The sequence below is a fragment of the Bufo gargarizans genome, chromosome 8 (assembly GCF_014858855.1).
Source record: "Bufo gargarizans isolate SCDJY-AF-19 chromosome 8, ASM1485885v1, whole genome shotgun sequence".
NCBI classification, from domain to species: domain Eukaryota; kingdom Metazoa; phylum Chordata; class Amphibia; order Anura; family Bufonidae; genus Bufo; species Bufo gargarizans.
The window spans coordinates 138568199-138712377 of NC_058087.1; positions in this window are offsets into that span (position 1 = coordinate 138568199).

A 144179-nucleotide genomic window follows, 5' to 3' on the forward strand; every position below is an offset into this window, starting at 1 on the left:
GTAGCAAATATAGAAGTATTTCCCATAAAAAGGCCCATTCCACTGAGTCAAAAGTCTTTTCGTTGTCTAATGATGCTATAGCCCTATTTCCAGTGTTATCATGTTTGATCTGCAGATTAATATAGAGTCGCCTTAGATTTATGTAGACTTCCCAGGCATGAACCCCAACTGATCTAGTCCCACTATGGATAGAATAACCGCAGCTAATCGTAGTGCCAGGACCTTTGCCAGAATCTTAGCATCTAAGAAAAATAGGTCAATAGGAACTGCATTTATCTGGCTGTTTCCCAGCTTTGTAGATCACCACTATCGTGGCTTCAGAGAACGTGGGTGGTAAAGTGGACACCTCCAATGAATGTGTAAAGAGTTTACTCAAACGAGCACTAAAACTCTCTGCATGCAATTTATACCCCTCTGCCGGGAAACCATCTGGACCTGGGGTTTTATGCAGGGCCATGGAGCCTATGGCTTTCTGGATCTCCAAGGGAGAGACCGGGGAATCAAGCTTGGCCCTAGCTGCTCCTGACAACCGTGGGAAAGCCAATCCTTCCAAGTAACTCCTAATTTCTTCAGTTGTGCACGTTAGTGTAGGAGCATACAATTTAGTGTAATAATTCTCAAATTGAGCGCAAATCTTATCAGGTCCAGAGACCTCCAGCCCCGAGTCTGTCCGTATCACTGCCACCACCGTTTAAGGGGTCTCCACCCAGGCCAGATACGCCAGCGCCCTCCCACTCTTATCTCCATCTGAGAAAGCTATTTGTGTCTGTATAAGAAGACGTTTCTGTGTATATTCAGTGAGATGTAACTTTGAAGGGACAGACATCTTTCTCGATGCTCCCCAGTCGGGTCACCAATGTATGTCTCTTCCACCTCCATCATTCTAGCCTCTATCCCATTATGGGTAATTTGCAATTGTACCCTGTGAGTGGCTATAGCTGCTATAAAGGCTCCCCTCAAAACTGCCTTATAGGCCTCTCATTCTGTGATTGGATCTGGAGAACCCTCATTCATCGTCCAGTATTCCTCCAACTCTTTCCGGCAGGCAGCTCCCACTGGAAGTACATCTAGCCACACCAGATTTACTCTCCATATCCTGTCAGGTTTATTTATTGGTTGGGTCAGGACAATCTGCAACGGAGAATGATCAGAGATACCCCGCGGTAGATATGACGCTCCTCGCAAAATGGGCAGAGAGTCCTGATTGCCAAAAGCCGAGGTCAATGTGGGACATAGTATCCCCTGAAGCAGAATAACATGAAAATGTCACGGAATGTGTACAGGAAACAATGCAAAACAACATGTATAAATAACTCGCTGGATCCAAAAGCTAAGGAACAAAAGGGAGACCCCTGTAGAAGACCTGGCACTTTCCCTGGCTGCTCAGCCTATGCATAGATCCAAATGGTGGAGGCATGCATATCCACGTACCTTGACTATATAGGCCCTGAGCACCCTACAATAGTGAGGGGACACGACCACCGGCTCCCTACACCAGACACGGAGGGAGTCAGGGTCACCTGGGATCCAACAAACAGAAAATAACAGATAACAGTTAACACTTAACTTAGTAGAGGAGAGGAGAGGAGAACCAGCTGGGCATGCACACATACTCCAGGAAGAAATATAAGCCGCCCAGAAAAGCATTCTGGGGAAGAATTTAAAGGGAAGCCATTAGTCCAACACATGACAGCTGAGAGAGACTAACGAGAGGAGGAGCTGAATACCACAACACAGAAACTCAAGGGGGAGGTTCTGAAAAGCCTCTGTCAGAGCTTCTCAGCTGTCTGGTTGTGACAGTACCCCTCCCTCTACGAGTGGACTCCGGACACTCAGAACCCACCTTCTCAGGATGGGACCTATGGAAAGCCCTGATGAGACGAGAGACCTTAATGTCCGTCACTGGGACCCACATCCTCTCCTCAGGACCATACCCCTCCCACTGAACAAGGTACTGAAGAGAACCGCGGACAAGACGAGAATCCACAATCCTAGAGACCTGAAATTCAAGATTCCCATCAACCATAATCGGAGGAGGAGGCAAAGGCGAGGGTACAATGGGTTGAACATAAGGTTTCAATAAGGACTTATGAAAAACATTATGGATCTTCCAAGTCTGAGGAAGATCAAGACGGTATGCAACAGGATTGATGACAGACAGGATTTTGTAAGGCCCAATAAACCTAGGACCCAACTTCCAGGAGGGAACCTTCAATTTGATATTCTTGGTAGACAACCACACCAGATCACCAACATTCAGGTCCGGACCAAGCACACGTCTCTTATCAGCCACACGCTTATATCTCTCACTCATGCTCTTTAGATTATCTTGAATCTTTTGCCAAATAGATGACAAAGACGAGGAGAATCTGTCCTCATCAGGTAAACCAGAAGACCCCTCTCCCGAGAAAGTCCCAAACTGTGGATGAAACCCATATGCACCAAAAAATGGTGACTTATCAGAGGACTCCTGACGACGGTTATTTAAAGCAAACTCAGCAAGGGACAAAAAAGAACACCAATCCTCTTGATTCTCCGCCACAAAACAACGCAGATATGTCTCCAGATTCTGATTGACGCGCTCCGTCTGGCCATTCGACTGCGGGTGGAAAGCAGAAGAGAATGACAACCGAACCCCCAAGCGAGAACAGAAAGCCTTCTAGAATCTGGAAACAAACTGCGTGCCCCTATCAGAGACTATGTCTGAAGGAATACCGTGCAATTTGACAATGTGATCAACAAATGCCTGCGCCAGCGTCTTAGCATTGGGCAAACCAGGAAAAGGGATGAAATGCACCATTTTGCTAAAACGGTCCACCACCACCAGAATCACAGTCTTCCCCGAGGAACGAGGCAGGTCCGTTATAAAGTCCATGGACAGATGTGTCCAAGGACGGGAAGGAATGGGTAAGGGAAGGAGAGGACCTGATGGCCGTGAATGAGGGACTTTGGCACGAGCGCAAGTCTCGCAGGCTGCCACAAAACCCTCAACCGACTTACGAAGCGCAGGCCACCAGAATCTCCGAGCGATGAGATCCAGTGTGGCTCTTACCCCCGGGTGCCCAGCAAGGACCGTATCGTGGTGTTCTTTAAAAATCTTGTGTCTTAAAGCGAGAGGCACAAACAACCTCCCAGGAGGACAAAGATCAGGAGCCTCTGACTGGGCTGCCTGCACCTCTGCCTCCAATTCAGGAAAAAGAGCAGAGACCACCACACCTTCAGCCAAAATGGGACCCGGGTCTTCAAAATTCCCGCCTCCCGGAAAACAACGTGACAGGGCATCTGCCTTCACATTCTTAACTCCAGGGCGGAACGTGACAACAAAATTAAACCTAGAAAAGAACAACGACCATCTGGCCTGTCTCGGGTTCAGACGCTTGGCTGACTCCAAGTAGGCCAGATTTTTATGGTCAGTAAATATGGTAATGGGGTGTCTGGCTCCCTCTAGCCAATGGCGCCATTCCTCAAAAGCCAACTTGATGGCCAACAATTCCCTATCTCCCACATCGTAATTTCTCTCTGCGGAGGAGAGTTTCTTCGAGAAAAAGGCACACGGTCGCCATTTGGCAGGAGAGGAACCCTGAGACAAGACCGCACCCACACCCACCTCAGAAGCATCAACCTCAACTATGAAGGGTAAAGAAACATCAGGTTGCACCAAGATGGGAGCGGAAGCAAAACTATCCTTGATATCAGAAAAAGCCTTACGCGCCTCTACTGACCAAGAAGAAAAATCTACCCCCTTTCTGGTCATATCAGTGAGTGGTTTAACAATAGAAGAATAATTCAAAATGAACTTCCTGTAATAATTGGCAAAGCCCAAAAAACGCATCAGCGCCTTTTGATTCTCAGGAAGCTCCCACTCAAGCACAGCGCGGACCTTCTCGGGGTCCATGCGAAAACCAGAAGGGGAGAGAAGAAACCCCAGAAATTGAATTTCTGGAACCGCAAACACAAATTTTTCCAGTTTCGCATATAATTTATTCTCCCGCAGGATGAGCAAGACCTGACGTAAATGTTCCTTATGAGTTTTGAAATCGGAAGAAAAAAATCAAAATGTCATCCAAATACACCAATACAAATTTTCCCATCAAATGATAAAAAATGCTGTTCACGAAATGCTGAAAAACCGCTGGGGCATTCATCAAACCAAAAGGCATAACCAAATTTTCAAAATGGCCCTCAGGGGTATTGAAGGCCGTCTTCCATTCGTCCCCTTCTCTGACCCTGACCAGGTTGTATGCCCCTCTTAAATCTAATTTGGAAAAGACTTTAGCCCCAACAACCTGGTTAAATAGGTCCGGGATGAGAGGAAGCGGATAAGGGTCACGAATTGTGATATTGTTCAGCTCCCTGAAATCCAGACAAGGTCTTAAAGAACCATCTTTCTTCTTGACAAAGAAAAAACCAGCGGCAACAGGTGACTTCGAGGGTCGTATGTGTCCCTTTCTCAGACTCTCAGAGATATAAGCACGCATAGCGACCCTTTCAGGTTGGGAAAGATTGTATAAACGAGATTTAGGCAGCTTGGCGTCTGGGATGAGATTAATAGGGCAATCGTACTCCCTGTGCGGGGGGCAAATCCTGAACTCCACTCTCAGAGAAGACATCCGAAAATTCAGAGAGAAAAGATGGTACAGTCTTAGTAGCAACCTCAGAAACAGATGTCATGAGGCAATTCTCTCTGCAAAAGTCACTCCAACCATTTATTTGCCTTGCTTGCCAATCAATGGTGGGGTTATGCTTAGTGAGCCAGGGCAGCCCTAACACCAGAGGGGTGGGTAAACCGCTAAGGACGAAACATGACACATCCTCAACATGAGCATCACTCACAATTAAACGGATATTGTGAACTATGCCCTTTAATGATTTTTGAGAAAGTGGAGCGGAGTCGATAGCAAACACAGGAATATCTTTTCCCAAAGTGCGAACCTGGAAACAATGAGTTGTCGCAATTTGATTATCAATGAGATTGACCGCTGCTCCACTATCCACAAAAATCTCACAAAAAATGTTCTTGCTCTCTAGCGCCACCCTAGCCAGCAGGACAAAACGGGAACTACAAGCAAACGGAAAACCTTCAATTTCCGTCTCAACCCTGCCAATAGTAACAGACGGAACATCTTTAAAAGATTTTTTCCTCTTTGTTTCTTTATTATACCCAGAGAACTGCCTGAATCTCCTAGAGGGACAAATATTTGCCAAATGATTAATACCTCCACAACAAAAACAAACCCTCCCATGCGAGCTGAATCTTCTATTGTCAGAAGCAATCAACCCCAGCTGCATGGGCTCCTGCTCAGAAGGGGCCGACAGCGACTGAGACCCCTGCGCACAGAATGGGACCGCTGCACAGTCCTGGGACCGAGTATGACAGGAAGGAAATATCTCTCCTCTCTCTCTAAGACGCCTGTCAATACGAACGGCCTGAGACATAGCAGAGTCCAAAGAAATAGGCCTTTCATGAAAGGCAAATGCATCTTTCAATCCCTCTGAAAGACCATGGCAAAATTGACTTCGGAGTGCAGCATCATTCCAACCAGTATCAGCTGCCCATCTCCGAAATTCTGAGCAGTATATTTCTGCGGATTGTTTACCCTGGCATAAGAGACGTAGTCTAGACTCCGCCAGAGCAATACGATCCGGATCATCATATATCTGACCCAGGGCTAAAAAGAATTCCTCCACTGAACGGAGAGGCCGTGCCCCCTCCGGCAGCGAAAAGGCCCAGGACTGAGCGTTACCCCTGAGCAGCGATATAATGATCCCCACCCTCCGTTCCTCATCACCAGAAGAATGGGGAAGAAGGCGAAAATGGAGTTTGCAAGCCTCTCTAAAACGCACAAAATTCTCACTACCCCCGGAAAACGTATCCGGGAGCGAGATCTTAGGCTCAGAACAAACTCCATGAACGCCAGCTGAACCGGTCACTTGAAGCTGAGAACAAGTCCTGCGGAGATCAGCTACCTCCAATGAAAGACCCTGAAGGCGTTCAGCCAAAAGTGAAACCGGATCCATGCTTGAGACGGTTATGGCGGCTTATAATGTCACGGAATGTGTACAGGAAACAATGCAAAACAACATGTATAAATAACTCGCTGGATCCAAAAGCTAAGGAACAAAAGGGAGACCCCTGTAGAAGACCTGGCACTTTCCCTGGCTGCTCAGCCTATGCATAGATCCAAATGGTGGAGGCATGCATATCCACGTACCTTGACTATATAGGCCCTGAGCACCCTACAATAGTGAGGGGACACGACCACCGGCTCCCTACACCAGACACGGAGGGAGTCAGGGTCACCTGGGATCCAACAAACAGAAAATAACAGATAACAGTTAACACTTAACTTAGTAGAGGAGAGGAGAACCAGCTGGGCATGCACACATACTCCAGGAAGAAATATAAGCCGCCCAGAAAAGCATTCTGGGGAAGAATTTAAAGGGAAGCCATTAGTCCAACACATGACAGCTGAGAGAGACTAACGAGAGGAGGAGCTGAATACCACAACACAGAAACTCAAGGGGGAGGTTCTGAAAAGCCTCTGTCAGAGCTTCTCAGCTGTCTGGTTGTGACAGAAAACTGCTTAAGGGACAAATTTTTCCATCTCCAAATTTCCACTAGATTATGTGCCTTTGCCCAATTAGCCAGGGTTGCGCTATGTCTGAGCGGGGGCCTTAACCTATCCAGTTGGTTGTCTAAGGGTACTTTCACACTTGCGTTGTGAGGATCCGGCAGGCAGTTTCATTGCCGAAACTGCCTGCTGGATCCGTAAATCCGCGCGCAAGCGGATAGCATTTGTAGACAGATACGGATTTATCTCACAAATGCATTGCAATACCAGATCCGTCTCTCTGGTGTCATCCGGAAAAACTGATCCGTTGCGATATTTTCTCCGTCCAAAATTCCGGAACACTTGCCGGAAAGCATTAATGCCGAATCTGGCCCCAAGTGTTCTGGAAAAACAGATCTGGTTTTGCGGTCTACGCATGCGACCTTTAAATATGTGAAAAAGATAAATACCGGATCAGTTTTTCTGGATGACAACCGGAGAGACGGATCCGGTATTGCAATGCATTTGTGAGACGGATCCACATCCGGATCCGTCTACAAATGGTATCCGTTTGCATACAGATTGCAGGATCGGCAGGCAGTTCCATCGACGGAACTGCCTGCCGGAATCCAACCTCGCAAGTGTGAAAGTACCCTTAGCCTCTGATCCCGAACAAGATAAGAACTAGTAGGTAAGAGAAAGGTTTCCCTCACCTGAACTCTGATGCAACCTGTCTACATATGACCACTGTATGCTCTTGGGTGCTTCTTCTTTCCTTTCCCACTCTAACTTCTTTCCTGCCCCCTCTGAATGGTGATCCCTTAAATAGAAATAAAAACTTGCTGTACGTGACAAAGGGAAACGAAAAAGAATCTCCAAATATCTGCTAAACTTGTAAGAATAAGACAAATAAAAGACGAAGAAGAGCTCTCCCTCCTTCTTATACTATCTCCCTCCACTTCATGCCTTCTCTGCTTCGTTCCCCATCTGCTGACAACATACTGCTGGCTCCTCCATCTATATGGTATCTACCATTGTAAATCAAACAGGAAATAAAGAAAGCATTAAAATACACATTTCCAGAATATCAAATCACTGCCTCCTCTCTTGTGGTCGGCGGGTATTAAGCCACTCCGAGGCCTCCTCCGGGGTCTGAAAGAAGCGAGTTCCCCCCTCAACTTGGATCCGCAGCCTCGTCGGGTAAAGCATGGCGGATTTTATTCCCAGTTCTCTAACTCTGGACCGGACTTGTGCGAACTGTCTTCTTTTCTTCTGTACTTCCGTGGTGAAGTCAGGGTAGAAGGATATCTTGGTGTTTTCATAAGAGATAGTACCTTTTCTCCTCGCTGCTGCAAGGATTTTGTCCCGGTCTCTATTGTTTAATATTTTCATTATAAACGGTCTTGGAGGTGAGCCTGGGGGCAGGGGTCTTGTTGGGATCCTGTGTGCCCTTTCAATCACAAAACATTGGGACAGGGTCAATGGTGCCAGGCTTGATTTTATCAAACTTTCTGCAAAATCCTCCGGCTATTGTTTTGCCCGTTTTTGTTTTCGGTGTCTTTGGCTCTAGCTTGCAAGACCTTGACTTGCTGGAGGAGCGAGTTGGTCAATTCAGAATTTCCTCTAGCTGTGTCTTCAACCTCCCCTACTCTACGCTCCACTTCTGTTGTGCTAGTTCTCATTTTCTCGTGGCGCAAGAAATTGACATTGCTTTAGAGATAATCTATCTTTGCCGTTAGGGCATCTTGGCAGGCCGCTGAGACCTTCATGATTTTGTCAGTTTGTGAGATTTTAGCAGATTTATCTTCCAGGATACCATTCCCCTCATTTTGGCTCATATTGTCCATTAGGGCTTTGTTAGGGGTTTGAGGGGGTATCAAAGTACGTAGTTTTCCTCACCATATACCAACAGGCAGGTGAATTGGGAGTGAGAGTTTTCCCACCACCAGGACAAGATATGTATTCTCTAGAATATAGCTTAGAGACCAGTAGCTTCAGAATCACAGTTCACAACATTCTTCACCAGGACTAAGTCTAATAGTCAAATACTGCCACACAGTTCTTGTGATATTTTCTCCATAATATTATATCACCCCTTTGCAGCCCAGATAGAGTGTAATATATAAGTTGAGGTTTATCTCCTCTCTCTCCCAGGCTTCAGTTGCTGCCAAAGCAGCCTCGTGGCTTTACAGAGAAGATGGCAGCCGCCTCCTTTTGATTGCAGGCTACACCTCCCTCTCCTCTCTCTCTCCTTCTAGAGCCCTCCTTGCAGAAACGTGACACGGGACTGACCGGGGTTCTCCTGGGTGACTCACCACCTCACCGCTTCCTCTGTGTGTGAGCAGTCTGGGACCGAGGTCTTCCCGAGGATGCCGTGCTCTTTTCCTTGCGCTCCTGGTTATGTCCGCACCCGGCCCATGCACCCGCTCAGCAATAAGCTAGAAAAGAGTCTTCTCCAGCCGCCACTTTCCCTATCGTACTTGTGGGGGGTCTTCCAGGGGTCTTTGCCCAGTATAGAGCTTCGGTTACCGAGCGCTTAAGTTCGTAGGGAGTTCAGGATGTTGCCAGGATCTCGAGAGAGCTCTCTGCAGCACGTCTTCACGCCATGACAGTCAGGCCATGCCCCCGAAGTGAAGCATACATACCTGCTCCCTGACACTCATTTCCAGCTCTGTGTTTCCACCCCTATCTTCACTTTGTTTCAGTCTCTGCATGTAAACTTTCAACATGGACAGGGCCATGTGTACCACTGCAGCCAATGACTGGCCTCAGCAGGGACGTCACTGGTGGGTCATGTGCTGTTTAGAGATACATCACCGCTGAGGCCAGTCATTGACTGCAGCAGAGCACGTGACCCTGTCCATGATGGAAGTTTATATGTGGGGACCGAAGCCCAGTGAATACAGTAGTGGACCCACAGATCCGAAATTGAGAGATGGGGAGCAGTTAAGTATACTTTCCTCCACAAGTCCGTAGGGTTGGAGGTGGTAAGAGAAAATAAAAAATTGTGGTCTGAACTCCTAATCTGCAGTACTACTCATGCATCGGGGGGTGGGGGCAGATTCCCTTTGAAAAACAGGTCAGTGTTGGATAGCCCCTTTAATAAATTAAACTGTGTATTATACAAAATATGCTATGGTGGTATTAATGTAGTTAAAAACATGAGGGAGGGACAGAGAGCATCAGCCTGAGTTTGTGATAAGTCAAGTGATGAATGTTATATATTTTTTTAGGTTGTCTTTAAATAATGCAGCTAAGCTGGAGAAAGTTATAGGCTACAGACACCTTTAAGGACACCTTTTTTGCATTATTATATTCCACTCATAGTTTTCTTTCAATTGGTCTTTTTATTTTCAATAGTTTTTTCCTAGAGCTTTCATTTTCAGTATATCTACAGTAGTGTTGAGCGCGAATATTTGAATAGCGAATTTTAATCATGAATATCGGCACTTTGAGAATTCGCGAATATTTAGAATATAGTGATATATATTCGTAATTTCGAATATTCTAGATTTTTTTTCATCATTAACCTCCCTTCTTGCTTGTGGGCCAATGAGAAGGCTGCAATGTCTGTCACGACGGGGAGTGGGGAAATCCCCCCCATCGCGCAATGTCCTTAGCTACCGGACTACAAAACAGGGAAAAGGGAGCTGGTGACCTCCTAAGAATTCCCTCAACAGGCCCTAGTCTCCTAGCTGTATGAGCCCTCTTCAAAGGTAAGGGGACTCATACCCACGTGCCTAGAAGTCTAAGTATCCCTGCATTGCCCTACAGCTGGTGACAGGGCAGAGAACACCTGTTCATCCAGGACACGAATGACAGGCGTTCTCCAGAGGCCCAGTAGCTGGCAGGGTGCAAGACTGTAAACAGTACAGCAGGTAAATAGCACAACAACACCACAAATGCTATCAACTCTTACCTGCCGCAGCCAAGATGGAAGGACGGCACCAACGACAACCCGGACCTCCCTGCGGCTACAAGAAACATGGAGGTTCCAGGCTGGGAAGCACACAGTCTTGCATATTGCTTAAACCCCTCCAGTGCAACATACACACACCAAAAGTGACACGTCAAGCAGCCATGCTGGTAATAACACCACAAATACCAGACATGGCACACCACACTAGACGTACAACAAAACCAGAGAGGAAGGGTATAAGAAACAGACACAAATAATAACAATGACAACTAAGGGTGGCTCACACAGCATGACACATTCAGCCAGGGAGCAGAGTTCCAACACAGACTGACAACAAGCAAACTCAAAACTGATCTCAGGCTCCACCACACCAACATATAAGGAGGCCTGAGGTCACACCCACCACACTCCAACAGACACACCCAGTGTCTCACACACACAGAAAGGGAATTAACCCTTCCAACACCAGGGAAGGGAAAACACCACTTAAAGGGGAAGTGCACACAACACATAACACCCCGTGCACACTGATAAAAGGCACACCTATAAGGAGAGGTTGCCAGGTGCAACCGCATGCCTACTGCAGCAAGCTGCCCAACACCGCTCAGGCTGCTCTGCTGCCACATACCCAATGTTGCCAGCGGCAACCACAGGTGAGGCAACATACAATAGCCCTCACCTGTGATTGAACACAACACCAAGACCGCAGGCAACTGCATGCGGCCACAAGTCACGACCATGACCAAGGGTCGTGACAATGTCTTTGTCTGAGCTTAGCAACATCCCTAGCAACCAATAGGAAAGTTGCCTACCCCTTTACTATATAAGAACCTCCCCAGCAGCCCTTGTACGCAGTATTTTGCAGATCTGAGAGAGACAGCAGGGTTATTGCTGTGCAGTCTGCTTTCCTGTGTCATTACATTAGATAGATAGTTAGTTAGCTTATATATATATATATATATATATATATATATATATAATACAGATAGTTAGTGGGACATAGTCAGTGTAGGTTAGATAGTGATATAGTGTAGCTGATAGGTTCTGCTGTCCATACATACAGTACAGACCAAAAGTTTGGACACACCTTCTCATTCAAAGAGTTTTGAACAACTGTTAAGAGGAGACTGTGTGAATCAGGCCTTCATGGTAGAATATCTGCTAGGAAACCACTGCTAAGGACAGGCAACAAGCAGAAGAGACTTGTTTGGGCTAAAGAACACAAGGAATGGACATTAGACCAGTGGAAATCTGTGCTTTGGTCTGATGAGTCCAAATTTAAGATCTTTGGTTCCAACCACCGTGTCTTTGTGCGACGCAGAAAAGGTGAACGAATGGACTCTACATGCCTGGTTCCCACCGTGAAGCATGGAGGAGGAGGTGTGATGGTGTGGGGGTGCTTTTCTGGTGACACTGTTGGGGATTTATTCAAAATGGAAGGCATACTGAACCAGCATGGCTACCACAGCATCTTGAAGCGGCATGCTATTCCATCCGGTTTGCGTTTAGTTGGACCATCATTTATTTTTCAACAGGACAATGACCCCAAACACACCTACAGGCTGTGTAAGGGCTATTTGACCATGAAGGAGAGTGATGGGGTGCTGCGCCAGATGACCTGGCCTCCACAGTCACCGGACCTGAACCCAATCGAGATGGTTTGGGGTGAGCTGGACCGCAGAGTGAAGGCAAAAGGGCCAACAAGTGCTAAGCATCTCTGGGAACTCCTTCAAGACTGTTGGAAGACCATTTCAGGTGACTACCTCTTGAAGCCCATCAAGATAATGCCAAGAGTGTGCAAAGCAGTAATCAAAGCAAAAGGTGGCTACTTTGAAGAACCTAGAATATGACATATTTTCAGTTGTTTCACACTTTTTTGTTATGTATATAATTCCACATGTGTTAATTCATAGTTTTGATGCCTTCAGTGTGAATCTACAATTTTCATAGTCATGAAAATAAAGAAAACTCTTTGAATGAGAAGGTGTGTCCAAACTTTTGGTCTGTACTGTACATACAGACATAGTGCTGTGATGTCACAAGTTCACAACAATACTTAGTGCACCAATCACTAATAAGTAGTCAGACCTGTTAAAATGTGAAGTTGCACGTATTGCGCTAAAATATTTGCATAATTAGTGCCGATTTCGCAATCTCAAATATATTGTAGCGCTCTATCTGCATATAGAGCTATACCGCAGGGATGGGCAAACTGTGGCTCTCCAGCTGTTAGAAAAATACAATTCCCAGTATGCCCAGTCTGCCTACAGCTTTCAGCCTACAGCAGGGCATGAGGGGATTTGTAGTTTTACAACAGCTGGAGAGCCGCAGTTTGCCCATCACTGAGCTCTAGCAATGTTCTGCCGTGCCAACCATTTTCTCCAGTCTCAGGAAGCTTCTAGCAGCTTGAAAAATTTAGCTTTAGTGACCCACGTCTGTATTGTGTGCGCTCTACGTGAATATTACATTGCCGATTTTTGCAATCAAGAAAATAAAAGTGAATTCTCAAATTCGCGAATATATGACGAACATTCTACAAAATATTAGCAAAATATTGCGAATTCGAATATAGCCCCTGCCGCTCATCACTAATCTACAGACTGTTGCTTTTTGCTTCACTGTCAATCTGTCTGATAGCTGCTCTGATGGCTGGATCTGTAGCCTTAGGCCTCATGCACACGACCGTTGTGTGCATCCGTGGCCGTTGTGCCGTTTTCAGTTTTTTTTTCGCGGACCCATTGACTTTCAATGGGTCCGTGGAAAAATCGGAAAATGCACCGTTTTGCAGCCGCATTCGTGATCCGTGTATCCTGTCCGTCAAAAAAATATGACCTGTCCAATTTTTTTGACAGACAACAGTTCACGGACCCATTCAAGTCAATGGGTCCGTGAAAAAACACGGATGCACACAAGATTGGCATCCGTGTCCGTAGGTTACTTTCATACAGACGGATCCGAAGACCCGTCTGCATAAAAGCTTTTTCAGAGCTGAGTTTTCACTTCGTGAAAACTCAGATCCGACAGTATATTCTAACACATTGTATTTATATCACTGGTGGCCAGTGTGGCACCTGAGGGGTTAATTGTGCTGATCACAGCCCCCTGTAAGAGATCGGGTGCTGCCAGGCAGCAGGGGGCAGTCATGTACACAGTTTGTGGTATATTCTAACTAGAAGCGTCCCCATCACCATGGGAATGCCTCTGTGTTAGAATATACTGTCGGATATGAGTTTTCACGATGTAACTCAAATCCGATGGGGACGCTTCAAGTTAAAATATACCATCGGATTGGAGAAAACTCTGATCCGATGGTATAAAAGGGACTCCTGACTTTACATTGAAAGTCAATGGGGACGGATCCGTTTGCAATTGCACCATATTGTGTCAACGTCAAACGGATCCGTCCCCATTGACTTGCATTGTAATTCAGGACGGATCCGTTTGGCTCCGAACGGCCAGGCGGACACCAAAACGACTTTTTTTTCATGTCCGTGGATCCTCCAAAAATCAAGGAAGACTCACGGACGAAAAAACGGTCACGGATCACGTTTTGCGGACCGTGAAAAAATACTGTCGTGTGCATGAGGCCTTATCCATACTTTCCTAACAGCCCATAAACACTCATTACAGCTACATTCTTATTAGATTGGTAAGAATTTCACTTAAAGTGTAACTGTCATGTTTTCATAAAAAAAAAATCAATTTTAGCATATGTTACTGCTGCAGCAGAATTATGCATAAAGCAATCGTTAGTTTCTTCACATACCACTGTTTTCCTTGAGTTTTTCCCTTAGTTATGGCTGTTTAAACATTTACAATATGAAGACCTTCTCAAGATGGCTCCTTAGCCAGTTCTGAGGCCAAAACTGCTTTCCCTCACTTCCCATACACACTTGCTGTAGCCAGCAGCTCCCTGCCAGCCAATAAAATTTGATTACTGAGAGACACGCCTCCTCACTCTGAAGCCTAATGCAGGCATGCAGTGTGAAGGACCGCCCCTCCATCTTCCTGTCTTCTTAGCCAGAGACTGACAAGCCCTAGCAACTGTCTTTTAAGGGAACAGTGGAAAGGGACAGAGGACATTAATAAAAGCTGTTATTATAAGGTAATTACAGATCTTTTGACAATCATTGACAGACTAACTCAGGTATACATGCCTAGCTGTAATAAACTAGCAAATAAAAAAAATATAACAGTTACACTTTAAATGAGTGTTTATGAACTGTCAGAAGTTCAGAGACAAGGGCTATACACGAAGCCATCAGAGCAGCACTCTGATGGATTCACTGAATAGGGGGGAGCGATACAGATACCCCAAATTGAAAGCTCTAGAGATAGAACTGTTGAAAATGTTTAATAAAGACCAATTGAAAAAATACTTTTTAGCCTGAAATGAGTTTCCATAGCCTTTAAAGGCATTATCTAATCCCTTTAGGGCATATGGATTAGTTAACTAAAGTTGACAACAACCAAACCTCTTAGGTTTGTTCACTTTCTTGGCATAGGTTAAGTTCTGCGATGAGAAATATCTGCAGTTAAAAAACACGAACTCGGAGAATCATTTACAAAATCGCTTGTCATCAATGCTGTCACAAATGACCTTGCGATTGAAGGTCATGGATGATGCTCCCGGCCCCTCTGCAGCAGCTGCCACAATAGGAACAGCCAAATGTCTGTTTTATATTCTGTTTCGTATGGCTGAGGTGTGCCTGTTCATTAAGAAACACTTAGTGTAATGACTACCTCAGGACCAACCGCTAAACCCAATCCACATAATTACTGCATACTGGAGAAATACAATAATTCTCTGGTACCGAGTTCATGAAGGCTGGAAGAATATTTATTACTTGTTGCTGCATATAACGAATCATGGGTGACATTCTTTACAACATAAGTATATGTACTTTCTTATGTATGGAAATTGGGTAAGAAAAGCAGAGATGCGCACTGCGAACGGTGCATTATTATGCATGGAACATGAGGTAGATCCAATTTCATCTCCATTTGTGACCGCCAATGATGTAAATGTAATATAAAGGTAACAAAGTGCATCCTAGAAGCCAGCAACAAATATATGAACATGACAGTTGGGATTTATGACCCTATAACTTTTTGTTGCTCTGAATGCTAGGCAATAGCCTTGGTAGTCCTAGAAAGATGAAGAGAGTGGCAATGCACATGCTCCATTCATAGGGGGGAAACACAGGGCTCTCTCGATCAGTGAGGGTCTTTGCATTTAGACCTTCATCAATCAAATACTTTTCCTCCATCATGTGGATAAGATTATAACTTACCACAACCCTTTAAGGGGTATAATACAGTGTGCCATGAATAGTGTTTATTCCACTTATGGACTAGCTTAGCCATACAGTTCTGTTTTCTGATGAAGTTTTGGAAGCCAAAATCCGGAGTGAATTTTATAAAGAGGAGAAGCCAGTACCTCAGAACAGGGTCACTGCAAAGGGTAAATTGATGTTGTGTTGCTGAGTATAATGTTATGGTTCACTATATTTGTATTCCTAATAGCACTGTATGGACAGTTTAGGGTTAACACCTTGGCTTATCGCCTTAGGTTGCCAGGAGATGGACCTGGGTCTCCCCCCGGTTAGTAAGTAGTGAAAGTCTAGTTAAGGAAGAGCAAGGACCTACTTGTGCAAGCTCCTCAAAGCTAGGCCTGAACTCAGAGAATCTTCATCACTGAGATAACAGCAGCCCCAAAAAACTATTTTATTTCACTGATTTTTTATTTGAAAATTAGAGCATACAACATCTTCCATAGTGTTACATTACCGTAAATTACAGTATTATTTGCTCAACATATTACAAGTATTCAGGATAGAAGATATCATATATAAAGCTTTCATTTACATTAAAAAAGGAAACAAGGCCGTGAAAGACGACCAACAAACAAACAATAATAAACACTGCACCACAGTTAAAATCAAGCAATAGAATTGAGGTATACATTTTTTATACTGGTAGATTTGGCAAAGATGGGTAATGTTTAGATATATAAGACGCCCAGTCACGCCACCTGACACTGACACTTGATAACCGGCAAAGTTGTTTTGCAATCAGTAGTTCCATGCCGTAATTATAGTGAACTTTAGCAATGATTTCTGGTATGGTTGGGATATCCCTACTCTTCCACCGTTTGGCTATCGCCACTCTTGTTACTGTTAGTATATGAAAAGCAATAGTGAGGTCCTTCAAATCTAAATATTCCAGCCCCAAGGAGAGCAATGCTATTTCCGGGGATGCGGGAAGTGTCTTCCCTATTACAGCACCTATAAGTGACAATATGTTGGACCAGAAACGGTTGACAGCAGGGCAGGTCCACCAGATGTGCAGTAAATTGCCAACTGCTGATAGACATCTCCAGCAAACGTTTGAGGTGGTTGGGTATATGATGGATAGGCGATAAGGAGTATAATACCACCTATAAAGGAGTTTCCTTGAGGCCTCTAGGTGGTCGACACATTTTGAGGTTTTAGAGCTCAGGGAGAAAACAAAGGCCCAATGTGCTGGTGCAAAAGTTTTATTTAAGTCTTTCTCCCATTTAGTCTGGAACGGGAATTTTGATATAGTAACTGAGAGCTGCAACCCCCTATAGGCCTCAGAAATACCTCCCTTCCGTATTCTGGGGTTCTGGAAATATGCAGTATACATAGAGGAATGAGTAGTGTGTGCAATGTTCTTGGATGCTAGGAGATGGCGTAGTTGGAGGTACTTGTAAAAATCAGAGCACTGGATTTGATACCGCTCTCTTAATTCTGTGAATGATATAAGGGCCCCATTAGTTAAAATTCGGGACACTGAAAGGATTCCCTTAGATTCCCATTGTGAGAAATCAGTATCCGGCAAGCAGGCACTGAAAGCTGACAACGGAGCATCCGTAATCCTGAGTGGAAGGATTTTTGGGATAAGTGGACACTTGGTCCATAGTGACATTCCAGCTTGACTAGTGATAGATGTAGATCGAGGGGGCGTTTTGGAGAGTAATCCTTGCCAAAGTAAGTGCTGCAGTGAGGGTGCACGAGTTAAGCTAGTTTCCATTTGTACCCATTTCTTCGCGGTGTCATTAATCCACCAGCTTTTGAGCTGGTCGAGCACAGTAGCTTGGTAATATGTAAGAAGGCATGGACATCCCAGTCCCCCCAGTTTAACAGGCTTGTATAGGATATCGGCCAGTGGGCATTCCGGCTGCATCCGTCAGTGCCGGATCCAGGGAATTCTGGTAGGCTATTCTTTGCCGGAACAGCCTGCTGGAATACGCACCACACATGTGAAAGTAGCCTAAGGTTCTGCAGAAAGACTTTAGAGAGAGACAGAGAGTAGGAGTATTACAACCTCCATCATTGTGTTATCCATACGTTGCTATTGGGGAGAAATTAAACTTTGATCTACTTGGAACTGTGTCTTGTTACTGTCAGATCAACTACTACTCCTATTCTGCTCTTTAGTAAAGAGAGACCTTTTTATTTATAACTGGACTAGTTACTGACTCCAACATTTGCTGGCCATTGCACCTGCTCTGCTGTCTTGCACCCAGACCAACTTATAACATCAAGGGAACCCCAATTACCACCAGACAGGAGCCCCAACACTAGGGTCTGCTCTGAGGGAACAAAGGGTATGCCGTCCAGTCACTGCGCGGCCCCAGGGAGAGCTAGAAGCACTTCTCAGCAGGCTACTACTGATTTTGGTTTCCAAAACTGCATTGAGAAACTTGAATGTGTGGCCGTTGGAGTTAGAGTGATCAACCAGAATTCCTGAGGATCCTCCTGTGGGTCCAGACTCTGACTCAATAATGATACTAAACAGTTCTAGCAGAAGACAACCCCATTTGGAGGGGACTTTGAAGACAATTACTTGCTATTAGTGCCCTACTTCGTATGGGATGGTACACAGATAACTTATTAGATCTTCTAGATGATATGTCCTCTGTCTGGATGTGTGCGTGTTCTTTATAGATGGAGAGTACACCCTAAAAGTCATCTCCTCTGATAGGGCCATGGAGCCCAGTCTGATATTGGTGACTTCTACTCAAAATATATGCTACTTATCAATGGAGCACAGAGCTAAATATGTTAGAGAAGTGCTATAATTGCTGTTCCCTAAGGTACAAAAGTAGGTTCACCAAACACGAGTCGATGTTTTAATCACTTTTTCAAACCTATATTTTTGTAATGTCCTTTACAAACATATTCATCATATCTCTTGGTCTGCCATGACTTTCCCTACATGAGATCACAGTTGTAAATGTATAGACACGGGGGCATGTTGAAACATAATAGGTGTTAAGACTTATATTAAAAAAAATGTACCAGAAAATATTTATCAAATCTTTTATACTGGTCAGATGAGCAAATCCTTGACAGTCACTGTCCTCCCTTATTCCATGTGAAAATTGATATGAAATTGCTACGATGCGGGTGTTACGTAGCTCAGGCTGTCAACCAGTTCATATCTAGGTGAGATCAGGTCGAATTTAGAAATGAGGGGCCTTTTCTGAAGCTGAGTCCCTCTCTTTACAGTCAACCAATGAAAAGAAATCTTTAACGATAAAGCTTGGTAACCTGACAGCAAATTAGCAATCATGATACTAACTATAATACTATAAAATCTACGGTACTTGGAAATGACATAAAAAACTAGTTAAGTATCCAAAAATGCCAATACTCTCCTATTTCTAATGCCAATACTCTTACTATTTAGACAGGACAATTTAATGCAATCTTGAAATATCTTTTCATATTCCGCCCATACATTATTGTTGCAGAATCATAGTTTGCATTATTAGGACATGGATCTTTTATACAGTAGCTTCAAAATGATCTGCTGATTAGTGCGGTTTTCTGGGAGTGCAATATTGAAGAGCTATCCTCAGGATGGGTCATCTGTAGCTGATCACTGGAGCTTTGACTCCTCGCACCCACTGCTGATCAGCTGTTTTAGGGGACACAGAGCTCTGGTGAACTCTGCGGCCTCGTTCTAGGCCAGTGGCATCACAATTATCAGTCACATGGCCTAGGCTCATGTCAGAAGTGATTTGGGCTGAGCTGCAATACCAAGAACAGCCACTATGCAATGTACGGCACTGTACTTGGTAAGCATTGAGGAGGCCACAGTGCTCCTACTAGCTCTGTGTCCCTTTCAAACATCTCAATGTTGAAGTGTGTCAGGAGTTGGACCCCCCTTCCCAATCTGATGCTGATGACCTGTTCTTAGGAGAGGTCATCAATATTGTACTCACGGAAAACCTATGTCATTTAGTAGATATTTTGATAGAAGTTCAATCTATTCCATTATAGAGATCCAAATCCAATGCACTGGGATATAAGTAAATCATAAACTTTTCACTGGAAGCAAAAAGAAGTCATGAAACTGTAAACAGAGACCGTACACGCAAGGCTTTCTCCATTCACTTCTATGTAACTTCTGAGAATAGCCAAGCAAGTGCATACTGCAATTTTGAAAACTCTCATCAAAGTTAAAGGTAACTGTCATTCTTTTTTTATTTTTGTAATGTGTAGGGGCAGTGATACTGACCATTTTTGTAATATACTTTAATTACTGAATTCGTACATTTCGATTAGAAAAATAGCTCTAAAGTAGCCCATTTTGAGCCTTAGCAACGCTCCTCTGTCTTCTATTTACATAACACAGTCAGTGTTGAGCAGGTCTCCACCGTTATGTAAAGTACAGGTGAAACTCGAAAAATTAGAATATCGTGCAAAAGTCCATTTATTTCAGTAATGCAAATTAAAAGGAATTGCATTAATGCAGCTTAAAATTAGAATTTTGTGAAAAGGTTCAATATTCTAGGCTCAAAGTGTCACACTCTAGTCAGCTAATTAATCCATACCCCCTGAGCAAAGGGGACCTGAGATTGTGACTTTGGAGTTTCATAAGCTGTAAGCCATAATCATCCAAATTATAACAAATAAAGGCTTGAAATATCTCGCTTTGCATGTAATGAGTCTATCTCATATATTAGTTTCACCTTTTCAGTTGCAGTACCGAAATGAATGAACTTTGCACAATATTCTAATTTTTCGAGTTTCACCTGTATATTACAAAAATGGTCAGTATCTCTGCCCCTACACATTACAAAAATAAAAAAACAGTTACACTTTAATGGAAAGACCCATGCATGTGTGGCTAACTGTCCATTTGTAGCAACACAAGAGGAGACTCCATTCTTGAGATAGGAGTGGGTCCCATATCCCTATGGATATGCCATATCTGTCTAGATGGGATTATCTCTTTAAGATGCCCATACACACAAGAGAAAATGAATTAATCAGGAAGTGACCAACATGTGTATGGGAGGGTGTTGACTGTCGACAGAAGGATTGGGCATGCCTAATCCTTTGTTCTCACAGAAGATAAGCGGCTGCCAGAGGGGACTGGAAGGTGATCATTTCACTCTCCCTATTGAGAACACATACACTCACCTAAAGAATTATTAGGAACACCATACTAATACGGTGTTGGACCTCCTTTAGCCTTCAGAACTGCCTTAATTCTACGTGGCATTGATTCAACAAGGTGCTGATAGCATTCTTTAGAAATGTTGGCCCATATTGATAGGATAGCATCTTGCAGTTGATGGAGATTTGAGGGATGCACATCCAGGGCACGAAGCTCCCGTTCCACCACATCCCAAAGATGCTCTATTGGGTTGAGATCTGGTGACTGTGGGGGCCATTTTAGTACAGTGAACTCATTGTCATGTTCAAGAAACCAATTTGAAATGATTCGAGCTTTGTGACATGGTGCATTATCCTGCTGGAAGTAGCTGTCAGAGGATGGGTACATGGTGGTCATGAAGGGATGGACATGGTCAGAAACAATGCTCAGGTAGCCCGTGGCATTTGAACGATGGCCAATTGGCACTAAGGGGCCTAAAGTGTGCCCAGAAAACATCCCCCACACCATTACACCACCACCACCAGCCTGCACAGTGGTAACAAGGCATGATGGATACATGTTCTCATTCTGTTTACGCCAAATTCGGACTCTACCATTTGAATGTCTCCACAGAAATCGAGACTCATCAGACCAGGCAACATTTTTCCAGTCTTCAACAGTCCAATTTTGGTGAGCTTGTGCAAATTGTAGCCTCTTTTTCCTATTTGTAGTGGAGATGAGTGGTACCCGGTGGGGTCTTCTGCTGTTGTAGCCCACCTTTCTTTCCCATTCTGACATTCAGTTTGGAGTTCAGGAGATTGTCTTGACCAGGACCACAACCCTACATGCATTGAAGCAACTGCCATGTGATTGGTTGACTAGATAATCGCATTAATGAGAAATAGAACAGGTGTTCCTAATAATTCTTTAGGTGAGTGTATGTTTGGTTGAACTGAGTGTGCATGTGCTTGGGGAGGTTGGGATGAATAGCTGTCAGCCAAGCAAGGTTGTTGAGCATATGGTTATTAAAGGTATATGACCACCTTTAGTCTGACTATAAATATCCAATATGTATGGCCAGCTTAGTGGTACGTCCGGTGGTCAGTTCTTAAAGGGATTACTGTGGTTGTTGGCAAAGGTTTTTCACCATGTAAACCAATTCCTCTGGTTTGTTTCCATCCTGTAGGTAACACTTCCTGTTGCTGCATCCAACCAAACCCATGATGTACTTCTCCTTTCTCTGCCACACCTCCAGCACCGCCCCTAACAACTCCCAGCTAGTTTATAGCTCCTAGCATCCAGCTAGTTACATAGACACTCCCCTATCACTGCCCCCGTCCATGGACATTACATCACAGGAAATAAGAAAGATGTACATGGACGGGAGATAGGAGCAATAAAGGGAAAATAAATAAATTACAAAATTACTGCGACCCTCATAAATAAATAAATAATTATTTCAAAGAATGTTGATGCAAACCAGAAAACTCCTTTAAAGACCAAGTGACATCTCTACTGCGCCTAGTCGCTACAGGTGGCTTCTCCTGTCATTCGTTTGCAGTGTCATTGTTCCCCTACGTTGATCACAAGAAGCTATGCACTGATTGCCTTCATCTTCCATTGACCTCATCAGTTATTATATTGTTCTAGCAAATTTGCCACATACAATATTAGAATCTTGGAGACGGCCTGTGTTCTGAAAAATGTAGAGAAAAGAATCAGAGTTCCTTGTAGCTGTTTTGTTCCCAATTATTTCTCCTCATCAGAATTGTTTTAGCTGCCATCAGACAGGCATTGAGAAAGAGAAGTCTAACTACGGTAATTACCTTGCATGCAGATTGCGTTCCCTTTTGTGTCTCTCTTATATCTGCCTCTGCACTGGAGGAGGCTGAGCATTGATTTGGGTTTTAGAAGAGAATAATGTATTGAATGGGACACAGAATAGCAGTAGATTATTAATGATTGGAGCTAACCTGCTAATAGCTTTGCTGCTTTGTGTTGTTTGGAACATTGAAAATAAGTAATTTTTAACAATGCAGGAAAATTTTATTATTTTTTTTAGATATGGAAGGTGCTTAGTCTGTCACCATACAGGAACTACATTGGGTCCAACACTTAAAGGGGTTATTCAACCCCTATAATGACCTCTCTAATGCCCGGGCACCTCATATGGTTATACTTACCCCGCTCCCAGGCACCCGTGTTGTTTCTGCTCCCCACATGGCCGCCGCTGCACCTTCCCATTGCGAGTGATGCTAGGGAGGCTCGTCCCCATCGCGGCCTGCTATTGGCTGCCCCCCCTCACCAGAGCAGGAACGGTGCAGGTGTCGGGGAGCGGGTAAGTATAACCTATATGAGGTGCCCGGGCATTAGGGGGGTCATTATAGGGGTTGGATAACTCCTTTAAGATAAACTTCTACCCTTGAACACAGTTTTTGCGTTTTAAAATCTAAATATGTCCAAACTCTATTGCAAATGCTATTGCAATTCATTGCAGATTTGCTATGTTCTTATGGAACCCTGTCACCTGTAGATCACTGTGTGGGGGGACGCTCAGGCCCCGGGAGTGCAGCACGTCCAGATTTTATGCTCTCATTGAAAAAATGCTCCTTGCGCCTTCATTTGCGGCTCGCAGGGGAGCAGTGCGGCCAGCGATTACTCTTGTCTCTGCAGCGCGTAAGTGAAGTGGTGGAAGGCTGGAACGAGGCGGAAGAGTGGAGGATTACGAGTGCCGAGAGCGGGCACGTGACTCAGTCACTCACTGCAGCTCCGCCTCCTCCTCTGGGAGAAGGCGAAGCTGCAGTGCTTAACCCCGCCACCAGCCGCAGATGTGCCCGCCCACGGCCCCACACCCCCATCTGTGAGTGTGTTTGTGTGTGACCTAATGCCCGCCCCCAGTCTTCTCAGTGCCAGCCCAGCAGCCAGATTCATCAGACTGCGGGCTGGGTCTATCGGGGCGGCAAGAAGTGGCGCAACAAGCAAGGAGGACCTGCTTCCAGCTCCATAGTAAATTCTAATGAATGTTAATGGTGGACAGCAGGGCAGGGCAGTGGGCACTCAATCAGAGCAGTAGTGGCAGAAAGACTCACTGAGGCCAGCAGCAGCCATTTTAGTCTGATTACAGCCACTCTGCAGCTTTGGCTCTAATCTGACTGAAATGGCTGCTGCTGGCCTCAGTCTCTCTGCCACTGCTGCTCTTCCTTTTTTTTCACAGGTGCCACTTCCCAGCACACCAAGTGTGTTTGAGCATATGGGCAGTCGTCTAAGCATGGGTGGTCATCTGAGCATATGGGCGGTCATCTGAGCATAAGGCGGTCATCTGAGCATTAGGCGGTCATCTGAGCATAAGGCGGTCATCTGAGCATGGGCGGTTATCTGAGCATGGGCGGTTATCTGAGCATAAGGCGGTCATCTGAGCATGGGGCGGTCATCTGAGCATAAGGCAGTCATCTGAGCATAAGGTGGTCATCTGAGCATGGGCGGTTATCTGAGCATAAGGCGGTCATCTGAGCATGGGCGGTTATCTGAGCATATGGGCGGTCATCTGAGCATAAGGCGGTCATCTGAGCATAAGGTGGTCATCTGAGCATGGGCGGTTATCTGAGCATAAGGCGGTCATCTGAGCATGGGCGGTTATCTGAGCATAAGGCGGTCATCTGAGCATGGGGCGGTCATCTGAGCATAAGGCAGTCATCTGAGCATAAGGCAGTCATCTGAGCATGGGGCGGTCATCTGAGCATGGGGCGGTCATCTGAGCATAAGGCGGTCGTCTGAGCATAGAGCGGTCATCTGAGCATAAGGTGATCATCTGAGCATAAGGTGATCATCTGAGCATAGAGCGGTCATCTGAGCATGGGCGGTCATCTGAGCATAAGGCGATCATCTGAGCACAGAGCGGTCATCTGGGCATAAGGTGGTCATCTGAGCATAAGGTGGTCATCTGAGCATGGGGCGGTCATCTGAGCATAAGGCGGTCATCTGAGCATAGACCAGTCATCTGAGCATAGACTGGTCATCCGAACATGGGGTGGTCATCTGAGCATAGAGCAGTCATCTGAGCATGGGTGGTCATTTGAGCATAAGGCGGTCATCTGAGCATGGGCGGTCTTCTGAGCATAAGGCAGTCATCTGTGCATGGGGTGGTCTTCTGAGCATGGGGCGGTCATCAGAGCATGGGGCAGTCATCTGAGCATAAGGCAGTCATCTGAGCATGGGGTGGTCATCTGAGCATGGAGCAGTCATCTGAGCATAGAGCAGTCATCTGAGCATAGGCGGTCATCTGAGTATAGGGCAGCAGTCATCTGTGCATGGGGCGGTCTTCTGTGCATGGGGCGGTCATCTGAGCATGGGCAGTCATTTGAGAAATCTTGAAACACATTGTGAAAAACAAAGATTGTCAGAAGTCTCGCTAAAGCTGTCTACACTACAGGTAGAAGAGGTGGTTTAAATGCACTTTTAAATGTTTGATAACTGAATTGCAGTAATACTATCGTGTGCACGCATATTTGAGTAAACGCATAGCTTGTGGCTCCTGGCAGTCATACGATTTTTTTTTCTGGCTCTTTGTGTCTATAAGGTTGGCCACCCCTGCCTTATAGGATTCTCCAGTATACGCAGCCTAATCATAATGTTTTCTGCTTGTATGATCTTTTATAAACTGCCGCATCGTCGAACCTACACTGTGATCACCCAGCAAAATGTAATTTTTTTTGTCATCTTAACCAAGTTATAATTTTCACATCAGCTTCAATCTCCTTGAACAACTTGGTGTAAAATCCTGTTCTGGAACAATTATGTAGCCATTGAATGATCCCAGTATTCTTCTACCATGAGCCTGTTACTAGTTTATTGATACTTAGCGACTTTCACACTGGTTGGTATAGAACTAATTCTTGTTCAGTACAAACCAGATGTAATGAATGTGTAATTACTGGCAAGAGAACCCAAACAGGTCAATAATTGTCTAAATTCAGGCAAGGGATGATTTTCAGATTCTACTGCACCACAGTCAGGTCAGCTAGATGTCCTACATTTCTGTATTTCTGAAGAGCATTTATCCTCTAAGTATAAAATCAAACCCCCTGAGTGTATGGCAGCTCACAGAAACCATAGGGATCTGTATTACAGATGGTGAAGGAAAGTTTATTTTAAAGTTTTTTTTAATAACCTCATTAAAGGTTATTAAAAAAGATTTAATAACCTTATTAAATCAGTTAGGCATGAAGGCATGATCCTGCTGATTAAAATGACACCTATCTTGTGAGAATCGGTTGTGGTGTTCTCAAGAAAAATGACTTTTATACTTAATCCAAATGAGGGGGCGTGGCCAGCACCGGAGAACTGAGAACCTGAAGTGCACCTAAGGTCTAGGCCACACCCTCAGTGCACTGAAGCACTCATTTAAAAGTCATTTTTCTTGGGAACGCCTCAACCAGTTTTTACAAGACAGGTATCATTGTAATCAGCAGGATCGACCGCACCAGACAGTATACCCAATTTAACAGGGTTGATCCTGTTGACATGTGCTCTTAAAGGGGTTTGTCTGGGTTCAGAGCTGAACTCGTATTTAACCCGTTCTTCACCCTTCCAGACCCCCATGAGGGGATGCTCTCCCTTGCCCTGCACTGCATCGCGCATGGCAAGGGCTGTTTGTTTACATTTTTACAATGCTAGGCGGAGGCTTCCGCCTAGCAGTGTTTCGGGTGACGTGACTGGCACTAATGGGCGGTCTGTAGTGCTGTTTTACAGACTAGGACAACGCTAAAGACTGCCCATTAGTGCAGGTGAAGTCACCGGGCTCACTGCTAGGCGGAGCATACTGTGAGAGAACCCAGTACGTCACTGGATATAAAGAAAAAGCACTTGCCCTGCGCTATGCAGGGCTGGAGAGTGAAGAAGGTGTTATGTCCGGGTTCTGCAGACATACGTCTTTAAGAGCACCTGTCAGCAGGATCAACCCTGTTAAATCAGGTATGCAGTCTGGTGTGGTGGATCCTGCTGATTACAACAAATGCTCATAAACAAATTATACTATACAAAGAATACCATAAAAACTCCAGTATGTTTCTAACATACGTTTATAAGAATCAGAGCCCCTTTCTTTTACAGCAGGGATGCCCAGCTGCTGAAAAACTACAACTCCCAACATGCCCTTATATCTGTAGGCTGTCCCGGCATGCTGGGAGTTGTTTTGCAACAGCTGGAGGGCTGCAGGTTAGGCATCCCTGTTTTACAGAGTCCTCAATCCCCTGCTTCGCTTCACACAGTCATAGAAATTAATAATAAGACTGTGTCCACCTGCAGACGCCACTAGGGGGAGTTTTACACCGGCTGATTTTCTACTCAGTAACGAGCATGGATCATTTGTATAGCCGCTTATTTCTCCTGCTTACATGGATGATATGGTGCTTACAAAAAATCAGATCAGCCAAAAAATGAGCATCTGCGCATTGGTCAGCTGATTGGCGAGCTTTTACATGGGTTAATGATCAGGAATGCCAAAAATTTGCCAGTGATAAGGATCCACCACCAGTTATTTTGCTGTTAAACAAGGCACAGCGCCTTGTAGGGCTAGCTCAGCTGAATGTACTGATACCTGTTACTTAGTGATCTGTTGCTTCATTCAGGACAAAAAGTATTTTAAATTCATATGCAAATAAGTAAAATCACCGAGAGTGTAACGGGGTTCCGAAGGCGCACTCGGTCTCCCATCAGCCGCAGACCTGCTGCTTAGCTTCGGGAGCGAGGATCTGTGTTTGACCTCATTCCCAGGGCGGCTTTGCTAGCTGGGAGGCTCCCTGCTCCTAGGTCTGCCTTGAGCGCCAAGCTGATCACTTCGGTGCTCGACTGGTCGGTCTGTCGGTCATGTGACGCTGGCCATGTCATATGACCCTCACTCCCCACTATACATACAGGCAGCCTGCTGGCCACAGGTTGCCTGTTAATTTAGGTTCCTGGTAGTTGTTGGATACCTGTGTACTTACCTGATCCTGTTCCCTGACGATCCTTTGCCTGCTCCTCCTGTACTGCGCATCCTTCCTGGTATACTTGACCTCGGCTTCCACCTGACTACTCTTTGCGGACTCCTTTGGTACTTCTCGACTCTCCTGGTATTTATGACCCCGGCTTCTCCTGACCTTTCTTTGCTTATCCCTCTGTACTGTGTTGTCCTCTTGGTTTTGACCCTGTCCATTCACTATCCGTTATTTGTCTTGTCTGTCCTTCCTGCACGTATTCTAAGTTAGGGACTGCCATCCAGTTGTCCCCTGTCATCAGGACTCGTGAGGCAAGTAGGCAGGGCCAGGGGTGAGGGTGGAGCGCAGTGGTCACTATCCTTCCCCCTGTGTGTGTGTGTACGTGACCGTTACAGAGAGGGGCTAAGTCACTTTGTGTACCTTCGCCCGTCCTGCTTCCTCTGCCAGACCCTCCCGCTTATTCTTGTCAGGACCAGGCTCCTGCGTAATCATCTGGTATGGACCTGTCAATCAGGAAGGCGAGGGAGGGGCTGGCAGAGGAAGAAGGAGGAACAAAGGTGAACAGAGTGTCTTATGTCTGCGCTCGGTGCACTTAATTGCTTATTAAAACTTTTTCTCCACAATGAGGCAAAGAATCAGTAAGTGAAAACTGAAAAGTATTATTACATTACACTGAGCTAGCCCTACAAGACACGGGGGGAGATTTTTTAAGACTGCTGTAATGTAACATAAATTCAATAGATTTGAGGATGAATACTTACGCAGGCTAAGTGAATAAATATATTTAGTAAGTGTGATTAAATATACGATAACACAAAAAAAAAATCACATACAGAATAATAAAAAGTAAATAAACATCACTAGCCTAAATATAGGGTAGGGATCCGGTCAATCATGCTATAACACATGGCTGTCTACCACATTATAACACACGACCGACAAGAGATAGGGCAAATCAATACTGACACCCTACCTAGAATGAAGTTCAAGGTGGAATCCCAATTAATTGTTAGTGTATACCACAGTAATTCCCATCAGTTCTTCCTCCAATGTGCATCACTCATGTCTCTAAGATCACTCAGGAATGTGTTCTTATCAGCACAGTGGGGGATAAGTACTATCTCTAACCCACTTCATTACAAGGAGAATTTGTAAACTATTACACAGAGTATTAAACATAATATAAAAGAGGACAGAATTAAAGGGGGCACAACTAATCAGTACTTAAAAATACCCTTACAATACAACCGCGCTTGGTGTCGTGTGTTATATCTCCTCTCTTTCCAGAGGATACGCCTAATTTATGACGAGACCTGTGGCTCAACCTCCAGCAGTCTGTGCGCCTAAAACAAAAATCTACAGCAGCTCTGAGCTGCCGTAGATTTCTGCCATCGTTTGCCCCAGAAAACTGGTGTAAATGAAGATAAATTTGATATGACAACTGGTCATGTCCCATTCCTGCCTTTTCCACACCCCTTTTGGAAAAGTGGCAAGGATGGCGTAAAAATAAAGTCACTGTCTCTTTAAAAGTCACATTTAAAAAGTTTCAAACATGCAGTTTGTGACTTGTTAACACCACTTTTCAGGCACAAACTAAATGATACGTCTCCTCCATTGTGCCTGGTTTATTAGATAATTTCCTGGTGAGCGATTCCCCTTAACCCCTTAAGGACACATGACGTACCAGTACGGCATGTTTCCCGAGTCCTTAAGGACACATGACGTACCGGTACGTCATGTGTTGTTCCGATCACTGCCGCCCGGCCGGCTGTGATCGGAACAAGGTGCCTGCTCAAATCATTGAGCAGGCACCTCGGCTAAATGCGCGGGGGGGTCCCGTGACCCCCCATGTCCGCGATCGCAACAAACCGCAGGTCAATTCCGACCTGCGGTTTGTTACGATTTCTGCAGTTTCTGATCCCCGCGGTCCCTGACCGCGGGGATCAGAAACTTTAGTGTGGTGAAAATGATGTTTTAGTGTTTCCATAGTCTAAGAGCCATAGTTTTTTCAGTTTTTGGGCGATTATCTTAAGTAGGGTCTCATTTTTTGTGGGATAAGATGACTGTTCGATTGTTACAATTTTGGCGTACATGCGACTTATTTGATCACTTTTATTACCTTTTTTGGGGAAGTAAGGTGGGCAAAATTTAAATTTCATCATAGTTTTTTATTTTTTATTTTTATGGCGTTCACCGTTTGGGTAAAGTAACATGACCGTTTTATAGATCAGGTCGTTATGGACGCGGCGATACCAAACATGTGTAGGAAATTTTATTTTTTGAATTTTTAATCAGTGATAAATGTGTTTTTTGATTTTTACTTTTTTTTCACTTTTTTTACTTTTTTTTTTACCCAGACCCACTTGGTTCTTGAAGATCTAGTGGGTCTGATGTCTGTATAATACAGTACAGTACTCTATATAGGGTACTGCACTGTATTTTACTTACACTGAACAGATCTATGGCTTCAGCACAGATCTGTTCAGCACCATGGACAGCAGGACGCTTGAGAAGGCGTCCTGTTGCCATGGGAACCTTCCCCGTCTGCCACAACTTCGCAGACGGGGAAGGGTAAGCATGGGGCTGGCGGGGGGCTGTCTGGGAGCTCTTTCCCTCTCCCATCGGGGGGCTGCAAAGGCACAGCAGCCCCTCGATCGGAGAGGGAGGGAGCTCCCTGAGCTGTTAACCTTTTCCATACAGCGGTCCGTGCGGACCGCTGTATGGAAAGGGTTAAACGGCTGACATCGCATCACCAATGTCAGCCGTTTATACCAGGGTGTCAGCAATGTGCTGGCACCCTGGTATACCCACTGTACACCAACGATTATTCAATAGGAGGCGGGTGGGGGATCGCGATCCCGCCTGCCGCACCGCCCGCCTCCCGCACCGCCCGCACCGCCCGCAACCCCCCCCTGCACCTCCCACCGGGCTAAAATCATTCAGAGGTGAAGGGGGGGTTGCGGGCGGTGCGGGCGGTGCGGGAGGCGGGCGGTGCGGCAGGCGGGATCGCGATCCCCCACCCGCCTCCTATTGAATAATCGTTGGTGTACAGTGGGTATACCAGGGTGCCAGCACATTGCTGACACCCTGGTATAAACGGCTGACATTGGTGATGCGATGTCAGCCGTTTAACCCTTTCCATACAGCGGTCCGCACGGACCGCTGTATGGAAAAGGTTAACAGCTCAGGGAGCTCCCTCCCTCTCCGATCGAGGGGCTGCTGTGCCTTTGCAGCCCCCCGATGGGAGAGGGAAAGAGCTCCCAGACAGCCCCCCGCCAGCCCCATGCTTACCCTTCCCCGTCTGCGAAGTTGTGGCAGACAGGGAAGGTTCCCATGGCAACAGGACGCCTTCTCAAGCGTCCTGCTGTCCATGGTGCTGAACAGATCTGTGCTGAAGCCATAGATCTGTTCAGTGTAAGTAAAATACAGTGCAGTACCCTATATAGAGTACTGTACTGTATTATACAGACATCAGACCCACTAGATCTTCAAGAACCAAGTGGGTCTGGGTAAAAAAAAAGTAAAAAAAGTGAAAAAAAAGTAAAAATCAAAAAACACATTTATCACTGATTAAAAATTCAAAAAATAAAATTTCCTACACATGTTTGGTATCGCCGCGTCCATAACGACCTGATCTATAAAACGGTCATGTTACTTTACCCAAACGGTGAACGCCATAAAAATAAAAAATAAAAAACTATGATGAAATTGAAATTTTGCCCACCTTACTTCCCCAAAAAAGGTAATAAAAGTGATCAAATAAGTCGCATGTACGCCAAAATTGTAACAATCGAACCGTCATCTTATCCCACAAAAAATGAGACCCTACTTAAGATAATCGCCCAAAAACTGAAAAAACTATGGCTCTTAGACTATGGAAACACTAAAACATCATTTTTTTTGTTTCAAAAATGAAATCATTGTGTAAAACTTACATAAATTAAAAAAAGTATACATATTAGGTATCGCCGCGTCCATATCGACCGGCTCTATAAAAATATCACATGATCTAACCCCTCAGGTGACCACCGTAAAAAAATAAAAATAAAAACAGTGTACAAAAAGCCATTTTTTGTCATCTTACGTCACAAAAAGTGTAATAGCAAGCGATCAAAAAGTCATATGCACCCCAATCAAACTGTAATCTCATCCCGCAAAAAATGAAGATAATCGCCCAAAAAATGAAAAAAGTATGGCTCTTAGACTATGGAGACACTAAAACTTCTCTTTTGTTTTAAAAATGAAATCATTGGGTAAAACTTACTTAAATTCAAAAGATTGTATACATATTAGGTATCGCCGTGTCCGTGACAACCTGCTCTATGAAATTACCACATGATCTAACCTGTCAGATGAATTTTGTAAATAACAAAAAAAAAACTGTGCCAAAAAAGCTATTTCTTGTTACCTTGCCGCACAAAAAGTGTAATATAGAGCAACCAAAAATCATATGTACCCTAAAATAGTACCAACAAAACTGCCACCCTATCCCGTAGTTTCTAAAATGGGGTCACTTTTTTGAAGTTTCTACTCTAGGGGTGCATCAGGGGGGCTTCAAATGGGACATGGTTTAAAAAAAAACAGTCCAGCAAAACCTGCCTTCCAAAAACCGTATGGCATTCCTTTCCTTCTGCACCCTGCCGTGTGACCGTACAGCATTTTACGATCACATATGGGGTGTTTCTGTAAACTACAGAATCAGGGCCATAAATAATGAGTTTTGTTTGGCTGTTAACCCTTGCTTTGTAACTGGAAAAAAAATATTAAAATGGAAAATCTGCCAAAAAAAGCAAAATTTTTAAATTGTATCTCTATTTTCCATTAAATCTTGTGCAACACCTAAAGGGTTAACGACATTTGTAAAATCAGTTTTGAATACCTTATGGAGTTTCTACTCTAGGGGTGCATCAAGGGGCTTCAAATGGGACATGGTGTCAAAAAAACAGTCCAGCAAAATCTGCCTTTCAAAAACCAAACGGCGCACCTTTCACTCTATGCCCCGCTGTGTGGCCGTACAGTAGTTTACGGCCACATATTGGGTGTTTCTGTAAACGGCAGAGTCAGGGCAATAAAGATACAAACCCTTGCTTTGTTAGTGGAAAAAATGGGTTAAAATGGAAAATTAGGCAAAAAAATGAAATTCTCAAATTTTATCCCCATTTGCCAATAACTCTTGTGCAACACCTAAAGGGTTAACGAAGTTTGTCAAATCAGTTTTGAATACCTTGAGGGGTTTAGTTTATAGAATGGGGTCATTTTTGGGTGGTTTCTATTATGTAAGCCTCGCAAAGTGACTTCAGAGCTGTAGTGGTCCCTAAAAATTGGGTTTTTGCAAATTTCTGAAAAATTTCAAGATTTGCTTCTAAACTTCTAAGCCTTGTAACATCCCCAAAATTTTTTATTTCATTTCCAAAATAATTCAAACATGAAGTAGACATATGGGGAATGTAAAGTCAGCAAAATTTTGGGGGGTATTACTATGTGTTACAGAAGTAGAGAAACTGAAACTTTGAAATTTGCTAAGAAATATGCAAGAAATATGCAAAGAAATAAATAAATTTTGACTTCATTTTGCCAGTGTCATGAAGTACAATATGTGACGAAAAATCTATCTCAGAATGGCCTGGATAAGTTAAAGTGTTTTAAAGTTATCACCACTTAAAGTGACACTGGTCAGATTTGCAAAAAATGGCCTGGTCCTTAAGGTGAAATAAGTCTGTGTCCTTAAAGAGGACCTTTCACTACTCTACAAACAAAAAACTAACTATACCTGTGGGCAGAGCGGCGCCCAGGGGTCCCCCTGCACTTACTAGTAAGTCTGGGCGCCGCTCCGTTCGCCCGGTATAGGCTCCGGTGCCTGCGCTCCCTCTGACTGTTTTCTTGCAGGAGGCGTGTCCCTTGCTGCACTGCTGGCCAATCGCAGCGCACAGCTCATAGCCTGGCTATGAGCTGTGCGCTGCGATTGGCCAGCAGTGCAGCAAGGGACACGCCTCCTACAAGAAAACAGTCAGAGGGAGCGCAGGCACCGGAGCCTATACCGGGCGAACGGAGCGGCGCCCAGACTTACTAGTAAGTGCAGGGGGACCCCTGGGCGCCACTCTGCCCACAGGTATAGTTAGTTTTTCGTTTGTAGAGTAGTGAAAGGTCCTCTTTAAGGGGTTAAAGGGAAGCTGTCACCACAATCTTTGACTATTGTTTGCAGTAATACAAGAGTAGTACTGCAGATAAGAAGTCCAGATCACTATATTTTTTCTCCATACTGCCCCCCCCCCTTCCCACGTTTCTCTGTTGTCAGTGCTCAAAGCTGCACTGAAATACACTGTCAGGTCTTCCGTGCATGCACACAGGAGTCCTCTCCATTATATTAGCCCAGCCCAGCAGTCCTGACTGTGTATTTCAGTGCAGCTTTGAGTGCTGACACCAGGGGCAGTACGTATATAATAAATAGCTATTTGGACCCAATATCTGCAGTATTATCCATGAAGTACGTCAAATAATACTCCAAGATCATGGTGACTGGTTCCCTTTAAGGGCTCTTTAGGCATGGCCTAATAGATGCGTGTCAGTATTTTAGAATTATGCACTGGAATAGAATGCAAATGTATCTGTCATTCTGGGTTGGTCGACAGATTGTGTGGGCGCTGTAATGGCTGCCATCAGTGCCATAAATATTAGTGTTAAACAAAAGCCTGATCCTAATAATTATCTACATCCCGATATTATGTAGCTCCAGGAAATGTATTAGTTACAGAATGTATTATATTTGTTTTATCATTAACCATTAATCACCTTGATGCGTAACGTGCCCATGACATTGATTTACATGCTAGATTATTGCACACATTTTTTTTTCAAGTTTTGTGCATAAATGGCATTTCTACACTTCATTTCACACTGTGAGGTGACAGGCAATCTTCAGCATGTGGGCTGTGAAAGTCACTTGTGGATTAATATATGCGAAACCATGGCAATGTACATTTTATACAGATGCGGCATCACAGCAGTTACTAATGTATATTATTGTGTGTATATTGCCAATATTTTTCTACCTTTGCTGTGTCTAGATTATCAGATGACATCACTAACTTCCTCTACAGAAGTGGACAAAACATGTCCACAGCGTCTGCATTAATACAAACACAATGAAATCAGGAGTCCTCAAAATCATTAGGGCCCTCAGGAGTTACACAACATGGCCAGTCCATCCATGGTCAGTTGGTTTATGTAAGATAAACTTGGTTCTTTCAAAGAGCTTATACTTGCGTCTATATGTACATGTTTGTGTATAGTACTGTATATATGTAATGGATAGTGAATGTGGACCCACTGTAACATCTAGCCAGTTTGACTTTGGGCGAGTCCTAAGGTCGTTCTTCTGTTGATTCTGCCTCCTGAAGGTGGTTCAGGGTGCCCTTGGTAGTGATGACTTGTGAGGTGCATGGCAGGGTCACCTGCAGGTGTAGAGGCAATGATGAGGCAATTTTGCATTAGAACAGTTCATTACTGAAGAATGAAGTTCAAGCACATCGGTTACAGCTCTCAGCATGCATGGACTGGCAGTTCTTAAACAAGTGCAATTTCCACAGATCTCACATGTCACACGTCTACAGTAGAAGTTAATGGGCCAAGAAAATGTATCTTTAAAGCTATGTTCTCACACTACGTGTCACGGCCTATGATTTACGCTGTGACACTTTTGCCACACTTGCGGTTGCCCGCGGCAACGTGTTGCTGTGAGAGCATGCGGTGGCAGTGTCTCGGCCTTCTGGGTGATTGCCATGACATGGTTGCCACGCATGCTGTTGCCGGTGGTAACGTGTGGCTTAGTTTGCTTGTGTGTGCACTTCCCCTTTAAGTGGCTTACTTCCTCTGTCTGGTGTTGGAAGGGTTAACTCCCTTCCTAGTGTTTTGTGAACACTGGGTTTATGTGTTTGTGGCTGCTTGGGCTATTTAGTCTCTGCTGGAAGCCTGTAGCTCTTTGTTCCTCCAGGCTTGGTGTGTGCTGGTGGTTCACTGCTCCTGACGTTACCATCTTTCCAGTGAGGGCCACCCTTGTGGTCATAGATGTTCAATGTTATCCCGGTGTCTCCTTCTCTTCCTGTCTTTATTTGTATGGAGCGGGTGATGTTCAGGCTGTTTGTATGTCTAGTTTGGTGTTACATGTCTGGTGGTGTTTGGTGTCCAGCATGTTTACTAGGCATTCCCCTGCCTCATGTTATTGCAGCTATGGGAGTCCTGGGTTCCTGTGTGGTTTGTGGTGTGTCCTCTAATGTTGGTGTGGACACCAGCACTTGTGCACGGGTTCCAGTCAGTGTGTCTGTGGCAGGTAAGTGTGTTATGGGTTTCGCTTACCTGCCATCTCCTTTGCTGTATGTGTTCCCCTCTCCTTGCAGCCTGGCCTCAGATAGAGACTCCTGTTCCTCCATGACTGGGATGAACAGGTCGTCTCTCCCCTGCTCCTAAGTGAGGGATTTCCAGGGCGACTCAGGATATTAGGTATCCAGGGTATGAGCCGTCCCACCATCGGGGAGAGGATTAGGGAGGGAGAGTCAGGGAGAGGATTAGGGATGTTGTAGGAGGTGACCTGCTCCCTTATTTCTCCTTTTTAGCCAGGCTGATCCCCTTTACCCTTTGACACCGCACGGTGGGGGGGGAGTTTCCCCCACTCCCCACTCCCCACCGTGACATTACGCATCTCTAGCTGACTTTAGTATAAGCATCTAGAAGAGGAGTACAAAACCTTTGACCAGGGGGAGGACCTCAACATCAGACTAAACTCTGTATTTTGTTTACCGGTTGCTATACTCACAGTTAAAGTTAAAACAGGTTTCCACTGCAGGATGTAGTATGATGTAGCTTTCTTCCTTGTTTAAGCTTGTCCAGGGCTAGAAGCCTTTCTCTTCTGGACAATGTCTGCTGTGGAGTCCAAAAGCTTCTGGTTATGCAGTTTATGTCCACAGGGCTTCTAGTCGCACCTCTTTTCAACACTAGCATGCCTTGTAGGTATATATTTTCTCTTTTCTCCACTTTAGCTGGTGTTTCTTGTGGAGCTATGTTAGACTAATTTCATACTAGTTTTCTTTCGGCCGATTCTTGGCATATTTTCCTGAATGCAGTCAGATCTCCGTTGGTCCTCATTGTAGTTAACGGGGCCGGACGGAGACTTACAAACTTCTGGCAATGCCGGAATCCAGAGAGATCTGGTTGGCTGTTCCGGATCTCAAGTACTAGCGTGAAACTAGCCTTAGAAGCATGTGCACTCATCAATGCCAAGGCACCCACTGACTCTACACGCCTCCCTATTGGGAGAGGTCCACAGCCCCATCTAGTGGCTGGTTGCTATGGCCTATTAACTGTTATTTGCATTTTACACAGAAAATGCATAAATACATGACAAAGTACATTTGTAACTCTTTTGCTGTAGCAGTGGGACACTGCAAATACATACAGAGTGAGTGGAGCGACACCCGCGCTATCCCAGGGTAGCGGGGCAGCGGCGGACACGGCTTGCCAGAGTAACAGTACAGCTGTGTGCACCTTTAAAGGGGTATTCTAATCTGAGACAATGGGGGCATATTGCTAGGATATGCCCCCATTGTCTGAGAATGGAGCGGGGAAGGTGGTGGCTGGAGAACCCCAGATTTTGCCGGGTCCGGCCACCACCAATCACTCTCCCCATTGTACTGAATGGGAGCGCACTGCGCTCGTGCGACCACCGCTCCCATTCATTTCTATGGGGCTGATGGAAATAGCCGAACCAGCACTCGGCTATTTTCGGTGGCCCCATAGAAATGAATGGAGGGCGGCTGCGCATGCGCAGTGCGCCCTCCACAGCATTCAGGCCTCCGTTCTCAGTGTCGGTGCGGGTCCCAGTGGTCGGACCTGCACCTATCAGACAATGGGGGCATATCCTAGCGATATGCCCCGATTGTCTGAGATGGGAAAACTCCTTTAATTAGGACATGACCCCTCTGTTTGTTTTAGCAACTAATTGCAGCCCCACTTCTGGAGCATCTACGACTCCATGATGTACTCATTCATTTTGTATTCCTGCTATAAGTTATGAATGAATTACTGCCAGTTTGCAATGAAGGTCCAGATGGGTGTTAACAGTTAGGGGTGGGTCCCTGCACAGTCTGACACCGTCCAATCAATGCTACCAGTGTCTGACTGTGCAGGGACATATTGACATTTAACACTTGACTTTCATGCACCCTACTAACACGTGAAGTTTGTGGCCACCTACAGCCTCAACGGCTTGTTGGAGGGTTTGCATTTACAAAAGGGCCTCGTCTGGTAGAACTGTTTCAAGTGAAAACAGGAAAAGGTCGTCTCTTGCATGTTAACCAGCTCCCGACCGCCTAACGCAGGGATGCGTCCTGCGGGCGGTCTGTTTCTCTTTGACGCGCCGGCGCGTCATCTCGCGGGACGCGAGATTTCCTGTGAACGCGCGCTCCTGTGAGCGCAAGGTAAACGAGTTGATCTACAGCCTGCCAGCGGCAATCATTCGCTGGCAGGATGTAGATGCGATTTTTATTTTTTTTTATTTTATTTTTTTTAACCCCAAAAAGGTATATTAGACGCTGTTTTGTTAACAGCGTCTAATATACCTGCTACCTGGTCCTCTGGTGGTCCCTTTTGCTTGGATCGACCACCAGAGGACACAGGCAGCTCTGTAAGTAGCACCAATCACCACACTACACCCCCCCCTGTCACTTATTAACCCCATATTGACTCCCTGATCGCTCCCTGTCATTGATCACCCCCCTATAAGGCTCCATTCAGACGTCCGTCCGTATGTGTTTTGCGGATCTGCAAAACACGGACACCGCGGATCCGCAAAACACTGACACCAAACTATATAGAAAATGCCTTTTCTTGTCCGCAATTGCGGACAAGAATAGGACATATTCTATAGGCTCTACAAAAAACGCAGTGTTCGCCCGATCAAGCCTGATCTTGTGCGCACACTTGCGTTCAGGCCGCCCCACCGCAGTGACAGAATTTTTTTTCTGATTACTGCAAAAACACAGTAAAATTGCTGTGGTGCTAAAAATGATCACTTTTGAGGGGCATGGTGAGTTCATAGAAGATTTTTTTTTTTTTGGCACAAGTTAGCGGACATTGTTTTTTTTTTTTTTTTTTTCTTACAAAGTCTCATATTCCACTAACTTGTGACAAAAAATAAAATCTCACATGAACTCCCCATACCCCTCACAGAATCCAAATGCGTAAAAATTTTTATTCCAGACTTCTTCTCACGCTTTAGGGCCCCTAAAATGCCAGGGCAGTATAAATACCCCACATGTGACCCCATTTTGGAAAGAGGACACCCCAAGGTATTTCGTAAAATTTTATTTTTTGTCACAAGTTAGTGGAATATGAGACTTTAAGAGAAAAAAAAATAATAATTTTCCGCTAACTTGTGCCAAAAAAAAAATATTCTAGGAACTCACCATGCCCCTCACGGAATACCTTGGGGTGTCTTCTTTCCAAAATTGGGTCACTTGTGGGGTATTTATACTGCCCTGGTATTTTAGGGGCCCTAAAGCGTGAGAAGTAGTTTGGAATCCAAATGCGTAAAAAATGCCCTGTGAAATCCTAAAAGTACTCATTGGAATTTGGGCCCCTTTGCGCACCTAGGCTGCAAAAAAGTGTCACACATGTGGTATCGCCGTACTCAGGAGAAGTAGGGCAATGTGTTTTGGGGTGTATTTTTACATATACCCATACTGTGTGTGAGAAATATCTCTGTAAATGACAGCTTAAAAAAAAAATATTATACAAAGTTGTCAATTTACTGAGATATTTCTCTCACCCAGCATGGGTATATGTAAAAATACACCCCAAAACACATTGCCCTACTTCTCCTGAGTACGGCGATACCACAGGTGCGTAAAGGGGCCGAAAGTCCATTTTTACGCATTTGGATTCCAAACTACTTCTCACACTTTAGGGCCCCTAAAATGCCAGGGAAGTATAAATACCCCACAAGTGACCCCATTTTGGAAAGAAGACACCCCAAGGTATTTCGTGAGGGGTATGGTGAGTTCATGTAAAATTTTATATTTTGTCACAAGTTAGTGGAATATAAGACTTTGTAAGAAAAAAAGAAAAATGAAAAAAATATATCATTTTCCGCTAACTTGTGACAAAAAATAAAAACTTCCATGAACTCACTATGCCCATCAGCTAATACCTTAGGGTGTCTCTACTTTCTGAAATGGGGTAATTTGTGGGGTATTTCTACTAACTGGGCATTGTAGAACCCCAGGAAACATGACAGGTGCTCAGAAAGTCAAAGTGCGTAAATTAATTTTTTTGCACCATAGTTTGTACACGCTATAACTTTTACCCAAACCAATAAATATACACTTATTGCATTTTTTTTATCAAAGACATGTAGAACAATAAATTTAGAGAAAAATTTATATAGAAATGTAGTTTGATTTGAAAAAATTTACAACAAAGTGAAAAATTTAATTTTTTTGCAAAAATTTCGATCAATTTCGATTAATATCAAAAAAGTAAAAATGTCAGCAGCAATGAAATACCACCAAATTAAAGCTCTATTAGTGAGAAGAAAAGGAGGTGAAATTCATTTGGGTGGTAAGTTGTATGACCGAGCAATAAACGGTGAAAGTAGTGTAGTGCAGAAGTGTAAAAAGTGGTCTGGTCATTAAGGGGGTTTAAGCTAGGGGGGCTGAGGTGGTTAATGTATCACATAAAATGCATTTTTAGTTTGTCATACTGCTATTATTTCTATGCCTGTATTTGTATTACTTCTGTGTCTATGTTCCTGTGATAAAGTGGAATCATTTTTACTAGAATTACAAGATAACATTCATAGCTCCCCGGGGCTTGTCACCAGGCTGTCCATCAGATACTGTCTGCTGCCAGGCAAGCCCCTGGGGTTTCTTTAGAAAAACATCAAGTTGAAATGATGTACTGTGCAAAGTCCCATTTGACCTGTTCCCAACTTCCTGGAAATGAGAGATGGAATCTGCTCTTCAACATATACTGCCTATATTTTATGGATAATGTCTTTTTGAAGATTAAAAAGCTAAGGCATACAGTATTGTAGATTTTGGCTCGTCTTTTACAGCATATTTCCATTTGTTTCAACATTTCTTGCAGAGATGTGTATCAAGGTGCAGTGTATAAGATATATAATGTTATATTATTTCTATATGGTCAGCTGGCGGCATATACAGGTGAAACTCGAAAAATGTGAATATCGTGCAAAAGTCAGTTTATTTCAAAAATGCTAATTAAAAGGAATTTCATTAATGCAACTTAAAATTAGAATTTTGTAAAAAGGTTCACTATTCTAGGCTCAAAGTGTCACCCTCTAGTCAGCTAATTAATCCATACCCCCTGAGCAAAGGGTACCTCAAAATTGTGACTTTGGGGTTTCATAAGCTGTAAGCCATAGTCATCCACATTATAACAAATAAAGGCTTGAAATATCTTGCTTGAAGAGGCCACAGTGCTCACCATGGGGCTGTGTCCTCCTCAAACAGCTAATTGGTGAGGGTGCCAGGTGTCGGACCCCCACTGATTAGATGCTGATGACCTATCCTGAGGATAAGGGCTCATGCACAAGGCCCAGATCTGCAAAACACTGATACCGGCCATGAGCGTTCAGCATTTTGCAGAACAGAACGTCCTGCCCTCTATAGAACTGTCCTATCCTTGTCCTTAAAATAGGCAAGTATAGGATATGTTAAAAATTTTTACGGACATACGAAACGAGCACACGTATGCAGACAGCACAAAATGCGGATCGGATGCAAACAAAAATGAGTTGGTGTGCATGAGCCCTAAGTCATCAGTATAAAACACTCGACAAAACCTTTAATCATGCCCTACCTTATCACTCTTTCGCGAGATTCTCCCTTGGTTTTGGCTCCCATAACTGCATCAGAAAACCTGACCATGTGGTTGTACCCTAAGAAGTAAAAACTATTTGAAAATCTTTTAATGATGACCAGATTCTTCCGCTAATATTTCAGTTTCTTGGAGGAAAATGAAGTACTTGATGCCCGATTGTGGACAGTAAATGAATGGGGCAACATACACACATGATACAGCCGTGTGCAAGTAGCCTGTATGGTGGCACACAGAGTCGATAGAATTCCATATTACAGAGAAGTTGCCACTGTGTTCTGCTTTAAAGGGGTATTCCCATCTGAGACAATGGGGGCATATCACTAGGATAGGCCCCAATTGCCTGATAGGTGCTCCCACCGAGAACAGAGCGGGGAAGGTGGTGGCTTGAGGACCCCGGCCACCGCCAAGAGCTCTCCCCATAGTAGTAAATATGCAAAATAACTGTGGAGCCCCACAGTGTTTTCTTTAGCTGGTCTCCTTAAGATCAGCTATTGGATTGTTTGAGTAGTCTCCAAGGCATTTCTCCTGGTTAGCCAGAATCCTACTCCACACTGATGAGGGGCAACACCCTGAAACAGCTGTCTGTGGATGGATAACCAGCTTAGGTCTTCCCTGTCACATCCTTAAAGCTTGCAAAAGATCTTGACATAGGGGCCACTTAATATGGTGGATCTGGTGATCTCTGTAATGGGGAGACCCCTTTGCTCGGTTTTCCTTCCTTTGAGGGATATCTGGCTTTCTCTGTGTTGAAGACCCATAACTGGGGCTCCACAGTTATTTTGCATATTACTATTTCCCAGGGAGCTTTGCACTTTGGATTGCTGTGTTGAGACTCTTAAATGAGGCTCCACAGTGTTTTCTTAAGATCAGCTATTGTTTTGTTTGCATAGTAGTGAATGGGAGTACACCCCATTCATTTCTATAGGGCCAACGTAAATAGTCAAGCGAGCGTTCAATCTATTTTTGATGTCCCCATAGAAATGAATTGAGGGCGGCTGCGCATCCGCAGTGTGCCCTCCACAACTTTCGAGGCTCAGTTCTGGGTGCACCTGTGGGACCTGCACCTATCAGACAATGGGGTAATATCCTAGTCATATGCCCCTATTGTCTGAGATGGGAAAACCCCTTTAATGTGTCTCCAGGAAAAGATCCATAAATCAGCATGTGATAGAAAACCTCTGTAGGTCTCTGTATAGAATTGTAGGCACACAGAGCTACTATATGGGCTCACACGTTTCTGGGTGTCATATTATGGAACCATACAAAACTCATCTGTATTGTGTGTGCATGAGGCCTAAAGACCACTTTTACTATCTGGGATTCTCAGTTACTCAAAGCATGTAGTTGATAATTCCATATATTAAAGGTTTTTCTGGGAATTAAATATAGATGACCTACCCTCAAGGATAGGTTACCAATGCCATGTCAGTGGGGATTCAACTTTGGATGATCAGCTGTTTGAAGGGACTGCATTGCTTGATACAAGCCCCTTACATTGCATAGTGGTTGTGTTCTTGGCATTTCAGCTAAATCCCATTCACTTTAATGAGAATGAGCTGCCCAAAGGCCATGTAACCTATGGACATGACGTCACAGGTGGCGGTGCAGGGAGTCGGACCCCACAAATTAAACATTTATGACCTATCCTGAGGATAGGCCGTCAGTATTTAAAAGGGTTGTTCACCTCTGGGGACCTTTTCTGCAGACCGCCAATGGTGGTTAGACCCTCAGTGGGAATCATACTTACATGATCCCTGCAGCTGGGTTCCAGCTCAAAATCTCCCCCTCTTGTGCTGAAGGTCTTGGGTCTTCTCACGTCAACATCTAGTTTGAAACGGTCACTTCAGCTCTGAGGTCAGTCATTGGCTGAAGTGGCTACATGACCCACATCAAATTGGATGTTGACGAGACCTGAGACCTGCAGTATACGAGGGGGGGGCGATGGAGCTGGAACCCAGCAGAGGGGATCAGACAAGTATGATTTCCACTGCAGACCATGCTGAGGGATTGCAGAGAAGGTTCCCATGGGTGAACAACCACTTTAAGCTCTGGACAACCCTTTTAACTGCTCTTACTGCAAATACTCCTTTCTGGATCTGGATTATGTTATTTTTAGGCACAGAAAACATGAAACATGAATCTTATTTTTCTATGTTACCCATCAGAGAATTAAATTACCTACTGCAGTTGTTTCTAAGGCCTCTTTCACACTTGCGTTGTCCGGATCCGTTGTGTACTCCATTTGCCGGAATTACACGCCGGATCCGGAAAAACGCAAGTGTACTGAAAGCATTTGAAGACGGATCAGTCTTCAAAATGCGTTCAGTGTTACTATGGCGGCCAGGAATCTATTAAAGTCCTGGTTGCCATAGTAGTAGTGGGGAACGGGGGAGCAGTATACTTACCGCCCGTGCGGCTCCCGGGGCGCTCCAGAATGACGTCAGAGCGCCCCATGCGCATGGATGACGTGCCATGCGATAACGTCATCCATGTGCGTGGGGCGCCCTGACGTCACTCTGAAGCGCCCTGGGAGCCGCACGGACGGTAAGTATACTGCTCCCCCGCTCCCCACTACACTTTACCATGGCTGCCAGGACTTTAGCGTCCTGGCAGCCATGGTAACCATTCAGAAAAAGCTAAACGTCGGATCCGGTAATGCGCCGAAACGACGTTTAGCTTAAGGCCGGATCCGGATTAATGCCTTTCAATGGGCATTAATTCCGGATCCGGCCTTGCGGCAAGTGTTCAGGGTTTTTGGCCGGAGCAAAAAGCGCAGCATGCTGCGGTAATTTCTCCGGCCAAAAAACGTTCCGGTCCTGAACTGAAGACATCCTGATGCATCCTGAACGGATTTCTCTCCATTCAGAATGCATGGGGATAATCCTGATCAGGATTCTTCCGGCATAGAGCCCCGGCGACGGAACTCTATGCCGGAAAAGAATAACGCAAGTGTGAAAGAGCCTTAAAGTAGAAAAAAGTAATTATAGTATGAGCAAAAAATCCTAGAAAAAACAAAGATAAAAACATACTGCACGGTATGATGAATAAATATGCGGATGTTCCTGGCCACATTCACGAAAAAAAATTACAGAAAAAAAGATAATAATGCACCATAATGGACCATATATAATGCTTGCATCTATTTTGTTAGTGCATTATTATCTTTTTTTTTCTGTGATTTTTTTAAATTATAGTATGAGACAATATGTTCTAGAGCTGCTGGCGGAGATGTACGCGGGACAGCTTGTGACAATGATTTTTCCCTCCCATCCCTTTTGTTGGACATTAGCTCAGAGCTAGATTTGGCATCATCATAACTGTTGGAAAGATTTGTCTTTGGGCGGCCTCCACACTACATAGTAATGGGATTCAGAATGAGAATAGTTCCTTTTTTGCTTCAGGTACCCAGATGTCTACTAAACGTGAAGAACGGTAAACCAATATTAAAACCTATTTCCCTGCAGAGACCTGATTGTCGTCTTACCGATAGGTAACCAGGACTTGGGTTTCCAGCTGGCTCGGAGCTACTCGCATAGGTCTGGAAGAAGTACAATAGGAATCTGGCTATAGCTATAGTCATAATATGAATGTATGAATATGAATGTACTAGAAACAGATCAGGTTTTTTCAGTTTCTCAAAATGTGTTCAGCCACACTATGTATAATAGACAGATGGACTGCTCAGTACAGTAGTCTACATTTATCCAACTGGAGCAATAGTAATAAATTAGGGATATTTATCAAGAGCACATTGTCACGAGGGTGTCACGTCCTATCGCTAACCCTGTTTAGCCTGGGGTCAGAAGATCGCAGCTGGTGGCTACGCTCTCAGTTTCTCAAGGGATCGCCCCATGACCTAATGGTGAGAATGGATTCCGGTCCAGGTTTGTGATCCTTTTTGTCCCATTTAGGAATCTGTAGGTTTTCCTTTCAGCTGCTCCCAGCTACTATATATTCTCCCTTTCTGCTTCCCTTGTTGCCAGATATAGATCTTCCTTCCAGACAGGGCCGTCTTTAATATTGATTGGACCCTGGGCAAGAATTTACTTGGGCCCCCTGGATTCCGCCTTCACACACCCTAGCATGCGATTACGCCCTCCACCACAACACACACACAAAAAAAACTATATATTATTTTAACTCCTAAGACGCCTGTGGCCACCGTGGGGGCACAGGAGGCAGAAGCGCAGCTCCCGCACAGCCCGTCTCCCCTTTTCAAATAGAAGACGGATGGCCCTTAGCAGCGCCCATTTCAGAGAGCGCTGCTAAGGGCCATTTCAGCCACAGTTTTTTACTAAAATTAAACATTTTGGCTAAATAGGCAACATTTTTAGAATATAGTTTATCACTTGCTCTACACTTTAGCAAAAAAATAATAATAATTAAATGCCAGTTACACTTTAAGCTCTTCCAAGCCACGGTCGTCCTGAGGATCGGTGATAAACGCCTGTAGCTGGGAAACATCATAAACCTACCCATTCCCTAGTCTAGATCAATAGGCATGATGGTGGCCAGTATATAGCATGTGAACACAGTATGGAGACAGTAATATGTGGGTATTACATAGCAGCGTGTACCTACTATGTGGCAGTATTATGTAATGTTGGTGTTATATTATTATTAGGTGAACACTGTTTGGGGTTATTTGTTATATGTGCACATTGAGCAGCAGTAGTGTATGGTTGCTAATCATTGCAGTATTATTTATTTAGGGACTGTAATGCATCATGCACACGACTATGCCATTTTTTGCGGTCCGCAAACCGCGGATACGCAAGAAACAGAAGCCGCCCGCGTGCCTTCCGCAATTTGCGTAACGGAACGGGCGGCCCATTGTAGACATGCCTATTCTTGTCCGCAAAACGGACAAGAATAGGACATGTTTTTTTTGCAGGGCCACGGAACGGAGCAACGGATGCGGACAGCACATTTGATACTGTACCACATAAAAGGTTACAGTGCCTTGCAAAAGTATTCACCCCTTTGACTTTTTTCGTGTTTTGTTAATCTGAATTTTATGTGATGGATCAGAACACAATAGTCTAAGTTGGTGAAGTGAAATGCGAAAAATCTATAAATAAATCTATTGTTTAGAAATAGAAAACAGAAAATTGACATGTGTGTATGTATTCACCCACTTTGTTAGGAAGCCCATAAAAAGCTCTGGTGCAACCAATTACCTTCAGAAGTCACAAAATTAGTGAAATGATCTGTCATTACATATACACACCTTTTTTCAAAGGCCCCATAGTCTGCAACACCTAAGCAAGAGGCATCACTAATCAAACACTGCCATGAAGACCAAGGAACTGTCATGGTCTTACCTCCTTGCTGTTCCCTTCGTTTGACATGTGCTGGCGGCCATCTTGGTTTCTGGGTTTTCTTGTAGCCTCCCACCCTGCGGCTCCTCCTTCCCACTGGGAGGAGCTGGATGCCCAGCTCATATATATAGGAGGTCTGTGGCTTCAGTTCCTTGCTTGGTCCTCCTGTGTTCACATGCTTCCAAGACTGCTGCTGCTTCTGGTTCCTGATCCTGGCCTCGTCTGACTACCCCGTTGGTTCCTGATTCCGGCTTCGTCTGACTACCCCGTTGGTTCCTGATTCCGGCTTCGTCTGACTACCCCGTTGGTTCCTGTTCCTGGCTTCGTCTGACTACCCTTCTGGTTCCTGACCTCTGTCTCCGCAAGACCCTGCTTCGGTTTAGCCATCCGTTCGGACTTTGCTTACGGCTTGCTCTTCAATAAAACCTTCTTATTTTCCACTTATCTCTTGTTGTACGTCTGGTTCATGGTTCCATGACATTAGGACCAAGCCATGAATTCTGACGGTACAGGGCCACCCTCGCTACCTACGCTGGTTGCCAGACTTGATCAGCAGGATCACCTGTTGGGTCGGTTCGCTGTGGCGTTGCAAACCCTGCTTGAACGCACGGCTCATTTAGCTTCCGTTGCCGATGGGTCGGTTGTCGCTCCTGGGCCCGCTCCTACTGCCGCTCCGGTTGTTGCGCCAGAGTCTACCCTGACACCTGTTGCTGCGCCTGTGGTGTTTCAGGGTATGACCGGTTCTGCCCCCCTTCCACAGCGCTTTGGGGGAGAGCCAACTCAGTGCCGAGGTTTCCTTAACCAGGTGGGCATTTACTTCGAGTTGCTGCCACATGCCTTTCCTACTGAGAGATCAAGGGTGGGCTTCTTGATCTCGCTGCTCTCGGACAAGGCCTTGGCCTGGGCCAGCCCTTTATGGGAGAACAACAATCCGGTGGTTGCCGAGTTTTCCGGTTTTGTTGCTTCTCTTCGGAAGGTATTCGATGTGCCGGCTCGTGCTGCCTCTGCTGCGAAGCTCCTTATGTCCATCAGACAGGGTTCACGATCCGTAGCTGAATACGCCATTGAGTTTCGTACCCTGGCAGCAGAGGTGGGCTGGAATAATGAGGCTCTGGTCGCTGCTTTCTCTCATGGTCTCTCGGATGCCTTGAAGGATGAGGTTGCAGCTAAGGACCTACCAGTGGAGCTCGAGTCTCTTATTTCTTTCCTGATTTTGATTGACACCAGACTCAGGGAGAGACCTTCCTTTAAGGAGAGCCTGCGGAGGTCTCCTAACAGATTGGCGCCTACGTTTGCTGTCCCACCCGTGCCTCCCTCTCCTCCCACGCCTCCTGGGGATGACTTGTCTGGGGGTGAACCCATGCAGCGGGGGTTTGCTCGCCTGTCTGAGGGGGAGAGGGTACTCCGGAGACGCGAGGGCCGATGCATGTACTGTGGTCTCGGTGGGCATTTTCGGTTGGCATGTCCGAACCGTCCGGGAGAACGCTCGCACCTGAGGTCCTGTCGGGGGCAGATCTTGGGTGGAGTCTCCTCGTCCCCGGTTTCCCGTGTTGACAAACCACTGATCACGGTTGTCCTCTCCTGGGTCGGGGGCTCGGTGACGACCCAGGCGTTGGTGGACTCTGGTGCTGGTGGTTTGTTCATTGATAGAGTGTTCGTTGCCGCCAATTCCATTCCTCTGCAGCCTCGAGGTTCCCCACTGGCTCTTGAGGCGATAGACGGCAGACCCCTTCTGCCGCCACACGTGACTCATGAGACCCTTCCAGTGGGGATAGCCATTGGTGCCGTTCACAGAGAGTCGGTCTGTCTCCAGGTTATTTCGTCTCCACACTACTCGGTGGTCTTGGGGTACCCCTGGCTCCAGAAGCATAATCCGACTTTCGATTGGAGATCGGTCGAGATCCTCTCGTGGTCACCGCAGTGTGGGGCTAGTTGCATCCATGGGCCTGTCAAGTTGCTGTGTACTTCCTCGGACTCTCTGTTGCCTCCTGAATACGAAGAGTACCGGGATGTATTCGATAAGGTGCGCGCGGTTGCCCTACCTCCGCACCGCCCATACGATTGTGCCATAGAGTTACAATCCGGTGCCGTTCCTCCTCGTGGCAAAGTCTATCCACTGTCGGTAGCGGAGAATGAGGCCATGGAGGAGTACGTGAGGGAGGCGCTTTCACGCGGACACATTCGCAAATCCTCGTCCCCGGCAGGGGCTGGATTTTTCTTTGTGAAAAAGAAGGGCGGCGAGTTGAGGCCTTGCATCGATTACAGGGGTCTCAATCGCATCACGATCAAGAACGCTTACCCGATACCCTTGATTTCCGAGCTGTTCGATCGCCTCAAAGGGGCCACGGTCTTTACCAAACTCGACCTGAGGGCGGCATATAACCTGGTAAGGATCAAGGCGGGCGATGAGTGGAAGACCGCGTTTAACACCAGGACCGGTCATTATGAATCCTTGGTTATGCCCTTTGGGTTGTGCAATGCGCCCGCAGTCTTCCAGGAATTCATCAACGATGTTTTCCGTGACCTGTTGCAGCAGTGTGTGGTGGTCTATTTGGATGACATCTTGGTATATTCTGCATCCATGGAGGCCCACATTCTGGATGTCAGACGAGTGTTGCAACGCTTACGAGAGAACAAGCTGTTCGGTAAGCTTGAGAAATGCGAATTTCACCGATCCCAGGTAACCTTCTTAGGTTACATCATTTCCGCTGAGGGGTTCTCCATGGATCCTGAGAAGGTTTCGGCTGTCTTACAGTGGCCCCAGCCCAGTGGGCTTCGTGCCCTGCAGCGCTTTTTGGGCTTCGCCAATTATTATCGGAAGTTCATCAGGGACTTTTCCATGCTAGCCAAGCCTCTCACGGATCTGACCAGGAAGGGCAGTAATCCTCAGGTCTGGCCGCTCGAGGCCATCCGAGCTTTTGAGGCTCTAAAGTCCGCCTTTGTGTCGGCTCCGATTCTGTCGCATCCCAACCCTGGGTTGCCTTTTGTCCTCGAGGTGGACGCGTCTGAGACGGGAGTAGGCGCCCTCCTGTCTCAGCGTAGAACACCAGAGGGTCCTCTGCTTCCTTGTGGGTTTTACTCCCGGAAACTGTCTTCCGCGGAGTGCAACTATCAGATTGGTGACAGGGAGTTATTGGCCATCGTGCAGGCCCTTAAAGAATGGAGGCACTTGCTCGAGGGCTCGGTGGTTCCGGTTCTCATCCTGACGGACCACAAGAATCTGACCTACCTCTCTGAGGCCAAGAGATTGACACCACGTCAGGCCAGATGGGCTCTGTTCTTGTCACGTTTTAATTACGTGGTCTCCTACCTACCCGGCTCCAAGAACATCAGAGCGGATGCCTTATCACGGCAGTACTCCGAGCTGTCCGGGGAGGAGTCGATTCCGACTACGGTCATACCCCCGAATCAGATCCTGGCCGCTATTCGCACCAGCCTGACTTCTCCTCTGGGTGAGCAGATTTTGGCGGCTCAATCTGGTGCTCCCTCTGGGAGACCCAACGGCAGATGTTTTGTGCCTGAGGAGTTGCGCACTCGGTTGTTGCGAACCTACCATAACTCCAAGGCCGCGGGGCACCCTGGAAAGAATCAGCTGTCCTGGGCGGTTTCACGTCTGTTCTGGTGGCCTTCTCTACGTTCCGACATCGCCGCATATGTAGCGGCATGCTCCGTTTGTGCCCAGAGTAAGTCCCCTCGGCACCTTCCGTTGGGCCTTTTGCAACCCATAGCCACCGGGGAGCGTCCATGGTCACACCTGGGGATGGATTTCATTGTGGACCTCCCTGCATCCCGAGGCCATACGGTCATTCTCATGATTGTGGATCGGTTTTCCAAAATGTGCCACTGTGTTCCTCTCAAGAAGTTACCCTCTGCACAAGAGTTGGCCTCGATTTTTGCCAGGGAGGTCTTCCGGTTGCACGGTTTGCCCAAGGAGATTGTGTCGGATCGGGGGAGTCAGTTTGTGTCCAGGTTCTGGCGCGCCTTTTGCTCCCAGTTGGGGATTCATCTCTCTTTCTCCTCGGCCTACCACCCTCAGTCCAATGGGGCCGCAGAACGATCCAATCAGGCCTTGGAGCAATTCCTTCGTTGCTATGTCTCCGATCACCAAGACAATTGGGTTGACCTCCTGCCTTGGGCTGAGTTTGCCAGGAACACGGCAGGTGAACTCTTCCTCTGGGACGTCTCCCTTCATGGCCAATTATGGGTTCCAACCTGCCGTGTTACCGGAGGTATTCTCTCCCCAGGATATTCCGGCTGTGGAGGATCACCTTTCCGTCCTACGTGCTTCTTGGGTACAGATCCAGAGGTCCCTTGAGGTCTCTGCGCAGCGCCAGAAACTCCAGGCTGATCGCAGACGAGCGCCCGCTCCTTCCTACCAGGTCGGAGACCGCGTATGGTTGTCCACCCGCAACCTCAACCTTCGAGTGCCCACTCCCAAGCTGGCGCCTCGCTTTGTTGGTCCCTTCCGAGTGCTTCGCAGGGTAAACCCGGTAGCCTATGCCCTTGCGCTTCCTCCTGGCATGCGGATCTCCAACGTGTTTCATGTCTCCCTGTTGAAGCCACTGGTGTGTAATCGTTTCACTTCCTCGATTCCTCGGCCTCGTCCGGTCCAAGTGGGCAATCGTGAGGAGTATGAGGTGAGCAATATCCTGGACTCACGCCTGGTCCGCGGCCGGGTGCAGTTTTTGGTCCATTGGCGTGGTTATGGTCCAGAGGAGCGTTCCTGGGTTCCCTCCGCAGATGTCCATGCTCCTGCTTTGCTCCGAGCCTTCCACGCACGCTTCCCTCAGAAACCGTTCCTTACTCCGCGGAGGAGGGGCCCTTGAGGGGGAGGTACTGTCATGGTCTTACCTCCTTGCTGTTCCCTTCGTTTGACATGTGCTGGCGGCCATCTTGGTTTCTGGGTTTTCTTGTAGCCTCCCACCCTGCGGCTCCTCCTTCCCACTGGGAGGAGCTGGATGCCCAGCTCATATATATAGGAGGTCTGTGGCTTCAGTTCCTTGCTTGGTCCTCCTGTGTTCACATGCTTCCAAGACTGCTGCTGCTTCTGGTTCCTGATCCTGGCCTCGTCTGACTACCCCGTTGGTTCCTGATTCCGGCTTCGTCTGACTACCCCGTTGGTTCCTGATTCCGGCTTCGTCTGACTACCCTGTTGGTTCCTGTTCCTGGCTTCGTCTGACTACCCTTCTGGTTCCTGACCTCTGTCTCCGCAAGACCCTGCTTCGGTTTAGCCATCCGTTCGGACTTTGCTTACGGCTTGCTCTTCAATAAAACCTTCTTATTTTCCACTTATCTCTTGTTGTACGTCTGGTTCATGGTTCCATGACAGGAACTCTCCAAACAAGTAAGTGACAATGTTGTTGAGAAGTAAAAGTCTGGGTTAGGTTATAAACAAAATATCTAAATCTTTGATGATTCCCAGGAGCACAATCAAATATATCATAACCAAATGGAAAGAACATGACAAACCTGCCAAGAGACGGCCGCCCACCAAAACTCCCTGACCGGGCAAGGAGGGCATTAATCAGAGAGGCAGCACAGAGACCTAAGGTAACCCTGGAGGAGCCGCAGAGTTCCACAGCAGAGACTGGAGTATCTGTACATAGGACGACAATAAGCCGTATGCTCTATAGAGTTGGGCTTTATGGCAGAGTGGCCAGAAGAAAGCCATTACTTTCAGCTAAAAACCAAAAGGCACGTTGTAAATTTGCGAAAAGGCCTGTGGGAGACTCCGAAAATGTATGGAGGAAGGTGCTCTGATCTGATGAGACTAAAATTTAACTTTTCGGCCATCAAAGAAAATGCTATGTCTGGCGCAAACCCATCACATCACCCAAAGAACACCATCCCCACAGTGAAACATGGTGGTGGCAGCATCATGCTGGGGGGATTGAACTTGGAAACTGGTCAGAGTTGAGGAAAAGATGGATGGTGCTAAATACAGGGATATTCTTGAGCAAAACCTGTACCACTCTATGTGTGATTTGAGGCTAGGACGGAGGTTCAACTTCCAGCAGGACAATGACCCCAAACACGGCTAAAGCAACACTTGAGTGATTTAAGGGGAAACATGTAAATGTGTTGGAATGGCCTAGTCAAAGCCCAGATCTCAATCCAATAGAAGATCTGTGGTCAGACTTAAAGATTGCTGTTCACAAGCGCAAACCATCCAACTTTAAAGGGAGTCTTTCACCTAATCTGAGCGTTTTAGACCGCTCAGATCAGGTTATAGACTCTTTGACCCTCATTACAATGTTACCTTTGTTTTCTATGTCCCTCGTCCAGATATTGAAAAAAAAACACTTTTTCAATGTATGCAAATGAGCTTCTGAAGATGCCCGGGGAGGGGGGGGGGGCGTTACTAGGTGATGTGCCCAGAAAAACACACCTCTTTCAGCCCTCTGGCCCGCCCTTCTGTCCTATTATTACCTTCTCCTCTGCCTCTAGCCGGCGGACGTCACGAGCGGCAAGAGAAGAAGTCAGGCTGGGAACTGGCCCGCACCTGCGCACTGCTCTGCCCATTATGGGCAGAGGAACAGATTTTCATATTGCGCATGCGCCGGTATCGGATCGCTGACCCATTCACTTGAATGGGTCCGCAATCCGGCCGTTCCGCAAAAAGATAGGACATGTTCTATCTTTTTGCGGAACGGAAGTACGGGACGAAACCCCACGGAGGCACTCCGTAGTGCTTCCGTAGGGTTCTGTTCTGTGGTTCCGATCCGCACCATTCCGCATCTCTGGATTTGCGGACCCATTGAAGTGAATGGGTCCGTTGCCGCAATACGTAAACGGGGTGCACACAGCCGTGGGAAAGATGCCCTAAGGAGGCACGGTCCTGTGGAGGTTGCTGTAATGCGGGTGGGGCACTGTAGAGGTCACTGTTATGAGGCACACTGTGGATATCTTTTAACCACACACAAACATTAAATTAAATATATATACACTCTATAAATACCTATGCAGTAATTCTCTAAATCAGAGAATGAGGATTCATGAAAGCCTTTTGTTAGAAAATGAAATGGGCTAAATGAAATTGTAAGATAATATCAATAGATGGCTCATTCCAGTCAAGATGATAAACTTCAGAAGGATATTTCATTGCATGTGGCCTGTTATCATGGCTGATAAATATAAGACATTGACATGATTTGCAAAGCAAATATAGAGCGCTAGGGGCTGATTTTGGACAGCTCTCAGCACTTGGAAAAAACATACATTGGAGAGGCTGAATTATTTTCCTCGAAGGAAATGATTAGAGATGAGCAAAGTTTAGAAGAATTCTAATAGGTTGATTCACCGCAGTGATTTGTTCCGAATTAATTCATTATGAATCGTGATAAATATGGCATACGCTCTGTAACAATAAACCACAGTAACTTTCGTTAACAGAAGCTGTTAAATATCAATGTGGACACACCACAAACAATAGAATGAGACAGGCGTATTCCCCCAATTTGTAAATCAGGGCATAATAGAATTGTTATCTTTAGAGAGGGGTCGTTGATCCAGGGAGTTATTCTGATTGTCTGAATAGAGTCGGGAAGGAATTTTTTTTCCCCTTAGGCCTCTTTCACACGGGCTTCATGTTTTTTGCCCGGATAAGATGCGGGTGCGTTGCGTGAAAATGCGCAATTTTTGCGTTTTGCAAGCGCATGAGAAAAATCGGCATGTTTGGTACCCAAACCGAACCCGGACTTCTTCACAGAAGTTTGGGTTTGGGTTTGGTGTTGTGTAGATTTTTTTATTTTCCCTTATAACATGGTTATAAGGGAACATAATAGCATTCTTAATGCAGAATGCATAGTACAATAGGGCTGGAGGGGTTAAAAAAATAAATAATTTAACTCACCTCAATCCACTGGTTCGCGCAGCCGGCTTCTCTTCTGTATTCTTCTTTGAGGAATAAGACCTTTGAAGTCACTGCGCTCATCACATGGTCCATCACATATTTTACCATGGTGATAGATCATGTGACGGACCATGTGATCAGCGTAGTGACATCACCACAGGTCCTTTTCCTGTGCACAGCAAAGAAGAAGAAAGAAGAGAAGTCGGGCTGCGCAAACAAGTGGATTAAGGTGAGTTAAATTATTTTATTTTTTTAACCCCTCCAGCCCTATTCTACTATGCATTCTGTATAGACTTGAGCGGACACCTGGATGAAAAAAAAGTTTGGGTTCGGGACCCGAACTTGAACCCGAACCCTATTGAAGTCAAAGGGGACCCGAACTTTTGGCCACTAAAATGGCTCTAAAATAGCCCTGAAAAGAGCAAACAAATGTGGATAGGGAAATGAATAAAAAAAAACATAAAAGACCTAAAAAAAAAATTAAATTAGGAATGATGTAGGAGGAAGAGGTTGAAGAGGCTGTGAATGGGTGGATGCGGCAGTGTAGGCTCACGTGGCGGTCTAGGTGGAAGCGGTGGCGAAGGAGAAATAGGTAGCCAACACAGATGTGTGTTATTTTGCATTTTTACATAGGGGTATCCCCCAAAATATTGGGTCATATATAAAAAAAAAAGGAATAAGTGCACTTGAGTACAAGGATGGATGGTTGAGGCTGTTAGAACTGTCTATTCTGCACAAGGTACAGACAAGTCTTGTGGGATCCAGGCCTGGTTCATTTTAATGAACGTGAGCTTGTCCACGTTGGCTGTGGACAGGCGTCTGCGTCTGTCTGTAATGACGCCTCCTGCCGTGCTAAATACACATTCAGAGAGTACACTGGCTGCAGGGCAGGCCAGCACCTCCAAGGCATACAGGGCAAGCTCTGGCCATGTGGACAAGTTGGAGACCCAGAAGTTGAATGGGGCAGAACCATCAGTCAGTACGTGTAGGCGTGTGCACAGGTACTGTTCCACCATGTTGGTCAAATGCTGCCTCCTGCTAACACGCTCCATATCAGCAGTTGGGGCCGGCGAGGTGACAAAGCTTTTCCACATGTCGGCCTTGCTAACCCTGCCTTCTGAGATGCTGGTGCTGACACAGCTGCATTGGCGACCTCTTCCTCCTCCCCTGCCTTCACCTTGTACTTCCACTTGTCCGGCATCGCCACTGGGCGTGTTGGTGGAGTACTCGAAACAGCACAACAGAGCACACAGGTCTCGCATGGAGGCCCAGTCATTGGTGGTGAAGTAGTGCTGTTCCGCAGTGCGACTGACCCGTGCGTGCTGCAGCTGAAACTCCACTATGGCCTGCTGCTGCTCGCACAGTCTCTCCAGCATGTGCAAGGTGGAGTTCCACCTGGTGGGCACGTCGCATATGAGGCGATGAGCGGGAAGGCCGAAGTTACACTGTAGAGCAGACAGCCAAGCGGCGGCAGGATGAGAACGCCGGAAGCGCGCACAGACGGCCCGCACTTTATGCAGCAGCTCAGACATGTCGGGGTAGTTGTGAATTAATTTCTGCACCACCAAATTCAGCACATGCACCAGGCAAGGGATGTGCGTCAAACCGGCTAGTCCGAGAGCTGCAACGAGATTTCGCCCATTATTGCACACCACCAGGCTGGGCTTGAGGCTCACTGGCAGCAACCACCTTTCAGTCTGTTGTTCTATACCCCGCCACAACTTCTGTGCGGTGTGGGGCCTGTCCCTCAAACACATCAGTTTCAGAACGGCCTGCTGACGTTTACCCCTGGCTGTGCTGAAGTTGGTGGTGAAGGTCTGTCGCTGAACGGATGAAGAGGTGGTAGAAGAGGAGGAGGAAGCCGAGTAGGAAGAGGAGGCAACAGGAGGCAAAGAATGATGCCCTGCGATCCTTGGCGGCGGAAGGACGTGCGCCAAACAGCTCTCCGCCTGGGGCCCAGCCGCCACTACATTTACCCAGTGTGCAGTTAGGGAGATATAGCGTCCCTGGCCGTGCTTACTGGTCCACGTATCTGTAGTTAGGTGGACCTTGCCACAGATGGTGTTGCGCAGTGCACACTTTATTTTATCCGATACTTGGTTGTGCAGGAAGGGCACGGCTCTCTTGGAGAAGTAGTGGCGGCTGGGAACAACATACTGTGGGACAGCAAGCGACATGAGCTGTTTGAAGCTGTCCGTCTCCACCAGCCTGAATGACAGCATTTCAAAGGCCAGTAGTTTAGAAATTATGGCATTCAGGACCAGGGATCGAGAGTGGCTAGGTGTGAATTTACGCTTTCTCTCCAAGGTTTGTGAGATGGAGAGCTGAACGCTTCCGTGTGACATGGTGGAGATGCTTGGTGACGGAGGTGGTGATGTTGGTGGCACATACTCTGTTTGCTGAGTGGCAGGTGCCAACGTTCCTCCAGAGGCAGAGGAAGAGGCAGAGGCAGCAGCAGAAGAGGGAGCAGGAGAGGCCTGAGCCCTTTCTTGGTTTTGAAGGTGCTTACTCCACTGCAGCCCGTGTCTTGCATGTAGATGCCTGGTCATGCAGGTTGTGCTAAGGTTCAGAACATTAATGCCTCGCTTCAGGCTCTGATGGCACAGCGTGCAAACCACTCGGGTCTTGTCGTCAGCACATTGTGTGAAGAAGTGCCATGCCAAGGAACTCCTTGAAGCTGCCTTTGGTGTACTCGGTCCCTGGTGGTGGTGGCCAGTAGCAGGCAAACGGTTTTGGCGACGGCTGCTCTGCTTTTTCCCCCTGCTCCCTCTTTTGCTACCCTGTTGGCTCGGTCTCACCACTGCCTCTTCCTCCGAACTCTGAAAGTCAGTGGCATGGCCTTTATTCCATGTGGGGTCTAGGACCTCATCGTCCCCTGCATCGTCTTCCACCCAGTCTTCCTCCCTGACCTCTTTTTCGGTCTGCACACTACAGAAAGACGCAGCAGTTGGCACCTGTGTTTCGTCATCATCAGAGACGTGCTGAGGTGGTATTCCCATGTCCTCATCAGGAAATATAAGTGGTTGTGCGTCAGTGCATTCTATGTCTTCCACCGCTGGGGAAGGGCTAGGTGGATGCCCTTGGGAAACCCTGCCAGCAGAGTCTTTAAACAGCATAAGAGACTGCTGCATGACTTGAGGCTCAGACAGGTTCCCCGATATGCACAGGGGTGATGTGACAGACTAATAGGCATGGGTTTCAGGCGCCACCTGTGCACTTTCTGCAGAAGACTGGGTGGGAGATAATGTGAACGTGCTGGATCCACTGTCGGCCACCCAATCGACTAGCGCTTGTACTTACTCAGGCCTTACCATCCATAGAACGGCATTAGGCCCGACCAAATATCGCTGTAGATTCTGGCGGCTACTGGGGCCTGAGGTAGTAGGTTCAGTAGGATGTGTAGCTGTGGCAGAACGGCCACGTCCTCTCCCTGCACAAGAACCTCCACCAACACCACCACGACCATGTCCGCGTCCCTTATTAGATGTTTGCCTCATAGTTAGCGTTCACCAAGCAAAGTAAAAAGTGGTTGAGTCTGTTAAAAATAATTATCCGCCAATAAAAACCCTCATGTAAGGTATTGCACTCAATTATTTTTTTTAACTCTATATGACAGTGGTATTTGTGGCCTAAATTTCACAGTAACTTATGCACCTCTAATCCCAGATGTGCAGTATATAAAACAGTGTTTTTTCCACCCCGTTATTCGAAAGTCGTATTTCTGGCCTAAAATGAACAGTCCCTTATGCACCTATAATCACAGATGTGCACTATATGAAACAGAGGTTTTTTTTCCCTCAGTGTCTCAAAGCAGTATTTCTGGACTTGCAGAGATGCAGATATCCTGTGCTGGTGCACTATCGTTGCATAAAATGGCTGCCGATTATGTATTGACTAACTGAAGGAAAAAGTTTGTTTTCAGCAGTAGTTGGCTCAGGGCAGGCTTAAAACAAAGTAAAGAAGCAGTTCTTCATAAGATTCCTGCCTGATCTCTCCCTCACAGCAGCTGCAGCCTCTCCCTACACTAATCCGAGCAGAGTGACGAGCGGCGCTACGTGACGCCAGCTTAAATAGAGGCTGGGTCACATGCTGCAGTTGGCCAATCACAGCCATGCCAATAGTAGGCATGGCTGTGATGGCCTCTTGGGGCAAGTAGTATGACGCTTGTTGATTGCCTGCTTTGCAGCCTTTCAAAAAGCGACATAGAAATCGCCGAACACTGAACCCAAACTTTAATGTAATAGTTCGGGTTTGGGTCCGGGTGCCGAAAAAACCTAAAGTTCGACTCTAATTCTGTATTAAGAATGCTATTATTTTTCCTTATAACCATGTTATAAGGGAAAATAATAATGATCGGGTCTCCATCCCGATCGTCTCCTAGCAACCATGCGTGAAAATCGCACCGCATCTGCACTTGCTTGCGGATGCTTGCGATTTTCACGCTGCCCCATTCACTTCTATGGGGCCTGCGTTGCGTGCAAAACGCACAAAGAGAAGCATGCAGTGATTTTCACGCAAAGCACAAGTGATGCGTGAAAATCACTGCTCATCTGCACAGCCCCATAGAAATGAATGGAAATCTCGCCCGTGTGAAAGAGGCCTTAAAGGGAACCTGTCACCCAAAAATCGCCTATTAAGCTGTTTACAGTACCTTATAGTGCTGTATACTCGTTTCTTGATGCACTTTTTGTTCGTTTTCCCGCATGTCTGCTCATTCAGAAATCGATGGTGCTTCAAGTCAGGCTTGAAGTCACGGGGGCAGCGGCCTCGGCGTCTTACATGGCCCTCTCCCCGCCCCCTGCCTCTGTTACTGACAGCCGAACTCCGAATCCGGGACCGCGCTCAACGGCCGCATGCGCAGTAAAGGGCGGCAGGAGCGCGGTCCCGGCTGCCGCGCGTACTACGCGCCGTCTTACTTTCGCCGCACTGCGCATGCGCCCGACATCCTGTATCAAACGCGCCCGCGCCCGGCATCTGGGCGCGGGCGCGTTTGATACAGGATGTCGGGCGCATGCGCAGTGCGGCGAAAGTAAGACGGCGCGTAGTACGCGCGGCAGCCGGGACCGCGCTCCTGCCGCCCTTTACTGCGCATGCGGCCGTTGAGCGCGGTCCCGGATTCGGAGTTCGGCTGTCAGTAACAGAGGCAGGGGGCGGGGAGAGGGCCATGTAAGACGCCGAGGCCGCTGCCCCCGTGACTTCAAGCCTGACTTGAAGCACCATCGATTTCTGAATGAGCAGACATGCGGGAAAACGAACAAAAAGTGCATCAAGAAACGAGTATACAGCACTATAAGGTACTGTAAACAGCTTAATAGGCGATTTTTGGGTGACAGGTTCCCTTTAAGTGGGGTAAATTGGCTTCTACCTCACAGGGGTTTTTGCCTTCCTCTGGATCAACTTGCAGGATAAGAGGCCGAACTGGATGGACAAATGTCTTTTTTCGGCCTTATGTACTATGTTACTATGTTAATTGTGGACACTACACAAACAGTAGAATAAGGCTCCATTCACACGTCCGCAATTCTGTTCCGCATTTAGCAGAACGGAATTGCGGACCCATTCATTTCTATGTGGCCACACGATGTGCTGCCCGGATCTGGAAATGCGGATCCGCACTTCCGGGTCCGCAATTCCACTCCCGAAAAAAATTGAACATGTCCTGTTCTACCTGCGCTCCCTGGACTTTGTGTGGCTGTCATGGCCCATAACAGGTAGGAACTAGTTTTAGGGACCACTCATGGAGGCGACCTTGACGTGGTGAGTGGCTTATTACGCTTTGGCCAAAATGTACACCAATGCCTCATTCAACATCCAGCATAAAGGCAGGGCAGAGTGCTGGTTGCAGAGTGCGATTGCATTTGTGTTTTTACATGTCCTGTTCTTGTCTGCAATTGCAGACAAGATTAGGCATTTTCTATTATAGTGCCAGCGATGTGCGGTCCGCAAAATACGGGACGCACATTGCCGGTGTCTGTGTTTTGTGGATCTGCGGACCCGTGGATCCGCAAAACACATACGGATGTGTGAATGGACCCTTAGACAGGTGTATTACCCCAATTTGTGAATCAAGGCCTAATAGAACTGCGGTCCGCAAAATGCATATGGTCTTATGCATGAGGCCCTATGTATAGTTTAATCGCATTGAACCTAGATTTTACCACTTACTTGACCTGAATTCCATTTTCCTGCTCCTATGATGAAAATTAACTGGAGTGCTGCATCAATTATATGATGGACACCAACAGTGCCCGATGGACCTTGTTGACTGTAATGGGGGTCACTGGATTTCTGTTATGTTGTAATTTCACATATTACAGGGAGTGCAGAATTATTAGGCAAGTTGTATTTTTGAGGATTAATTTTATTATTGAACAACAACCATGTTCTCAATGAACCCAAAAAACTCATTAATATCAAAGCTGAATATTTTTGGAAGTAGTTTTTAGTTTGTTTTTAGTTTTAGCTATTTTAGGGGGATATCTGTGTGTGCAGGTGACTATTACTGTACATAATTATTAGGCAACTTAACAAAAAACAAATATATACCCATTTCAATTATTTATTTTTACCAGTGAAACCAATATAACATCTCAACATTCACAAATATACATTTCTGACATTCAAAAACAAAACAAAAACAAATCAGTGACCAATATAGCCACCTTTCTTTGCAAGGACACTCAAAAGCCTACCATCCATGGATTCTGTCAGTGTTTTGATCTGTTCACCATCAACATTGCGTGCAGCAGCAACCACAGCCTCCCAGACACTGTTCAGAGAGGTGTACTGTTTTCTCTCCTTGTAAATCTCACATTTGATGATGGACCACAGGTTCTCAATGGGGTTCAGATCAGGTGAACAAGGAGGCCATGTCATTAGATTTTCTTCTTTTATACCCTTTCTTGCCAGCCACGCTGTTGAGTACTTGGACGCGTGTGATGGAGCATTGTCCTGCATAAAAATCATGTTTTTCTTACCTTGCAGACTTCTTCCTGTACCACTGCTTGAAGAAGGTGTCTTCCAGAAACTGGCAGTAGGACTGGGAGTTGAGCTTGACTCCATCCTCAACCCAAAAAGGCCCCACAAGCTCATCTTTGATGATACCAGCCCAAACCAGTACTCCACCTCCACCTTGCTGGCGTCTGAGTCGGACTGGAGCTCTCTGCCCTTTACCAATCCAGCCATCTGGCCCATCAAGACTCACTCTCATTTCATCAGTCCATAAAACCTTAGAAAAATCAGTCTTGAGATATTTCTTGGCCCAGTCTTGACGTTTCAGCTTGTGTGTCTTGTTCAGTGGTGGTCGTCTTTCAGCCTTTCTTACCTTGGCCATGTCTCTGAGTATTGCACACCTGGTGCTTTTGGGCACTCCAGTGATGTTGCAGCTCTGAAATATGGCCAAACTGGTGGCAAGTGGCATCTTGGCAGCTGCACGCTTGACTTTTCTCAGTTCATGGGCAGTTATTTTGCGCCTTGGTTTTTCCACACGCTTCTTGCGACCCTGTTGACTATTTTGAATGAAACGCTTGATTGTTCGATGATCACGCTTCAGAAGCTTTGCAATTTTAAGAGTGCTGCATCCCTCTGCAAGATATCTCACTATTTCTGACTTTTCTGAGCCTGTCAAGTCCTTTTTTTGACCCATTTTGCCAAAGGAAAGGAAGTTGCCTAATAATTATGCACACCTGATATAGGGTGTTGATGTCATTAGACCACACCCCTTCTCATTACAGAGATGCACATCACCTAATATGCTTAATTGGTAGTAGGCTTTCGAGCCTATACAGCTTGGAGTAAGACAACATGCATAAAGAGGATGATGTGGTCAAAATACTCATTTGCCTAATAATTCTGCACGTAGTGTAAATATATAGCACTGAAAATCTAATGGGCAGCAATATATAACTAAGCTAAGCAAGTTTTATGCAAAAAAAAAAAAAATATATATATATATATATTTCCTCATTTCCCTGGTTCTTTTCTGGCCCTTTGTTTACATGCAATAAAAACAATCTCTTCCCCTCCCCCTGCACTGCTAAGGGAGTGGATACAAGAGCTGCCCTGAGTGACATGTCTGCCTGCTGGGAGACTCTGCAGTATGTTGTATGTGTAGGACTACAAGTCCCAGCTGTATAATGACACTGCTAAGGGTACTTTCACACTTGCGGCAGGACGGATCCGACAGGCTGTTCACCCTGTCGGATCCGTCCTGCGGCTATTTCGCCGGGCCCCCGGACCGCCGCTCCGTCCCCATTGACTATAATGGGGATGGGGGCGGAGCTCCGGCGCAACATGGCGGTGCACGGCGAAAGGCCGCCGGACTAAAATTACTGCATGTCAGGCTTTTTAGTCCGGCGGCTTTCACCGTGCACCACCGTGCTGCGCCGGAGCTCCGCCCCCGCCCCCGCCAGCACAGTGACGTCTTGTTTACAGGCTTGTAAACAAACTTTATCAGAGCAGGGAGAGAAGCTGACATCACAGGTCATGTGACCCTCAGTCAAATCTGAGAAACCAGACACTGGAGATAAAGTGAGTTAATTGGAAAGCTGTTTTATTTGCCTAGTTAGGAACATAGAAAGAACAAAAAAATAACTCGGACCCATTCATTTTCAATAGGGCCGGAATGCGCTGTCCGCATCCGCATTTGCGGATCCGCACTTCTGCATCCGTGCTTCCGTTTCCGCAAAAAAATAGAACATGTCCTATTCTTGTCCGCAAATGCGGACAAGATTAGGCATGTTCTATTATAGTGCCGGCGATGTGCAGTCCGCAAATTGCGGAATGCACATTGCCGGTGTCCATATTTACCAGTATGCACCATGAAAAAATAGAGCTGCATTTTGATGGAATCTACAACAGAGCCTCTGACTCTTTTGCTCTTTTGGATCCACCAACTAAATGTGTGGAGGAACCTAATGACTATTTGGATGGTCTTTGCTAATGAACATGAGGTAATGAGCCAGACTTTCCTGACTACTTACAAAAGCCATAATTATAATAAAAAATAAGTAATGATAAGGCTTCGTTCGCATCGGCCCCATTTTTTTCTGTTCCATTCTAGGAACAAAAAACAACAACAAAAAGCTGGCAGAGCTGGATCCATCATATGGAGGAAATGATCAGCAGAACCATATTACCAATAATGGGGGTCCATTGAGTTTCCGTCAAAGTGCCTGGCATATTACCTAACACGATAGTGCAGGATGCTTCGCTATTTTTCCTTCTTTTTTGATGAGATCTGCATTGGAGGCTTCATTGTGACCAAGTCTATGTTCTGTAGACACGTCAAAAGCAACTTCATGTCACACAGATATAAGTGGCACCCCATGGAACCCACTGGCCACATTATTTAGTAGCAGATAACTGTAGCATTGCATGCAGTGCTATGTTTTCTATTAGATATGATGGAATCTGTGATGTAGATTCCTCCACAGATGTATCAAAGCTTAATCTTTTAGATGGTTTCCCGGAAAGCATTTTTTCTGCACTGCACACAAGATGAGCAGCAAACAAAGTAATGGAGTGGAGAAGCTAATGTGTTCTCTTCTGCTGCTCAAGGGTACTACCTCTTGGTTTACTCTGATTTAAATACTATAGACATCAGGCCTCAGCCTGCCCTTCTGTCCTCCTCTGAACTGTACATTATGTTGTGCCTCATTGTGTTCATTTATGTTCCTGTTTTCTGGCCATGACCTGCGACTGATAATTTCACTGTTATTTACGTGACCTCAGCTCACCTTTTGTGGTGAATCGGGTTAAACTCTTTACACTTCAGCTATTAGATTATCTGCTTTCTGGTTGACGTCTTATTTCATGAATTGTTTTTAAGTGAAAGACAAAACTTTATGCAGTTATCTAAAATGGAAAATATTTTCTAACAATTAGCAAAAGAAGGTATAAATATTAAAACATAACTTTTACTGACATATTAAAAATGGGAACACCCACCCCCAACAATATTGTACGCACTAATAAATATACAGCAATAACTTAAAGTTTCTTTTTCTTCCTGGGATTACCTTGGTTTCTAACAGATATGCTCATATAGTTGTTTACCTCATTTACATATTGACCATGCTTCTTTTGTTTTTTTTAAACATGGACTCTTCTGAACCGTTTTCACCATATAAACCAATCCCTCTGGTTTGTTTCCATCTTGTAGGTAGCCCCTCCTGTTGCTGTATCCAACCAAACCCATGATGCACTTCTCCCTTCTCTGCCACACCTCCAGCACCGCCCCTAACAACGCCCAGCTAATTTATAGCTCCTCCCACCCAGCTAGTTACATAGACACTTCCCTATCACTGCCCCGCCCATGGACATAACATCACAGGAAATAAAGTGCTCCATGTGCAGTGACTAGGAACGGGTAAGCTGACACCACTTATGCAGTGGGTCAGGATATGGGTGCATAATAGTCTAGTTTGTTCGTGACTTCAATTGCAGCGTGCGCAGGGTACTATCACAGGGCCCTCCCAAGGTGTTATAACGCACGTCCCAGGTTAGGAATGCCAGAGTGGTGTGATTACCTATAATGTCTCTGTATGGTGATGATAATGGTGTCAACTGTGTGTCCGACCTGGGTACGGCTGGACTCCTGGCTCACTTGCAATAAATTGAGTGTAGTCAGGGCCGTTTGAAGGAATTTGGGGGCCCTAAGCAAAATAGACATGGAGGCCCCCCCGCCTCCACGCCCTCCCCACCTTACGCACGCAAAGCCTACAGGAACCACAGCATAGCCATACAGTTTAAGTTCACCCACCAGCTGTCTCTTTTTGCGGAACGGAATTGCGGACCCATACATTTCTATTCGGAATTGAAGACCCGGATCCGCAATTCCGATCCTGAAAAAAATAGAACATGTCCTATTCTTGTCTGCAATAGCAGACAAGAATAGGCATATTCTTAGTGCCTGCAATGTGCGGTCCGCAAAATGCGGAACGCACATTGCCGCTGTCCGTGTTTTGTGGATCCGCAAAACACACGGATGTGTGAATGGACCCTAAAAATTTGTTTCCAATGTAGTATTAATAACTAAACAATTACATAATAAACATATTGCATTGTCTACTTACCACCAGGACAATAAGATGATCTGGTCTCTGGCTCTTGGTCTGGCTCTGGGGACTCCCTTGTCACTCTGTTCTCCCCCCCTTGTCACTCTGTTCTCCCCCCTCCCTCCTTTGTCACTCTCATTCCCCCCTCCCTTGTCACTCTCATTATTTCCCCTCTCCCTTGTCACTCTCATTATTTCCCCCCTCCCTTGTCACTCTCATTATTCCCCCCCTTGTCACTCTCATTATTTCCCCCCTCCCTTGTCACTCTCTTTATCCCCCCTCCCTTGTCACTCTCTTTATCCCCCCCTCCCTTGTCACTCTCATATCCCCCCCCTCCATTGTCACTCTCATTTAGTTCCCCCCCCCTCCCTTGTCACTTCATTATTCCCCCCCTCCTTGTCACTCTCATTATTCCCCTCCCCTCCTTGTCACACGATCATTATTCCCCCTCCCTTGTCACTTCTCTCTCCCCCCCTTGTCACTCGGTCCGACCCATCACTCCTTTGTCACTCTAATATTCCCCACCCTCCCTTGTCACTCTCATATATGACACCTACCTTGTCACTCTAATATCCCCCTCCTTGTTCACTATATTATTCCCCCTCCCTTGTACTATCATATTCCCCCCTCCCTGTCACTCTCATTATTCACCCCCTCCCTTGTCACCTCTCATTATTGTCCCCCCTTCCCTTTGTCACTCTCATTATTCCCCCCCTCCCTTGTCACTCTCATTTATTCCCCCCCTCCCTTGTCACTCTCATATTTCCCCCCCTCCCTTGTCACTTCATGTATTTCCCCCTCCCTTGTCACTCTCATCATTCCACCCCCCCTCCCTTGTAACATAGTAACATAGTACATAAGGCCGAAAAAAGACATCTATCCATCCAGTTCAGCCTGTTATCCTGCAAGTTGAAAAAAAAAAAAAAAAAAGGAATTTGGCTTCTGCACTTCTCTATATCTTCTGCTTTGTGGGGACTGACTAGCTGAGGAGGAATATGGCTTCTCCTAGGTCTCTGGACTTTACTCACAGATAGGCTCACAGGGAATGCTTTCGTCCTGGAACTCTGGAGGTTGTCTGCTGTCTTGTCATCCAGCTGAAGCTGCAGGGCTCAGTCTGGGTATGTGATCAATGTCTCAGCCGAGACAAGATCCTGGTTTTCTTCCCTATATTAGGGTGCTCCTAACACACACACCCTACCACTAGCAGGGGGTGGGCTACACTGAACCTAACTTCCAGGGTGCAGGAGGTGGGAACAGCCCACACCTCAACAGAGGGGGAGCTAAGCTGGAATGAACCATTCCAGCCTAGATATACTAAATTGTAGCTAACTCCTTACAAATCCTTTGTTGCTACCTGCTGGTGAACATGGAGAATTACAAGGAATATTACATTTAACATAGTTTTAGACGCACAGTTGTAAAGACATGAGCAAAATCATATCAGATGACAAGGTAAAGGCTCTTAGAAGATAGTAGAGGCGTGTCGTAACACAACTGTAGGGTGTTACATTCCCCCTTACTTTGATTTATCATCTCTGGGATACCCAAATAAATACAAAGTGCTGCATGTAATAGAAATAAGACATACAAAGACATACATGAAACGGCTACCCTGAGGTTCCTGTCTGCATGAGTAGGGTGTCCTAAGTAACAGTTTCCCTCTCGGTAAACCCAGTGAACCAAAGGTCTGCACTAAGCAATCACTACTGACTGACTTTGAAGTAGTGTCCACCGATACCAAAGAAAGCATAGGGGTGTCTTTACTTTGTAATCCCACCATTATGTAGTGAAATGCCCGCAAATGGAAGGATGGCTTTATCCTGTATTCTCTTCCCTGCACCAAAGTCAAAATATAAGGCTTATAGCATGATCACTATGGTGACTATGGGTAGCTAAAATGGCTCTAAGGTTTGAGGCGCCATACCTTAGGCAAAGGCACAGAAGGGGAGGTATCAGCTTCTCCATGCGCTTCTGGCAATGTCACAGGAGGAGGGTATAATAATCCCATGAAACTCCTGGAAGTCACCTCGGGATGGGAGAAATCCTGAACAAATAACAAACGGGAAGGAGGGGTCAAAAACTCCTCTAACCATTCCCGAAGCAGCGGGGTTACCCGTATAGTTGCTGGACCTGCCGGGACTTACCACTTGGTCCTACCTGGGTACCTATGGGCATTTAACACTGGGTGTAGGCCATTAGTATCAAGCGTCCATATAGGCAGTCCATATAAAGGAGGGAAGAGACAAGAGCTGCAAAGCAAGGCACACAGAAGTAAGGTGCTACATATTTGGCTAAGTGAAAAGGTTAGTGCATGAAGGTCTAATTGCGGCACCTAGAAAAGAATACACACAATGGGGCATATGATACTTGAACGTTGCTTAACCTGTAAACATAAGTACAAAAATGTTATGCATTTATTAGTGCAATAATACGCTCAAATATGACTTGAGTCCTTTTTTTTTTCTTGAAGTGCTTGTTGGAAACAGGTAAAAGTCAATAGTAATCCACAGGAACAATAAAGTTAATTATAATCCAATAAGAGGTATAAAATGTCATATAAAAGCACATAAAATAGCAGCATAATAACCATAGTTCCATAAGGTTCTCAAGTAACCTGAGAAAGGGGATAAAACAATGTAAACTTTGATATAAAACAGTAGTTGATGATGGGGGGAGTCCTCACAAGAGTGGCCATCCAGCTGAGGCTGTACCTTCTGGCAACCGGAAACAACTAAGGCTACTTTCACACTTGCAACAGTGTGATCTGGCGGGCAGTTCCGTCATCGGAACTGCCCACCGGATCCGCTGAATTGGATGTGACAAAGCATTTGTGAGACGGATCCGTCTTGTATTTTTCCCCCCATTTTTACAGGTCTGCGCATGCGCTGGCCGGAAGGACGGATCCGGTATTTTGAATGCCGAATCCGGCACTAATACATTCCTATGGGGAAAAATGACGGATCCGGCATTCAGGCAAGTCTTCAGTTTTTTTCGCCGGAGATAAAACCAGAGAATGCTACGGTTTTATCTTTTGCCTGATCAGTCAAAACGACTGAACTGAAGACATCCTGATGCATCCTAAACGGATTACTCTCCATTCAGAATGCATGGGGATAAAACTGATCAGTTCTTTTCTGGTATAGAGCCCCTGTAACGGAACTCTATGCCGGAAAAGAAAAACGCTAGTGTGAAAGTACCCCAAACTGGCCAACAGTCTCCCAGTCTTCAAGACCAGTCCACACTGTGGCTCCCATTAGTTCTTTTTATTTTAGTATGAGAAGGACATTTAGAGAAGGACGTGTAGGTCCTCCTCGCTGCTGGAGCTGCTGAAGCTCATCAGGGGGCGCTCTTGCTTTTGGTAGCTCAACTGAGCAGCTGTAGTAGTGCACCACTGCCCTCTAGTGGTGCTCTTGGTATTTGCAGACAGCCTGGTGAATGCAGCTGTGACATGCTGCAAGCCGGGATCTCTAGCCGGTGCAGAGGCGGATAATACCTCCGGCTGAAGGGGTTCTGGCAGGCAAACTAAGGGTGCCTGTGGCAGCTTCCAGGGTAGGATATATGGCTGTACCCTGGGGTTGAAGGTCAGGATAGAGTTATTTATTTGGCCCACCCATAGTGTTAGGGTGCTGCCAGGTCAGGAATCAGTGGCTCTGGTTCAGGTTGGGCTTGTTCCCTGAACCGCATCCTGCCGTCTGGGGTTTCTGTAAGCAACTGACCCCCCCTGCAGAGCCTGGGTCCTCCTGTCAGGACTCTGGGGTTGAGGCAGGGGATAACGGTTTAGCGAGTAGAGTCACTCCTGCGGCAAAAGGGACCTTGAAGGGACTGCATTGGAGTGTACTCCACTTGATTGCCCAGATACAGGCTGTGGCGGGCCTGCGGCAGGTAGGGGCGCTTAACGGAGCGGCAGGCCCACAAATATCTCTGCTCCAGAGTAGTTGTCCTGAAGGAAGCCCACTCCTCATTGTACGGAGAACCAGAGGACAGTCCCTGTCCGTCTGGTGAGCTTAGGGTCACCGGGCTGGGTGTCATCTAAGACTTGTTTAACCCATTCCTCTATGGCAGTCTTATATTCCCATGGGGTCTTGGTGTGACCGGTTATCTCCAGGGGACTGCCAGGATAATGCCCTAGAGATGAGCGAATCGAAGCTGATGAAGTGGAATTCGTTTAGAATTTTAGGAAAAATTCTATTCGTAACGAATGCGAATTTCCTCACGCTTCGTGGTAACAAATCGCAATTTTCCTAAAATGGCGGCTACACGTGTGAGGACTGAGGACATGGGGCAAGAAACTCTAGGAAGGTGGGATCACCCAGATTGACATGCCTGCATGTAGCCAATCAGCAGCCAGCCCTGTGATGTCACAGCCCTATAAATATGGCAGCCATTTTAGATTCTGCCATTTTCCAGCGTTCAGAGTGCAGGGACAGACATGTGGAAAAACGATTGTGGGGAAAAAAAAGACAGAAAAATTGATTTATAAGTGCAGGGAAAGGATAGGAAGGAATCATTCCACAGCATGTTAGTGCAGGGAGAGACGTCAGAAGGCGCTAGGGACATTGATAGGAAGGTGATTTACAAGTTCAGGGAATGATTATTTTGGGATCCAAATGGTCATTAGACAGCTCTGTAATTCCTGCTTTTTGTTATTGGGCTGCAAGTGTTATGTTGAAAAGCCTTTATAGGCTTATATCTTAGTATCTTATTCAGTACGACAAGAAAATATATACGCATTTCACTTCTGCAGTTATTTCTGGTGAAAGTGTATAAGGGCGTATTTCAGTAAAAAAAGAAAAATATATACGCACTGCACTGTTGCAGTTTATTTCTGGTGAAAGCATATAAGGGCGTATCACAGTAAAAAAAGAAAAATATATACGCACTGCAGTGTTGCAGTTACAGTCCTGATCAAAAGTTTAAGACCACTTGAAAAATGGCAAAAAATCATATTTAGCACGGCTGGATCTTAACAAGGTTCCAAGTAGAGCTTCAACATGCAACAAGAAGAAATGGGAGTGAGACAAAACATTTTTTGAGCATTCAATTTAATGAAAACAACGAATAAACTGAAACAGGCTGTTTTTCAGCTGATCAAAAGTTTAGGACCACACCTCCAAAGAACCCCTAAACCTCCCCAAAACAGAAATCCAACTTCCAAACATGAACTCAGTAATGAGTAGCTCCGCCGTTATTATTTATAACTTCCAAAATTAGTTTCGGCATGCTTGATGCAAGCGTTTCCATGAGGTGAGTGGGAACATTTCTCCAAGTGGTGAAGACGGCCGCACGAAGGCCATCTACTGTCTGGAACTGTTGTCCATGTTTGTAAACTTCCCTTGCCATCCATCCCCAAAGGTTCTCAATTGGATTTAGATCAGGGGAACACGCAGGATGGGCCAAAAGAGTGATGTTATTCTCCTGGAAGAAGTCCCTTGTCCTGCGGGCATTGTGTACTGTAGCGTTGTACTGTTGAAAAACCCAGTCGTTACCACACAGACGAGGGCCCTCAGTCATGAGGAATGCTCTCTGCAACATCTAGACATAGCCTGCGGCCGTTTGACGCCCCTGCACTTCCTGAAGCTTCATTGTTCCACTGAAGGAAAAAGCACCCCAGACCATTATGGCGCCCCCTCCACTGTGTCACATAGAAAACATCTCAGATGGGATCTGCTTGTCATGCCAGTAACGTTGGAAACCATCAGGACCATCAAGGTCAAATTTTTTCTCATCAGAGAATAAAACTTTCTTCCACCTTTGAATGTCCCATGTTTGGTGCTCTCTTGCAAAGTTCAAACGAGCAGTTCTGTGGCGTTCAAGGGGAGAGGTCTTTGAAGGCGTTTTTTGTTTTTGAAGCCCTTCAGTCTCAGATGCCGTCTGATGGTTATGTAAGGACCTTAAATTGGGTCGAGGATCATCCAGTGTCTTGACGGACAGCCAATTGGATCCTCCGGCTCAGTGCTGATGAAATTTCCATTTGACTTTTTTGTTCCATAACTCTCAGGATCATTTAAGAAATTCCAAATGACTGTCTTACTGCGACCCACCTCAGCAGCGATGGCACGCTGTGAGAGACCCTGCTTATGCAGTTCAACAACCCGACCACGTTAAAAAAGGGAGAGTTTTTTTGCCTTTGCCATCACAACGTGTGACTACCTGACAGAAAATGACAATGAATCCACATCTTTGCACAGATTTGGCCTTTTAAAGGCATGTGGTCCTAAACTTTTGATCAGCTGAAAAACAGTCTGTTTCAGTTTAATCGTTATTTTCAATTAATTGAATGCTCAAAAAATATTTTGTCTCACTCTCATTTCTTCTTGTTGCATGTTGAAGCTCTACTTGGAACCTTGTTAAGATCCAACAATGTAAAATATGATTTTTTGCCATTTTTCAAGTGGTCTTAAACTTTTGATCAGGACTGTATTTCTGTTGAAAGCGTATAGGGGCATATTTCCGTAAAAAAATAAAAATATATACGCACTTTGCAGTTATTTCTGTTGAAAGCATATAGGGGCGTATTGCAGTAAAAAAAAGAAAAGAAAAATATATTCTCAGTTCACTGCTGCAGTTATTTCTGGTGAAAGCGTATAGGGGCGTATTTCAGTACTTCAAGAAATATATATAGGCACTTCAATCAGATTCTTTAATTTTTTTTCTGGTCATAGCGTATAGTGGCCTATTTCCTTCCAACAATAAATATATATTCTCAGTTCACTGCTGCAGTTATTTCTAGTGAAAGTGTATAGGTGTCACGGATGATGTTGCAGATAGCTGGAACTTATGGATAAACATCCGACTGGCTTGATCCCAAACTAAGGAGCATAAAGGTGACCCCTATAAAACCCTAAGAGCTCACCCTGACTGCTAAGCACATACAAGGGTCTCAGAGGTAGACGATTGCATGCCCTCGTACCTAGACTGTGTGACACCTGAAAATCTCTATAATAGTGAGGGGACACGACCACCGGCTCCCTGCACTTAATACGGTGGGAGTCAGGGTCACCTAGAATCAAGCCAGCAAGGAAACACAATACATGAAATCTGAACAAGCAGCAACAGAAGTCTCCAGCAGTGACCACTTCAATCCAGGAAGTAGTATACACCGCAAAGTGAGGCAGTATGGGAGGGAATATAAAGGAAAGAGGATTAGTCTAAATAGGTGACACCTGGGAGAAGGAAATGAGATGACAAAGTGAAACCAAAACAAAACATCATGCAAGAGGTAGAAAAGGACGTCTGTCAGACCTTCTCACAGAAGTGGCGGTGACAATAGGCATCATCAACCTTTTACGCTCGAACATTTGGGCCACGGAAAACTGCCTTCTGCCAGATGAACGCAACGACGGCATGGTGGAAGGTGGAGTGGAGGACAAATGGGAGGAGAGAGGAGAAGGAGAAGAGGCAGGACGTGGAGCGCTGGAAGTGTTGCTTTATGGGTTCTGACGGCATTGCTCCCACTGGGCTCGGTGATGGGAGGCCAGGTGCCTTCTTAAGGCGGTCATCTTATGCGTTAATAGCACAGGCTGCAGGTGGCAAAACTATTGTCAGCAGCTGACACATTAAAAAAAGCCCACACTGCGGAGCCATATGCTGGCGTCTTGGGAGCGCCAGAAGTGACCGTGCATGGTGGATGGATTACTCCAGATACATTTGCAGTCTGATTTTTGCCTTCTGTGCACTGCGAGCTCTGCCTACTTCTCCTCCCTCTCTGCTGCTTCATCTCTCCCTCTGAACTCCCCTCCTCTTCCTCTCTTGTGGGCACCCAAGTGAAGTCCATCGACACGTCATCATCCTCACCTTTACCACCAATGACATTTGAGATCTCGGAGTAGGCAGCAACAGCAGGGACCTCCCTCCTTGGGCTGACCTGGGTACTGTCGTTAGACCGATGGGCGGCGGCGATTGCTACCTCCTCATCCGATGTCAAGAATGGCTGTGCATTGGTAAAGTCTGGGAAAATAATTCCTCTGACTCGAGTGGAGGGGCTATGGTGGTGGTGTATTTGAGGGTACACACAGCAGACAGTGATGAGGGTGCACATACAGAGGATGAAGATGGTGCAGCAGTGGAAGGCTGAATGAGCAACTCAACCAACTCTGGTGCACCCTTTGAAGCAATCGCAGGCGCCTTCTCCAACTTCCCACTTAGGCTCTGGCCTGGTGCACCTGCCCGACCCCTACCACCCCTGCAGAATGGCCTGCTTCTTCCTCTGCCTGTTATTTTCAAAATGACCCTGTGCCTAAGTCCCTAGAGAAGAGGAGTATTTGTGGAAGCAGGTATATCGTAGGCCTCAATCAATATTTGGTGGAAACAGGTATATCAAGCCCCTTAATCAGTATTTTGTGGAAACAGGTATATCGCACCCCTCAATCAATATTTGGTGGAAACAGGTATATCGAACCCCTAATCAGTATTTTGTGGAAGCAGGTATATCGCAGGCCTCAATCAATATTTTGTGGAAGCAGGTATATCAAACCCCTTAATCAGTATTTTGTGGAAGCAGGTATATCGCAGGCCTGAATTAATATTTTGTGGAAGCAGGTATATCAAACCCATTAATAAGTATTTTGCGGAAGCAGGTATATCGCAGGCCTCAATCAATATTTGGTGGAAGCAGGTATATCATACCCCTTAATCAGTATTTTGTGGAAGCAGGTATATCGCAGGCCTCAATCAATATTTGGTGCAAACAGGTATATCGAACCCCTTAATCAGTATTTTGTGGAAACAGGTATATCGCAGGCCTCAATCAATATTTGGTGGAAGCAGGTATATCATACCCCTTAATCAGTATATTGTGGAAGCAGGTATATCGCAGGCCTCAATCAATATTTGGTGGAAACAGGTATTTCGAAACCCCTTAATCAGTATTTTATGGAAACGGGTATATCGCAGGCCTCAATCAATATTTGGTGGAAGCAGGTATATCATACCTCTTAATCAGTATTTTGTGGAAGCAGGTATATCGCAGTCCTCAATCAATATTTGGTGGGTGCAGGTATATTAAACCCCTTAATCAGTATTTTGTGGAAGTAGGTATATCGCAACCCTCAATCAATATTTGGTGAAAGAAGGTATATTGAACCCCTTAATTAGTATTTTGTGGAAGCAGGTATATCACACCTCTCAATTATTTTTTTTACCAAAACAGTTATATCACACCACCATGTTTATTTGGGGAAACAGGTATATCATACCCCTTAATCAGTATATTGTGGAAGCAGGTATATCGCAGGCCTCAATCAATATTATGTAGAAACAGGTATATTGATCCCCTTAATCAGTATTTTGCGGAAGCAGGTATAACGCAGCCCTCAAGCAATATTTGGTGGGTGCAGGTATATTAAACCCCTTAATCAGTATTTTGTGGAAGTAGGTATATCGCAACCCTCAATCAATATTTGGTGAAAGAAGGTATATTGAACCCCTTAATTAGTATTTTGTGGAAGCAGGTATATCACACCTCTCAATTATTTTTTTTACCAAAACAGTTATATCACACCACCATGTTTATTTGGGGAAACAGGTATATCACAGCCCTCAATCAGTATTCTGTGAAAGAAACTATATCACACCACTCAATCAGTTTTTTGGGGGGCAACAGGTATATCACGCCCATTGCAATTAGTTGTTACAATAACATTTGTCCATATATATAGCTGCGGTATCGCAGCAGAACCACACAGAACTGCTGCACAATACAAATGCACTGTAAATACTTTCTATTTTAGAAAGTATATTATAAGTATATCACACCCCTCAGTATATCACACCTATCGATAGCACACCTATAACAGTCCTTAAAAGGACTTTTGTGGCCCTATTAGCTAGCTTTTGGTGTCCCTAACAGCCTGTCCCTGCTCCACAAAGCAACCTCTCCCTACACTAGCAAAACACAGAATGTAAAATGGCTGCCAGATCGGGTTCTTTTACAGGGTGGGGGTATGTCCATGTGCTGAAACATCTCATTTGGCTGTCCTGTCCCACCTGATGGATGTGTCATGGGTCAAAGTTTGGACATAGCCATATGTTTGCATGTTCAGAAAATCGCGAAACGTGCAAAGTTCGCCGCAAAACTACCGCCGAGCGAACCGCAAGGACATCTCTACTCACCAGCAGCGGCAGCTAGACATAGAGCAGAACCTGAACCAGCAGGTGGTGGCATACTTGGACAGCACCCTGCCACCCCACATTGAATATCCGCTGGACTACTGGGTAGACAAACTGGATTTGTGGCCGCAACTAGCAGAGCTTGCCCTGGAAAATCTGGCCTGCCTGGCCAGTAGTGTGGCATCAGTTACCCCAAGGAGAACTCACCTGTCCACCCAAAATGTGGAGAGACTGACCTTTGTCAAGATGAATCAAGCAGTGGATTAGCCAGGATTTCCAACCACCAATTCCTGATGCATCAGACTAGATAATCCATGGTGCCACACCAACACTTTGATACAAGAGACCAGTTTCTTCTGACTACCTGCCTCAGCTACTACTTTGATGCTGCAACCCGCCTGATGCCACACATCTGATGCCAAGTGCTCCTTATTCTACCCACCTTCATCAGCGGGTACTGGTATTGCCACCCATTACCCCACTCTGTTACCGGGTCACTATGTGGTCTCCTGATGTAGCTGTTGCTGCCATATCCACACTATGTCACCTTGCCACTATGTGGTCTCCTGATTCTGCTGCCATCTCCACACTATGTCTCCTTGGCACTCTGTGGTCTCTGGATGCTGCCGTCATATCCACACTATGTCACCTTGCCGCTCTGTGGCCTTTTGATGCTGCCGCCACCTCCAAACTATGTCACTTTGCCACTCTGTGGTCTCCGGATACTGCCGCCACCTCCAAACTATGTCACCTTGCCACTCTGTGGTCCCTGGATGCTGCCGTCATATCCACACTATGTTACCTTGCCACTCTGTCTCCTTATGATGCTGCTGCCACCTCCACACTATGTCACCTTGTCACTCTGTGGTCTCCTCATGCTGCCGCCATATCCACATTATGTCACCTTGCCACTCTGTCGCCCTCTGATGCTGCTGCCATCTCCAAACTATGTCACCTTGCCACTCTGTGGTCTCCTCATGCTGCTGCCATCTCCACACTATGTCACCTTGCCACTCTGTGGTCTTCTCATGCTGCTGCCATCTCCACACTGTCACCTTGCCACTCTGCGGTCTCTTTATGCTTCTGCCATCTCCACACTATGTCACCTCGCCACTCTGTGGTCTCCGGATGCTGCCGCCATATCCACACTATGTCCCTTGCCACTCTGTCGCCTCCTGATGCTGCTGCCACCTCCAAACTATGTCACCTTGCCACTCTGTGGTCTCCTCATGCTTCTGCCATCTCCACACTATGTCACCTTGCCACTCTGTGGTCTCCTCATGCTGCTGCCATTTCCACACTACGTCACCTTGCCACTCTGTGGTCTCCTCATGCTGCTGTTATCTCCTCACTATTTCACCTTGCCACTGTGTGGTCTCCGGATGCTGCCACCACCTCCAAACTATGTCACCTTGCCACTTGGTGGCCTCATCATACTGCTGCCATCTACAGACTCTGTCATTGTGCCACTCTTTTAAAGTGTTTTTTTTCGGTAATATTGATGGGTGACTGCAAAACTTATTTTGCTGTATGGACCAAATGACGTCGTGTGAGGTTTTGTGACGTCTGAAAGTGAGGAATATATATATATATATTTTTAGAAACAACAAATATACAAAAAGTACATGAAAACAATGACAACCTCCTGATGCTGCCGCCACCTCCAGAACTCTGTTATTGTGCCACTCGGTGGTCTACTCATGTGGCTGCCACCTCCAGACTCGGTCATTGTGCCACTCTGTGGCCTACTCTTGCTACTGCCACCTGCAGACTCTGTTGTGCCACCCTGTGGCCTAATCATACTGCTGCCACCTCCAGACTCTGTTGTTGTGCCACTCTCTGGCCTACTCATGCTGCTGCCACCTCCAGACTCGCTCATTGTGCAACTCAGGGGCCTCCCCATACTGCTGCCAACTCCAGACTCTGTCGTTGTGCCACTCGGTGGCTTTCTCCTGATGCCGTCACCTCCAGACTCGGTCATTGTGCCACTCTGTGGCCCTTTATACTGCCGCCACCTCCAGACTCTGTCATTGTGCCACTCAGTGGCCTCCTCATTCTGTTGCCAATCTCCAGACCCTGTCATTAGGCCACTCTGTGGTCTCTTCATGCTGCTTCCACCTTAGCACTATGTGATAGGTCCACTCTGTGGACTTCTCATGCTGTTCCCACCCTTCCCACTTCATGACTGGGCCACTATTTTGCATTTCGGCCTGGCTGAGATCATGATTTACATGATTTATTTGACCTTTCTTCTGATCTGTCAGAAGGAAGGAAAAATTTGACTCACAACGGATCCTGTCTATGTAACAGCTGTAAGGCCTGTATGGCATGGTTCTTATTTTGCATCAGAATTGGCTTATGATTTGGTAGCCAAAAGCAGGAGTGGGTACAAAACACAGAAGACTATGCAAATATTCCATTCACGTGTCATCTCTGTTTTACATCCACTCCTGTTTTTTTGGCATTAGCAATACTGATGGATTATTGAGCAAATGCTGACCGAGTGAAGGCGTATGCTCCACAGACAGGATCCGTTTTTTGTGGGTTATTTTTCTGACGGATCAGAGGAAGGGAAAAATAATCAGTGACGTCAACACAAACTTACTGCTGACCCCCACTTCACTCTGTCCGGGGAAGCTCTACTCGCATACGCTTTTAATAGAACAGGTTCTATGTGGAATCAGCCGACGATGTAAAAGGAGTGCGCTTCTTGGCTTTAACATCGACTGAGTTCATACTTGAGTTATATGGTCAGTTTTGGCCCCGTGACTGCCCTAATAAGTGAAGTGTGCAGCGACGTCTGTCATCTGCATGTCATACTGACTCACAGTATTATTTCACTACCAAAGCAGGCTCCCTATGCGTGTTACTACAAGGCACAGTGTTCTACACCACTATAAAGGCTCTCAGCAGCCAGGAAATAGCCGTTGTTTAACATAATTCACGGCGAATATATTGGGATCGAATTGAAAAATTTGCTCATCTCTAGTTACATTGCTGTAACACTCAGCAGAACAATTTTCTTCTGATTTCTGATGCCATGCCTAATTCTTATCATTGCCTATGTATGTACAGTGGATATAAAAAGTCTACACACCCCTGTTAAAATGTCAGGCTTCTGTATTGTAAAAAACTTCAGAACTTTTTCCACCTTTAATGTGACCTATAAACTGTACCACTCAATTGAAAAACTAACTGAAATATTTTAGGTGGAGGGAAGAAAACAAAAAACCCTAAAATAATGTGGTTGCATAAGTGGGGATGTAGCTGTGTTCAGAATTAAGCAATCACATTCCAAATCATGTTAAATAGGAGTCAGCATACAGCTGCCATCATTTTAAGTGCCTCTGATTAACCCCAAATAAAGTTCAGCTGCTCTAGTTGGTCTTTCCTGAAACTTTCTTAGTCGCTTCCCACAGCAAAAGCCATGGTCCACAGAGAGCTTCCAAAGCATCAGAGGGGTCTCATTGTTAAAAGGTATCAGTCAGGAGAAGGGTACAAAAGAATTTCCAAGGCATTAGATATACCATGGAACACAGTGAAGAAAATAGTGGAGAAAATATGTCACAACAGTGACATTACCAAGAACTGGATGTCCCTCTAAAATTGATGAAAAGACGAGAAGAAAACTGGTCTGGGAGGCTACCAAGAGGCCTACAGCAACATTAAAGGAGCTGCAGGAATATCTGGCAAGTACTGGCTGTGTGGTACATGTGACAACAATCTCCAGTATTCTTCATATGTCTGGGCTATGGGGTAGAGTGGCAAGACGAAAGCCTTTTCTTACGAAGAAAAACATCCAAGCCAGGCTACATTTTGCAAAAACACATCTGAAGTCTCCCAAAAGCATGTGAGAAAAGGTGTTATGGTCTGATGAAACCAAGGTTGAACTTTTTGGCCATAATTCCAAAAGATATGTTTGTCGCAAAAACAACACTGCACATCACCAAAAGAACACCATACCCACAGTGAAGCATGGTGGTGGCAGCATCATGCCAAGGGGCTGTTTTTCTTCAGCTGGAACTGGGGCCTTAGTTAAGCAAGAGGGAATTATGAACAGTTCCAAATACCAGTCAATATTGGCACAAAACCTTCAGGCTTCTGCTAGAAAACTGAACATGAAGAGGAACTTCATCTTTCAGCATGACAATGACCAAAAGCATACATCCAAATCAACAAAGGAATGGCTTCACCAGAAGAACATTAAAGTTTTAGAATGGCTGAGCCAGAGCCCAGACCTGAATCCGATTGAAAATCTGTGGGGTGATCTGAAGAGGGCTGTGCACAGGAGATGCCCTCGCAATCTGACAGGTTTGCAGTGTTTTTGCAAAGAGTGGGCAAATCTTGCCAAGTCAAAATGTGCCATGCTGATAGACTCCTACCCAAAAAGATTGAGTGCTCTAATAAAATCAAAAGGTGCTTCAACAAAGTATTAGTTTAAGGGTGTGCACACTTATGCAACCATATTAATTTATTTTTATATTTTTTCTTCCCTCTACCTAAAAGATTTCAGTTTGTTTTTCAATTGAGAGGTACAGTTTATAGGTGGAAAAAAAGTTCTGAAATGATTTATCTTTGTCTCATTTTTTTACATCACAGAAACCTGACCTTTTTAACAGGGGTGTGTAGACTGTTTAAGGAGATGTATCATAGCATTTAGATGGTAATAATGCTAATTAATAATATATCTTTGAACAAAAAAAAAATCAATATGGGTCAATTTTAGCTCAATCGAGTCAGTATTTCCTGCATGAGTGATGACAATGTTTACAGACTGTTTATGCCGACGGTAACTATTAATGTCAGATCATATGGGGCCTCTATACATTAAATGATCAATATGTAAGCAGCAGACCAATGCACGCAAAGCTGGTAAGGAGCCCCCTTCCGAAAGATAATATTAGCTAAAATCAGATATGTAAGGAAAAAAAGCATCACACTCACTTGGCTTTTTTCACCAGCAAAACCCAATTAAATTGAATATCTTCTGTGGAGCGTGAAAGATAATTAGCTAATGTGGCAAATGAAAAGCAATCTACGTGTTCTAAGGCTGTCTCATTGTATTCCCATGGGTTTGACTTAGTGTAGGGATAAAAAAAGCAAAAAAAAAAAAAAAACAGACACAATAATAATTGTAATCACAATCATTACATGTAATAACAACAAATAGTAACAAACAATTATATTGTTGGATCAAATCCAAAATCAGGTACTACCAAGAGGTTCTATGCAAGGCTTTATGGATTATACAAAGCAGAGTAGTAGTTGCAATCATCTTTTGCCAGTGCTAATGGATTTTATTGTTGATCTAATGCAGGCATCCTGACACTGGGGCCCTCCAGCTGTTGTAAAACTACAACTCCCACAATGCCCTGCTGAGGACTGATACCTGTAGGCTGTTTGGGCATGCTTGGAGTTTTAGTTTTGCAACATCTGCAGGGCCGCAGTTTGAGGATGCCTGATCTAATGCATCTGGAAGAAAAAAGAAAACTACTTTTCAGATAGTCGTCCTTAAACATCTCATACCGTTTTGGTTTACAGTTCCTATGCAGACCATAGGGTTATAGCCATAGCCATAGCATATGTAATAGTGTCTGTGCTGCTGGAGGAAGAGGGAAAGTTATGTGGAGGTGCAGGCCTCTACATAACTTTGTCGCTTCCTGTAGCGGGACTTGCGACAATCTTAAATCTACACCAGTTCCTTGCCAAAAACTGGAGTACAAAATGATGAATGAGACGTGCCTGCCGCCATCCCTCTTCCCCACCCGCTCAACGTCCCCTTTTTTTAGTGCCGCGAACAGTGAAAAACAGTGTCTTGTGGGAAAATCTGTAACCGATACTTGCCACAAAAGTTAATGGACCACAACGTCACAATCTCACTCACCCCTTAGCCTATATACTGCTGCACTGGTCTCGGCTGTTTTCTTCCTTCTCCCGTCTCAGTCAATCATAAGCTCTCACTTGTTTCACCCTCAGTACACTGACATGCTCCACAGGGGCTAGATGTGGGCCTACTCCATTCACATAACTTGAGCAGGTTCTCCTAGCAGTACAAACAGACTCACATCAGAATTGATGTCAAGAGTAACAAGGGAAAACAAAATGAGAAAGTCATAATAATAAGTGACCCCCCCTTACAAGTACAGAAGACCGCTGGGAAATGCGCAGAGGATCAGAATCCATAAGATGGAAGTCAAAACGGAAGCCTTTTAAGAGGCATTCCGTTTTGATCCGTCATAATAGAAGTCTACGGGCAGCATAACGGATCCGTCTGTTTCCCCTTATGCAAGACGGAAAACAAAGACTTTTTTTTTCTCCGTTCTGCATAACGGAAACCAGACTGATCCGTTATGATTGCCCATAGACTTCTATTATGATGGAAAGAAAAACGGAATGCCTCTTAAAGGCTTCCGTTTTGCATTCCGTCATTAATACAAGTTTATGGGCAGCATAACAGATCCATCCTGGTTTCCGTTATGCAGGACTGGACTCCTGCATAATAGAAACCAGGACGGATCCATTATGCTGCCCATAGACTTGTATTCTGAAGGATCAAAACGGGATGCCTCTTAAAGGTTTCCGTTTTGACTTCCGTCTTATGGATTCCTTTATTTTCCGTTATAACCTTGTTATATAAAGGAAAGCAAAAACAGAATCCATAACGGTGATGTGAACCCTCCCTAACTCTGTCAGTGGTAACTAACACTTTGCATTAGTCCTTCTGGGGGGACTGCACGAATGCCATACTCAGAACATATGTTCCACGGGCAGGTCATTAATACAGAATGTCACAGAGCAGATCTGTTCCCCAAAGCAGTGGCAAGTTGATTCTCCCAGGGGAAGCCATAACACCCTTAGCTACTTTTTGCCAAATTATTCAGGTGAGCCTTCAAGTGAATCTCTGTTGTGGCTCATAGAGAAGAGTCTTAAAGGAAATGTGTGACCAAAATTTTTATCTACCAGTTAAAATCAGATAGTAGCAGGTATCCTTGTTTGTAATCTGTTCTAATTTTCTGATTGCAGATTTATTCATTCTATTTCCTGAACGTGATTATGGCGACGGCCATCTTGCCTGAGCTGTTCTTAACAGCATTTAGAAAGCATTTAAAGAATTGTTTTACAACAGCCCCATGGGTCATCGACACAGGAGGGGACGTCACTGACTTCTATGGGAGAGTTTTCTAGGGATGCTCTGTGACCTGTGCAGAGTTCATTGTATAAAGAGAGAATACATAAGCTTTGACAATCACCTATTGTGACTGGTGGATCCTGTCTTATCTATACACAGAGGTGATATCATTACAGGCCGAATTAGAATAACAGATAATCGCCAATAGCAGGCCGCGACGGGAACCAGCCTCTCTAGCATCGCGAGTGACTCTAGGGAGGCTCGTCCCCGTCGTGGCTGGCTATTGACTGATTCCCCCGTCTCTGGATGTTTTGATCCACGCCACAGGGTGATGCAGCGGTGGCTGTGCCGGCATTAGAATCGGCGTGGGTGCCGGGGAGCAGGGTAAGTATGACCTTTATGAGGGGTCCGGGCATTAAGGGGGGACATTATAGGGGTTGGATAACCCCTTAAATTTTTTGATGACACATTCCCTTTAAGCAGGACAAACCATGTATGACATTCCTAAACCCTAGCACTTGAACAGGAGAGGAAGCTATAATTGACCTACACTGCCGATACACTGTCAACAGCAATAAACATTGAAGAGGATGCAGCACCCCATGAACACTCCTTCTTTCAGCTGAATGGAGGGAAGCGCAGTGGCAGGAGTCAGGCCGCCCAACTATCTGATATTAATGACCTATCCTGAGTATGTCTTCAGTATCGAAAAACCGGAATACCCCTTTATAGTTACATTTTGCAACCTTTTATAGCACCAAAAGTGATTTGTAACCATCAGGTTTTTGTGCCACTGTTGCGAAAGAAGCACAGTCAGCTGTTCAACCATTACATTCTGCAATCATTCTTAGGACCTCAGACACACAACCGTAGCCTGTTTTGCGGTACGCAAATTGCGCATTTGCAAAACACGGATACCGGCCGAGAGCCTGCAGATATTTTTTTTACTCCTTCACAAATGTCCTATCTTTGTCTGTAAAACGGACAAGAATAGGACATTCTATTTTTTTTGCGGTGCCACAGAACGGACATACAGATGTGGACAGCACATGAATGGGTCCGCATCATATCCACAAAAAATGTGGATCGGACTAAAACAGTGGTGTGCATGGATCCTTAAAGAGGAACACTGAGCAGAGCTAATTCTAAATTTCATAAAATACGGATCAATGTGGATCAAATCATCGACGGTTTCCTGCAGAGTTTAGTTCCACATTAATTGTAGCCTTATGCACACTTATCGCCTGGAAATTCTTCTTTCTTTCCCAATCCCATTAAGCTCTACCTCTGTCAGTTCTTTTTATTGGGCATCTACTTGTCATGCTTCCAATTTATATTCTAAGAAATGGTTTGTGTTTGCATTATGTGTGAAGAATCTCATTTCTTTGTGTATCCCAACATCCACATTTATTTCATCAGTTTTTCTTTTCCTGCGAGTAATTTGCAAGAGAGTGAGAAATTATCTTTCATCACCAGAGGTTTCACTACCTAAAGCCTCTTCCTCATTTCCCTTCTTTTGTACTTGGATAACCTATTGGTTTGTGGAACGTCCATGAATCACCAAATAAATCTAGTTGTCGGCAAAAATAAACGTGGAGCTGGCAGAACGAGCCGTGTTGCTAGCACTAAATTATTTTGCGAGGCTTTTATTGGGATCATATTCAATATATATCTTAGACTTCTAGGAAAGAATGTGCATTGAAGGTGAGTTATTGTTTGCACTGATATTTCAGCTGGACACAAAGGGTAATCTTCATCAAAGTTATCACTGCTTAGCAAACTGTCCGCTGGAAATTTTCCAATTTTTGAATAGTCACAGAAGAAGAAAAAATCACATAAGAAATAAATAACCCTACAAAACAGCGTTATTTATTTCATCCATATCTTTCAGTAAGTACAGTGTGTTCCATGACCCGTTATATTGAGGCAATGCTAAATAGAGCTGTGAGTACAGAACAGTTTATTCAGAGCTGTTCTCTGAGGGACGTTTGGCTGTAACATTTTAGGCAGAAATTTCATATTTACTTTTTTATCATATGATTTACGTAAATGTTATGTAAGTGTAGTAAAAAATATTCTGTTGCAATTTTATGTTACATCATTACATTTCAGGGCTAGATTGAGATTCCTTCTGGTTGCTTGTAGAGTCCATCGACACTCAACAATAGCTGAAATTGTATTATTTTTTTTCCATAGCAGACGAAAGTTTTTTGTTTTTTTTCTGAATGAAAAAAAATGGTGGCTTAAAACATTTATTAAAACTGAAACTCACCCCCCACAGTTCGCCCGTCATTCCCAAGCTGTCCTGGTCTCTGCTGCTTTCCTCTTTCTTCTCCCATCTCAGTTAATCATTGGCTGCAGCAGTAACCTGCTTCAGTCAGTGACTGTCTAAGCCGGCATTTCCTGTGTGTTTAGATGGGAGCAGAAAAAAGAGAGAACGGGGACCAAACAGGATTTGAATGGCCAGAGCAAGGGATCGGTGAGGTTGGTTCCTTTGTACTTTTAAGAGGGTAGTTCCAGGTTTTGAAGTAATCCTCCCTGAATGATCGGTGGGGGTTCAACTGCTGGGACCCTCGCTGATAACGAGAATGAAGGTTCTGCTCTCTTGATCTGATGGAGCTGCAGGTCAGGCATGCGCTGTGCTCTTGCAGTCATCTTTACAGGACGGCCACTCCTAGGGAGAGTAGCAGCGGTGCTGAACTTTCTCCATTTATAGACAATTTGTCTTACCATGGACTGATGAACAGCAAGGCTTTTGGAAAATCTTTTATAACCCTTTCCAGCTTTATGCAAGTCAACAATTCTTAATCGTAGGTCTTCTGAGAGCTCTTTTGTGCGAGGCATCATTCACATCAGGCAATGCTTCTTGTGAAAAGCAGACTCAGAACTGATGTGTGTTTTTTATAGGGCAGGGCAGCTGTAACCAACACCTCCAATATCATCTCATTGATTGGACTCCAGTTGGCTGACACCTCACTCCAATTATCTCTTGGTGTGTTCAATAAAAACATGGTAACATTTAATTCTTTGTGTGTTATTAGTTTAAGCAGACTGTGATTGTCTATTGTTATGACTTGGATGAAGATTAGATAACATTTTATGACCAATTTGTGCAGAAATCCATATCATTCCAAAAGGTTCACATACTTTTTCTTGCAACTGTATCTATCTATCTATCTATCTATCTATCTATCTATCTATCTATCTATCTATCACTATCTGTCTATTCGTTTGTCTGTCTAGCTATCCATCTGTCTATTCTATGCATGTGTTAAAAATAAACAAACTTCTTGAAATTAATTTAGTGCCAATAACAACAAAAAATAGCAGTACTCCTAAGGTTAGCCAGGTGCAAAAATCCTTGGAGGGATCCTGGATGGGAATCCAGCAAACGTAGATAAAGATGAACAAGGCAGCACTCCGGTCTTGGTGAAAAAACTGTGGATTTTTTTTATTACACCCAATGCAACGTTTCAGCTCATCTTAATGGAGCCTTTGTCAAGCAGTTATAACTTATCACTGCTTGATAAAGGCTCCATTGAGATAAGCTGAAACGTTGCATTGGGTGTAATAAAAAGATCCACAGTTTTTTCACCAAGACGGGAGTGCTGCCTTGTTCATATCTATCTATCTATCTATCTATCTATCTATCTATCTATCTATCTATCTGTCCTGGTTAAATGTTACTTTCTTACAGTCACCATGCAAGAGTTCAGAAAAGCATAAGTGACATATAAAATGTGGATCCTTTGGCGGATGCAGCAGTTATGAACAGAAATGTGAAGAGAACATAAACAGTCTATCAGTCTGTGAAGTAAAAGGAAGTCCAGATTGCTATTCAACAGCAGATTCCAGATTGGTACAGAGGAATAGCAGAGTACAGCAATAGCAGAGTACACTACAAAGAGGCACAGACTTAAAACACATGGGGACAGAGCCCAGGAAATACCAGGAGTGGCGTCCGGTCGCAGACCTTGGGTGGTACCAGCAGATACCAGGAGAACTGACCAGGAATAAGCTATGGACAGAACCAGGAAATACTAGGAGCAGCACCCAATGGAGACATGGGAGTTGAAAGCAGTAGACACAGGACAAGACCTGGAAACTGGGGCCAAATATACTTTAGTATCCAAAAAACAAGGAAGGAGTGTAGTCAGCAAGATCTAGTTGCAAGAGTAGTCATTCATGGTCATCAGCAGAAGAGCAGTTCAGGAAAGAAACTTAGTAATTAAAGGACAAGGCAAGACAGTCAAGGACAGCCAAAAGTACCACAAAAAAACAGGAATCACAAGGAGCTAGAGACAAATATTGGAACTAGGCAGCTTAAGGCAGAATCTACAGAGTCCATCCAAGATCCTCAGGCAACTGGCCGGGTGTATATAGCAAATATTGATTAACACATTAGAAACAGCACAGAAGAATTAAGATTAACCACTGCTTTGTTGGTATAGAAGGTTTTGGGAGAATAATGAAGACTGAACATACAGTAGCAGTGTGGATATATCGCCAGAATAGCAGAGCAGGAGCAGACATGAATACACCACCTGGGTCAAATGGTATCCTGCCAGCGGAGGTGAGGTCAGGTACAGAGCCAACAATGCAGCTCATGATTATCTATCTATCTATCTATCTATCTATCTATCTATCTAATAGAGCTAAGGTCATTCAGTGTGGTTTAAGGTTGGCATGCTGACTTTGAAGCTTCTCACGATAAAAAGTGAAACCGCAATCTTGTTATGATCTTGGAAATCATGAGGGTAACAAATCCAGAAGATCAGAGCAGCTGCAATAACAGGCTCACACAAATGTAATTATTTTAATCAAATAACTTTTTTCTGAAACATGAGGATTTCCAAAGGACAGACCAAATTACTAATATGTTCTGAACTACTGAATTACAGAGAAAAAACTGAAATGTGCAGGAACATGAGAAAATGAAACAAAACCGAACTCAACAAGTCTAAAGAGGTCTCCTCTACATGTCAATAGTGTTTGCAGGTGCTTGCAAAGAAACTGAATACACACGTGTTTATCACAAGGAACTGTCTTATATTTTAAGAGATGTTTCCAAAAAAACATCCTGTTGGAACAATTTTTATTCTGTTGGAAGCCTCCTCTGATGGTAAAATGGCCAACTGAGTATCCTGCTGATGGGATTCTCAGTGATCATCCATAATCTGTTGGGGAGTCTTGCAGTAAGTGTTCAATTTCCCTGTAGCGCCACCACAGGGAGAATTAATCATTACACAGTTCTCACTAAAATAAATGGATTGTAAGTGCAATGCAGTGACCTGCTAGTTCCTCCAAAGCAAGTGATGCTGTTTGTAGCCAATCTCTGATTTGGCTAATAGATGAAAGTCCAGAAATTGGGACACTTATCAATTAACTCTACTGTGAGGCCTTCGACCAGGATCAATTTAATATTGATATTGGTAGGGGCTCCAGGTGTTAGATCCCTGTATCTGTCTTTTATGGCATGTCAAAAACATATTTTCACTGTCTTTAATATGTTGTGTACTGTGTATATGGCCTTGACAAAGATGCCAGTTTGATGCAGAAACACATTATCACTCAATATTTATTCATCTGGATTCGTAATAATTTCCGAAACATTCACCTTCACCTTCATAAGACAATGTCGACACCAGTCTGGACCAAGGGGTAGATTGGATATTAGATTAATAGTATACCAAGCCTCTACTATTTACCTGCTTTACTCTTTGATGTGTAATGTCCCGGAGTGCCATTACCACTCCTTTATGTACAAGGATCTAGTTGGCACTTGGTTAGAGCTTGTGGGCACGAGAGGCCCCCATTAACCACAACTACTATATTATTTACAGTAGTCTTCATAGTGAGAATAAATTCTTACATATTGTAATGTATAGACATTAATTTATCCATGTATGTAATGTAATATGATGCTATGCCATTTATTCCAGCAGGGGAAGCAATGGTTGGCAGGAACAGGGCTAACCACCCTGTTCCTCTGCTCTTTGTAGAAGTGGGTTGGTTCTGCTCTCCATCTAGAGGGAGAGTTGCAGTCTAGTGAGACAGAGGAAGGAGAGGACGTTCCTGTTCTGATAATGGGGAAGTGAGGAAGCACATGTCAGAGCTCCCACTCCTAGAAACCATATCCCAATTCCCCTGTGAGGCAAACTCTGGAACCAGATGTTCTTCTCCTGTGAGAACAACTTAAAGGGGTTGTCTCACTTCAGCAAGTGGCATTTATCATGTAGAGAAAGTTAATACAAGGCACTAACTAATGTATTGTTATTATCCATATTGCTTTCTTTGCTGGCTGGATTCATTTTTCCATCAGATTATACACTGCTCATTTCCATGGTTACAGACCACCCTCAAATCCATCAGTGGTGGTCGTGCTTGCACACTATAGGAAAAAGCGTCAGCCTCTCTGGAGGCCGGGACCATGGGAGCGCACATAGGCTAGTTATTTTTCCTATATTGTGCAAGCACGGCCACCGATGCTGGATTGCAGGGTGGTCTGTGTTATAGAAGTATTCAGTTTCCTGTGACTTCCATATTATAAAGAGACTTTTTGTGTTTTAATTTCTTTGTGTGCAACAAGAAAATGGTGATGGCTAGTAGCTGAAAAACAATGTTAGCAACTGTGTGTTAAGATAAGATAAGCCACGTGTACATGCTAATAACCAAGTATGCATTTTGTAAAAAAAAAAAAACATAGTCTTAGCAATTAACCCATTAGTAGAATATAGAAAGCTCATGGAATACTAACCAATCAATAGATGGATTCAGTTCTGACCAATTAGAAGTATTATTTGTGCACCAATTAGAAGTTATTGTTGAAATATTTGTAAACCAATCATGTCAATACTTTAAGAGGTTACACCCTTGGAAGGGGTATAAATGAAGGGCCTAGGACACTCCCTTTTTGGGATCCTGGCAGAGTTTTGAACTCTGCGCTGACCTCTGTCATTTTCCTCCATTTTCTGGTGGAGAATGCGGGCACCACAACAACGCTCCTAACTGCAGACCCCGATACGGAGACCAGGACCCAGGAAGACCGCAGTAAGTAACCCATTGTGTCTCCTGAGCTCTGCTCGCTGTTCTGCAGTGTGGTGTGTGAACTTGGTGCCTGCACCGTGTTCTGGTGAATGTTTTGCTTAATTTACCCTATATGTGCAAACTGTCTCTAGGCGTATGAATGCACGAATGTGTGCGTGGCTGACATAAGCTGAATCTAGGAAGGGTCTGACCCTGCTCCCCCTGGGCAAAGCTGAAAGTCTAGAGTTCGCTGACTGGTTTGTCCGGTCCCTGTCTCTGGAGGCCTCTGGTTCTGTTGGAGAAAAATGTTGATGGACCTATCCTGGAGGAGGCTATGAGAAGTGGCAGTGTATAAAGCTGTCCAGTAAGATTGGATAAGCGCCCTGCAGTTCCTTGTTGGTAAATGAAAAAGGCGCCAGAGGTCAGGGGTTGTTTCAATGTTATGTCATGCTGTGTAATTTCACATGTACTGAGTGCCTGCTGATATTGTATTGTAAGAATTACTGCATTACTGCTTACTCCTGTGCTGCATGTTGTATACATACTTAGGTATATAATAATTTGCATAGCAGTGTTTGTGTGCTTCCTGTGCAATAGAAAGAACGTGGAGGGGTTTAAGAGGTTTCCAGCGCATAACCCCAGAGAGGACGTGTGAGTTACTCTGTGTATGGGCAAGACTACACTGTAGTGTTGCCAACCAGTGGATAGTGCTGCCTTGGAAGCGTGCCCACAGCACCACTGGTAGTAGAGAAAAGATGTGCCGCCTTGCAAGTGTGCCCTGGGCACCACTAATAGTGCTGCCTCGGAAGTGTGTCCACAGCACCACTGGTAGTAGAGAAAAGATGTGCCGCCTCACAAGTGTGCCCACGGCACCACTAATACTGCTGCCTCAGAAGTGTGTCCAACAGCACTGTTGTAATTCACCAGGTGTGTGAGTGCCTGGATAGTGAATTACAAGGAGCCACCCACAGGATGGGGGCTACACAGAGTAAACGTTCCTCTGAAAAGGAAGCAGAGAATTGGGTCTCTGCAATAGATATTGTGAAATGCACAAAGGCACTGAAGCAACCAAAGACTGTAAACAAAATGTTAAAGAAATTGGGAGCAGGTGTGAATTTAACATTGGATAAATCAGTATGGCAGACATTTCTTATTAACTTTAAGGGGTGGTTGTTGGGCCATAACAAATATGGCCAGGCCACAATGTGGTATGATGTAGCCCAGGGAATGACTATGACTGCCTATAAGGCAAAAGACACTGACAAAGGGGCTGTGTATGAAATATGGGATGTGATTAAATTACCAAAAGAATTAATCATCCCTCATGAAGCTTGTTCTATTAGCCCCATAACCCACAAAAATCTCTCTCTCCAACAGCACCACCTCCATATAATGGCCTGGAGGGGTGGACATGTCCTAAGTGTGGACAACAAAACCCAGACTCGAGAAGAGATGCTCAGCCTGTGGGGGCCTTAGCCACACTCCTGTGTGGGCTTACACCCACTGGTCAATAAGACCCTCCCCACAGTCAGAGCTGGGCAAGTGGAAACGCATGATTATAATATTTATCGGCCATGGACCCCTAATGAGTTGCTGGCCATGTGTAACACTTTGCCAGACCACCGTACTGTCCCCAGTACTTTCCTTCGTAAATTGGAAAGTATCCAGACCGCATATAAAGCCACTTGGGCGGATATGGAGAGTCTTCTAGAGACAAAAGGTGGGGAGGTACTTAAGAATTAAATGTTGGCAAAGGCCCCTGGTGCTGTCCCTATAGATAAGGCCACAGACCAGTTGGGCCAGGAATATATCATGGCCCTTAAACCCTGGGTGAAAGAGCAACAGGACAATGAGACTGATACCTTTATGACGCAAACACAAGACGCTAAGCAGACTGTAGCTGACTACGCCACAGCTTTAGAACAGCTTTGGCTTGACTATGGGTATGAGACAGGAGACAGTAAGGACATGAGACTACTAAAACATACATTCATGTCTGAATTAAAAGCACCCATACAGGATGCTGTAAAAAAAGGTTCGCCCTGATTGGCGGACCTGCCGGTTCCCTGACCCAGTGGCCATAGCAAAGGGAGCTGAGCTAGACTTACAAAATAAAAAGAAGCCAATAATGGTTAATCAACCCTTCAAACCAAAGGGCAAGCTCCAGAGCTATAAAGCCTGACAAACTGTGCCTGAAAAACCTCATAGTAGTTTCTAATGTATGCAGTATTCATATACAGCAGAAGTAGCATTTTATATTTTTCTTTAGTAATTGTAAAAAAATGTATGGCACAAAATAAATGTGTAATTACTAAATAAATATATATATATATATATATATATATATATATATATATATAATCATACTTCTGATATATATGAATGCGTAATATGTGGAAACTACTACTGAGGTTTCTAGCCATAATATATTTATAGAAGAAATACATATATATTATAATATATGTAAATATATTATGGCTAAAAACATATATTTAAATTAAGCCTCTATTTCTGAAATGTTTCTGCTGGGATTTGAACTCACAACCTTCTACATTAGAGGCAAGAACCTTAACCACTAGGTTATAGAGCTCAATGACAAGCTGTGCTAGAAAACCTCATAGTAGTTTCTCATATATTAAGTAGTCCTGTACAGCAGAAGCTTCATTTTATATTTATTTTAGTAAGTGTAGGGTAACATGAAGCTCTATAGTGCTGTGGTTAAGGATCTTGTCTCTAATGTAAAAGGTTGTGAGTTCAAACCCTGGCAGAAATGTTTCAGAAACAGATGCTGAATTAAAATAGTACATTTTATATATCGTTTTATAATTGTAAAAAAATATATGGCACAAAATAAATGTGTAATTACTAATATATATATATATATATATTTTATATATAAAATTATAATTCTGATATATATGAATGCATAATATGTTGGAAACTACTACTGAGGTTTTTAGCCATAATATATTTACAGCAGGTTTTTAGTAACCACAGGTTATCAAGAAGCTCTATAGCTCAGTGGTTAAGATTCTTGACTTTAATGTAGATGCTTGTGTGTTCAAATCCCAGCAGAATCGATTAAAAAATAGAGGCTAAATAAATCTTAAATACTCATGCCAACCTTTTAATTTGTGTAACCAGTAATTTTTGTTGGGAAATTTGGCGACCCTAACAGACCCCCCCGCTCCCCTATAAAAAAAAAATTCCATAAAGGGGCCCACTAAGATTTATCGCCCAAGGGCCCACATGAACCTGGAGCCAGCACTGATACCTGATATGTTTATATGTCTGTGTAGGCCCCTGGTCACTTCCCCTGTAACATTATATTCAGGGGGAGTTAATATTGTGATAAACTCCAAGTTCTGATCAGTCACAATCTGGCCTAGAAGCCGATATTCAGCATGCCAGGGGGAATTACAGGAGTCTTGAAAAAGAGGGATCAACACAAGAAATATTAAGTCTTAGCATTAATTTGATTTGTCAATAAATGTTATGAAATCCTTATAATTCTTCAGAATACCATAGAAACATCTGACAAAAATACTCAAAAACCCTGAAGCAGCAAACTTTGTGAAAACCCAAATTTTTGTCAGTCTCAAAACCTTTGGCCAAGACTACACATTGTGCAGTGTCTGTGCCCATTACTGAGTCTGCAACTCAGTTCCATTCAATTGAATGGTACTGAGCTACACAAGGGGCATGAAACCTACCGTATATTGCTAGCATCACTGGCCAAGGAAGAGGCACTATCACCCAATTAGTGAGGGTCCCGGAAATTGGATCCACACCTATGAGAAAATAGGTCACCAGTATTTAATTCTTGAATAACTCCTTAAACCCTAGGATTTATCATGACAATAATAACATATTTTATATAGGACCATTGTTCAGGTTATTCACTTATGGTGACGACTAGGTATTTTCAGTATTGGACTTTTTGTTCCTCAGTGCTCTGAGTCTTCCTTCCAAGAATAAAAAAAAAAGTTTTTCTTCTGTCATTAATTTTGATGGCACTAGAGGATACCTAAGATAATCAATCACTGCACAGTATGCTCTCTATCTCCAGGGAGGGGATTAATGCTATGAACTCCATATAATAACCCCATTCTGGAGTAAGTCACAGCAAATTAGGGCAGGGTGTAATGAGAGAAATATAACATTCTCTTTATGTGGGACACATTTATTTTCTTTGATATAGTAAGATTATTATTGATATCTTTATGTGGGTCACATAGAAGATCTATATAAAGTTCTTTCAATGTTGGCTTGTAGGTAAGATGTATTGTGCTTCGTGAGTCCTACTTTCACGTTGCTATAGTACATGGAAATTACCACAAGGTATTGTTCATGTTATACATGTACTGTTTTTAGGTTCGTATTTGAAAAGTATTTTATTTTACTCACTTCTATAGTGCTGACATATTCTGCAGTGCTTTACAGACATTATCATCACTCGTTGTCCCCAGAGGAGCTCAAAAGCTAAGTTCCCTGGGAGGAAACTCATGCAAGCAAAGGGAGGACATAAGTATAAGCAAAACCTTAAAGGTGCGACCACATGGTTGTTTTTTTAATGTAGTTTTTAAAGCTGAAACCAGGAGTGGATTTAATAAAGTGGACAAGTAGTGGGGATCAGGTAAGTATAATTCCCTCCACAGGTCAGTCAGTGGTGGTGGGGTTTCCCTGGACGCCTCAAGAGGTGGACAACCCATTTAAAGAAAATGCCCAGCAGACACAAGTGATTACTTCCAGTCTCCTCCAACATTCACATTATAACAGGGTTTTTAACACCGTTGTCCAATGTGGATATTTATGGTATATCCATAGGATATGCCATAACTGTCTGAAAGGTGCAGATCCCACCTCTGGGACCTGCTCCTATCTCAAGAATGGGGCCCTACTATGAATGAAGAGCATGCAGTGCATGTGAGGCATCTCCCTATTCATTGCTATGAAATTTCTGAATATGGCTAAGCCTAGCAGAAAATTACATTTTAGGACAGAATACTCACGCTTCCGCGTGCTATTTTGACAGTTGTTACTGTCTGCAGCTATTAGTAATTAATAGGGATGAGCGAACCCGAACTGTATAGTTCGGGTTCGTACCGAATTTTGGGGTGTCCGTGACACGGACCCGAACCCGGACATTTTCGTAAAAGTCCGGGTTCGGGTTCGGTGTTCGTCGCTTTCTTCGCGCTTTTGTGACGCTTTCTTGGCGCTTTTTGAAAGGCTGCAAAGCAGCCAATCAACAAGCGTCATACTACTTGCCCCAAGAGGCCATCACAGCCATGCCTACTATTGGCATGGCTGTGATTGGCCAGAGCACCATGTGACCCAGCCTCTATTTAAGCTGGAGTCACATAGCGCCGCCCGTCACTCTGCTCTGATTAGCGTAGGGAGAGGTTGCGGCTGCGACAGTAGGGCGAGATTAGGCAGATTAACTCCTCCAAAGGACTTGATTAACTGATCGATCTGCAGCTGTGGATCATTGAGCTGCTGATCCTCAATTGCTCACTGTTTTTAGGCTGCACAGACCGTTTGTCAGTCTCATTTTTCTGGGGTGATCGGCGGCCATTTTGTGTCTTGTGGTGCGCCAGCACAAGCTGCGACCAAGTGCATTTAACCCTCAATGGTGTGGTTGTTTTTTGGCTAAAGCCTACATCAGGGTGAAGCTGTGACACCAAGTGCATTTAACCAGCAATAGTCTGTTCATTTTTTGGCCATATACAAAATCAGGGGCAAGCTGCGCCTGTCACCAAGTGCATTTAACCCTCAATGGTGTGGTTGTTTTTTGGCTAAAGCCTACATCAGGGTGAAGCTGTCACACCAAGTGCATTTAACCAGCAATAGTCTGTTCATTTTTTGGCCATATACAAAATCAGGGGCAAGCTGCGCCTGTCACCAAGTGCATTTAACCCTCAATGGTGTGGTTGTTTTTTGGCTAAAGCCTACATCAGGGTGAAGCTGTCACACCAAGTGCATTTAACCAGCAATAGTCTGTTCATTTTTTGGCCATATACAAAATCAGGGGCAAGCTGCGCCTGTCACCAAGTGCATTTAACCCTCAATGGTGTGGTTGTTTTTTGGCTAAAGCCTACATCAGGGTGAAGCTGTCACACCAAGTGCATTTAACCAGCAATAGTCTGTTCATTTTTTGGCCATATCCCAGTCTAATTCTGTCACTAAATCCATACCGGTCACCCAGCGCCTAAATACTAGGCCTCAAATTTATATCCAGCTAAATCTGTCCCTAGTGCTGTAGCTGGGCGAGTTATTTAGTGTCCGTTCAAGCACATTTCTTGTTCTGGGTTGAAATACAATTCCCAATTTAGCAATTTCATAATTTAGTGGTTCCTGCTATATCAGAGCTCTTTGAAATCTATCCCAAAAAGGGTATATAATATTGAAGGTGCACATAGGGTCATTCAGAGTAACTTCACACACACCCGCTACTGTGTATTTCCAAGTCTAATTCTGTCACTAAATCCATACCGGTGACCCAGCGCCTAAATACTAGGCCTCAAATTTAATTCCCTCTAAATCTCTCGTTACCCACCGCTGTACTGTTGTTGCTGGGCAAGATATTTAGTGTCCGTCAAAGCACATTTTTTGTTCTGGGTTGAAGTACAATTCCCAATTTAGCAATTTCATAATTTAGTGGTTTCTGCTATATCAGAGCTATTTGAAATCTATCCCAAAAAGGGTATATAATATTGAAGGTGCACATAGGGTCATTCAGAATAACTTCACACACACCCGCTACTGTGTATTTCCAAGTCTAATTCTGTCACTAAACCCATACCTGTCACCCAGCGCCTAAATACTAGGCCTCAAATTTAAATCCCTCTAAATCTCTCGTTACCGTTGTCCTGTTGTAGCTGGGAAAGTTATTTAGTGCCCGTCAAAGCACATTTTTTGTTCTGGGTTGAAGTACAATTCCCAATTTAGCAATTTCATAATTTAGTGGTTCCTGCTATATCAGAGCTATTTGAAATCTATCCCAAAAAGGGTATATAATATTGAAGGTGCACATAGGGTCATTCAGAATAACTTCACACACACCCGCTACTGTGTATTTCCAAGTCTAATTCTGTCACTAAATCCATACCGGTGACCCAGCGCCTAAATACTAGGCCTCAAATTTAATTCCCTCTAAATCTCTCGTTACCCACCGCTGTACTGTTGTTGCTGGGCAAGATATTTAGTGTCCGTCAAAGCACATTTTTTGTTCTGGGTTGAAGTACAATTCCCAATTTAGCAATTTCATAATTTAGTGGTTTCTGCTATATCAGAGCTATTTGAAATCTATCCCTAAAAGGGTATATAATATTGAAGGTGCACATAGGGTCATTCAGAATAACTTCACACACACCCGCTACTGTGTATTTCCAAGTCTAATTCTGTCACTAAACCCATACCTGTCACCCAGCGCCTAAATACTAGGCCTCAAATTTATATCCAGCTAAATCTGTCCCTAGTGCTGTAGCTGGGCGAGTTATTTAGTGTCCGTTCAAGCACATTTCTTGTTCTGGGTTGAAATACAATTCCCAATTTAGCAATTTCATAATTTAGTGGTTCCTGCTATATCAGAGCTCTTTGAAATCTATCCCAAAAAGGGTATATAATATTGAAGGTGCACATAGGGTCATTCAGAGTAACTTCACACACACCCGCTACTGTGTATTTCCAAGTCTAATTCTGTCACTAAATCCATACCGGTGACCCAGCGCCTAAATACTAGGCCTCAAATTTAATTCCCTCTAAATCTCTCGTTACCCACCGCTGTACTGTTGTTGCTGGGCAAGATATTTAGTGTCCGTCAAAGCACATTTTTTGTTCTGGGTTGAAGTACAATTCCCAATTTAGCAATTTCATAATTTAGTGGTTTCTGCTATATCAGAGCTATTTGAAATCTATCCCAAAAAGGGTATATAATATTGAAGGTGCACATAGGGTCATTCAGAATAACTTCACACACACCCGCTACTGTGTATTTCCAAGTCTAATTCTGTCACTAAACCCATACCTGTCACCCAGCGCCTAAATACTAGGCCTCAAATTTAAATCCCTCTAAATCTCTCGTTACCGTTGTCCTGTTGTAGCTGGGAAAGTTATTTAGTGCCCGTCAAAGCACATTTTTTGTTCTGGGTTGAAGTACAATTCCCAATTTAGCAATTTCATAATTTAGTGGTTCCTGCTATATCAGAGCTATTTGAAATCTATCCCAAAAAGGGTATATAATATTGAAGGTGCACATAGGGTCATTCAGAATAACTTCACACACACCCGCTACTGTGTATTTCCAAGTCTAATTCTGTCACTAAATCCATACCGGTGACCCAGCGCCTAAATACTAGGCCTCAAATTTAATTCCCTCTAAATCTCTCGTTACCCACCGCTGTACTGTTGTTGCTGGGCAAGATATTTAGTGTCCGTCAAAGCACATTTTTTGTTCTGGGTTGAAGTACAATTCCCAATTTAGCAATTTCATAATTTAGTGGTTTCTGCTATATCAGAGCTATTTGAAATCTATCCCTAAAAGGGTATATAATATTGAAGGTGCACATAGGGTCATTCAGAATAACTTCACACACACCCGCTACTGTGTATTTCCAAGTCTAATTCTGTCACTAAACCCATACCTGTCACCCAGCGCCTAAATACTAGGCCTCAAATTTAAATCCCTCTAAATCTCTCGTTACCGTTGTCCTGTTGTAGCTGGGAAAGTTATTTAGTGTCCCGTCAAAGCACATTTTTTGTTCTGGGTTGAAGTACAATTCCCAATTTAGCAATTTCATAATTTAGTGGTTCTGCTATATCAGAGCTATTTGAAATCTATCCCTAAAAGGGTATATAATATTGAAGGTGCACATTGGGTCATTCAGAATAACTTCACACACACGCTTACTGTGCATTTCCAAGTCTAATTCTGTCACTAAATCCATACCGGTGACCCAGCGCCTAAATACTAGGCCTCAAATTTAATTCCCTCTAAATCTCTCGTTACCCACCGCTGTACTGTTGTTGCTGGGCAAGATATTTAGTGTCCGTCAAAGCACATTTTTTGTTCTGGGTTGAAGTACAATTCCCAATTTAGCAATTTCATAATTTAGTGGTTTCTGCTATATCAGAGCTATTTGAAATCTATCCCTAAAAGGGTATATAATATTGAAGGTGCACATAGGGTCATTCAGAATAACTTCACACACACCCGCTACTGTGTATTTCCAAGTCTAATTCTGTCACTAAACCCATACCTGTCACCCAGCGCCTAAATACTAGGCCTCAAATTTAAATCCCTCTAAATCTCTCGTTACCGTTGTCCTGTTGTAGCTGGGAAAGTTATTTAGTGCCCGTCAAAGCACATTTTTTGTTCTGGGTTGAAGTACAATTCCCAATTTAGCAATTTCATAATTTAGTGGTTTCTGCTATATCAGAGCTATTTGAAATCTATCCCTAAAAGGGTATATAATATTGAAGGTGCACATTGGGTCATTCAGAATAACTTCACACACACGCTTCTGTGCATTTCCAAGTCTAATTCTGTCACTAAATCCATACCGGTGACCCAGCGCCTAAATACTAGGCCTCAAATTTAATTCCCTCTAAATCTCTCGTTACCCACCGCTGTACTGTTGTTGCTGGGCAAGATATTTAGTGTCCGTCAAAGCACATTTTTTGTTCTGGGTTGAAGTACAATTCCCAATTTAGCAATTTCATAATTTAGTGGTTTCTGCTATATCAGAGCTATTTGAAATCTATCCCTAAAAGGGTATATAATATTGAAGGTGCACATAGGGTCATTCAGAATAACTTCACACACACCCGCTACTGTGTATTTCCAAGTCTAATTCTGTCACTAAATCCATACCGGTGACCCAGCGCCTAAATACTAGGCCTCAAATTTAATTCCCTCTAAATCTCTCGTTACCCACCGTTGTACTGTTGTTGCTGGGCAAGATATTTAGTGTCCGTCAAAGCACATTTTTTGTTCTGGGTTGAAGTACAATTCCCAATTTAGCAATTTCATAATTTAGTGGTTTCTGCTATATCAGAGCTATTTGAAATCTATCCCTAAAAGGGTATATAATATTGAAGGTGCACATAGGGTCATTCAGAATAACTTCACACACACCCGCTACTGTGTATTTCCAAGTCTAATTCTGTCACTAAATCCATACCGGTGACCCAGCGCCTAAATACTAGGCCTCAAATTTAATTCCCTCTAAATCTCTCGTTACCCACCGCTGTACTGTTGTTGCTGGGCAAGATATTTAGTGTCCGTCAAAGCACATTTTTTGTTCTGGGTTGAAGTACAATTCCCAATTTAGCAATTTCATAATTTAGTGGTTTCTGCTATATCAGAGCTATTTGAAATCTATCCCTAAAAGGGTATATAATATTGAAGGTGCACATAGGGTCATTCAGAATAACTTCACACACACCGCTACTGTGTATTTCCAAGTCTAATTCTGTCACTAAATCCATACCGGTGACCCAGCGCCTAAATACTAGGCCTCAAATTTAATTCCCTCTAAATCTCTCGTTACCCCGTTGTACTGTTGTTGCTGGGCAAGATATTTAGTGTCCGTCAAAGCACATTTTTTGTTCTGGGTTGAAGTACAATTCCCAATTTAGCAATTTCATAATTTAGTGGTTTCTGCTATATCAGAGCTATTTGAAATCTATCCCTAAAAGGGTATATAATATTCAAGGTGCACATTGGGTCATTCAGACTAACTTCACACACACACGCTTCTGTGCATTTCCAAGTCTAATTCTGTCACTAAATCCATACCGGTCACCCAGCGCCTAAATACTAGGCCTCAAATTTATATCCCGCTGAATTTGAATACAATACATTGGGCCAAATAATATATTTGTTGTTGTGGTGAACCATAACAATGAGAAAAACATCTAGTAAGGGACGCGGACGTGGACATGGTCGTGGTGGTGTTAGTGGACCCTCTGGTGCTGGGAGAGGACGTGGCCGTTCTGCCACATCCACACGTCCTAGTGTACCAACTACCTCAGGTCCCAGTAGCCGCCAGAATTTACAGCGATATATGGTGGGGCCCAATGCCGTTCTAAGGATGGTAAGGCCTGAGCAGGTACAGGCATTAGTCAATTGGGTGGCCGACAGTGGATCCAGCACGTTCACATTATCTCCCACCCAGTCTTCTGCAGAAAGCGCACAGATGGCGCCTGAAAACCAACCCCATCAGTCTGTCACATCACCCCCATGCATACCAGGGAAACTGTCTCAGCCTCAAGTTATGCAGCAGTCTCTTATGCTGTTTGAAGACTCCGCTGGCAGGGTTTCCCAAGGGCATCCACCTAGCCCTTCCCCAGCGGTGAAAGACATAGAATGCACTGACGCACAACCACTTATGTTTCCTGATGATGAGGACATGGGAATACCACCTCAGCATGTCTCTGATGATGACGAAACACAGGTGCCAACTGCTGCGTCTTTCTGCAGTGTGCAGACTGAACAGGAGGTCAGGGATCAAGACTGGGTGGAAGACGATGCAGGGGACGATGAGGTCCTAGACCCCACATGGAATGAAGGTCGTGCCACTGACTTTCACAGTTCGGAGGAAGAGGCAGTGGTGAGACCGAGCCAACAGCGTAGCAAAAGAGGGAGCAGTGGGCAAAAGCAGAACACCCGCCGCCAAGAGACTCCGCCTGCTACTGACCGCCGCCATCTGGGACCGAGCACCCCAAAGGCAGCTTCAAGGAGTTCCCTGGCATGGCACTTCTTCAAACAATGTGCTGACGACAAGACCCGAGTGGTTTGCACGCTGTGCCATCAGAGCCTGAAGCGAGGCATTAACGTTCTGAACCTGAGCACAACCTGCATGACCAGGCACCTGCATGCAAAGCATGAACTGCAGTGGAGTAAACACCTTAAAACCAAGGAAGTCACTCAGGCTCCCCCTGCTACCTCTTCTGCTGCTGCCGCCTCGGCCTATTCTGCTGCTGCCGCCTCGGCCTCTTCCTCCGCCTCTGGAGGAACGTTGGCACCTGCCGCCCAGCAAACAGGGGATGTACCACCAACACCACCACCACCACCTCCGTCACCAAGCGTCTCAACCATGTCACACGCCAGCGTTCAGCTCTCCATCTCACAAACATTTGATAGAAAGCGTAAATTCCCACCTAGCCACCCTCGATCCCTGGCCCTGAATGCCAGCATTTCTAAACTACTGGCCTATGAAATGCTGTCATTTAGGCTGGTGGACACAGACAGCTTCAAACAGCTCATGTCGCTTGCTGTCCCACAGTATGTTGTTCCCAGCCGGCACTACTTCTCCAAGAGAGCCGTGCCTTCCCTGCACAACCAAGTATCCGATAAAATCAAGTGTGCACTGCGCAACGCCATCTGTAGCAAGGTCCACCTAACCACAGATACGTGGACCAGTAAGCACGGCCAGGGACGCTATATCTCCCTAACTGCACACTGGGTAAATGTAGTGGCAGCTGGGCCCCAGGCGGAGAGCTGTTTGGCGCACGTCCTTCCGCCGCCAAGGATCGCAGGGCAACATTCTTTGCCTCCTGTTGCCACCTCCTCCTTCTCGGCTTCCTCCTCCTCTTCTTCCACCTGCTCATCCAGTCAGCCACACACCTTCACCACCAACTTCAGCACAGCCCGGGGTAAACGTCAGCAGGCCATTCTGAAACTCATATGTTTGGGGGACAGGCCCCACACCGCACAGGAGTTGTGGCGGGGTATAGAACAACAGACCGACGAGTGGTTGCTGCCGGTGAGCCTCAAGCCCGGCCTGGTGGTGTGTGATAATGGGCGAAATCTCGTTGCAGCTCTGGGACTAGCCAATTTGACGCACATCCCTTGCTTGGCGCATGTGCTGAATTTGGTGGTGCAGAAGTTCATTCACAACTACCCCGACATGTCAGAGCTGCTGCATAAAGTGCGGGCCGTCTGTTCGCGCTTCCGGCGTTCACATCCTGCTGCTGCTCGCCTGTCTGCGCTACAGCGTAACTTCGGCCTTCCCGCTCACCGCCTCATATGCGACGTGCCCACCAGGTGGAACTCCACCTTGCACATGCTGGACAGACTGTGCGAGCAGCAGCAGGCCATAGTGGAGTTTCAGCTGCAGCACGCACGGGTCAGTCGCACTACAGAACAGCACCACTTCACCACCAATGACTGGGCCTCCATGCGAGACCTGTGTGCCCTGTTGCGCTGTTTCGAGTACTCCACCAACATGGCCAGTGGCGATGACACCGTTATCAGCGTTACAATACCACTTCTATGTCTCCTTGAGAAAACACTTAGGGCGATGATGGAAGAGGAGGTGGCCCAGGAGGAGGAGGAGGAGGAGGAGGAAGAGGGGTCATTTTTAGCACTTTCAGGCCAGTCTCTTCGAAGTGACTCAGAGGGAGGTTTTTGGCAACAGCAGAGGCCAGGTACAAATGTGGCCAGCCAGGGCCCACTACTGGAGGACGAGGAGGACGAGGATGAGGAGGAGGTGGAGGAGGATGAGGATGAAGCATGGTCACAGCGGGGTGGCACCCAACGCAGCTCGGGTCCATCACTGGTGCGTGGCTGGGGGGAAAGGCAGGACGATGACGATACGCCTCCCACAGAGGACAGCTTGTCCTTATCCCTGGGCAGCCTGGCACACATGAGCGACTACATGCTGCAGTGCCTGCGCAACGACAGCAGAGTTGCCCACATTTTAACCTGTGCGGACTACTGGGTTGCCACCCTGCTGGATCCACGCTACAAAGACAATGTGCCCACCTTACTTCCTGCACTGGAGCGTGATAGGAAGATGCGCGAGTACAAGCGCACGTTGGTAGACACGCTACTGAGAGCATTCCCAAATGTCACAGGGGAACAAGTGGAAGCCCAAGGCCAAGGCAGAGGAGGAGCAAGAGGTCGCCAAGGCAGCTGTGTCACGGCCAGCTCCTCTGAGGGCAGGGTTAGCATGGCAGAGATGTGGAAAACTTTTGTCAACACGCCACAGCTAACTGCACCACCACCTGATACGCAACGTGTTAGCAGGAGGCAACATTTCACTAACATGGTGGAACAGTACGTGTGCACACCCCTCCACGTACTGACTGATGGTTCGGCCCCATTCAACTTCTGGGTCTCTAAATTGTCCACGTGGCCAGAGCTAGCCTTTTATGCCTTGGAGGTGCTGGCCTGCCCGGCAGCCAGCGTTTTGTCTGAACGTGTATTCAGCACGGCAGGGGGCGTCATTACAGACAAACGCAGCCGCCTGTCTACAGCCAATGTGGACAAGCTGACGTTCATAAAAATGAACCAGGCATGGATCCCACAGGACCTGTCCGTCCCTTGTCCAGATTAGACATTAACTACCTCCCCATAACCATATATTATTGGACTCCAGGGCACTTCCTCATTCAATCCTATTTTTATTTTCATTTTACCATTATATTGCGAGGCTACCCAAAGTTGAATGAACCTCTCCTCTGCCTGTGTGCTAGGCCTAAATATATGCCAATGGACTGTTGCAGTGGTGGGTGACGTGAAGCCTCATTCTCTGCTATGACATGCAGACTGATTCTCTGCTGACATGAAGCCAGATCCTCTGTTACGGGAGCTCTCTCCTCTGCCTGGGTGCTGGGCCTAAATTTATGACAATTGACTGTTGCAGTGGTGGGTGACGTGAAGCCTGATTCTCTGCTATGATATGAAGACTGATTCTCTGCTGACATGAAGCCAGATTCTCTGTTACGGGACCTCTCTCCTCTGCCTGGGTGCTGGGCCTAAATTTATGACAATGGACTGTTGCAGTGGTGGCTGACGTGAAGCCTGATTCTCTGCTATGACATGCAGACTGATTCTCTGCTGTCATGAAGCCAGATTGTCTGTTACGGGACCTCTCTGCTCTGCCTGTGTGCTAGGCCTAAATATATGCCAATGGACTGTTGCAGTGGTGGCTGACGTGAAGCCTCATTCTCTGCTATGACATGCAGACTGATTCTCTGCTGTCATGAAGCCAGATTGTCTGTTACGGGACCTCTCTGCTCTGCCTGTGTGCTAGGCCTAAATATATGCCAATGGACTGTTGCAGTGGTGGGTGACGTGAAGCCTCATTCTCTGCTATGACATGCAGACTGATTCTCTGCTGACATGAAGCCAGATTGTCTGTTACGGGACCTCTCTGCTCTGCCTGTGTGCTAGGCCTAAATATATGCCAATGGACTGTTGCAGTGGTGGGTGACGTGAAGCCTCATTCTCTGCTATGACATGCAGACTGATTCTCTGCTGACATGAAGCCAGATTGTCTGTTACGGGACCTCTCTGCTCTGCCTGTGTGCTAGGCCTAAATATATGCCAATGGACTGTTGCAGTGGTGGGTGACGTGAAGCCTCATTCTCTGCTATGACATGCAGACTGATTCTCTGCTGACATGAAGCCAGATTGTCTGTTACGGGACCTCTCTGCTCTGCCTGTGTGCTAGGCCTAAATATATGCCAATGGACTGTTGCAGTGGTGGGTGACGTGAAGCCTCATTCTCTGCTATGACATGCAGACTGATTCTCTGCTGACATGAAGCCAGATTGTCTGTTACGGGACCTCTCTGCTCTGCCTGTGTGCTAGGCCTAAATATATGCCAATGGACTGTTGCAGTGGTGGGTGACGTGAAGCCTCATTCTCTGCTATGACATGCAGACTGATTCTCTGCTGACATGAAGCCAGATCCTCTGTTACGGGAGCTCTCTCCTCTGCCTGGGTGCTGGGCCTAAATTTATGACAATTGACTGTTGCAGTGGTGGGTGACGTGAAGCCTGATTCTCTGCTATGATATGAAGACTGATTCTCTGCTGACATGAAGCCAGATTGTCTGTTACGGGACCTTTCTCCTCTGCCTGGGTTCTGGGCCTAAATTTATGAAAATTGACTCTTACAGTGGTGGGTGACGTGAAGCCTGATTCTCTGCTATGATATGAAGACTGATTCTCTGCTGACATGAAGCCAGATTCTCTGTTACGGGACCTCTCTCCTCTGCCTGGGTGCTGGGTAGTGTTGAGCGCGAATATTCGAAAAGCAAATTTTTTTCGCGAATATCGCAACTTCGCGATTTCGCGAATATTTCGAATATAGTGCTATATATTCGTAAAAACGAATATTCGTTTTTTGTTTCCCCCCCCCCCCCACAAAATTACAGTACACATATAATTGATTGTTTCCCAAAGGTCCAACAGCTCAGATCTTACTCACATTGCCTAGAAAGTGATTGAGGCGCGAATCTTCGTAAGGCGATTTTATTAGCGCACATGCGAATATCGGCACGTCCCAGAACAGAGGCAAAGGGCTTTGCATTCATACATTAGTGAATTGAGTTGCGAATCTTCGTAAGGCGATTTTATTAGCGCACATGCGAATATCTACACTTGTCCCAGAACAGAGGCAAAGGGCTTTGCATTCATACATTAGTGATTGAATTGAGCTGCGAATCTTCGTAAGGCGATTTTATTAACGCAAATGCAAATATCTACACTTGTCCCCAGAACAGAGAGGCAAAGGCCTGTGCATTCATATAGTATAGCACCATATTCGCGAATACGTAGAACTTCGTAAAATTCGATTTACGAATATTCGTATTTTTTATTTTACTTTCCACCTTACAGATTACATTGATCTGTACTCTGTCAACTACTGTCATCACCCCCCACTGTATCTCGATTGATTCCCAAAAGTCTCACATTCCCTAGAAAGTGATTGAGGTGCGAATCTTCGTAAGGCGATTTTATTAGCGCACATGCGAATATCTACACTTGTCCCAGAACAGAGGCAAAGGGCATTGCATTCATACATTAGTGATTGAATTGAGTTGCGAATCTTCGTAAGGCGATTTCATTAGCGCACATGTGAATTTTGCATAGCATATGTATTATGCGATAATTCGAATTATCGCATATGCGAAATAATAACGAATTTGAATAATCGCGAATATTTTACGAATATTCTTTCGAATATTCACAAAATTTCGCGAATTCGAATATGGGACATGCCGCTCAACACTAGTGCTGGGCCTAAATTTATGACAATGGACTGTTGCAGTGGTGGGTGACGTGAAGCCTGATTCTCTGCTATGACATGCAGACTGATTCTCTGCTGACATGAAGCCAGATTGTCTGTTACGGGACCTCTCTCCTCTGCCTGGGTGCTGGGCCTAAATATATGCCAATGGACTGTTGCAGTGGTGGCTGACGTGAAGCCTCATTCTCTGCTATGACATGCAGACTAATTCTCTGCTGACATGAAGACAGATTCTCTGTTACGGGACCTCTCTCCTCTGCCTGGGTGCCGGGGCCTAAATATCTGAGAATGGACTGTTCCAGTGGTGGCTGACGTGAAGCCTCATTCTCTGCTATGACATGCAGACTAATTCTCTGCTGACATGAAGACAGATTCTCTGTTACGGGACCTCCCTCCTCTGCCTGGGTGCTGGGCCTAAATATATGCCAATGGACTGTTGCAGTGGTGGCTGACGTGAAGCCTCATTCTCTGCTATGACATGCAGACTAATTCTCTGCTGACATGAAGACAGATTCTCTGTTACGGGACCTCCCTCCTCTGCCTGGGTGCTGGGCCTAAATATATGCCAATGGACTGTTGCAGTGGTGGCTGACGTGAAGCCTCATTCTCTGCTATGACATGCAGACTGATTCTCTGCTGACATGAAGCCAGATTCTCTGTTACGGGACCTCTCTCCTCTGCCTGTGTGTGTGCTGGGCCTAAATATATGCCAATGGACTGTTGCAGTGGTGGCTGACGTGAAGCCTCATTCTCTGCTATGACATGCAGACTGATTCTCTGCTGACATGAAGCCAGATTCTCTGTTACGGGACCTCTCTCCTCTGCCTGTGTGTGTGCTGGGCCTAAATATATGCCAATGGACTGTTGCAGTGGTGGCTGACGTGAAGCCTCATTCTCTGCTATGACATGCAGACTAATTCTCTGCTGACATGAAGACAGATTCTCTGTTACGGGACCTCCCTCCTCTGCCTGGGTGCTGGGCCTAAATATATGCCAATGGACTGTTGCAGTGGTGGCTGACGTGAAGCCTCATTCTCTGCTATGACATGCAGACTGATTCTCTGCTGACATGAAGCCAGATTCTCTGTTACGGGACCTCTCTCCTCTGCCTGTGTGTGTGCTGGGCCTAAATATATGCCAATGGACTGTTGCAGTGGTGGCTGACGTGAAGCCTCATTCTCTGCTATGACATGCAGACTGATTCTCTGCTGACATGAAGCCAGATTCTCTGTTACGGGACCTCTCTCCTCTGCCTGTGTGTGTGCTGGGCCTAAATATATGCCAATGGACTGTTGCAGTGGTGGCTGACGTGAAGCCTCATTCTCTGCTATGACATGCAGACTAATTCTCTGCTGACATGAAGACAGATTCTCTGTTACGGGACCTCCCTCCTCTGCCTGGGTGCTGGGCCTAAATATATGCCAATGGACTGTTGCAGTGGTGGCTGACGTGAAGCCTCATTCTCTGCTATGACATGCAGACTAATTCTCTGCTGACATGAAGACAGATTCTCTGTTACGGGACCTCTCTCCTCTGCCTGGGTGCCGGGGCCTAAATATCTGAGAATGGACTGTTCCAGTGGTGGGTGACGGGAAGCCAGATTCTCTGCTATGGAACCTCTCTCCAATTGATTTTGGTTAATTTTTATTTATTTAATTTTTATTTTAATTCATTTCCCTATCCACATTTGTTTGCAGGGGATTTACCTACATGTTGCTGCCTTTTGCAGCCCTCTAGCTCTTTCCTGGGCTGTTTTACAGCCTTTTTAGTGCCGAAAAGTTCGGGTCCCCATTGACTTCAATGGGGTTCGGGTTCGGGACGAAGTTCGGATCGGGTTCGGATCCCGAACCCGAACATTTCCGGGATGTTCGGCCGAACTTCTCGAACCCGAACATCCAGGTGTTCGCTCAACTCTAGTAATTAACTCATGGGTGTGGTCTATGACTATTAGGTGGTACCTTACTTAAATAGCATGGCGTGAGCACACAGCTGTTTACTTCGATTGTGGCCATGACACACCTCTCATACAGGCACAGACTTGATGGTTCCACAATAGATTGTGGCACAGAGCCCTTGTTTGCACTTATACTGTTGAATTGAATTTTATTTCATATATCTTGATAATTTTCACTGTAATTCAACTTTATTTGCACTGAATTATGGAAAGGGTTATTGACAAGTTCGTAATTTAAACTTCAGTGTTTATTCACACATAATGCCAAAAACAAAACGTCACTTTTGCAGTGTTGGTGTTACTTCACACCCAATGGCAAGTTAACATGAAGAGGGCATTGGCTATTTGCTCGGTCCTACTAAATTACCCAACACCTTACTCACAGCCCCTCCCCCCAAACCCAAAGAAATAAACACACCACACCACTGCTTGGATTTAATCGGCCACAGAAGCCGTTTATTGAATAAATACAAAATATATAACCTAAGTTAACCAATGACGAAGGAGGTCCTAGAAGCCCCAATAACTTAATAACACTGGAACACCTACGTCACCAACTTGCCCCCAGCCGTTGAACCCAGCTCGGAGGCAGCAACTGATGGACGCGTAATTAGTTCCTACCAGCTCCTCAATGAGAGTCCAGCCCCTCCCGCGGGGCCCTCCCATCCTCAGGTACCACCATATTCCTCCACTTCAAGGACCTCCCCCGCCTCCATGACTGCCGCGACACATAAAACAAAAAACACCAACACTTCCCCTACCTCCACCTCCAACAGGGATGGGCGGGTGGGCGTTTCAGTCTCCTGGCCACACTGCGTTCCGATCCGCCCACTTCCTCCTTCTCCGCTCCGGCCGCACCCCCCGCTGCCCCGGCAACTCGCGCCTCCACCCGATACCGCCCCCCAGACATTTTACCCCTTCCTCACCTGTCCCTTGCCACCAAGCCACTTCATGCGCGTCCTCCCCCACCGCTGCGCTCCTGTCCGGCCTGACTTAACAAAAGTCACCTTGGTGGCAGTTCTGCTTCAGAAAGTCCAAATACAGGCTTTAGACGGCCTGTTCCCCTGACACATGGGTCTCCACTCTCCAGCCCAGTACAGGCCTCAGATCCCAGCACACAGACCTCCTAAGCTCCACTGTCAGACGGAGGTAATCCTCTCCACCTAGCAGTGCTGGCTGGTTTTATGCCTGGCAAAACCCGGCCTGGAAATGTGGGGAGTAGTCACCAACCCATAACTTTGACTACTCCCAGTAAGAGCCGTCCCGGATCAGCTATACAGCCATGCTAAATACCAAGGTGTCAAACAGCAACTGCTGCTGACACATAAAAACCGTCTCTTACTCCACCGAGGCCAGGAACCTCAGTGACACGTACCTATCATCCACGATGATTCCTTGTACTTTCTTACAACAGTCAAATGAGAACTTCACTGTTTTCTCCAGAGAGGCTTAATGCTTAGTGGTTACAGGTCTCTCGAGCATAACTGAGGGTGCAATACTTGATTCAGACACTCTTGATGGTTGCTGCTTACCCATGTATTTTTTTACCACTTTGGCCACAGCGCTGTCCTAAGGCTGTTTGTTCTTTGTCCCTATGGTGGTGCTCCAATTTGTGATTGTCACTCACCTCCACTTCCTAGCTAATGACCATCCTGGGCATCCTATACCAGCAGATTGAAAATTCCCTCAAGTGCTGTCTCTCCACAATGTGTGGTCTAAATTAGAGATGAGCGAATTTCTCCAAAATTCGATTCGTCCAGTTCGTCCAGTTCCAGTTTACAGGTAAATGTTAGCGTCAGTGGCGTAACTACCAGGGAAGCAGGGGAAGCGGCTGCTTCGGGGCCCGGGCTGCCAAGGGGCCCGGCGCCCAGCGTGTGTGTGAAAGTTTATTTTCAACTTGATTAATGATTCGATTCTCATTCTTCACAGCAGGCACAGCAGGCGCAGCGGCGGCGGCGGCCGGGCCCCCCCCCCCATGTGATCGGATCGGATCATGATCTTTCATCTTTCTATTCTTACTGTCTCCAGTCTCCTGAAGTCTGCGCCTCCTGTCACTTACTGCTGCCGCCTGCCGCTCCCTGCTCTGCTCTTAACCATCAGTATGTGGGCGGGCATAATACAGTCTGCGCGCTGCGCAGACTTCAGGAGACTGGAGACAGTAAGAATAGAAAGATGAAAGATCATGATCCGATCCGATCACATTGGGGGGGGGGGGGGGGGCGGCCGCCGCTGCGCCTGCTGTGAAGAATGAGAATCGAATCATTAATCAAGTTGAAAATAAACTTTCACACACACGCTGGGCGCCGGGCCCCTTGTCTGCGCAGCGAAGTCTGCGGCCCCGAAGCAGCCAGGAGGACAGGAGGAGCTGCGCAGGCGGCAGCAGTAGAGAAGAAGAGGCAGAGCACTGAGAGCAGCACCACATCCATGTCAGGTCCAGCACCAGCAGTCCAGCGCCCAGCCAGCCCAGAGCCAGAGTGTGGTAGCTAGTAAGTTGAACTTGTAACTACTTTGTCTTTGTGACTGACTGAGGTTGGGTACTAATGGAATATGGCTACTCTGTGGGGGCTGGGGCAATAAAGGGGCAATGGGCATTCATTGATTGGCATAACTAGTGTGTGGACACTAATGGGGAATAATAATAACATTTTACTGTGTGGCGTGGGGGCAATAAGGGATGCTGGGCCTGGGAGCATAACTACTGTAAAGGGGAAATAATGGAGCATAACTACTGTTTGGGGGTACTAAGGGGCATACATACTGAGTGAGTGGGACATCCGACGTTGTGTGGAGAGTGTAGGAGTCTTACAAGCCGCTGCTGAGGGAGGGGTTATGGGGAAGTTGCTCTGGGCATTCATAAATTTGCTCTGGCTGGGGCTGGGGCCCATACATTTCTAGCCATTGTCTGCGCCTCCCTGGCCCCTGGCCCTTATCTGTGCCCCCTGCCTTTGTCTGCGTACTGGCCCCTGTGTGCACCTCCCTGGCCCTTTCAGTGCAGCCCCTGGCCCTTATCTGCGCCCCCCCCGGCCCTTGTCTGTGCCCCCCTCCCTCCGGCCCTTGTCTGTGCCCCCCTCCCTCCGGCCCTTGTCTGTGCCGCCCTGACCTGTGCCCCCCTGCTTGCTGTTCTGCCATCTACTACTGCTTATTTTATTGCTCTTATATATGCAGAGGGTGTGCGCTTATATGTGCCATAATAACCACTAGTACATGGCAGAACTGCGGGCAGAAAGGGGAGGCTGCCATGTACTGCAAGCTAAAGACATTATCACCCCCCTTGCCAATGTTTTATATAAAGATAAATAAATAAACAAAACAAAAAAGTCTTCCCTTTTAAAATATAAAAAATACTAAAAACATGGTTTTGGTGACCATAAACCCCCCCCCCACTCCTCCCCAACACTCACACGCACACACCAAACAAAAAAAAAATGAATAAGGGCCCATGCACACGACCATATGCCCTTATGGTCGAAGCGCGCTGAGGGGGGCCCTTACAAAAATTTGCTGTGGGGCCCAGTCACTTCTAGTTACGCCCCTGGTTAGCGTCAAGAAGAAGTGCACTCCTATTACACCCTTGTTAGCTGATTCCACATAGATGTCTACAGAACATGTTCTATTAAACGCTTATACAAGTAGAGCCCCCCTGACAGAGTGGAGAGGGTGTCTGCAGTAAGTTTGTGTTTGTGTTGACGTCAATGATTATTTTGCCCTTCCTCTGATTTATCGGAATTATAACTCCCAAAAAACGGATCCTGGCACAATGACAGAGTGTGGAGGTGGCGGCAGCAGCATCATCAGGAGGAGGCCACAGGGTGGCACAATGACAGAGTGTGGAGGAGGCAGCAGCATCATCAAGAGGTCACAGAGTGGCACAATGATGAAGTGTGGAGGTGGCGGCAGCAGCATCAGGAGGAGGCCACAGGGTGGCACAATGACAGTGTGGAGGTGGCAGCAACAGCAGCATCAGGTCGCCACAGATGGGCACCATGACAGAGTTTGGAGGTGGCAGCAGCATCATAAAGAGGCCAATGAGTGGCACAATGACAAAGTGGGGATGTGGTGGCAACAGCCTCAGGAGGAGGCCACAGGGTGGCACAATGACAGTGTGGAGATGGCAGCAGTATCATCAGGAGGTCACAGAGTGGCACCATGACAGAATGTGGAGGTGGCAGCACCAGCATCAGGAGAAGGCCACAGGGTGGCACAATGACAGTGTGGAGGTGGCAGCAGCATTATCAGGAGGTCACAGAGTGGTACAATGATGGAGTGTGGAGGTGGCGGCAACAGCATCAGAAGGAGGCTACAAGGTGGCACAATGATAGTGTGGAGGTGAAGGCAGCAGCAACAGGAGGCCAGAGTGGCAAGGTGACATAGTGTTGAAATGGCAGCAGCATCAGGAGACCACAGAGTGGCAAGGTAACATAGTGCGAAGGTGGCAGCAGCATCAGAAGACCAGAGAGTGACCCGGTGGGTAGGGAGGTGGGTGTCAATACCAGTACCATCTAAAGATGTTGGGTGAAAGAAGGAGCACTTGGCATCAGATGTGTGGCATCAGGCAGGTGGTAGCATCAGAATAGTAGCTGAGGCAGGTAGCCAGAAGAAACCGGTCTCTTTTGTCAAAGTGTTGGTGTGGCACCATGAATGATCTAGTCTGATGCATCAGGCAATGGTGGGTGAAAATCCTGGCTAATCCAGGCCTGATTTAGCTTGAAAAAGGTCAGTCTTTCCACATTTTCGGTGGACAGGCCTGTTTTTCTTGGGGTAACTATGGCCCACGCTGAACCAAACACTCGCGCTGATGCCACACTACTGGCCAGGCAGGAAAGCTTTTCCAGGGCAAACTCTGCCAGTTGCGGCTACAAATCCAGTTTGGCTGCCCAGTAGTCCAGCAGATCTTCAATATGGGGTGGCAGGGTGCTGTCCAAGTATGCCACCACCTGCTGGTTCAGGTCCTGCTCAAGGTCTGCTGCTGGTGAGTGGTTTCTTCACTAGGCGGGTGAAGAAATCTGCTCATCAGCGACTCTAGCCTCAAGTTGCTGCTGATGGAGCTAGAATTGCTCCTTCCCCCACCACCCTGCCACAGCAGCCATGGCAGAGGAACGTGAGCGCAGAGGACCCCTCCGGTCAGACCTGCAAGAGGATGGACGATGGTACAGATACGCAGCGGCCAACTGACTACATAGAATGTCTCTATAGTAGTTCAGTTTGTCCTACCTCTCAGCGGGTGTAAAAAAGGCCCCCATTTTGGACCAGTAGCGAGGGTTTAACAATTCGTCTGTCACTACGCAAGCAAGTGAGTATGCATCGGGCCATTTGTGCAAGTGACTCGGAGGAACTCCCTGCCTCCATCTCCACTGCATACTGCCACGGTTTGTCTGGGTCTTCTGCCTCGTCTTCCTCATCACCCTGTAGCTCCTCTGGCTGCTTCTGCTCCTCCTCTCCTGTCACCTGTGTAGAAAAACCACCCTTTTCGCTACACATTGCTTGTGCTCCAATGTCCTTCTCCTCCTCCAGTTCAGCCCTCACAGGGGGCTCATGTAACTGTGATATCTAGGCGCCACGTCTCCAGTCCCCTGACCAGCTAGATTTACCAGCATCTGTTTCAGGACATGAAGCAGTCGAATGACGTTGTTCATCCCGTAGTCCTGGCGACTGGCAAATAACGTGGCCTCCTCAAAGGGCCTGAGCAAACGGCAGATGTCACGCATGAGCTGCCACTGGCTGACATCGAAGTTACACAGGGGAGTACTCGTGTCCGATCATCAAGAAATCGTTTATGACCTTTCTGTTTGTATAGTCAGTCCAACATATGGAGGGTGGAATTCCAACGGTCGGAAATGCCGCATATCAGCCTATGTTGGGGGATGCCATTCTGCCGCTGCAGCTCAAGGAGGGTGTACTTTGCAGTGTACGAGTGGCTAATGTGCATGCAAAATTTCATGGCCATTTTTAGGATGTCTTGCAGATGGCTGGAAGACTTCAGGAACCGCTTGACAAACAGATTAAACACATGTGCCATGCAGGGCGCATGGCTCGGCCCTCCTTGACACAATGCCGACACCATGTTCTTCCCGTTGTCGGTGACCATGGTTGCATTTTTGAGTGGTCACGGAGAAAGCCAGGATTCGATTTCTTGATGAAGGACACAGAGAAGTTCCTCCCCTGTGTGACTCCGTTCACCCAGGCAAACGAGGTGTAGAATAGCGTGACACCGCCGTGCCCTGCACATGTGGTATGCTGGAGGAGTACTGTGAATTGTCCCTACAGTGGAGGCTGAAGACGATGGAAGAGGAGGAGGCAGAGGCGGACATTGTCGCAGGACCAACGGCGTGAGAACGTGGAGACAGAAGCAGCGTCACCTGGCCAAGTTGCTGGTGTGGCTGTGCAGGAACCACATTCACCAAGTGAGCCGTAAAGGACGTGTATTGTCCCTGACCGTAGTTACAGCTCCAAATATCGGCGCTGCCGTGCACTTTGGCAGACACCGACAGGCTCAAGGACTGGCCCACCTTCTGTTCTACATACGTGTGCAGGGCTGGCACTGCCTTTTTGGCAAAGAAATGACGGCTTGGGACTCTCCACCTCGGCTAGGCACAAGCCATCAGAATCCACCACTTGGAAAGGGAGGGAGTGCAACACCAGCAACTTGGCCAGGAGCACATTCAGCTTCTGTGCCGTTGGATGAGGGCACCCATGCTGTTGTCTCTTGGCAATCGCTTCAGTGATCGATTGCTGACATAATGACTGACGAGGATCAGGAGGAGGAGCAGGAGCATCAGAACCATCAGATGATGGGAAGGACAGACAGCTTCCTTCGGCTGAGGTGGTGGAGCCTTGACTGCCTGAAATCAGGTGCGTGCCACTGGGTTATGCAGCGGTTGCTGCGGCAGGCTGGACCACCACATCAGAGCCACGGTTCTCCCAGGTCACTTTATGGTGCCGCTGCATATGTTGACGCAGAGCCGTGGTGCCAACATTGGCACCCTGGCCACGCTTCACCTTCTGCCCACATATTCTACAAATGGCCATGTTCAGCTCCTCTGGCGGCTTAACAAAAAACTGCCACCCCCAACACTCCACACTGACTGACTGCTACCGCCGCTGATTCTGTGGACCCCTGCACCACTACTCTCCTGGCAGGTAGGCTCTTGTGAAGCGGGTGGTCTACCCTGGGCACGTTTGGCTCCCGACCTCCCTCTGCTGCCACCCTGCTGACTCCCGGTCATGCTAGCGACTTGCTGGCTCCACTGCTGCCTCACGGGCAAGCTGCCACCCTCTTCTCCCGATGATGATGAAGCCCCTAATTCACCCAGCTCCCAAGTACGATCAGCTACATCATCATCATTGAGTATTGTCTGCACGTCAGTGATCTCCTCCTCAACGGTCTCTGGTTCAGGAGCTTGACCGCTTGCAACACCAGATCCCACGCCAATCTCGCCATCACTACTTGCCCGCCTAACGGAGGAAGCGGCGGATGTCTCCTCTACATCTTTGCTGGCCGTAGCTGCTGACTGTCCTCTAGTAGCTCGTCCTTGCTGTATAGTGGAGCTGAGCCCACAGCATATAATATTTGTCTGGCTGAGGGAACAGAAAAGAACAGAGGCAGGTTGAGGACAGGTGAGGGCATAGGGCCTGTTCCCGGACCATGCCAACTAATGGTTGTGTCTGACGAACCCACCGACTCTTGGCTGGGGGTGTCTGATATCAATTGGGATGAAGTGGATGACCGAGTCAACCATAGAAGAACCGTTGGGCTGCTGGTCAAGACACGACTGCTAGATGACACCGGGAGCTTAGGCCTCTCGCTGCGACTCCTGCTGCATTTAGGCCTCTGCCACTCCCCTTGTGCAGGGCCTGGCACTTCTCTGTTTGACATACGGTTAGATCAAGTAAATAAATAAATAAAAAGGAAATTAAAACACCCCAAAAAAGTCTGTAATTTTCTCACTTCACCACACAACGGCTAATAAACCCTTTTTTTCCCCACTAATACATGCCAAAAAGGGCTTTAGAACATATAATTGCACCGCTTAATGGCAAATGTATATATTTATGCCACTAATACACTCCAAAAAGGGCTTTGGAACATATAACTGCACCACTGAACGGCAAATTTATTTTTTTTGCCACTAATACCCGCCAAAAAGGGCAGTATTTTTCTCACTTTCTCACTTCACCACACAACGGCAAATACTTTTTTTCAGCCACTAATACATGCAAAAAAGTGCTTTAGAATATATAACTGCACGGCAAATATATATTTTTTTGTCACTAAAATACGACAAAAAGGGCTGTAATTTTCTCACTTCACCACACAGCGGCAAATACTTTTTTTTGTGCAACTAATGCACGCTAAAAAGGGCTTTAGATCATATAACTGCACTGCTGAACGGCAAATAGGCCCTTACTTTTTTCCACTTATACACACCGCAAAAGGCTTTAGAACATATAACTGCACTGCTGAATGGCAAATAGGCCCATATTTTTTTCCACTTATACACACCACAAAAGGCTTTAGAACATATAACTACACTGCTGAACGTCAAATAAAATATATATTTTTGCCACTAATACACGACAAAAACGGCTTTAGAATATACAGGGAGTGCAGAATTATTAGGCAAGTTGTATTTTTGAGGATTAATTTTATTATTGAACAACAACCATGTTCTCAATGAACCCAAAAAACTCATTAATATCAAAGCTGAATATTTTTGGAAGTAGTTTTTAGTTTGTTTTTAGTTTTAGCTATTTTAGGGGGATATCTGTGTGTGCAGGTGACTATTACTGTGCATAATTATTAGGCAACTTAACAAAAAACAAATATATACCCATTTCAATTATTTATTTTTACCAGTGAAACCAATATAACATCTCAACATTCACAAATATACATTTCTGACCTTCAAAAACAAATCAGTGACCAATATAGCCACCTTTCTTTGCAAGGACACTCAAAAGCCTGCCATCCATGGATTCTGTCAGTGTTTTGATCTGTTCACCATCAACATTGCGTGCAGCAGCAACCACAGCCTCCCAGACACTGTTCAGAGAGGTGTACTGTTTTCCCTCCTTGTAAATCTCACATTTGATGATGGACCACAGGTTCTCAATGGGGTTCAGATCAGGTGAACAAGGAGGCCATGTCATTAGATTTTCTTCTTTTATACCCTTTCTTGCCAGCCACGTTGTGGAGTACTTGGACGCGTGTGATGGAGCATTGTCGTGCATGAAAATCATGTTTTTCTTACCTTGCAGACTTCTTCCTGTACCACTGCTTGAAGAAGGTGTCTTCCAGAAACTGGCAGTAGGACTGGGAGTTGAGCTTGACTCCATCCTCAACCCAAAAAGGCCCCACAAGCTCATCTTTGATGATACCAGCCCAAACCAGTACTCCACCTCCACCTTGCTGGCGTCTGAGTTGGACTGGAGCTCTCTGCCCTTTACCAATCCAGCCATCTGGCTCATCAAGACTCACTCATTTCATCAGTCCATAAAACCTTAGAAAAATCAGTCTTGAGATATTTCTTGGCCCAGTCTTGACGTTTCAGCTTGTGTGTCTTGTTCAGTGGTGGTCGTCTTTCAGCCTTTTTTACCTTGGCCATGTCTCTGAGTATTGCACACCTTGTGCTTTTGGGCACTCCAGTGATGTTGCAGCTCTGAAATATGGCCAAACTGGTGGCAAGTGGCATCTTGGCAGCTAGCTGCACGCTTGACTTTTCTCAGTTCATGGGCAGTTATTTTGCGCCTTGGTTTTTCCACACGCTTCTTGCGACCCTGTTGACTATTTTGAATGAAACGCTTGATTGTTCGATGATCACGCTTCAGAAGCTTTGCAATTTTAAGAGTGCTGCATCCCTCTGCATCACTATTTTTGACTTTTCTGAGCCTGTCAAGTCCTTCTTTTGACCCATTTTGCCAAAGGAAAGGAAGTTGCCTAATAATTATGCACACCTGATATAGGGTGTTGATGTCATTAGACCACACCCCTTCTCATTACAGAGATGCACATCACCTAATATGCTTAATTGGTAGTAGGCTTTCGAGCCTATACAGCTTGGAGTAAGACAACATGCATAAAGAGGATGATGTGGTCAAAATACTCATTTGCCTAATAATTCTGCACGTAGTGTATAACTGCACCGCTGAACAGCAAGTACGGTAGTATTAATTTTTTTGCCATTACAACATGCCAAAAAGGGCTGTAATTTTCTCACTTCACCAGACAATGGCAAATACCGTATTTTTCGCTTTATTAGGCCCCATGCACAATCTTTGCGGTTCGGGTGCGGACCTATTCACTTCAATGGGGCCGCAAAAGATTCTGTGCAAAATGAATTTTTCCTGAAATTCGGATCGAATTCCTACTTCATCAACTTCGATTCGCTCATCTCTAGTCTAAATCTATGGTCCCCTCAGACACCACTGACCAGAAGTGGTGCGAAACCGCTGTCATTATCCAGAATGTCTCCTTTCCCAGAGTGAGCACTCACTCCAGTGGCCTAATCAGTGACAGCAATCCAGATGAGGTCCACAGTGTAAGCAGGAGTCTGGTAAAGCTCTGTTGAATCTCTGGTACACTAACTTTCTTAGCAGCCCATCTCCTACCATGGATTTCCCTCACTGGTAACTAACAGCAAGTTGTTCTTGGTTCTGCCATACTCTTGCTGACTGACTAGCCATAAAGCATTGTGAGATCCTCCTGTTTATGATCTAGCTCAATCTAGGACACAACCAGTGCGCCACAATGCTACAGTGTCTGCACAATGTGACCTCTGACCTCAGCCAAGCTACAGTCTCAAAGGTACAATATCTGTAATAAATGTTAGTCATCACATACAATTCTCTCTCGAAGAAAACGTAACATGTGAAAAAACATAATTTAATGGTGATCACTAGGTGCGAGCCAATTGAGTTTCAGATCATAGATCCAAAGTCGATTCGTTAGAAAACGTTGTTGTTAATGCAGTGGCCAAAGTTGGCCAAAGTTGCGTGAGACTTCGGTGAATGACTACGGTATTCTTATCTACATTTTTTAAAACACTTTAAAAAAGGAATCCGAAGTTGGCTTTGGTACTGGCTGAAACCTCGATACCAAAGCTGACTTTGGATTCCTATTTTAAAATGCTTTTAAATACGCAGATAGGAATACTGTAGTCATTCACCAAAGTCTCGCAGAACTTTGTCCAAGATGAAGTTTGGCTACACGGAGCCAATACATTTTAATGCTGTACGGAAACAGCATTAACAACAAAGTTTTTTTAACAAATCGACTTCGGATCTATGATCCGAAACTCGATTGGCGCACACCTAGTGATCACCACTTCCTTCAATGGCGGTTTACAGTTCAAGGATCTGGTTTGCAGGAAGGGGGTAGATAAGTGATTTGACAGTTCACCTTTAGGGCAGCCCCTTCCAATCTATGGTGAGTATACATCCCATGATGCCTTGCTCAAGCATCACATCATATGCTGTTGCGATCAGTTCATATTAATTAGAAGCTATAGTTATGTAGTTCATTGCAAATTGTAAGCAGGATGGTGTAGAGTGACAGATGTAGATGGTCAAAGCAGAAGAAAAGGCACAAGAGAGGCTGTAGCCTGTGCCCTGTGCAGCAGCATTCCCATCACATGCGGTATGCAAATGCCACTCCTCTGTAGGGAGTTGCAGAGCTGACTGGTAGACAACATTTTTCCATAATCTATCAGAAAACTAGAGGAGATTCAGTGACCACAGCAAGCTACATAGCGTAGAAGATTTGCAGTTGTTATCCTGTGTATCCCTCCACTGTTTCTGTGCAACAGCCGATTCTGCCTGTTATTTTATGACTCAGAAAACTTTTAGACAGCAGAGACATCAGTTATCATGATTACTGGGGAGAAGTCAAATTGAAAATGATGGTTTTCACTGGAATTTCCTATTAATCTAAAAATATTAGTTTTATTTTTATTTTTACATTTCCGTTGACTCTTTTCTCTCAATTTTTTATTGCTTTTTGACAGTAAGACTATTATAGCATGTTGCACTTATCAATCCAGTGAAAACAATCTCAAACGTGTCTAAGCTATGATGTCAGTGTGGTGAACAATAGATCATGACAAAATATAATGGATCCATCGACTAGGTCAAAGAGGTCCATGATGGATCATAAAAGGAGTCATAGTGCCAGCGTGAACATGACCTATCTTTCTAAATCGCTGTTAACTTGGACGATTTTCAAGTATAGGGGGGGGGGGGTGATTTTCAAGTATGTTCAACACATTTTAAGACTGATTACCTTCAGTAGGAACAGTAGGAAATGGATAGACAGTAGATGACCATTGTCAAGGTCAAGGAGATGCAGAGAAGTAATGGGAAGGGTTAGGCTACGTTCACATCTTCAGCAGCAAAGGTATTTTGGCAGAGGAACACACTACTGGAGTTATCGCATCAGGCCTCAGTGGGACCGAAGGCATAATAATACACTTAAAGGATAACTATTTCTATGTATTTGGTAAGAATATAGGGGCACATTTTAGTCTGAACACCGGTCTTAATAAGCCCCGGCGCTGGCGGTGGATTGCAGAAGTTATGTAGAGGCGCCGGCCTCTACATAACTTTGGCTTATCCACCCACGATTCTAATTGTAAGAAAGCGGGGAAGGAGTCACAGATTCTGTCACAACATGGCATGCGACAGGATCTGCGCCAGATATGCGCCATGGTGTATATCTGATCGTAAATGAACCCCATAGAATTGTAGATGAATAACGTATGCTTTATGAGCATACTGTAGATTTTTCTCACTGCCCTTCTGGCAACTTGTTGCACATTGGCACTTGCCTACAGAATATGCTGTGCCCATTTTTATTCTAACCTTCAAATTCCTTAGGCTACATTCACATCTCCAACAGGTAAATTGAGTAGTCTGTTCCAGCAGAGGAACAGATTACTGGAGTTACCATATCTGGTACAGCTGGACACCCACAGATCCCCATTGACTATAATGGGATCCGGCAGGTTTCCAGAATGAATGCCGATGCTCTACTGGAAAAATACTGTTGCACGCAACGTTATTTGTCCAACAGAAAGTTGGCATTCATTCCAGAAACCCACCGGATCTCTTTACAGGTAGTGGACATCCAGGGGTGGCTGTTCCAGATACGATAACTCCAGTAGTCTGGAACAGACTACTTGATTTATCTGTTGGAGATGTTAACGTGGCCTAAGGAGTTGCGAGAAAGGCAGTGAGAAAAATCTACAGTTTGCTCATAAAGTATATGTTATTCATCTACAACTTTATATTCTTGAACAACGCATAGAAATGTTTTTCCTTTAAGTGTATTATTATGCCTTCAGTCACACTGAGGCTTTTAAATGATTATAAACCATGTAATACATTGAGGATGACAGAGATGTATGGTTTGTAGCATTTAAGATCAATGAGGTCCGCAGCTGATCTCCTGGTAGAGTACTGCATTGTGATCACGTAGTCTGTGACACGCAGGGGTTCTCCTTTCCAGATGCAGCCTCGAGGACATGTAATTACCACATCTCATTTCATAGTGCTTAACAATATCTTATCTTGATAAGTGACAGGGTAAGGACATCTGAGGATGATGGGTCTAGCTTGGCTGCCAATTAACCCTTTTAAAGATTAATATAATGCAAAGGACATCATTTTACCAAGTGGCCAGATTAATAGGGATTGTTGATGGTCAGTCATGTCCTCTTTGTTCTTTAGATATCGATGTGCTAGATGTAATGTGTCTTATTTGCTTGGAGAAGTGTAACTGCCTCCTTAATAAGCAATATTCTTTAATCTATTTAAAGTAGATATCCATAATTAGAGGCATTAGGTAAAATTAATAAAAAAGAACCCCTTAGTCATGATACAACTGTTCGGTTTGCACAAAAGTTCACCAAGTATTGTGTTCTGAAATTGCTCCATCGGATAATCAAATAAAAATATAAAAATACTGCACCAAAATGGTAAAAAAAAAATTTAGCAGTGGTTGGCAGTGTTGCCTTGTAGCACTGGAGTCTCATGTTTAAATCCAAAATCAAAATCTGGATGGAGTTTGAAGGAGGTTGAAGGGAACCTGTCACCATGAAAATGCTTTGCAATCTGAAAGCGCCATGTTATAGAGCAGGAGGAGCTGAGCAGATTGATATATAGTTTTATGGGAAAAGATTCAGCAAAACTTGCAATTTATTTATTAAAGCATATTTTCTTTCTATGTTAAGGACTAAGAGTCATGGGGACAGTTCTTCTCAGTAATTTATAGCTAACTCTGCAAGACTAAGCATACAGTAATGGCTGTTAATCACTGGGTAGGACCGCCCAGATGACTCCTAAGTGTAGAAAGAGGACAGGTTTTAATTAATAAATTCATTCATTCTAATTTCATCCCCATTTGCCAATAACTCTTGTGCAACACCTAAAGGGTTAACGACGTATGTAAAATCAGTTTTGAATACCTTGAGGGGTGTACTTTCTTAGATGGGGTCACTTTTAGGGAGTTTCTACTCCAGGGTTGCATCAGGGGGGTTGAAACAGGACACGGTGTAAATAAACCGGTCCATAAAAATCAGCCCTCCAAAAACCAAACGGCGCACCTTTCACTCTACGCCCCGCTGTGTGGCCGTACAGTAGTTTACGGCCACATATTGGGTGTTTCTGTAAACGGCACAGTCAGGGCAATAAAGATACAGTCTTGTTTGGCTGTTAACCCTTGCTTTGTTAGTGGAAAAAATGGGTTAAAATGGAAAATTAGACAAAAAAATTAAATTCTCAAATTTCATCCCCATTTGCTAATAACTCTTGTGCAACACCTAAAGGGTTAACAATGTATGTAAAATCAGTTTTGAATACCTTGAGGGGTGTAGTTTCTTAGATGGGGTCATTTTACCTAGGTGCGTCTTATAGGGCGAAAAATACTGTGTGTGTATATATATATATATATTATTTTTTTCAATAAAATCTAAAGCCAATGTTATGGATTGAGCTGTAAAAGCAGACACGGCTCATATACAATTGCGGCACTGCTTCTAATTTCAGTTAAACCCTTTAAATTCCGCAATCCTAAAATACTTCTAGGAAAGATCCTTAAATGCCATATGTTCTGAGCCTTGGCATTAGTCTTGTTGCAGGAAAGCACGTGTAATGCTAATAGATTGATGGTGTACACAGATTTGCGCATTTCGCATTCACAGCTCATCTATGTTGGCCAGAAAACCGTGATAGATAAGCCCCAATGTCAGTACTGAATGTCATTCACTAGCAGGCACGATGCACTCTAGTGACCAATTACCATGAAACTCAAGAGACCTGCACTACGGGACTGAAATCCCTGGACATAACGTGGCCCTTGTTATTAAGTATCCTAAGGACAAGGTTTAGACCACAAATATAGCATTACTTTTATTAATGTATCTAAAATATAATCTAAATACTGAAAAAATATATGTGGGCCCATACATATTTTTTCAGTATTTAGATTATTTTTTAGATATATTAATAAAAGTTAAATTTTATGGCGCATTCAGTGATTTGGTTTACTTAGTAGTGTCATGATCTTTATCAGTACAACAAAAAACTCTCAGTGATTTGTGACAAATGTAGTATGTTTTTTTATTTTTTTTATTTTATAAAGCTTTTCCTGCACATTATTTTTTATTCTCTTCTTCTACAGTAATAGAAATAGTAATTCAGGTTTACCTCACCAGATAATGAGAGCAAGTGAGAACCATATCTTCCTGGAACTGCTTGTGCTTTAGTTGTATTCAGCTAGATCTTATAAATTATAAATAAATAAAAATCTTCAGTTTTTGTGCTTTTTTATTTTTTTATTTTTTCATTTTTGAATCCACAAGAATAAGATCAAATGGTCAGGTTGAAGTGCATGTTCGGGATTAGAAAAAAGTATCTTGCTTTTATTCAGAAAGAGAGTCACTTTTGTCAAGCTGCAATACCAGACACAGATCATGAACCAGAGAGGCGCACTTTGTGAATTAAAATGGATCCTTTTTTGCAAACTTGGGCAAGTATATATACTAGGGCGGATTTATAAATCTTATAGATGGCTTAAACTTAGGCGGACATTCACCAAACTTATCAACGTGGTGGCCACATGTTGTAGGTGGGTCTAAAGCGGGGAAACACAAGTAGACAGGACAAGATATGTAAGCAGGGACAACAGTAGGTGGGACCAGAAATACCACAGTGCAGAACAAAATACCGCCCCATCGGAACCAAATACCACGGTGAAGCACAAAATACTGCCGCCTGCATCACAGTATTGAACTGTGGCACCATTCCAATCACCATTACTGTTTTGTTGTGCTCCATGATAGCCTTTGAGAGTGGTGGTGTGAGGTCAATGGAACACCTGTAGCCAGTGTCGGACTGGGGTGCCCAGGGCCCACCAGTAACATTTATTTTGGGGGCCCGCCATACGGATACATTCAAATACTATCTGCTCACACAGAAGCATGGCGCTACAAGATGGTTGATTATGGGGTCCCTGCAGCAACTTTCAGAAGGCAGGTCTCTGGGAAAAGAGGATAATGGCTGTCTTGTTTCTGTACCTATAAGTTATCTAAGCCTCATGATTGTGTCTAAAATAATAAACTAGGTAGTTTCTTAAATATTTTAACCAGTTTTTTTTATATGAATTTAGGCTGGTTGATGTGCTGTACATTGAATATATGTATGTAGTGCAGTAAGTCTACTGTGTTATGTGCCACTTGTGCAGGGGGTGGGAGACGAGGGGCCCACCAGGGGATTCACCTGTACCTCGGTGGGCCAGTCCGAGCCTGCCTGTAGCTAGATGTCTGGCTCATGGCCTAATGTCTGATGGTTTGTGCACACAATGTTTGTCACCCTAGGCCTGGGATGTGATGTCTAATTTCACTTGCAGTACAGAATGGATCACTATGCGCCATTCTTCTAATCAGATAATCTGTCCATTGAGAGGTTTGCCTCTTTGCACCTCTTGCTTTCGTTGCAATTAGTTGTTGTTCTCCCAACCACCGGGACACCAAATGCTGAATAGTGGTCACATCTAGGCCTAGGTGCGTAGCGATCTGCTGGAGTGATAAGCGAAGGTCTTTCAGTTCAAGGATTCTGTTTGCAGCAAGCCCCTGGTTTCCTAGCAGATATTCTACCATGAAGGCCTGATTCACACAGTCTCCTCTTAACAGTTGTTCTAGAGATGTGTCTGCTGCTAGAACTCTGTGTGGCATTGACCTGGTCTCTAATCTGAGCTGCTGTTAACCTGCGATTTCTGAGGCTGATGACTCGGATGAACTTATCCTCCGCGGGGGCGGTCTGCATGTGAGCCAGTTTCTTTGTAGCGCTTGATGGTTTTTGTGACTGCACTTGGGGACACTTTTCAAAGTTTTACCAATTTTTCAGACTGACTGACCTTCATTTCTTAAAGTAATGATGGCCACTCGTTTTTCTTTACTGCTTTTTTCTTGCCATAATACAAATTCTAACAGTCTATTCAGTAGGACTATCAGCTGTGTATCCACCTGACTTCTCCACAATGCAACTGATGGTCCCAACCCCATTTATAAGGCAAGAAATCCCACTGATTAAACCAGACACGGCACACCTGTGAAGTGAAAACCATTTCAGGTGACTACCTCTTGAAGCTCATCAAGAGAATGCCAAGAGTGTGCAAAGCAGTAATCAAAGCAAAAGGTGGCTACTTTGAAGAACCTAGAATATGACATATTTTCTGTTGTTTCACACTTTTTTGTTATGTATTAAATTCCACATGTGTTAATTCATAGTTTTGATGCCTTCAGTGTGAATCTACAATTTTCATAGTCATGAAAATAAAGAAAACTCTTTGAATGAGAAGGTGTGTCCAAACTTTTGGTCTGTACTGTGTGTATATATATATATATATATATATATATATATACACACTACTTCTTGACAGCCCCTGTCCGGGCTTGGTCCACCTCCCCTGGACGCTGGCGATTCGGCAGGTGAGCTGACCACATCCGGAGAGCCCTTCGCTGATGATGAAGAAATCTATAATAAGAGCACATACTGATTAATGCAACGAATCAAACAGTACAAACTCCAAGTGTTGATTTTATACTTACCGGCCACTAAATACGCCGGCGCCTTCTGGGTGGGTTTTTCCAGTCTATTGTCTTCTTTGATGACATCTGTACGTAACAGAATACCAGACAAAATGCAGATAACGTTAAAGGAACTTGTTTAGCGCACTATTTCCACATAGATCAACAATTTTTTATTTATTTATTTTTAATACTTACTTTTTCAAATATAGATTGGTGCTTGCCCACCGCAGAACTTTCTTTAAATTTCCTTTTTTTTTTTTTTTAATTGGGAACGACCCTAATAATAAATAATCGGACAGGAGCCATAATCCCCCCAAGTGCCATAAACACCCCCAGAGACAGCAGCCCCGCATAGTGCCAGCAGCCCCCCACAGTGACATCAGCCCCCCAGTTCTAAACAACCTTCCCACAGTGCCCTCAGCCTCCCCAATGCCAGCAGCCCCCACAGTTCCAGCTACACACACCCCTGCAGTGCCAGCAGACCCCACAGTTCTAGCCACAAAAACCCCTGCAGTGCCAGAAGCACCGCACAGTTCCAGCCACAAAAACCCCCGCAGTGCCAGAAGCAACCACAGTTCCAGACACAAAAACCCCTGCAGGGCCAGAAGCACTGCACAGTTCCAGTCACAAACACCCCTGCAGTGCCAGCAGACCCCCAATTCCAGCCACACACATCCCCGCAGTGCCAGCAGCAACCACAGTTTCAGCCACAAACACCCCCGCAGTGGCAGCAGCACCCACAGTTCCAGCCACATAAACCCCGGCAGTGCCACAGTTCCAGGCACAAACATCATCGCAGTGCCAGCAGACCCCCAGTTCCAGCCACCCCCCCCCCCCCGCAGTGCCAGCAGCCCCCCCAGTGCGAGAAGCCCCCCATAAAGGCAGCCCCCACCACCAGTGCCAGCAGCCCCCACTGTTCCAGACACACACACCCCTTCCCAAGTGCCAGCAGCCCCCCCCAGCCCCCCCAGAAATAGAGAGATAGATAGAAAAAAAAGAAAGATAGACAAACAAACAAAACTTCATATGCTTACCAGTTTCATCAAGTCAATAATCCAAAATGGCCGACAATGAGGGGAGGGACAGGAAGTTACTGGGCATGAATGGGACAGATGTGAATGGTTTCTAACGGATCCATGTCAAAGCGGAGCCAGGACAAATGGATCCGTCCCCATTGACTTACATTGTAAGTCTGGACGGATCCGTTTGGCTCCGCACGGCCAGGCGGACACACGAACGCTGCAAGCTGCGTTCGGGTGTCCGCCTGCTGAGCGGAACGGAGGTCAAACGGTGCCATACTGAGGCATTCTGAGCGGATCCGCATCCACTCAGAATGCATTGGGGCTGTATGGATCCGTTCGGGGCCGCTTGTGAGAGCCTTCAAACGGAACTCACAAGCGGAACCCCGAACGCAAGTGTGAAAGTAGCCTTAAATGACATAGAATGAAAAATATATAACATTACATATAAAATGCAGCAATTAAAGATACAATCTATCTTTTATTCCCCTCCCATATGCCACAGTGGAGGTAGGTACTTGGAAATTGGATGATTTGCAAAGCTAGGTGACATCTGCAACTTTCTTGATTTGCATAAGTTTATGGCTTGTCCTTCTTGGTGTTCATTTCAATGTTGAGGAGTCTAGCTATAGTTAAACTCATGGTTGATGATGTTAACAAACAGCCTGTTTTAAAACACACTTTGCTGTTGCATTTGTTATGCTTTTAAAAAATAAATAAAAAAAACATGCCAAAAATTGTCCCTTGTTGGGGGCAGATACCTGCCGATGTTTATACACACTGTGTTATCAGGAAAAAATAGTAGCTTGTTCTGAACGAGCGTCCAAATCTCTGGGACCCACACCTATCTCCAGAATGGGACCCTCCAAGTGAGTGGAGAGCAACTGCGCATGTGCGACCACCCTCCATTGGCTTGGCTATCTTTGGCAGTCCCAAAGAAGTGAATGGAACTGTGGCCATACTTGAGCAGTGCGCTCTCCATTCATCAGTATAGGTCATCAATATCAGATTGGTGGGGGACTGACACCCGGCACCCCCAACAATCAGCTGGTTAAATAAAAGGTGTACGGCATGCCAGTGCAGCCTTTTCATCATTGTTTACCTGCTTGCTGTCACAACTTTTTTGGTGAACAGGTGTAATTACAAGAAGCCATCCAATTCACTTCAATGGGGCGGCTTGTTCCTATTCAAGTGTAAACAATGAAGAGAAGGTAATGCTAATACGGTGCGCACCGTCTCCTCATCCAGCTCATCGGTGGGGGTGCTGGGTGGCAGACGCCCGCCGATTTAATATTGATGACCTATCCTGAGGATAGCAATGTACTGTATATCAATCGGCACTACAGGGAGTGCAGAATTATTAGGCAAGTTGTATTTTTGAGGATTAATTTTATTATTGAACAACAACCATGTTCTCAATGAACCCAAAAAACTCATTAATATCAAAGCTGAATATTTTTGGAAGTAGTTTTTAGTTTGTTTTTAGTTTTAGCTATTTTAGGGGGATATCTGTGTGTGCAGGTGACTATTACTGTGCATAATTATTAGGCAACTTAACAAAAAACAAAAATATATACACATTTCAATTATTTATTTTTACCAGTGAAACCAATATAACATCTCAACATTCACAAATATACATTTCTGACATTCAAAAACAAAACAAAAACAAATCAGTGACCAATATAGCCACCTTTCTTTGCAAGGACACTCAAAAGCCTGCCATCCATGGATTCTGTCAGTGTTTTGATCTGTTCACCATCAACATTGCGTGCAGCAGCAACCACAGCCTCCCAGACACTGTTCAGAGAGGTGTACAAAACAGTACTCCTTGTAAATCTCACATTTGATGATGGACCACAGGTTCTCAATGGGGTTCAGATCAGGTGAACAAGGAGGCCATGTCATTAGATTTTCTTCTTTTATACCCTTTCTTGCCAGCCACGCTGTGGAGTACTTGGACGCGTGTGATGGAGCATTGTCCTGCATGAAAATCATGTTTTTCTTGAAGGATGCAGACTTCTTCCTGTACCACTGCTTGAAGAAGGTGTCTTCCAGAAACTGGCAGTAGGACTGGGAGTTGAGCTTGACTCCATCCTCAACCCGAAAAGGCCCCACAAGCTCATCTTTGATGATACCAGCCCAAACCAGTACTCCACCTCCACCTTGCTGGCGTCTGAGTCGGACTGGAGCTCTCTGCCCTTTACCAATCCAGCCACGGGCCCATCCATCTGGCCCATCAAGACTCACTCTCATTTCATCAGTCCATAAAACCTTAGAAAAATCAGTCTTGAGATATTTCTTGGCCCAGTCTTGACGTTTCAGCTTGTGTGTCTTGTTCAGTGGTGGTCGTCTTTCAGCCTTTCTTACCTTGGCCATGTCTCTGAGTATTGCACACCTTGTGCTTTTGGGCACTCCAGTGATGTTGCAGCTCTGAAATATGGCCAAACTGGTGACAAGTGGCATCTTGGCAGCTGCACGCTTGACTTTTCTCAGTTCATGGGCAGTTATTTTGCGCCTTGGTTTTTCCACACGCTTCTTGCGACCCTGTTGACTATTTTGAATGAAACGCTTGATTGTTCGATGATCACGCTTCAGAAGCTTTGCAATTTTAAGAGTGCTGCATCCCTCTGCAAGATATCTCACTATTTTTGACTTTTCTGAGCCTGTCAAGTCCTTCTTTTGACCCATTTTGCCAAAGGAAAGGAAGTTGCCTAATAATTATGCACACCTGATATAGGGTGTTGATGTCATTAGACCACACCCCTTCTCATTACAGAGATGCACATCACCTAATATGCTTAATTGGTAGTAGGCTTTCGAGCCTATACAGCTTGGAGTAAGACAACATGCATAAAGAGGATGATGTGGTCAAAATACTCATTTGCCTAATAATTCTGCACTCCCTGTATGGTGGTAGCGTGGTGGTGCACGTGTCCTAAGGCTGGCATCCCATATAAGTATCAATAGTAAAGGACCGGCACTCACTGTTCTCTTTTGAAATACTTGTTTATTAATATGTGGCAATAAACAAGAATAAAAATGTAAAAAACAAACAGTGAGTGGCGGTCCTTTACTATTGCTATCCTGAGGATAGGTCATCAAAAAAATAACCTGAACAACCCCTTTAACTGGTATATTAACACAGTAGTACAAGGCTTTGACTTGAACTAGTATATTAGCGCAGTAGTATAATGTAGCATATTACGCAGTTTTTAATGGCAGCAAAATTGCAGCTGGTTTTAGAAAAAAAAGGTAAATTTTTTTAACAAAAAGCTGTCTGCTGAAAAGAAAAACGTTTCTGCAGGTACTACAGGTTTTGGTGATTGCAGTGCATTACATAAAACCTTGACTTTTCTACCTGTTGATTCAATTTACCTAACTAAATAAGTCCCTAATTTGTCCCCATCACTCTCTAAGATTGCCGGCTTGTGTCTGTAATTGCTTTTCTGCCAGACTCATCTAACATACGTCCTCTCACATCACACTCTAACCTCAGAATGGCATCTGTGGCTTCTCAGCAAGGTCATGTGATCGTCCATCTTTACCCCCCTTGATTCTCCAAGTTTCACAGTAAAATGGCACGGGTGCTGTTTTGCACAAATCATCCAAAATGAATGCCAGAACTTTGGATTCATTTAGCAGCAGAATTTTTTGTGAAATTTGTAACAAATCCGATTTCTTTAGGATTGATTCAGTCATCTCTAGTTGGGTTCCTTTGTAACAGAATTTAACTGAATTTAGAAAATGGCACGTTAGGCTATGTCCCCTTCCGGCAAAGCCACACCTCTTTTCCATTCACATGGCCGTATCTTTTCTGTGGTCTGCAAACTGCGGATCCTCAAAATACGGATGTCGTCTGTGTGCTGTCTGAATTTTTTATTTTTTTGCAGACCCTTTGACTTCAAAGGGTCCATGATCCAGATTTTGCAGACATACTCTATGGACATACAGATGTTGAAAGCATGTATGACCATGTGCTTCCCGCATCCATTTTAAAAAGATAGAACATGTCCTATACTTCGCCACAAAATGCAAAACTGAACTAAATGGGTCCGCAAAAGATGCAGATGCAACGTGAGTGGTATCCGTATTTTGAAGATCTGAAGTTTGCGGTCCTCAAAATCCATACAGTCATATGCATGAGGCCTAAGAGTGGGACCAAAACATGGAAGAGGTGCAAATCTTTCGATCATACTTCTTCTCTGTTTATGTTCCACTCCTGACTTTGGTTTACAAATCTCATATAAATATAAAAAAAAGTTTCTGTCTGTCTGTCATTCTTTATGCGCAATCAAACGACTGGACCGATCTGCACCAAATTTGGCACATAGGTACATCAGGTGTCCGGGAAGGTTTTAGACCTGGTCTCAGCTATCTAGGACGTACCGTTTCTGAGATATTCCCCAAAAAATGCAAATATGGCACCATCACATGACCTGCATTAGCCAATAGGAGCCTGCAGGTCTTTCTCCTCATATTCCAACTGCCTATCACGGATATGGTGTGGGTGGGAAACTCACTGGGCACAGGAGGAAAGGGGATAGGAACTAGGCCTGGAAACTAGGGTAAAGGATTAGGTCACCTCCTAGAACAACCCTAATCCAAGACCTGACTAACTATCGGTATGAACTGACCTCAATGGTAGGAAAGTTCATACACAGGAACCTAAAACCCTAACACACCCTGTAGGGCCTTGTATAGCGACAGGACTTGAGACAACCTATTCCTCCACCAGAAGGATGAACAGGAGTGTCAATCAGGCCTAAATACAAAAGACAGGGAAATACAACAAACAAAATACAAATAGGGAAGATGACACTTAATATCACATGGAGCAAAGGCGACAGAAGCTCGACCGAGATCCAACAACCAGCTAGCCCAGAGTCCAGAAACTGAAGCTATAAACCGCACTTCCAAAAGGGGTAAGCAGTAATAAATATAGGAAGTTAAATGACCAAACCAACAACACTTGCCAGAGGTGTGGTCATTACCAAAACAACACAGACACAAATGATCCACAAGGAACCTTTCAGATTAACACACGTGTTGCCAGCCTCTCTGATCTCCTGGCACCTGTCACGGGAGTCTCCGTGACACTGCCATACACAGGGTCACATAACCCTTATCAGCCAATAGAAGCTCTCAGGCCCTTCAGTTTCGAAATACACACAGTTTTACAACAGGTTTCCATAACAACCCAGCTATTTTTCTTTACTGCTGTAGGTCAGCTTTAAAGGGGCAGGGCGCTGTGGATGACACTGTTAAGGGGGCAGGCTGCTGTGGAGGTCACAGTTAAGGTTACGGTCTGCTATGGAGGTCAGTGTTAAGGGGCAGAGTGCTGTAGAGGTCACTGTTAAGGGGCGGATTATTGTAGAAATCACTGTTAAGGAGATGAGGTACTGTGGAGGTCACTAATAAGGAGGCGGCTGCTTTGGCGGTCACTATTAAAGGAGCGGGTGCTGTGGTGGTCACATCACTGTTATGGGGGTGGGATTCTGTGGAGGTCACTGTTAAGGGGGCACTGTATTCACATCATTTATTGCCAATTTGGGCTATCACCCGGAGGTGATTTGTTGTTTCTATAGTTGTGCAGTATTTTATCATCATCAATTGATAATGTATTAGGAGCAATTACAATCATGGCTGGGTATCCTTGCATTGTGTCATTAGAGGGGTTATGTGTACCTGTAGTAGCGGTGATAGGGCTTTACATATTGTGAGTCCATACTGCATTTTTGTAATGTTTTTTATCTTATTGTTTTTTTCATGATATAATAAAGTATGCATTCATATTTCATGTGTGGTGTCATACTTTCGGTTTGTTAAATACTCTTACCACACTGTGGTTTATACCTCCTTTTTGGTTGGTCGTCCCCAATGGAAGGTGTAGAATATCTTTGCGCTGATTGATCCCTCCTAGTGGTGGCTGAAGGAAAATGGTAAATCTGTGCTGCGGAGCAGGAGTGAAAGTGAGGATGTAGGCATTAGCTTTAGTCTCTAGTAGTTAAACCCTTAAAGGGGTTTTACCACGATGCAAACTCATCCTAGCCACAAGATAGTGGCTATTATCTGATCGGTGAGAACCACCCATTGGGTCAACGATCATGAGAATGTGGGTCCTATTCTCTCTGAATGGAATGGCTATTTGCCGCTCCATTCACTCTTTAAGGGACTGCTGGAAATAGCTATACAGTCCTATAGAGGGGGACTGGAGCAGCAGTGCACACGCTCGACCTGGGAATAGGGCCCTCATTCTTGTGATAGGTGGGATCTCTAGCAGTTGGACCACCGTCGATCCAATGCTTATCTCCCATCCTGTGGGCATTTTGAAAAATGCATTGATTGTTAGTTTTTTTCATGTCCATATTTTGAAAGGCATGACTTAAGCAGTAGTTTTCAACCTGTGACTCTTGCGCTGTTGCAAAACGACAACTCCCAACATGCGTAGGTTCTGCTGCCATAGACCACTGTAGCATGTCAGAAGGAAGAGTCTGGAGTTGCTTATGTTTGAATACTTTGCAAATACAATTCCAAGATGCGGGCCAATAACTATGAGCAGACCAGAAGATTATGAAATGTTGGCAACACACCTTCAATTCTTGTGTTACACCAAACACTCTCTTCAATAATGCTAATGCAGCATAATTTCTTCATCTACATCAAACGCTCGTTTCATATTCCTCGCTTGATGCATTATCCATTGTGTGAATAAAACATTATAACATCTAAATCTGCTTTGAAACCCTCTCTCTTACAAACTTATCCCAGAAAATGAGTGCAGCACGTCACAATCCGTGTTTTTTCATCAGAAAAGCTGTGGTTCCTTGTTCATATTATAATTAACACCTGTATCTGGAAAGTCTAGGAGCAGTTGACTAATTTATTTTAATTTTATTTTTTTTAAACTCCATCCATTTACGGGTACATTGTACCGTTCTGTATGGATGGCAGGATTTTACCTTGAATCCCTGTAATTCTGTAGTACCCCAGACCTAGGGGTACTACAATTTGTATAGTTTGCATTGTTGTGTATTTTATTCTTTGCTCCTGGACATAGACCGAGCAAGGAATGGCATCAAAAGTTGGCAGGGACGGCGTTAATCACCTTGTTCCTCCCCTCTTTAGGAGTGGGCTGGTCCCGCTTCCTGCCAAAGGGGGACTTCCTGTTCAGAGACAGAAAGGAGAGGAACCACATTGCAGAGCTCCTGTCCTATTATAGATTCTCCTTCAAAAACTACTCCAGTTTTTCTCAAGGAAAGTCTTGAGACTGTAGACAGCAGATTGAAATGCTACCACCAGCATTGAAGACACTGCTGCATGGTGAGGGATTACAGCCTAATCACCCATCACTAGACCACTAGGCCAGTATTACCTAAGTGCTGAATTGCCATTAACCAACCTGCCTCCATATCCTTACTGGTGCCAGAGAAGATTTGCACTAAAGCCTGCTGCTACTGAATGTATTTAAAGTTCTACGTTGCCCTTAGTAAAAAAAGAATACTTTATCATGTTTAATTCTGGCCTCATTCTTCCGTACATTTCAACTGCACTGATCCCCAGGGAGCAACGGCCTGACACAACACTTCATCAGGGCCACTACCACTCTCATCCTCTACACCACCTCCACAGAGGCTCACTGCACTGCATTTGTATAACAAAGCACATCTTGATCTGCTTTGTCACTTGAACAGATTTAAAGGGAACTTGTCACCGCCAAAAAACATATAAAACCAACATCATTACCTTACAGTAGCCCCCAGTGTGTTCATAATCATGTGTTTTATTCCTTCATCGGTTGCTGCATACTTTAAAAAAAAACGCTGTTTTAATCTCCATTCGCGCTATCTTCAGAGCCAGCTTGAAGTCAAGTGGGCAGCGGCCTCCTTGCTTCAAGTCAAGCTAAGCCCGCCCCTTACCCGTCCTCTCTTCACTTTGAGTGACTGGGCGATCCTTGTGACTGGGCAATCCCATCTCCGGCTCCCCCAGTTAGCCGGCTGCTATCGTCTTACTGCGCATGCGCTGGCCATTTCCATTGTGCGCGCCTGGCGATTCTGGTCCTTGGCGTCACCATAATCACTGGCTTCAGGCGCGCGCGCATGATGGAAATGGCTGGCGCATGCACAGTGAGACGATAGCAGCCAGCTGACTGCGGGAACCGGAGACAGGATCGCGCAGCAACAAGGGGGCCGCTGCCTCCTTGACTTCAAGCTGGCTCTGAAGATAGCGCGAATGGAGATTAAAACTGAGTTTTTATAAAGTATGCAGCAACCAATGGAGAAATGAAACACATGATTAGGAACACACTGGGGGCTACTGTAAGGTAAATGATGTTGGTTTTATATGTGTTTTGGAGGTGTCAGGTTCCCTTTTATTTGGGCTTATTCCTAAAGAGTGTTATCAAAGTGGTGCCCCAGGTCTTCACCCTTTAATTTCTGTACCGGAATCTGGACTCCACTTCAGGGGAAACGCCAGGCTGCTATTTCTTGAAGTAGTCTCTGTAGACTGCTGACCCATGGGGGTGTAGAGGCACTGGTACGGAGCACAGAGGGATTAAACAAGCAGAGTAGGTGCAGTATGTTAAACAATCTGAGGTCAGGGCAGGCAGCTCAGGGTCAGTATGGAGATCAGTCAGATGTCAAATCAGGCAGTGAAGAGTCAAATACAGAAACCAGGCAGAACTTAATACATGGACAGGCAAACTGCTCACTTCTGGACACTAGAATATTAGAACCTATTGCTCAGGCACACTCCCATAGGTAAAGGTGAAAGTACAACAAGATGAACAGCCATTGGCTGTTAAAGAGTAGAATGCAAGCATACTAGCCCTATAAGAGCCAGATGGAGCACATGCACATGTGCCCAATGGGCCCAGACATGGAGCAGGCCAAAGCTTGCATGGAGTGAGCAAAGCAGCGCTACTCCGGTGGCTGGGCCTGCCAGGCAGGAGGAAAGATGCTGGCGGGTCAACACTGTTGAAGATCAGGAGCGGTGGAATGGGTGAGCAATGCAGCAGCTATGCCCACCGGGAGGAGTGGAGCGGCAGCAGGCACGGACCGCTGTCATAGCATTTTGTCATTCGTCTTCTATTAAATGTAGTGTTCTTTGGAAATACTTGTACAGGGAGCTGAGAAGCACGTAGTCCTGGAAGGATTTGCTTACAACAGCTGATACTGGGAAGACAATGTAACTCACTTGTAGACAAACTTCATATTATTCACAATCAATATGATGTTAGCAATCTACTCCAGCTTTCAATAATAGAAAGACATTTCTAGATGTACAATGTTTTCAGGGAAACAACAGAAAAAAACATTTGAAATGTGGGGGAGGGGAAGAAAAGATTTTTATATTGATGGCCATCCTCAGGATAGGCCCTCGGTATAGGTGACAAGCTCTGTCCACTACACCGTGTATTCAGCTGATCAGTGGGAGTGCGGGATGTCATATTCACTGAGAAGTGATTATCTCATGATAACAATCTATGGGATACATTAGCGCATGATGTGTTGGAAGCAATATAAATATATTGGCAAAAATTATAATGCTAGAGTCAGAGCATCTCCAAAACATCAGGTCTTGTGGGATATCTGGTTATCCCAGTATGCAGTATAGTAACTGTCAAAAGTGGTCAAAAGAAAGACAACCGTGGAACCAGTGACAGGGTCATTGATGCACGCTGCAAACAAAGCCTAGCCTGTCTGCTCCAAACCTTGTAGATTAACTCTTTGCAAGCAGCTGTATGCGCCTCCTCTAGTACATTAACCCATTACAAGCACCTGTGTGCTCCTCTTCTAGTGGATTGACTCTTTACAAGCAGCTGTGTGCTCCTCTTCTAGTGGATTAACCCATTACAAGCAGTTTTTACAAGCTCTTCTAGTGGATTAACCCATTACAAGCAGTTTTGTGCTCCTCTTCTAGTGGATTAACCCATTACAAGCAGCTGTGTGCTCCTCTTCTAGTGGATTAACCCATTACAAGCAGCTGTGTGCTCCTCTTCTAGTGGATTAACCCATTACAAGCAGCTGTGTGCTCCTCTTCCAGTGAATTAACTTATTACAAGCAGTTGTGTCCTCTTCTTCTAGTGGATTAACTCTTTGCTCTTCTAGTGAATTAACCCATTACAAGCAGCTGTGTGCTCCTCTTCTAGTGGATTGACTCTTTACAAGCAGCTTTGTGATCCTCTTCCAGTGAATTAACCCATTACAAGCGGTTGTGTCCTCCTCTTCTAGTGCATTAAAGGGAACCTGTCACTGGGATTTTGGGTATAGAGCTGAGGTCATGGGTTGCTAGATGGCCGCTAGCACATCCGCAATACCCAGTCCCCATAGCTCTCTGCGCTTTTATTGTGTAAAAAAAAGATTTGATACATATGTAAATTAACCTGAGATGTGTCCTGTCCCTGACTCATCTCACATACTGGACTAATCTCAGGTTAATTTGTATATGTATCAAACTGTTGTTGTTTTTTTACACAATAAAAGCACACAGAGCTATGGGGACTGGGTATTGCGGATGTGCTAGCGGCCATCTAGCATCCCATGTCCTCAGCTCTATACACAAAATCCCGGTGATAGGTTCCCTTTAACTCTTTACAATCAGATGTGTGCTCCTCCACTAGTGGATTAACTCTTTACAATCAGATGTATGCTCCTCCTCTAGTGGATTAACTCTTTACGACCAGCTGTGTGCTCCTCTTCTAGAGAATTAACCCAATTTAAGCAGTTGTGTCCTCCTCCGCTATTGGATTAACTCTTTACAAGCAGCAGTTTGCATCTTAGCTAGTGGATTAACTCTTTACGAGCAGCTGTATCCTCCTCTTCTTGTGAATTAACCCTTTACAAGCAGTTGTGTCCTTCTCCTCTAACCAGGCTGCTTAATGTACAAGGTAATCTTATTACATGGCTGATAAAAATACAATATACTACAATATTCTGGCTGAAGTCAAGGACATTCTTTACCTGACTTGTCTTTTGCTGATTCGCTGCCCATCAAGATACATTGGTAAATTAATTGACAGGTTTGTGATTCACTTTCGGGGAATTTCTGAACCAATAATTAATTTCCCAGTTGCTTTCTATGGACAATCAAATGGACAAAACAGAGAGAGGTGAATTGATTTGCTGACACCAGAATTTATGCCAGATCTGAGCACAAAGCTCCATTTACCATTCAGATACTCTATAGATTCAGCTCCCCCCTGCACAGTTGTATCTCCCAGAGAAGAAGGAATTCTCAGTGTACTCAAAATCACACTAAATAATAATACTATGTTAAAGTGTTCAAGTGGTTCGTAGTAAACCTCTAGGATTTGCCCACTTTGAAATAAATAGACTTTAGGTATAAAATCCACTGAATTAGTAGAACTTATCCTTGGATGTTTCTTCCCGATTTGCATGTGTCTTACTTAATGCACCATGTATAGTGTTGATTGAGCTTACAGACGAAAAAATAATGGTTGAGGGTCTGCTACTGAGCTGACCCTCTAAAACATTATTAGCGAGGGCAGCCTAATAAGCATGTTGATATGATGGAGGATAAGGACCAGAAAATGAATATTGAACCATATATCCTTTTTGTGGTGGAAGGGGTGCATAGGAATACAGTGTATTCAATACACCATAAAAAACGCATTTAAAATGCCTTTATGTTCAGCCGCTTTCCTTTGGTGGAGAAGAAAAGTCAGGGGCAATCCAGGTAGCTGGCCAGCTAAGACCTGTCCTAGGTTGCTAGTATAGCTTTTATGTGTATACAGCTAGACCCGCCAATAGCCTTAATACAGTTCCTATGCTTATGTGTTAAAGACAAAAGCAGAGTTATTTACTATGACATCATGTTTTGGATGTCATATTACTGTTATATTTTGTGTTCACAGAAGCAGAAAAAGATAATATGCCTTTAAGATTCATTTTGTAATGTAAGGTAAGCTTATTGACACAGCAGAAACAACAGAAAGCATAGTGTTAATCTGTTGTTACTGAGCAGAAGTCTAGACCAATCACAGCCAGCTTCTCACACAGCAAGAGTTTTCACCTATCACAGCCAGCCAGTCTGGGAATTCCCCCAGCTCCTGCTGCTAGAATCATTATTCACCAGAGACAGGAGATGAAGAGACATTCACTCCACTGAGAGCTAAGTTTTAAGGGAACAATATAGGTATTTAAAACAAGATATATAATGTTCATATTGTTAGTATTGTGTTTAGAACTATATACTGAACTAGATATATATGTGGGGATTCGCTCTGGTAGGCAGATTAGCGGATGCAGTACAGAGGCAAAAACAAAGTATTTGACTTAAACAGTGCAGTGTTTATTCAAACATAAACAAAAAAGAAAAAAAAATTGTCGTCTTGGTGTTCATTCACACCATGGCAAGTCCACAGAACAAAAAACATTCACCTTGTCAGAGGTTTTCTCAGCTAGACTTCCCGTTCCGGAACCTACTGTATTTTCAGGAGATGTACTGAAGTTCAAAGAGTGGAAGGCAAATTTTGAAATGAACATTGAGTATTATTGCTTCAGTCCAGTTGACAAGTTATTCTACCTTCAGAGATATGTTAGTGGAGAAGCCAAGGAAGTTCTTAAGGTAACTTCTATAGAAAAGAGGAAGAAGCCTACAAACAAGCTTGGGAAAAATTGAATGCAAGATATGGTCATTCTTTCTTAGTACAAAGAGCCTTTACAGGGAAACTGAATAACTGGCCTAAAATAGGTCCTAAAGAACACTTCAAACTCCAAAAGTATGGTGACTTCCTGCAAGCGTGCAGCAATGCCATCCCACATGTATGAGGACTAGAAGTACTAAACGATTATCTAGAAAACCACAGGATGCTAACTAAGCTACCTGAAGAAGTGGCTTCTAAATGGAATCGTTATGTGACTGAACAGTTAGATCTAGGTGAGGACTTCCCAAGTTTTAAAGAGTTCATCAATAAGGAAGCACGGATAACATGTAATTCAGTAACAGCAGAAGAAAGGCCTGTGAGATATATAAGACACTCAAGAGCAACTAGCTCTGCAACCAACACAGCAGCTAAAGGTCCAGATACCTACGAGAGCAAGTCCAAAGTCACTACTAGGATCAGTAGAGAGACAGAACCGACAAATCTTCAGACTACCTTCAAGTGTATGTTCTGTGGAGAGAACCACTCCATACATAAGTACCAACAATTAAAAGAGAAGTCCCCAGATGAAAAGAAAAAATTTGTACTAAATAACCAACTGTGTTTTGGATGTCTAAGAAAAGGCCATGTTATTAAGGAAGAAAAAGGCCACATGCAGCGTTTGCAAAGGACGCCATCCTACACCACTACATGAAGAACGTCCAAAGAAAGATAAATCCTCAATACCTAAAGATACTGAGAAAGAAAAGAAAGTATCGGTATTCTCTTGCAGAGTGAGGGAAGGAGAAAGGAACCGCACATTAATGGTTGTACCAGCGTGGATTTAAAATCCTAAAAGGAGGAACAAGAAGGTATACGCCTATGCGCTACTGGATGCCCAGAGTGATGTCACCTTCATTGATCAAGAAATCTGCAAGAAATTACAAGTGGCTACAGAACCAGTGACGCTCAAACTAACCACAATGACGGGGAGAGACACATTGGTGAACAGTCAAAGGACTGAGAGTTAGAGGACTTCATTCAAACTGCACATTAGATCTACGTCCAGCTTATACAATAGACGATATACCTCTAGATCGAGATCGCATACCTACCTGTGAAACAGCCAATAAATGGGAGCACCTATCTGTCATATCTAATGAAATGTCCCCGCTGAAGGAGTTTTGTGTTGGACTGTTGATAGGCTACGATTGTCCCGAAGCCTTGGTACCACAAAAGGTAATTACAGGAGGAAAGTGTGAACCCTATGCTGTTCAAACTGATCTAAGATGGGTTGTTGTTGGAGGAAAACAGCAGATTGCAAACTCAAGACAGGTGACAGGATTGTAGATCCAAAAGGTCGGCACTGCTCCTGGCGGTTTGGCGGTGCACGAGTCAGCAGGCAGGAATCCAAATAGACAATGTGTAAATGGAGATACCGGCACTGCGACTGCCGGTCTCTCCTTCACACAGGTGACAGGATTGTGTCATCGAATATCTGTCTAAGAGTTACCAACTGTAAGTCCAGCAAAAGTAATCAAAATCCTTGAATCTGACTTTGCAGACATAAGTTCTAAAGAAAAGAGTGTATCTCAAATAGACATAAAGTTTGTACACACTCTAGAAGTATTCAGCAGAATCAACAAGGTCATCTTGAAATGCCCTTACCTTTTAGAGAACGACTTCACCTGCCAAATAACAGAAATCTTGCCCTAGCAAGATTGAAATGTTTGAAGAAAAAGATGGGAAGAGATCCCAAATTCAAGCCGGATTATTTGAAATTCATGGAAGCCATCCTCGAAGAAGGACATGTAGAGAAAGTTAATAACGAACCTAAAGAAGGATAAGTGTGGTACATCCCACATCAAGGTGTCTACCACTCAAAGAAACCAGATAAGATTAGAGTAGTATTTGATTGCTCAGCAAAGTACAATGGTGTTGCATTAAATGATCATTTACTAAAAGGACCAGATCTTTCAAACACTCCTGGAGTACTCTTTAGATGCAGAAAGTATCCCGTAGCGGTCATGTGTGACGTTGAAAAGATGTTCACCAGTTTCATGTGAAGAATGAAGATAGAGATTTCCTGAGGTTTCTATGGTGGGAGGACGGAGATACAGATACAGAGCCAGCAGAATGCAGAAAGAAAGTACACTTGTTTGGAGCAGCAGCATCTCCAGGTTGCGCCAATTATGGTATGAACTACCTGGCCAATCAGAATGAAAAGGATTGCTCATCAGCAGCAAATTTTCTGAAGAAAAACTTTTATGAAGATGATGGTCTTATAAGTCTAGAGTCCACAGAATCTGCAATCAAACTAGTGAAAGAAAGCCAAGAGTTATGCGCAAGAGGAAACCTGCGCCTTCACAAATTCATCTCAAACAACAGAGAGGTACTTGAATCCATCAGTCACTCTGAACATGCAGCAACAATGAAGAATGTACTGTAGATCTCAATTATGATCATCTTCCAGTTCAGAACATACTTGGATTGGGATGGAAGGTAGACAAGTTTTTCTTTGAAGTATCTCTTGAAGAGAAAGTTGCAACTACACAAACCATTCTTTCCGCAGTAGCTTCTATATTTGATCCATTGGGATTCGTGGCCCCAGTTATCCTCAGAGCAAAAGAAATACTGCAAAAATTATGCAGACAGAAGTTGGGATGGGATGAGCCCATAACTGAAAATTTGAGGCCAAGCTGGGAGAGTTGGATAAGAGACTTGCAAAACTTGAGAGAAGTTTGAATACCCAGATGTTTTGTACCTCATGATTTCAGAAAGTACAAGAAAATAGACCTTCATTATTTTTCAGATGCCAGTAGTTATGGTTATGGTCAGTGCTCCTACATCGGAGTAATAGGAGAAGAAAAGATACACTGTGCCCTGGTTATGGGGAAGGCCAGAGTTTGTGCTGTGGACTTTATGTGGTGTGAATTAACACCAGGACTCTGCACAGTGTTGTTTTTGCTTTTATTGCTTTTTGTGTGAATAAACACCGAACTTTTACAAATGTGTTCTTGCCTCTATACTGCGTCTGCTTACCCTGCCTACCAGAGCGAATCCCTACAATGTGTTTACTTACAGTTCCAACAATTGCAAAGTACAAATTCAAATTGCCAGATACAAATTGCAAGCTACAATTACAACCATACCAGATCATACTCAACCAATCTTCAAATAGTCACTGCTAACTGCATACTGCAAGTGAACTATTAGTTAGACCTCAGATATAC